At 35.5% G+C, this 144,179-nt stretch overlaps 2 pseudogenes; both read left to right on the top strand.

Moving 5' to 3' along the window:
• Positions 1 to 32,194: 32,194 nt before the first annotated feature.
• On the top strand, positions 32,195 to 131,462 carry LOC140502588 (putative monooxygenase p33MONOX pseudogene; annotated as a pseudogene).
• Positions 131,463 to 134,283: 2,821 nt separating this feature from the next.
• LOC140498536 (small ribosomal subunit protein uS8 pseudogene) lies at positions 134,284 to 134,696 on the top strand (annotated as a pseudogene).
• The last annotated feature ends 9,483 nt before the right edge of the window (positions 134,697 to 144,179 follow it).

The following is a 144,179-nucleotide window of genomic DNA, read 5'->3' as shown; positions in this document are numbered from 1 at the left end:
ACTGTGCCACCTAGCTGGAAATAAACATGCCTGAAAGAGTAAATAAGCTGATACATCCAGCACTTAATTATGGAAGTTATCTTCTTAGGTCAGCTCATATTTTCCTCTTTCTCTTTTAATGGAGAACTGGACCTTCTTCTTTCTTCTTCTTTCTCCACAGCCTTATTCTTCTCTTTATACTTCCATAAGCGAAGAAGCAACTCTTTATGCTGCTGGTTGGGCATCAACTCTTCTATAGATTTTCCATTCAGTCACAGATTTCATTGGCTGTTAAATCTGTGACTGAGTCCTGAAGGATGCAAATTTAACTTAATTATCTGGGATCACAGCTAGTTATCTGCTTTCTTTGAATGAAAGTTGAAAAGTCTAACATGTATGAATAACTAGCATAATTTTTTTTCTAGCCAAATGTTCTGTTAAAATGAAAAAAAAAAAGAATACAATAATGTGAACTATTCTTAAGCTTAATGGTCTTTATATTATTTCACATAAAAATTGTAATATTGTATAAATTCTACCTCTTTTTTTCTTCAGTATATATATATATATATATATATATATATGTATATATATATATATATATATATATGTATATATATATGTATATGTATATGCATTGCGGGTGTATGTCTCAGTGAGTAAGTTGCCTGACAGGTTAGTAGAATTTTGTCAGATATCCCTAGGCTTCCTTTTGACTTTGCTCATGACTATCACAGCTGGAGTTAGAGGAATTTAATAAATCCAAAAGACAGAAAGTTTTAAAATGAACCTGTGAAAGATTTGTTTGTAATTTTCTTGAAAGTATATTATTTTTGAAGAAAACACAGCTGGTGGCTTCTATCTCTTGCATCTTTCTCCTCTAATAGTTTAAAACAGAGTCTTGAAAATGTATGCTGATGATTTTATTTAAATGATATAAAAGTATGTGACATAAATGACTGAGTAATGTGAAGAAACAAAAAAGAATAATTACATTTCTTTTACTGATCCCTAAGACATTACAAAGAGGAAACTGACTATGTGACATGTTTTTGTTTCTTCTTGTCTTATATCTGTTTGAGAAGGACGCTGAAGATTAAAATAGGAAACCCTACACATTGGAAGCAGAGACTGACCTTAATAAAGAGTTAGAAAGTTAAGTATTTGGTTGGGAAAATGAGCAAACAGAGTAAAAAACTCAGAATGTAAAATCTTGTTTTGGTGACAAAGAAGATCAAAACATATAATTAGAGGAAGACAACAAAGTCAGAGGTCCTACATCAAAAGTGTCCTTCAAAAATATGAATTGGTGTCAGGCCATGGAAGAATCAAGAGAAGCATAAAACAGTAAAGCAGGAAAGAAAAATCATAAGAGACTAATTAAATTTGAACTGTGTACATTCTTACCTGGAAAAATAATATTTGTAACTCATGAGACCTTTCTCTGTATTAGGGTAGTTGGAGAAAACAGATAGATGGATAGATAAATAGATAGATGCATGGATGAATGGAACAGGTGAGTTGAATATGAAGGGATGATATCTAAAAATAAAATTAAGGGATAAGAGAGGAGCATATTGGGAGAAGGAGAAAGGAAGAGATAGAATGGGGTAAATTATCTCACACAAAAGGGTCAAGAAAAAGGTTTCACAATGGAGGAGAAGAGGGGGGAGGTGAGAAGAAATGAGTGAACCTTATTCTCATCAGATTTGGCTTAAGGATGGAAAAAGCATACAGACTCAATTGTATATATTACCCTATCGGAAAGTAGGGGGAAGGATTTAAGGGGGGAGATTATAGAAGGGAATAGATTGGGGGACAAGGTAGTCAGAAGCAAATAATTTTCAAAACTGACAGAGTCAAAGGAGAAAATAATTGGGGTGGGGCCCAGGATAGTATGGAGGGAAATATAGTCAGTGTTTCTCACCATGAGTATTATGGAAATGTTTTGCCTAACTACACATATATAACTGTAATGGTAATTTAAGGCCAATGGTGGGTGGGGGGAAGAGTTGAAGGTCTTTCCTGTCCAGTAATAGCACTTAATACCTTTTGTTAATTTCTAGTGAGTCACTGGGTCAGAGGATCCTGCCTCTGGCTCTGGAAAAAGGGTATAAATTCTCTGAGGTGAGATTTTGTTTGGGGGTTTAATTTTTGGAAGAAGGCTTGTGTGCCAGATGAAATTCTGGGGAGCCTCTAAATTGTGCCCCACCTTTGAAAACCCATATGTTTGTATTTCTCTCTGTGGTGATTATGTATGTGTATAATGGTCAGACAGCTGAATCTGTCTGTTGATCTGTGATGTATGTATTGCTTATAGTCAGACAATTTGAAGCTCTGTCTGTTGATTTTTATTTCTCTGTATTATCTCTGAAGTTCTCGGTGCTGACTTCTCCCACTGAACTAAATAAATGATACATGTGTTTGATTAAAGTGATTGTTGACACCTCCAAAACTGTTTTCCTTTTAGAAAGCAAATCTGATAACCTGTACACCAGGGATGCTGGAGTCCTTGCTGTTACAATAACCCATATTAAATTGCTTGCCTGCTCCATGAGGGTGGGTAAGTAGGGAAGAAAGGAGAGAATTTGGAACTCAAAGTTTTAAAAATTAATGTTAAAAATTGTTTTTAAATGCAGTTGAGAAATAAGATATTCAGATAATGGAGTATAGAAATCTGTCTTCACCTTCTAGAAAATAAAGAGGAAAGGGATAAGAGATAGGGTGACCAAAGAAGGGGCATACTTGGGGAAGGGGTAACCAGAACATATTCCATTTTGGGGTGGGGAAAAAGGAGAGATGGGGGAAAATTTGGAACTCAAAATCTTGTGAAAATGAATGTTTAAAACTAAAAACAAATAACTAACTAAATAAAATATTTTTTAAAAAAGAAAGAAGTTATGGAGGAAAGTGTATTGACTCTGAATTCAGAGGTCCTACATTCAAATTTTGTCTATGATGCTCAAAACCTGAGTGACCATTGAGAAATTATTTATCTAACTTGGACCTCCATTTTTCATCTATGTAATGATTTGATTTGGACTAGACAGTATCAGATGTCTCCTAAAACTCTAAATCTGTGATTCAAAATCTCCGACTGTACAGCAATGTGATATTCCCACACCTACAGTAGTGATGAATATTGCAGTGCAGTTCTGAATCAAGAAATACCACAGACTGTCCACATGGAAGGCAGAATTAAAACATTTATTTAGACACCAGAAAGCCAATTTCATTATAGTAAAAAAATCTATGCAACAACAATGCAGAGAACAACACCAGCACCAAGCTTTCCTCCTGCTGGGCTTCTCACAAACCAGCTCCATTTAAAAAAAATCACAAACAGGACCATTTAAACAAAGTCACAAATAAGCTCTTTCACTCACACTAGACAGCTGCCTGCCTTCTTCCTAGCTCTGACTAATCTCTGACAAATTTCCTCTCAACTCTGGTCTAGCTCTGCCTCTTCCTGTTCCACTCTTCCTGCTCCACTCATTCAGCAAGCTCCTCCCACCACAGGCTCCATGTGACTAAGACTTCCATGTGATCCAGGCAGGTAACATAGACCTGTCAATGAAGGGAAAGATCTTCCCATTTAAATTACCATTACACTGGGAAATGAGAGGATTTAGTAAAATGAAATTTTATCTGAAATATTGTAAGGTAAAAATCTTCCCTGCTTTAGCAAGCTTCAGGTGGAGTCCACGAAGAAAAGCTTGATGAGGGGAGGCTTGTTATGTAGGAAGGCCCACATCTTTTGTTAATTTCTAATGAGGTACTGAGTCATGAGGGTTGTGATACCCTCCAGCTTTGAAAAGTGTATATAAACTCTGAGGAGAGGTTTTACTTTGGGGATTACTCTTTGGAAGAAGAGTGCCAGATGAGACTTCTGGATAACCTTCAAGGAGCCCACTGTCTTTGAAAACCCTAATTATATATGTACATAATGGTCAGATAGTTGGAACCTGTCTGTTGATCTGTGATTTATGTATTGCTTACAATCAGACAGTTAGAAGTCCTGTCTGTTTGGTCTTTATTTCTCTGCTTGTATTTTCTCTTTTTGTATATGTGATTAAAGAAGATTGTTGACTCCTCAAAAATTGCATTCCTTTTAGAAAAGCAGATCTAAGAACCTTTGCTAGCAGGCCATCCAGGATGTGTCAGGGTGCTTGCTACTACAAATAAAAGCATGCATGAGTGACTTTCAAAAACAAATGGAATAATAGCTTTAAATCAAAACTTGAAATTACTTCTAGGAGTGATAGCTTCTTTAATGTACACAGCCTTCTTTAAAGAAGAGTAATAAAGCTGCTGTTTTTTCTTTTAACTCAAGGCTACATTTTAGTCTACTTTTTGAGTGCCCACCCTCAGTTTGTCTTTGCTACTGGATCACATGAATTAGAGCTTGCCCTTCATGCCCCCCTGGGATTTCAATGTTAAGCATGCTCCTTAAATGGGTAGATATTAGTCCCAGTTATTTGGCTTTGTTGAGACACAAATAACACATTTTCCTGTGCAACTTGGATTCATCCAAGTTTTTACTGTGACCAGAGCAATTCCAGTGAAAATTTACAGAGCACTAAAAATAAACCCTCCTGTTTCAATTACATCTCCCCAACACTGAAATGAACTGGATGCTGACACAAGGGAAATGTAAGATTACTTGATGTTTTTATTTTACATAACACAGTTTTATGAGAGCATTGCATCACATGTTGGATATGTTTGTGACGATTAATTGCATACATCTTAATGTATGGTTACTACATCCTTTTCGTTCCTGGGAGATTGGGGGTGGGAGGTGGGAAATGAAATATTGCATTTCATGGAATCAACCCGTGAGAATAAATTTTAAATCAATAAAATAAATTTGCCAAATTGTCTGTCAGCTCAGTTCACTATATGGTAGGAAAGGCAATTATCTCTGTCAGATTGGTGTAACTTAGAGACCTAAATATGGGCATCCATTTTATTTAGTATGTTAAGATGAATTTCCATCTTAGGCTAAGGGGATAGTTTACTATAGTTTCTTCCTGTTCTTTCAATATTTTGCAGTACTAGCTGAATAGTTTCTTAGTGAGAGAAGGGAAAGGATTAACTTGAATAAAATCCAGTTAAAATGCAAATGAAATGAATTTCTAGGCAATAAAGCATGCATTAAGCTTGGAACACTAATGACCATAATAGTAAAAAGTCTATGGAATATTTTATGTACCCTTATCTTTTTCATCTTTATGCTCATTTAGATGGAAGTCTTCAGATATTTTTAGAGACTTTGCATTTCCATTTGCTACAAACATGATTAATGATTTTATCACTCTATTTTCTCAAGAGATAACTACTATACATACTGTTCATTCTTTACTGAAAGCAAACTGGCAAGTACCATATCAACCTTCAAAGATTTACATCTATTTCTAGGGAATTACTGGAATTAAATATTTAGGGTTGCTTATAATTTGACAATGAGTTTCCCCATGAGACTTGAAGAATTCCTCAAATGATTACGAATAATTGTTATAATTGAACTGTCTAAAACAACAATATGTGATTAAGGATGGTGGAAGTGTGTAGTAATATACAGAAAAAAATGCTTTATTATTTCCTCAGTATCTGCTAGGGATGAGATGTGCAAAGGTACCACTCATAACTACATATTGGTAAGATGTTACTTTAAAATCTTTGCTTGTTTCCACTCAGTGACAAAATGGACTGGATCACTCATTCTTTGCCAAAACTCCTTCAGGAAAATGCTATTTTTGAGATGCCTGACTGAGCTTAGGCAAAATTGTCAAAATTTTTATGGTACTGATCGTAAGTTCTGCAATTTGAAAAGGCTACAAGCCAAGACCAAAGTGGAGGGAGTGTAGGTGCATGATTTTCTGTTTGCTGATGATTTGTGCACTCAGTGCAGCTTCTGAAGCTCAGATGTAACAAAGTATGGATCAATTCTCTGCTGCCTGTGCTAATTTTGGCCTAATAATTAACACCAAGAAAACACAGGTGCTCCATCAGCCACCACCACACTGTCTAAAAGTGAAACCATCAGTTAGAACAAATGGAGAAGTTTTGAATGCTGTGGATAAGTTCACTTACCTTGGTAGTGTACTTTCCAGGGATGTACATATTGACAATGAGGTTGATATAAGCATTGCCAGAGCCAGCTCAGTGTTTGGGAGGCTCCAAAGAAAAGTATGGGAGAGAAGAGGTATCACACTGACTACCAAACTGAAGGTCTGCAGAGCCATTGTGTTGACCTCATTGTTGCATGCCTGTGAAACTTGGACAGTCCACCAGCACCATGCCAGGAAACTGAATCACTTCCATTTGAACTGTCTTAGGAAGATTCTGAGGATCACCTAGCAGGATAAGGTACCAGACACTGAAGTACTTGTTCAAGGTGAACTGCCAAGCATTCAAACTATGCCTCAGAGAGTGACACTCTGATGGACTGACCACGTTGTTTGAATGCAAAATATGTGCTTGCCAAAAAAGACTATTTTATGGAGAACTCACATGGGACAGGCAATCACATGGTGGTCAGAAGAAGCAATACAAGGACACTCTCAAGGTCTCTCTCAAGAACTTTGGATTTGACTGTGCAACATGGGAGACACTGGCACAGGACAGCTTAGCATGGCATGCCCACATCAGAAAGGGTGCTGCGCTCTTGAACAAAGCAGAATTGAGACAGCAAAAAGTAAACATAGGATGCATAAATTTGGAGTATCCAACCCCAAAATTCATATGGACTATGTGTGCCCAACCTGTGATAGAGAATTTCAAGCTCATATTGATCTGATCAGCCACAGTTGAACACACTGAAACTTCACTTTATCATGTTGATGTCATTTCGGTCCTCTTCAAAAATGAAGGACAACAAAGAAGTCCAGCATTCATTTGATCACATAATGAGATGAGAAAGGGATTTCAGGAACCATCTAATGTAACCCACTCACTTAAACTGTAATGGGGATTTTATTACTGACTGACCACCTGGAATTTGTAACTCAAAAGAATAAATATTCTCTCTTAGTCCTCTTAGAGTGATTTGAGACTCTTGACACCTTCGAGCTGGAAGGTAGTACTGAGTCCCTAAAGTTATACTGACGGCCTTCAAGAGAGACTGAGGAGAAAGGGGACTTCAAGAGTTGAGTCAGAGAGAATCAATCAGACAAGAATAATAGGCAAAAGAAAAAAAAAGCAAGGCTGACTTGTAGCAGAAAAGGAAGAAACAGAAAGGGAATATTGACATCTGCAAATGCTGGGACAGAAAAAATCAGGCTAAACTTATGGCTGTCTCCAGCTCTTCCTAGAATGAAGGAAATTCCAAGAAAAGGTCTACTCAGGGAGAAGATTCTGGGAAGATGTCAGAATAGATCAGAAAATTCCAAATTTTCAAGATTTATCCCCCAAAAAAGAGATAAAGTAGCACTTTAGGGCAAGCAAAATATGGGTAAAAATAACTAGGAATAGGGGCACAGTCAGGGTCTTCCTGGCACAATTTGAGAAGATCAGAAGAAAAATTCCAGGAAAATGTATTATGTGGTTTGGAAGGCTGCCTCAACCCTAGTCATAGGAACTTGTTCTGCTCGCCCCCAGGATAGTGAGGGGAGTTGGGCCTCTGAGCCTCCGAAGGTCAAGGGGATGTCTGCTGACAAACAATGACAGACCCAGTTGTGCTGTAAAGAGCAGTGAGCATGAGAAGGAATGAGCACACACCCAGTGAGTGCAGAAGCAGTGGGGCACAAAGTTCCTGGTTGTGGCAACTTAGAGGAGGTTGGAGGTTTGACTTGTGTTCCAGGATACAGGGGAGAACTGAAGATCTCAGGCAAGAGGCACCATCCCTCATACCCCAGGGCTAGAGGTGATTACAAAAATTAAGCTATTATAATAAAAAATGCACAGGCAAAGGAGAAAGAATACAACCATAGAAAGCTATTATAGTTACCTCCTCCCACTCATCATCCTTCCCCTTTTCTTCCCTTCCTTGTCTGCTTCTCCCTCGCTCCCTCCCTCCTCACCCATTTCCACTCTTCCCTCCATCCTCTTTCCTTCCTCCTTTCCTAGCCTAGACGATGCCTTGGGGAAAGTCGAGGAGGCCACGGAGCCCACGTAGAGGCAGACTTCACCAGGCTGTGTCAGGACACCTCCAAAATAGCCACTACCTGATGGGTGAGCTGACATCACCAGTGAAGACTATAACCTTCTGGAAAATATGAACAAACTGACCAACTTGAAAATTCTAGAAATGAAAGATATTGCAGTAAACGTAAGTAGAAACCTAAAGTATTTAAACCAGAAATATGCAGCCCTTCAGCCATATCTACATCAGATCACTTTCACTGAGGAGCAAGTAGGAGCTCTTGAGCAGGCAGCGTATGAGGTGGATGTATATTCCAAGAAACTAGAAGCAATGTACAAGAAGTTAGGTGATAAAAGACTTCTTTAGCACAAATACTTTACAATAATGTTTTCTAAGAGCTGAAATAAGTGGGATGGAACTTATCACTATGCTTCAGTTCCTATGAAGTAGTGGTGCTGCTGCTCCAAAAGGAGATCCTATGAGAAAAAACTCATAGGAGTATTATAGTCAAATTCTGAAACCCTCAGCTCAGGGACAAAATATTAAAAGCAACAAGAATAAAACAATTTAAATATGATGGCGCCACAATTAGAATCACACAAAACCAAACAGCAGAGACATTAAAGGACTACAGGTCTTTGAACACTATATAATGAAGAGTGAAAGAACTGGGACTCCAGGTGATAATATCATATCTAGAAAAGTTAAGCAAGCATAACCCTGAATGAAAAAAAAAATGGACATTTGATCAGCTGTCAGACTTTCAAGATTTTGCTGAAAACAAACAAACAAAAAAAGGAACAACCTGAACTTAATAGAAGATTTAACATACAAGAATCAAGAGAAATATAGGGTAAATACCATAGACTGATTACATGGGATTCAATAAGGAGACATTGTTTACTTTTTATATATGTAAGCATGGAGTAGCTCATAAGAAAAATTATCTTGAGTGTGATATGAATTTAAAAAGTAAAACCATTGAGGAACTGCTAAAAGAGTAATTATTTCATACAAATAAGGTGGAAGAGGAAGAATCAATACAGAGGAATAGATGAGTGAGGAGGACTGGTAGTTCTGGTAATCTACTTTCATTGGAATGGGTTTAAGAGGGAACAATACAGATATATTTATAAGAGTATAAAAGTCCTCTAATTTCAGAAGAAATACAACAGTAAGGGGATAGAGTGGGGGGAGAGGGCAAGGGAGGGATCTTTAGAGTTGAGAGTGAGAGAAAGGTAAAAGAAAAAGTATAGAATGATGTTGAGATCAATGGGAATGGTAGGATAGGGGGAGTGATCCTTGGCGGGGGGGGGTAGGCAAGTAATAGGAGGGCAAGATAGCAGGTGGAAGTAAAGTAGAGGAGGCAAGAAGAATAAGAATCAAGCAATATGCATAAACATAAAAAACAGTAATCAGGTATAGAATTTGTTAGGGAAAGTATATGTCTATATATATATGTATGTACATATCTATAACTATATATATATATATATATACATGTATGTACATATCTATAACTATAGAGAAATATATCCACACTTAACTGTAGCCTTCTTGGATGGGGAAGGAGGGGGAAAAACAAAGCAAAAGAGTGCAAAGCCGAGAACAAAAGAAAATCAACAAGAAATCAAAGAAAAGATGGACAGCACTCGGCCCATCATGTAGTATTTATTATGCAGCCTTTCTTGATATGAAAATTTATTCTTACACACTTTTTATCCTCTTATACTCTGCTATATACATAACATACTTCCCCCCTTTCTTACTCTGTATTTAAGTTTCAATGTTTGAGTTGATGTTATATTTTTGTTTCTTTCTCTAATCTGTATTTGTGTTCTGGTGTTGGAGTCTAAATAAAATTGTAAAAACTGGAAATACTTTAAAACTGAACAAACTTTGTAAATATTATACTTGTGTGAATATAAAATCACCACTCTACAATGCAGTTTTTATTCTCTAATCTGTGTTAATTCATGCCTATTTTTTCGTAATATCAAGTTATATATCTTTTCAATTTTTCTTTTAACTTTCCAATGACAAATGAATGCTTTACATGAAGAAAAAAAAGAAAAAAGTCTACTCTTCCTCCAGTTTCTCTTTGTTATTTATCCATAAACAGATTCTGAAATGACTTTATGTTCCTTTAACTTAACATTTTCTGTTAACCTTAATTTTTACCTCAACCTTAAAGTACCCAGGGGCTAGTTTGAGATAAGCATTTATTTAAAAAGGACAGATTGCCAGACCTCCATGAAAATGTCAGAAATTTTTCTAAATGGAATCTTTTATCTATTAATTGTTCTAAATTTCCTTTAACATAAACTGTATAAATCAACAGAAGAGGGCACCAGGTGCTTCTGAGCAGCCATTAAGTTATCCCTTGGCAAAACAAGAGTACCTAATTATTGTAACTTGGATGTGGTTGATTAGAACCTCTCCTCCCTCCCCCCAGACAAAGAGAGAATGGAACAAAGGAGGTTAACTAATATCGGTTGACCAACTGTTGATAACTATCACCAGTGTTATAAATATATGAGGGAAGTTCAGCACTGGACCTTAGTATCTTTCTCAATATCACATATGTAATAAGTTTCAGGGATGATGTTTGATTTTAGGGCCTCAGACTTCAGAGCCAGTGCCTTTTCCTCTGTAGTGTATTTTTTTAGGTAGCTTCAGGAAATATTACCTTTTATGAAGTTGTATGCTTTCCGTTTATTTCACCTATCAGGCTTGTTCTCATTTCACTCAAAGGCTTTTTTAGCCAGAGCTATTTAACATATCCTCCCATAAAATAATGTATTATAATAATAGATCATAAAATAATATGGTCATTATGGTGTAAGTACAGTTCCAGAATCATAAAATGTTAATAAGTGTTCAAGGTCAAGAAAATATAGGTTTGGCTGGGAGTTAAATCTACTGGAGCTGGTATATTATGAGCTGCAATAACCTCTAAAGATTCATGAAGTCTAGTCCATGCCAAGAATAGTATCCCATATAAATGATTAGTCCTGTTTTTTTTCATGATTGCGCTTTATATAGCATGTGGCATAGCCTCAATGATTAAAGAAATAATAAAAAGAGTCATTTTTTGTCTTATAGCAATGTTGTGTTTATGAGAAGTCAGGTCAAACAATGTACAAGCAAAGGACTTTTCAATCTATTAAAAAATGAATGCTTGTAGGAATGGATCCAGTCATGTATGTACTGAGGCCAATCCTACAGAAAGTAGGGAAAACGAAATGAATCAAATTTGAATGGAAATAGGACATTTTTGAGTAACTGGATAGTAATAGTGATCAGGGTGTCAAAAATAATGGAATTATTGAGTGGGTGTCCTCATCCATTCCCCAAATCTGTTTCATTCACTGAGGTGAATCAAGAACCATCTCTATTTGTGCCATAATGGGAGCATGTTTATTTGCTGGCAGCTTCCTGAAGGAAAATTTCCTTGTAATGACCATTTCACAACTTCCAGAAGTACTTAGTATCATATAATGGGAACTAGAGAACACTTTAATACCTAGAGAAAAGCCTATGCCTTTCAAAATCAAGTTCAAATCATCCTTGCTACAACTGAAGTTAATTTCTAGTTATTCCATGGAAACATTATCTGTTAGATAATGATCATATGAAGTTAACAAATTATTGAACTGAGATTCAAAAAACTTTGCTTGTATGGTCAGATTTTTACTTTCTGTGTATTTTTTAGTTCCTATCACTACTTTTCTAGATCTCATTTTCCTTATTTTTAAAGTCAATGAGTTGGCCTAGAAGAGTAGTCACAGTCCTATTGTGCCTAAGCACAGTTCCTGGCACATAATAGGTACCTAATAAATAGTTAGACAAATCTTCTTCTTCTCCTTCTCCTCCTCCTCCTCCTCCTTCTTCTTCTTCTTTTCTTCTTGTAATTTTTCTTCTCCTTCTTCTTATAATTCTTCTTCTTCTGCTGTTGCTTCTGCTTCTTCCTCTTCCCTTCCACCCTTCTCTCCTTCACCTCATTTTCCTCTCCCCTCTTTTTCTCCTTCCACCTCTTCTTTCCTAACCCCCTCCTTCTTCTCCCTTCTCTCTTCCTCTTCCTTTACCTTTTCTTATATTAAATTTCTCCATTTCTCCATCTCTCTCACACACATATATGCAACTCCCTCTATCTCCCTCCCCCCTTCCCTCCTTCCATGTATTTTCCAACTTTGTAATTTAGTCCCATAAAATAAAATCTTTGAACAACTTTTAGACAGAGTTCTTCAAGGCTCTGTTCATAATGCCTGATACTGTCTCTCCACAATTACCTCCTCCTGACTTTTGCCTTCACCAAGTTCTACTTCTGTACATTTAGAAAGAGTTTCCTTACTTCTCTCCCTGATGTCATTCAGTTGCTGTTGCTGTCCTTGGGTTCTCCATTCATTCCCTCCTCGTGCATTTCTATCTAGAAGTAAATAATGTCTTTAGGTCTGGCTTTCTAAGAATGTTTCAAATAACTTTTCAGAATTGAATTCTTTCTGCCCCCCATAATTTATAATTAACTCAGATTTTCAGGTTAGGTCACCGACAATTCATCTTGAGCTATGTTGCTCTTCAGAACACATATGAGTATAGTAATTCTTTTTATTTTCATTTATGACAAGATTAACGTCACCTCACTTGTACAATGTGTTTCTATGTTTACCTTAATGATTTGACTTGAATCTCCTGACATTTTCCTTACTTTCCTTATTAAAAAAATAATCAGAAAGCCAAGAAACATGGAAATATATACATGAACTGACACCAAGAAAAATTATACATGATAACTGCAATAGTGTAAGTGGAAGAACAAAAACCAAATAAAAAAGTAATGTCTGGTGATTATAATGACCAAGTTTGTTTCCCTAGAAGAGATCAGAAAATGTAGCCATCTCCCTCATTGCAGAAAGAGTAAACAGTAGATTGTTAGGAAGAAGGAGAATTGAATCATTCCTCAGACACTGGGCTGATCATTTAACCAATCAACCTTAGTTTTTTCATATGTAAATTGAGGATAATAGTAGTAATAATAAATTGGATAGAGTGGATAGAGTATTGGGCGTGGGGCCTGGAGTTAAGTAAATCTCTTGGTGAGTTCAAATCTGGTCTCAGACACTAGCTATGTGATCCTGGGCAAGTCTTCTTTGCCTCAGTTCCTCAATCTGTAAAATGAGTTGGAAACAGAAATGCCAAATCATTCCAGTATCTTTGCCATGAGAAGCCTGAATGAGGTCATGAAGAATCAGAACTGAAAAATGAACAATAAGAATCAATAGGTTTTGATGGAGTCAACCAAGATAAAGTATTTTGTAAACCTTAAAATTCTTTAAATATTCCTATTGTATCTAGAGTTCATCAGTGCTTATCTACTTGAAATTTTGAAGAGCTGCGGTAGTGGGATTGAAAATTAAGCCCTCCTTTTATTCTAAGGAAAAGGACTAGGTAGGGGGTACAGGACACAGAAAAAGGAGGCCCCTTGTGGGAGGCAATGGCATCAGAATGCTAGAGAAACTGGGACTGGGGAAAGAGATAAAGCAGGTCGGTAGTTCTGTGCTCCCTCTATTAGAATATTAGCTCTCTGAGAGCAGAGAGTTTCTTAGCTTTCTATTTGTTTTGTTATTTCACCTTGTAAAAGGTCTGCTCATGGAGTTGAATAAATTATTTGACATTCATTCATTCATTCATTCATTCATTCATTCATCCATTCATTTCTATCAAGCTAATCTCTAAAAGGCTACTATTGGGATACGATTTTAGTTTACTTATGTATACTGGTTTGTATTCATTTAATATGTTTAAATGCAGCTGGGAGGGATTTTACAGTAGGTAAGGTACAAAGGGAAAGAAAAAGAAATTCTCTTTTAATTCCTGAGATTAGCAAGTAAAGGTCTGAACTGAAAAAATAAATTTTGTGATATTTTTTGGTTGTTAAATCATGTCTGACTTTACCTGACCTCTTTGGGGGTTTTCTGGGCAAAGATAGTAGAATGGTTTCCCATTTCCTTTTTCAGCTCATTTTATCGATGAGGAAACTGAAGCAAATAGGACTATGACTTGCCCAGGGTCACATAGAGAGTAAATGTTTGTGACCATATTTGAATTAAGTTAACTGAGTTTTCCTAACTCCAGGCTCCCATACTCTATTCTCAGAGCCACCTATTTGCCCTAATTTTGTTTTTAAATACTAGTATACATTTCTCCCAGCAGAGGAATTCAGTGGACACTCTATCTGATATGTGAGATGATACTTCATACATTTCACTCCTTTTTCAATTATCCGTCTTTCAAGTTTGAAAGAAAGAGGGGGGCTAGAGGCAGGGCAGGGAAGGAAAGGGAAGAAAGAAGACTAAAGGAAGAAAAGAAAAGAAGGCAGGAATAAAAAGAAAGAGAGAATATAAGACAGAGAGGCATTTCCTGAGGGATGATATTGAGGGCATTCACTGAAGATAAAACCACAGACCTGAGGGAGGATCCTGAACAAATGACACCTGTTATTCACCATTCATTTTACAAGAAGACTGATGATATCACAGGGTCATGATGTCTTGGTAATGGCCTAGGATGAAGTGGACAACCCTGACATCTTCAACATCTGATCAAGTTCTAGACACTCTGTGCTTCAAGATTGTTGGAACAATTTGTTCTTAATTATCCATTCCATTGGAGGAAGTCTTCATATGATTGGAGTAAACACTCTTCTAACTCATATACAGATTTGAGGTCTGTCAGTTACTTTCAATCTGGTTTAGCTCATCTGGTGAGAAAGCTTATTGGTGTGTCTTATGGAGCATGCTGCAGCTTCTTGGAGCCAAAAGTGGATGAGCAACTTTGAAAAGAGCTCAGGAAGCCCTCACACCAGAGGTGCTAGTCCTACCTGACTGCCTCATACATCCATACAGGTCCTGCTTAGTTGAAATGGCTTTTATTCTACAAGCTGTCAAAAGTATATCAAGATCACAACTTAATTTATTATTATTATCTCTAGTACTGCTGCTGCTGCTACTACTACTACAGAATACAAGTGTTGTCATACTCAGTTGGTTATTTATCTATGGCTATTTATCTAAACTGATATTTCCCCCTTTATTGTGACTTAAAATATGCAATGTGACTTAAAATGTACTATCTGTATCAATAGAACCAGCAGTCCTCAGTTGCTTCATTAATATCAGGCTTCTATTGAGCAGATTCCTCAGGTGTGGGAGTTCCTCACTGAGTATATATTTGCTAGAAGAGTTCCAGCCCTGTAGAGATAGAGCAATTGATTTAACGGAACATTGAGCTGATGCCTGCTTGTCCAACAAGCAAAAGCATTAGCCTACAAATGGTAAATTCTCTAGCAGAATCAGGCAAGAGTGGAAAACATAAAACAAGTAGTAACAATAAAAAAAACCAAAACATTCCAGCAGTCAAAATACCTTTGAGCTTACCAAAATTTGGGCAGTTTTCCAAAATTCTGTTATAAAATTATATCATAATACTGCATATAAATCAAAGTGAAAAATATGACTTTAAACAAAAGTTGTAGTCCAAGATGACCTAGTGGTCTGTGATTTTGAGGAATTTAGTATCTAAATCAGAATGCAATGAACCATGGAAAGGTAACAAAAATGTAGCTTTGATTTCATATGAGACATTATAGAAAGATAAGGGATGACTTGCAGGAAAAAATGAAAAGCAAAATGAGCAAAATCAAAAGAACATTGTATATAGTAACAGCAATATTGTTTTAAGAAAGACTTTGAGTGAATAAGTCATGTTGACTGTTAAAAATAACAAATTAATTATAAACAACATGTGAAGAAAGATAGAAATAGAATAGAATAGAAATAGAAATATCTATAGAATAATTTTACATATATATACATACATGCATACATATATACATGCACTTATATTTACATACACACATATATGCATATATATACATCTACATATAAGTCTATATATATATATATCTTTTGTCTAATAGTAGACATTTCTAGGGTGGGAGGAGAGAAAAAAAGAAAAAAGGGGAAAATTACATAATATAAAATTAAAAGGAATAGTAAATTCTATATAAGATTTTCAGTTTCATATTCAGTTATCTTTTTTTTATTTTACTATATCATGGAAATGCTTGTTTTATTCCATAAAATAAAGATAAAATAAGTGTTAGAAAAGACATTATAGAACTTCTGAGCATAGCACTTTTAAAAAGTCTGTGTAATTATCATCAAAAGACACTGAATGTCTTCTGTATACAATATAATCACTAGACTGTGTATGTTTATAAAATAAGGAGAAAATGAGATCTGGTGCTAGAAATTAAATGAAGTCAGGCCAAGGGGACTTTGCTATAGAGAACTGAAGCAAAAATTGCCAGTTATAGCTCTATTTGCCACACACACACACACACACACACATATATATATGTATATGTATATATCTATTATGAAGGATAGATATAAAAATGTATAATCCCTGTATAACCCTAGTCTATTGATACCTTTCATAAGAAACAAAAATACAATGGTCTTTTCAAATAAAACTTTATTGCTTGCTGTAATTTTTTCTTTATTTGGAAGCTGCAGAAACTATAGAAATTTGGAAGCTACTGATCTAACAATTCCATTCTTGACTGATATTTTTTTTCTTTACATTTTGGGATGGTGGGAAGGGGATACATGCAAGCACAGTTGTATATACCATTTATGTGGTCCTTTCAATCCCTAAAGATCTAAAATAGCATAGTGGTCATTTTGAAGTCATTTTATTCCTTTTGGGAGAAATTATTGTTTGTCTCATATTAATAACCAATTATTGAATTAGGATCAGGATTTTTAAAGAAACCCTAAGGTTGTTCAGTATCTGAAGGACATTGTTAATGGATGAAATTACCCAAATCCCTGGGGTACATGCCTTTTAATCCTGGATAGGAGACCCCATCCAACTAGAGAACCTTATAAAGTATTTGATCTAAGGTGAATTCTGACTCATTGTGTTCCACTCAGGTCTGAGCATAGTAGTCCAGATTGCCCTAGGTGGGGGTAATCTGGGTAAGACATAAGTCCCTTTTCTAAGACTGAGTGATCAGAGTCATGTCCCCCAGACTCTCCTTAGAATAGGTCTGGCTCTCTTCATAATATTCTTCTCATTATTGATTAACCAATCACAGTTGATTGCAACTGTCAAGAACATTCACTATTCCAAGGGCATATAAGCCAGTGAGTTCCATGGGTAGTCTTTGGCATTCAAGAGTACCACCAACCCCTTTTATTAACTATTGCTAGCATAATTAACAAAATTATTAATTGTTTAGAAAATATGTCTTGAACTTTTTATGTGTCGCACTTTTTGTGACTTCTTAATAATAGCTGGCATTTATATAGTGTTTTAGGGTTTACAAAGTACTTTACAAATATGATCTCAATTCACCCTCACTACTATCCTGGAAAGAAGGTGCAATATTTATTACCATTTTATAGATGAGGAAACTGAGGTAGATAGTGGCTAAGTGATTTGTTTAGGGTCACACAGCTAGTATATGTCTAAAATCATATTTGACCTCAGGTTTTCCTAACTCAGGGTCCAGTGTTCAATCCACTAGGCCAGCTAGAAGTCCCTTATAAAGCTTACAATTAATTGTATAACTCTAGTTAACAAATCCTTTCACATAATAAGTTTCAGAGAGACAAAGCATACAATTCCCTCTTAAGAACTCTTAAAAGCAATTGACAGCTTCCCATCCTTACAGCTGAAATCACACTGTATGAATGCGAGTGTTTATTATTTGGGATTAGTAATAACCCTATTAGGAACTAGGATGGGAAATGGAAATTTGGTTATTTAGAAGTTGCAAGCTCAGAATCACAAATCAGAGCTGGTAGAGACCACAGAAATAATCTAGTACAATATGCTGACTTGGGGATTGAAGAAATTAACACTCAGACAGTTAAAGGCACTTGGACAAGATGAGCAAATCACAAAACCAGCACTCAGATAGAGGTCTTATTACTTCAGGTTCAGTGCTCCATGAAACAGAATTCATTTTAGCATCATAGATTTCCACTTGGAACCTCACATGTCATCCAATACAACCCTTTTCTTTTTCTTATGAAAAAAATGAGTCTTATGTTAGGTGAATCATCCCAGGAGTAAGTAATGAGTAGTGCTGAAATCCTAATCTCAACCTTTTCCTTTGAATCCAACAGTATATCCAGTATTTCATTAGGATTCCATTGTCTGACTAATATTTCATAACTTTTAAAAATATGAAGAAGTTATTGATTACTGTTGGTATATTTAAATATGGATGTGTACAATCTCTCATGCTCAAAGTGACTTCAGTTTGTAAGAAGGATTGTTTCAAAATTATTCTAATAATCTATTTCAGATCAAAACTAGTATTCATAGGTCAGTAGGTTATACTAAATTCTGTAGTTTTATATCTTTAAAATAATTAGTACACAAATAACAGATTGACTTGAAACAAGAGCAAATATGAAATAGAAATCAACTACCGTGGCTGAGTTTTTGATACTTGTTCCTTATACTGCTTCACCATTTTTCATAATATTATATACATGTACACACACTCATAATACATACATTTGTAGTTCTGACATGTCATTATTTGCTGTGAAATTATATTCTGCAAATTAATTCAATTGAAATACACCCCAACTGTGGCATCCTGGAGATATAGTGGTACAGTGTCATTCAGTTAATAGACACAGATTAAGCATCAACTATGTGTTAAATATTGTGATAAGCACTGGGAATAAAAAAAGAAAGCTTTACAAAGGTCATTACTGTCAAGCAGCTCATAATCTAATGAAGTAAATGTGGAAATAATAGAAAGAATATTTACCTTGTAGTCACAGGAATTGGTTTCAAATTCTCCCTGTTATGCGTACATCCATAACCAAGGCGTTTAATCTTTTGGCTTCAATTTCCTCAGCTGCATTATGAGAGGTTGGACCATATGGCCTCTGAAGTCCTTTCTGACTTTAAAGCAATGATTCTATAATCCTGTGATTGTCCTGCTATAATTTAAATTAACATTAATGTGTAGGGATAGAAGTCATTTGGTAGGATCAAAGAAATAAACAAACAAAAACCTTAACATTTATAAGTGGTGAAAACAGAGTGGTGAGAACAGAGGTTTAAAATATATTTTTCCTGGACCTATAGCATTCCTACAGCAATCTCCAAGTGTGAAAAATTATTCATTGATAGAGATTAACAACGCTTTTCCAACTAGAGAGTTTCCTATATCACCAAAGTTAACAAACTTTGCCTGAAGACCTGGTTTCTTTCTTTCAAGAGTCTAGACTTGAATCCAGATCATCTGACTTTCCAAGGTTGGCCCTTCTTCCACTATGGTTCTATCTGTGGTAGAGCATTCCAAGCTTGTATCTGTCTGGTCAGCCACAGTCCTACACTTTGAAATGTCACTTTATCATGATGTCACTTTGGTCCTCTTTGAGAATGAAGGACAACGACCAACCAACCAACCAATCTTCCTAGCCCCTTAGGAGATGCTAGGAAGGGTTTTTTTATAGCCCTTTTAAGGTGATAAGAAAAAAAAACATTTAAATATTGAAACTAAAATAGCCTAAATTTGGACTGTTTCTATGCAAAAACTGATTTAACTGTTGTCATTTAAAATGATTAATTATGTGGAAAATATTGAAATGGTTACATAATCACTTGGAATAATTTGACGAAGTAAAAATTGACACAATCTAAATCAGTTCCTGTGAAGAATCACAGGTTGGTGCAGATATTGCCAAAAGAGCATTAAAAAAGTTCTAAAGATGTTTCCTTCGGAAGCTGGGCTTAAAAACAAACATGGTACACCACAGAATAAAATGACAATCAGTGAATCAAACATGACTTAGAGATGTGCATTCTTTAGTGATATATATGATTCTTCTCTCCACTGACATCAAAAAAATTCTGCCAAAAATTAATATAGGAGCAACATAACTTTTATCATCCTGCTTGGGGTAACATACATTATCATTCTTTAAAAATAAAAGAGCAAAGAGCTTATCAAATATTCGGATTTATATTTTATAAAAAATTTTCAGCAATATTCATGTGAGAATCCACTTGTGAAAGGGAAGCATTTTATAAGAAGCAATTTACTTTGCCAGATTTATTCCTGATCATTTTATGGATGGTCTATAGGTCTGACAAAGATTAATTTATTCATACACCAACTGATTAAGATTGCTCTTGTATTTAAGTCAAAATCATATTTGACAATTTGATGAGTTGTGTACAAAATTAGTATTGCATTTCATAATTTTAACATTATTGCTATGTAATTAGGAATATAATTTAGTTACAACTGAGAGCTTTGTCTCCGTGAAACTAATCTGTCCATTTGATTGTTGGCTGTATCTACTTATACAAAACAAAACCTAATTATCTGGACAACTGAATCAAAAGAAACACATTTATCTTGATAATTTAGATCAACCAAATAAGACATATTATTTTTGTTGTTACTGATTGCCTGTTTTATATAGCTTGTGTTTTCAAATCCCAATTATGTTTTTAATCGTAGACATTTAGTTTTTCCTCTACAGATTGGGCAAAAATAATCTTCCTAACACAGAGGGATGACCATGTTATCCCCTTGTTGCATTCCCTTCCCGATAATTCATATACCTGGCATTTAAGATCCTTCACAATATGGCTCCAAAATGCCTTTTCGAACATTTCATATTATTCCCCATTCATGCACTCGCTCCATATTCCAGCCAAATTGGAGTTCTAACTCTTTCCAGAACTCTGAGGTCCACCTCCCCTCTCTTTGCTCTTGCATAGGCTGTCTCATTCATGGAATACATTCCCTTCTCACCTGTCTCTTACAATCTGTTGTGTACTTAAGCAGAGCTCATGTCAGCTTCTAAGAGAAGTCTTTTCTGTTTCCCTTCTCCCCCTAAGATTTTAGTGGACTAGTCCTCCTCAAATTACATAGTATTTATAGAATGTTTGTAAGTGTCATTTCTACCAGAAAGGATTTTTTAATTTTTACCTATATTTACAGTTAAATTACACTATCATTTGTTCTACTAGAATCCATAGTGTCAAGAACATGGTTTCCAATATATTGGAGGATTTATAGGAGCACATAGAAACACACAGGACGTTGTGGTATGGATGGGTTATCAACTATATAATTAGAGGGGACTGCCTACTTGATTACTTCATAAAGTGCCAAAATACTTTGATATGTCAAATTATATACTACTTCCAGTGGATCTAGGTCTACTGTGGTTCATGTAAGGGCCCATAGAACCATAAGATACAGTCAATTTTTGATAGGAAGTAATCATTAAGATATGGTTCATGAGTGGGTAACTTAACCACAAATAACACAGCATATGAAGTTATATGTGTGACACCCTAATAATGTTCAATTTTATTTAAGAAACACACACACACACACACACACACACACACACACACACATACACATATTTTCTGCCTGGATAATTGCCAATGGGAGGCATGCTGTTGCATTAGGGGTTTGTGAACAGGACTAGGAACCTAGCCCTTCAGGATTACCCCTTTGAATAGCAGCACTAGTCAGACATATTCTAGGGTCCCAATACTTCCAGTGTGAGGGTATAACCCAAAAGATGGGACTATGTTTATATACGATGATATCCCAATTATATTGAAAACTCAATGGTTCTTGATGTTTGCGTTAGGAATACAATATATTTGGAGAATATTTTTTTAACTCTTCAAATTACTTTCATATCTACTTTCACATTTTATCCTGACAATAACCAAAACTAACCACATGAGATTGATGGTCAAGTATTATACTCATTTTACAAAGAAGGAAACTCAGGTTCAGATAAATTACATAATTTTTACCAAAGTCTCAGAATGTAATAGTAATATAACTGCAACTAGAATTCAATTCTCCCCATCCCCTGCTATGCTTTTTCTATGCTCCATAATTTAATTTCATGAATCAATATTTTTCTTACACCTGTTTATTCCACATCGATTCTAATGATACAATATATTTTGTTTAATACTTCTGGGTTTTTCATCATAAATAAGTAAATTCTCATAATTCATGGCTGTTTCTTTGTTGATTTTTCCAGCTGTTTATATTATCAATGGGGATTTAAAAAAAAAAATCCTAGCATTTGATTCAGGGGGAACAAACAATATAATCAGCCTCATGTGATTAAATTATTGCTTTATTCTCTGATCCATAATATACTCACTAAGGCTCTTCTACACTCAGGGAACTGTAGTTACCTATTTATCCCATTGTAATCCATTTTGAACTGCCTTCCTTACCCTGCAGTGAATGAGAATTTAAGTGCCATATGCTGCAGAGAAAGGGTTAGATCTGCAAAGTGTAGTTCATTATAATTACAAGCACCCTTTCCAAACTTTCCTTGCTGCTGTGTGATAGAGTTAGAGGCAAGTAACATAAGCAGTGTTTTACTGACCTCTCCCCTTTTAGAGCCTCTTAATCCATAGACACTAGTTATTCCTGAAATAACCAGGAGCCACCTTAAAGCACAACACTTCATTATCTTAAAAGGATTAATCCTAAAGTAAAAAAAAGAGGAGGATTTTTAAGATAACAAACAGCTTATTGAATTCAACTCATGTGTTTTAATCTTATCCCTCTTGGGTAAAAAAGAATAATCTCATGAGAGAAATAAATACATGTTTTGAAACACGAGTAAACCCTGTTATGCCTCTCTGAAATGAAATGGTAAATTTGGTTATTTTCATTCTGACATTTGAAATATTCTTTGGATCTTGGTGTGCAATTCAATTGTTAAAATTTGATTTTCCAGTAGGGAATGTATTTTAATACCATGCCTTAAAAGAATATGTTATATCTAAATCACCACAGGTTTCCTTTTGCCTTTCAAGGAAGTTTTAACAGGCAATTTCCTCATATTGTATAAGAGAGAATTACAGCCTTAAGTTCAATTAAGATTTTTTTCTTTAATTTGTTAGGAGTATTAGTTTAGCGTAGAGAAATGGGTTTGGAAACCTGCTTTCTTGAACCTGAAGTTTACAGAACAACTACCTTTCCCACAAGTCATCTCTGGAATATAGAAATTTTATCAGAACATTTCGTTCAAGCAGTTCTGACTCATAAAATTCTGTTGGAAGGAGTTGGGGCAAGAATGGTAATGTCTTTGTATTATAGCATGTTATCAAACACCAAGTTAAAAGGTATATAAAGTAATTTCTCTTTGTTTAGCAAATATATTCCAAACTGACTTTACCAGTGGGTGGTTGTGAGATATGTAAAGTCATACTGCTTTCATGTATAAGTACAGCAACTTCTGGTTCATTTCTCATAGTGCCAAACATCTAAAATAGGTAATAATGGGCTAAGATGTCCACTGCAGTGGGAAGGGGTGTGCTAGAGTAAGGGAGGTAAGAATGAATGGACAACATATGAACAACTTGATTTTTTTCAAGAACTATGAAAGGACTCAGAGAAAGGCCTTTAGGAGAGTGGGGAATATCTTCAGTGAAAGATTTATGGAAGAACATGGAAAACTATCATATAGACTACGAAGGGATGGCCAAATTTTAGTATGCAGTAATGGAAATGGTTCCATATTAATAATAATATTGCAGAAACATTGTAATATGAAAATCCAGCTAGCGTAGCTACAAAAGGGAACTGAAGATCTATGAGTTAGATGTAAGAGATGTGAAAATCACAAAAAACCCCCACACAAATAAGTTCATATCAAGAGTGAGGTACCAACTGATGAATCAGGAGCATACAGTGATAGCAGATCAAATGGAGAGACCATTACATATATATTCACTTATAAACAAAAAGTTATGAAAATTATCAGGCAATTCTAGAAGCACAAGAAATGAAGCAAAATGTTATAAAATAGTTAATCAATCAAAAATCATTAAAGCTTAATATGTGCTTACTACTTACTACTAACGTGTGTGTTTGTCCTTCATTGCCAAAGACTATGTCATCAGAGAAATGATGATATGACTTGCACTTGACTTTGTTTTTGAGTGAGGGAGGGCTGTGCAGGTCACCAGCCTCGCTTCTCCAGAGCCATCTGAATCCAGTGGCCAGATATTCATCAGGATGACTGGAGATGACCCAGGATAAGGCAACTGGGGTTAAATGACTTGCCCCAGGTCACACAGTTAGTGAATGTCAAGAGTCTGAGGTGAGATTTGAACTCAGGTCCTCCTGACTCCTGCACTGGTGCTGTACTAATGTTACTATATTATAAAATGGTAACTATTATTTACTAATACCCTTAGCTAAGTGTTGTGTATGTAAAGAAAGGAAGAATGTTTTCTGCCTTCAAAGGAGACAGCATTTAAATAACTAAGCACATGGTCAACGTCTCTGTCTATTTCTGTCTCTCTACCCCTATCGGTCTCTGTCTCTCCATTTACATATCTCTATCTCTAGATAGATAGAACCAATAAATATCAGAGCAATTATAATAACCTTTCTTTAACTTACTCAGTGAATCCACTTCAATATAATCAAAAGGACTTGGAGTCAGCATATAGTGGATAGATGCATTTGCAAAAGGTCCCAGATTCCTTTGTTTACACCCAATCACCCTCTCAGGAAAGTTTATAGTCTTGGCAGAATTGATCAGCTCCTACTTGGACCTTCTGTGGTATAATATGTTCTGGACAAGTTTCAAAAGGACCCAGGTTGCTGTGTCACAGAGGACTTTATGTCCTTTTTAGACCTTGTTTTAAAATCATTAGCAATTTAAACATGGTGTTTAAATGTACCAATATTTAATCTATTGAAGATGAGCAGCTCAGTCATCTAAATCCATTCACTTATAAAGAGAGAACAATTTTCTTCTTAGACAATATTGACTAAATGGAAAGAAAATATTTGACCAGGAGTGTACACAACAGAGAAGCCTGAAATAAAACAATTACATAATTAATTTTCTTTTTCCACACAATATAATTTGGTACCCTATGTGAGTTTGTCAGCTCATTAAAGGGACACATTTTGTCATCATTTCATACAGGATATTAGAAGAATATTATTGATCAGAATCAATTTTCAAATGAAAATCTTTGTTTCTTTGCCCTTGCTCTTCCAAAGATAAAATGAAGAAAATAAATGTAGTCAAGTTATAGCAACAAATATAACTAAGATACTTGCCAATAACCTTCCAAAATCCCTTTTAATAAGGAGTACAATGAATAGTTGTATAGTTGGAATAATCTTAACTTATCTCTGCCTCCACATGACAGTGTGATTGACCCACTTGCCAACTATCTGTTGTGGCTCACCTCTTTATGCTTGCTGGCTTCACAAATAACTAAGGCAGCAGGAAACATTTAAGAAGCTTCTTAAATCATGCAAAAAGTTGATTTAATTTTGTGTCTTATTACCAATGAATCTTGCCTCTGTCATGACTTTTAGCATCATTTCATTATTAGATCTCTCTGTCTTCCTTTGATTGCTAGTGCCTATAGATTTTCTTACTCCTATTGCCTTCCATTTCTTCATATTCTTTTGCCTTGAACCATGCATATCAATTCTGAAATGCCCTTCTCCCACTATCTTGACAATTAACTAGTTTTAATTCATTTTTTCCCCTATCACATACCTTCTCTACCAGAGGTTTCTTGTTCTGCAGTTCTCCCATTTTCCTGCCTGTTTCTCTCCTTTACTATCACCCAGCGTTCTTGCACAATAATAATACTAAATGGCAGCAAGTCATCAACTAAGGTTACTTATATGGAGCTACTTCATAGGTCCGTGTTTCCTTCAATTGTCTTTGACAAAATAAGCCAGTATCTTTAGTTATAGCCTCTATCATCTGACACAGGAATGATTTTGCCTAATAATTTATGTAGATATGGTAAAAGTAGAAATAAAAAAAACAAAACAAAACAAATTATGACCTTTCCTAAAAGAACATTGATTTTTTATCATGGGGGAGAGGAATCAGATTTGTTCTGTTCAGGTCTTGAGGACAGTAAATTTCTGTTTAATGTCAAGGGGAAACTGCTTAACAATTATAGCTGTCTAGAACTGATGCTACAGGGTTAGGGAGTTACCTATTGCTGAATTTATAACACTGAATAACTAATGCTTAGGAATATGGGAGATGGAGTTCATGATTTTGGTATAAGTTTTACCAGATAACCTAAAAAGTAATGCCTGACCCCCACATCTCTGATTGATTATCTATATTTTCTCCTCATACTTTTACTCTACCCATAAACAAATATTTACCAATCACCTCTTATGTGATACATGCTATAGATGTATGCCAATACATCTTATAGATGCCAATAAGTCTATTGTGCCCTCAAGGAATTTCATTCAATCAAAGGGAAAAAAATATTACATTTATCGTTGTTCAATCATTTATGACTCTTCATGACCCCGTTTGTGGTTTTCTTGGCACAGATAGTAGAATGGTCGCCATTTTCTTCCTCAGCTCATTTCACAAATGAGGAACTGAGGCATACAGGGTTAAGTGTCTTGCCCAAGGCAGTACAACTAGTAAGCATCTGAGTCAAGATATGAACTCAGGAAAATGGGTCTTCTTGACTTTCGATCTGGCCCTGTATCCACTGCCCCATCTGTCTCCATGCATATATATGCACACATACATACAAAATATGTGTATATGTATGTGTGTATGTTTATACATGTGTATACATAATTGTATATATGTATATGTATACACACATTTGTTTGTACCTGTAGATAATTAGATTGGTCAGTCATAAATAGATGTTCCTAAAGTCTTACTGCAGTTTTAAGTTTTAAACTACAGCTTAAAAATGGGGCAGAAAAGGATTTGGCTTTGTATAATAAATGGTTTGGCATCATAAAATTAAAAAGGTAAGTTTGAGCCAGATTGCCAAAGAAATTTATATTTGATCCTTCAGGTCAAAAGGAGACTAAGGGTTTTATTGAGCATGGAAAAACACAAATAGATCTGAGCTTTAGGAACATCACTTTGACAACTCTATGGAGATGGATTGGAGAAGGGAGAAATTTGAAGAAGGGACCCAGTGAGTTGAAGGGCTATCACAGTGACAGGCAGTAATAACTTGCAGTTCCATTTAAACTGATGCTATGAAAAATTCTGCTTACTATGTGCAAGTTACTACAGATTAAAAAAAAAAGAACATTTTTTTTTTTGCCATCAAGAAATTAGCATTTAATCAATCAATTAGAGAACATTCATTAAATCACTATTATATACCAGGTACTGTGCTAGGCAACAAGAATATAAAATCCCAAATTAAACTGTACGTGTTTTCCAGGAGCCTACATTTGACAAGGAGCTTATATTTTTTCATTGTGCTAGGACAATACAATACACAGAAGAATAAGTCGATCCACAAACATGTAAGGATGAGGGAGAGGACATTGACCACTAAAATGATCAGGAAAGTTTTCCTGATGGCACTTGAGTTGAGTCTTGAAAGAACTTGGTCCTATGGAAAGTGAGATGAAGAGGAAAAGGACATGGATAGTAAAAGCAAAGTATACCGATAATTGACCCAATGTCCTGAATCGGAAGCTGTATGAAGTAGAACCTGCCCTGTGCATAAATGATCTTCTTCATCATTACTATCTTTATATATGTTGGAGACTTGAGGAAAAAAAAAAAATTCCCCTAGGCTTTGGTAGTGCAGGCTACTCAACCACATTTGTGACAAATCAGGGGAAAAATGTCGACATCCCCAAATAAGATTAAGTAGGGTTCTCTATATAAGAATGTTATTTTTTTAAACTGTTTTTGCTTGTTAAGAAATTAAAATATTTTAAGATATGGGGATGGTATAGGATACTTATTTCACAGGGTCACTTAATTGGCTTATTTCACAGTGCACATTCTTTGAGTGATGACAGAGAAACTGGGAGCAGAAACACAAACACCTTTGCAAATTGCATTAAGCTGATTTATTCTTATTATTGGCCCATTGATCACATAGTATTCCTCCTTCATTCATCAAATGGCAAGACAGAGTCACCAACAACAACATCCTCCAACATTTAAATTTTTGTCTGACTCAAATCTACTCAGCTAGATTGGATAGTTTATAGAGGATAAATTGCAATAGAATACTGATACCACCCGAACATGGTAGGCAGACAGGGGTTACCGCAAATAAGGTAAACAGAAGGAATTTTCCTAGAATGCACTGAAGCATAATTGCAGAAATATAGCAAGGTTCCATACTGCTGAGAGGCAAAAGAGATTGATAGACAAATGTGCAAATAGAAGTCAGGAAAGGGGAAGGGTTGGAAGGAAGATAAATGTTTTTATTATTTATATTTTTTCAAAGTAGTGTTTTAAAACCCATGAGGCACTCAAGAAATTTCATATGTAGAGTCACGATATGTGAATAGCAAGAGAAGCAGATAAATAATTTTTCCGTGGAAGTGTTTTGTTTCTCTGTCTACACAAAGATAGTTACTCAGAAATAGTTTTTACCTTCAAGGAGCTTATAGTCTAAGGCAGTTTATCTCTACTCACACTCATGACACTAGGAGTGGAGAAGGAAATGTTTATGCTTTGGAGCAGATACAGATAAGGAAAGAGATGATGCCAATCGCATTACAAAGGACTGTGAAAGAGAAAACCTATGCATTTTGGGAGGATTGGAGCAGAACTGGCCGTTGTCTGCTACCCTAGGTCTCATAACCTAGTCTACATGGGCTTGTCTAATCTGCTTTCTCTCTCTCTCTCTCTCTCTCTCTCTCCATATATATATATATATATATATATATATATATATATATATATATATATATATATATATATATATATATATATATATATATATATACATACACACACACACACACACACACATATATATATATATATATATATATATATATATATATATATATATATATATATATATATACACACAGTTACTCAGACATAAAGTTCATTAAAATTCATTTAATACCTGTCAGACTGTAACAATAACTACCTTGAACCATCAGGACACTGTAACTACTTTCTAAAGTTCAAGTTACTGGTCTTTCCTTTATTTTCCTTCTGATTTTCAATTTCTGAATTTCAATTTCAATTATGGGATGGATGCATGAAGAATTGAAAAAGTACATTCCATTTAAGCTATTTTCCATTTTATTTTTAAATGAGAAATTAGTCACAGTTTTCTTCTCAAATGTATTGCAAAGATTTCAATGCAAATCCTCTATCTTCTCTCCATATTCTTTACATCTTATTTCTCTTCCTCTTTTCTCTCCTCTACTGAACCTTATATACCTAGCTTTCAACTCTTCCCTCTTCTGTTCTTTTCTACTCTGTCCCTTCCTATTCACTCCCTTCTTTCTTCCCCTCAGCTCTGAGGTTTGCCTTCCTTTTCCTATAACTCTCCTTTTATTATCTCCCTTTCCCCCCTTCTTTTTCCTGTTCTCTCTTTTCCCATGGAGTTATAAGGATGGGTCATGGTGATTTCAAAGCTAATAGAAGCTTTTCCATCTCTGTAGAAGAATTAATCCGAGGCACAAAGCACATTCTCTGAGTATCTGTCATCTCTTGACCTTGTTAGCCATCACAATATTCTTATGCACATTATTTTCTTCATCCTAATCCCAATTTTCTAACCAGTCAGATAACCCATTGTCTTTTAAAGATCTTAATAGTAGTGTAGTTTTCTTTCTCATATTCTGCTTGTGATGCTTTGAGATGATTTCCAGGACTCCCAAAGAATCCCAGAAGGCGACCTGATGTGTCCTAAATCAAGCATTTGCTTCCTTGTTATATAATGCATGGTAGTTTGGTCAGGTAAGCTTCCATTGTACATTCTGTAGCTTGCTTTTATTCACAAAGTATTTTCCTTGACAATTCTCCTACAAAATATTATCATGACCTTGACAGGCTGTAATCTTAGATATTGATTTAAAAGGTTAAACATTATCCAATGTACCGCAAATATTATTTTTATTAAAACTGATAAAATATTCTAATTCATTTATCCAGGAAATTTAACTCAAACCATCAAGAATTTAATAAGCTCCTGTTATATGGCAAGGAGTGTAAAATACATTACTAAGTCTTAGGGATACAAAGGGAAAAAAGACTAAGAGTTACTGCCTTTATGGAACTTAATCTATTTGGGAATAAAACATGTAGAATTATATGCAAATTAAAATAATTTGAGGAGGGAGACAGCATGATTTTCTACTAAGGCAGAGTAATGGGTTTTGATGTATGTACAGACCACATGTAGTAAATATTGTTGTAAATATTCCATTGTAGCAAATTTTCAATTATTTAAAAAGAAAACAACAACCCATATTGTAGCTGTCAAATTGACCTGAGATGTTTATCATGGTGGTACTAAAACTTGGAGAAAAAGGTAATGAGGGTTTAAACTGATGCTGAGAAAAGTGATGCTTCAATTTTTCAGACTAGCCTAGAATCGTCAGGGTTGGTGGTAGGAATATGTAATAAATAGGTTTTGGTCTTGAGAGAATGAGACCAGAGTCAATCACATCACACTGTAGTATAAGGTTTGGGGGTTTATACACTAACAGAAGTGTATTACATATTATAATTTTAAGCATTCTTAATTGTTGACTGGTGAAACAAAAATTATACATATTGGTGATTGGTATGATTTTTTTTTTTTTATAGAAAATATCCAAAGTGTTTGATAAAAGAAAGTTCTATAGAATAGAGTTTGAAATCCATGAGTCAGTACTGTTCAATTCAATACACATTTATTGAGGAATTCACATGTCCAAAATAGTAGCATATTAGCAATAATGTTATTGTGAATGATGGGCTTAGATTTTTGACAACAGAAAAATATTCTTTACGGGCTCAGAAAGGAACAATGCTAATGTCTTCTATTTGGTATTCTGTCAATTTAAAAAAAAAACAGACAAAAACAAAAAAAAGTGATATTTTCTTTGTATTAATACATGCATACAAAGGTATGCATATGGCCCCAATTTTGAATAACTATATGTCATATCTAGACAACTTAAAAACATCTTTCAAATCATTGTGTGGAATTTGTATATCAAATGTCAAATTTTTGAGTGTTTCTTTAGTTTAGCAAAAGGCATCACAAATTAAAATAGACATAATATGCTATAGAAGAGATACAGAAAATAAAAAAAAGAGATTAAGTAAAAAAATTAAGTCTGGTCTACATTTTCTATTTAAAATATACATTACATGCATACATACACATTTAAATACATATACATAAACACACATATGAATAATATGTTGAATTTTAAACTATATTTAAGACTAATTTTTAACATTTCCTTGTTTATTTTACTTTTCTTATGATTCACCATTTCCTTTATTTGTATAAAGTAGCAAATAATCATGTTGTAGCTAATAAAAAAATGTAGTTTAATGTTTAAACAATCGCTCTGACTAGGAATACTACTTTTTAAAAATTAAAACTATTATTCATAACCCTAGTATCTTTGATTTTGACTGCCTGAGGATCAGTGGACTTGTCAGGCTTTGAATTCAAAGACTAAGCAACATTGGAATCATTGGTTTCATGAGTTTAGAGTTAGACTTGGTAATCTTGGTTTCAGACTTGATAACCTTGGGATCATATTTTGGTGACCTTACAATCTGTCTTGGTGAATTTAGTTTTGACATTGGTGGCTTTGGGGTTGAAATCAAAGGCTTGTTGATCAGATTTGGTGATGTTGGTATGAGACTTTGTGGGTTTAGAGACTCTGATATTGATTTGATGGCTTTGTAACCATACTGGTGACATTAGGATAATTGGACTTAGTATCACTTGGTTTAGTACATTTAGCAAAATATAGGGTATTAGGACTGATAACCTTAATGTCAGTCGTCCTGACAACTTTAGATCCAGGTTTATTGACTTTAGGGCCTGGGCATTTAGTATAAACTTTGGGGTCTACACTCTTGATGGCAATCCTTGGGCCATTGTATCTGGCATTGGACCTCATTGTTCCATGAATCTATCTTTTTCTTTTAACAACAATATTAAGTAATCCAGTGATATCACAGGTCTGATAATTAAAGAACACTATCCTCTCCTAGGATCAGCATTATAGGTAATCCAAATGTCAAGGAAAGATGTAAGATGCATTTAAGTATGCTGCAGCATCATGTCAACACTGATATGAGTACAAGAAGAGGTAGGAAATACAAAGAAATCAAAAGTTTTAGGGGGAAAGGGAACTTTAAGACCATCTAATCCAATTCTACCTTTTAAAAAATGAATAACATGAAAATCAGAAAGCTTATGTAATTAATTAAAATGTTAACCTTGTCCTGTGACTCAAAATTTATTATTCTTTATCCTCTAAAATCATCAAGGTTAAATATGAACAAATGAACCACGAATGAATGATTGAATAAATGAATGTGAAGAGCAATCCATTTATTAAGTGCTTACTATTTGCCAGCTACCTTGCAAAGCAAGGGGATACAAACACAAACATAACATACTCTCTGCTTTCAAGAAGCTTATATTCTAATATGGGGCAACAACACTTAGACTGAATGGTGCTCAGCAAATTCATGTTGGAATCCACAGGAGTGTTGAATGGATCCATAGAATAATCAACTATTAATAGAAGCAATGATTGTATTAAATTGAAGGTAGTTACTGGAGCAAAGAAATAAAAAGTCGGGTAGGGGAGAAAGATATCCATGAAGCATGATTAGGTAGATGGGGACACGCTAGACTTGTTGAGTTTCTAAGGACAGCACAGATTCCTGGTAGGAAATGCAGACCTGGAGGGGAGATTGTAGTACAATAGCATCGGTGTCTAAATGACATGGAAAGAAAATGTCTGTAAAGCACAATTTTGACGATAATTGGTAGAAAGTGAAATGATCACATAATGAGAACGAAAAATAACAAGTCGACAGCCCTGGTGCTTTCTTATTGTACCAAGTCTATGAGTTAGCTACATCGTGTGTGGAAGACTCATGAAAATGGGCAGGGATTGTTCACTATGAGAAGTTGTGGTTGGATTACAATCTTCATTGGTAAAATGATTCCCATGCTCTTGAGATCAGGGATTCAATGGTAAATAGCACTTAAGCTTAAGAAGTATGTTGCTCATAGCATAAAATAATTAACATTCCATAGGACCATAATGCAGTGATGGCGGAGCCCTTAGATCATTTAGCCAAAAGCACTCATTTGACAGTTCAGGAAAATGCAGGTCAAAAACTTTAAGTGACTTATCTGAGGTCTCATAAGTAGGAACTAACAAACCTGGAAGCTTCTGCTTTATTTAGTGAGTTTCTGTTACCTAGTAATAACTTTGACAAGAATTACGCCATTTATGAAAGGTTATTTTTTCTTCATTTGAAAGGCACAGTCTGTTTATATTATAATCAACAATATTCCTAAAAAGTGCCCTCTACACTACATATTCATGACACATTTTTAGCCTGTGCTTCATGGGGTTCTTCCCACACAACTCCAGCTGTCAAAAAACCAGGCATTTCATCCTGTGTGGGAGTGTTGTCTGACAGCTTAATGGATAAATGACATATTTAAACAATTTTACTATATTAAAAAGGTTTGTCTAAAGTGTTTTGGGGTAGCTTTGTTCCCTACAGAAAATGACATATTTTAGATACTCAAAGCTGATGTTACTTCTTTAACATGTCAGCTACATTTTCTGAAACTTCACCACTTAAAAGTCCAAGTGCTGCAACTAGATATGGCTCATTTCAGTTTCTGCACATCAGTTTTGATCCTTTAGGAGATAAGCATTTTTTAAAAAGATATTGTCACTATTTCAAATATTATTTAAAGCTACTAGTCATTTGATTAGGTAAAATCCCAGCAATAGACTGCTTTCTGAAGACTAGCTTAGATAGTCACCAAGTGACTGGTGTGGAGGTAGTAAAATCGTTTGTCATGGGAAGCCAAGAGACAAAAACAAACACAATAGTACTGAGTAGCGCTGTAAGGCTTTTCCTGTGACAATGGCAGTGTGGCAGAAAAGGAACTTGCTTTATAAGCATCACATTGATTTGGCAAAGTCTAAAAATATTAATGATTATTGGTGTTCCAAATAGGAAATTTTGTTCAAATATTAAATTGATGTATTATTGAACTGAAGATCAATATTTATGTTCTTTCTACAAGAGAGACCTGAAAATTTGAGACCATTGCAGCAAAATGAAAAAAAAAAAACCGTGACATATCTTTTTTTGTTTTTCCTTTGGAGAACCAAGAGAAATAATTGGAAGAGTTGTTCTTGTTGCTTCTAAAGTCAACAAGAAATATAGCTTAATGAGAAATTTCATCATCTTGATTCATAGCTCACATGATGAGCATAGGCAAACAAAGGCCATAATGAAGATAATTGAATTTTATATGCCACCATCTGTTCCAAAGTAGGTAGAGCCCTTGCATTAACAACTCATTAAGACCTTCCAAATCAAAACAAAACATACTTTGAGGTAGGGCAAATGGGGGAAATATTTGGGAAAATTTGACTCATTACCAAATAAAATAATTTAGGAAGACAATGGCTTGTTGACTGCACAAGAGATTCACACATATTAATCTTGCTTATTTAAAGTAAAAAAAAAAAAGTGCTGAAGAAAGCAATCATTGGAAAGATTTTATTTAAAATGGAATCCATTATAGTTTCAGATAGTAAAGAACTGATATTCACAGCATTTCATTCAAATCTGACTTTTTGTGACCCCGTTTTTGTTGTTGTTGTTGTTGTTGTTGTTGTTGTTGTTGTTGCTTTTATAAAGATGCTGGAATGGTTTACTGTTTCCTTCTTTAGTTCATTTCACAGTTGAGGAAACTGGTGCAAACAGGGTTAAATGACAGGGTCACACAAATGCTAAGTGTCTCAGGTCAGATTTGAATTCAGGTCTTCTGACTCCAGTCCTGATTCTCTACCCACTATGCCACATAGCAGTCCAGATAACTGCCCGCATATAATTAATCAACTAATTATAGTGATTGTCAAGTTGGCAGGCTATAAAAATTAGGTTCAAACTTACCTACCAAAATATGATTTCGTTCAAAAAATAGACAAAAGAAATAGTCATGATGTCTTTCTTTCACTATTTTCTGCTGAAGTTTAAGCATTCTAAACAATTGCCAGAAAGATGAGGCTAAAATATCCTAGAATCTACTTTAGTTAGTAAACATTTATGTCCTTGTAAAGCAGCAAAATGCTTGCGGTTAAGGACAAAAATGTCTTGGAAAAACTTACAGATGAAGAAAAAGCATATTATATAATATACTACTTCATAACATAGTTTAAAAACAATGCATAGTAAAAAATAGTATGTAGAAAACTCAGTGAGAAACCCTATCAAGCCACCTATTTTTGAGAACATTTAAAGATAGAATTGGAAGATGGACAGAATGAAAAATTGAAAAAAAAAACTGTCAAGATTTCTACTACAAAATATTAATTTTTTCCAACTAATAAAAGTGTAACTTTGAGACTAAAAATCATGGTTACTAATATAAGGAAGTAAAAATATTAATAATTGACAAAAGATTGTAAGCACACTTAAATCACTCCTTTTTTAATTTATTTATTTAACTTTTAACATTCATTTCCACAAAATTTTGGGTTCCAAATTTTCTCCCCATTTGTCCCCTCCCCCCACACCAAAATGCTAAGCATTCTAATTGCCACTATCACCAATCTGCCCTCTCTTCTAACATCCCTCCTTTCCCTTCTCCCCATCTTCTGTTTTGTCCTGTAGGGCCAGATAACTTTCTATACCCCATTAGCTGTATTTCTTATTTCCTAGTAGCAAGAACAGTACTCAAGAGTTGTTCCTAAAACTTTGAGTTCCAACATCTCTTCATCCCTCCCTCCCCACCCATTCCCTTTGGTAAGGCAAGGAATTCAATATAGGCCATATCTGTGTAATTTTGCAAATGACTTCCATAATAGTCATGTTGTGTAAGACTAACTATATTTCCCTCCATCCTATCCTGCCCCCCATTGCTTCTATTCTCTCTTTGGATCCTATCCCTCCCCAAGAGTGTTGACTTCAAATTGCTCCCTCCTCCCATTGCCCTCCCTTCCATCCTCCCCCTCCCCAACCTTCTTATCCCCTTATCCCCCACTTTCCTGTATGGCAAGATAGGTTTTCATACCAAAATGTGTGCATTTTATTCCTTCCTTTAGTGGAATGTGATGAAAGTAAACTTCATGTTTTTATCTCACCTCCCCTCTTTTTCCCTCCACTAAGAAGTTTTTTGCCTGTTTCTTTTATGAGAGATAATTGGCCCCATTCCATTTCTCCCTTTCTCCTCCCAATATATTTCTCTCTCACTGCTTGATTTCATTTTTTTAAGATATGAGCCCATCCTCTTCAATTCACTCTGTGCACTCTGTCTCTATGTGTGTGTGTGTGTGTGCATGTGTGTGTGTGTATCCCACCCAGTACCCAGATACTGAAAAGTTTCAAGAGTTACAAATATTGTCTTTCCATGTAGGAATGTAAACAGTTCAACTTTAGTAAAGTTCCTTATGACTTCCCTTTGCTGTTTACCTTTTCATGCTTCTCTTCATTCTTGTGTTTGAAAGTCAAATTTTCTTTTCAGCTCTGGTCTTTTCATCAAGAATGCTTGAATGTCCTCTATTTCATTGAAAGACCATTTTTTCCCCTGAAGTTTTATACTCAGTTTTGCTGGGTAGGTGATTCTTGGTTTTAGTCCTACTTCCCTTGACTTCTGGAATATCATATTCCACTCCCTTCTATCCCTTAATGTAGAAGCTGCTAGATCTTGTGTTATCCTGATTGTATTTCCACAATACTCGAATTGTTTCTTTCTAGCTGCTTGAAATATTTTCTCCTTGACCAGGGAACTCTGGAATTTGGCCACAATGTTCCCAGGAGTTTCTGATTTTGGATCTCTTTCAGGTGGTGATCAGTGGATTCCTTGAATACTTATTTTGCTTTTTGGTTCTAGAATGTCAGGGCAGTTTTCCTTGATAATTTCATGAAAGATGATGTCTAGGCTCTTTTTTTGATCATGGCTTTCAGGTAGTCCCATAATTTTTAAATTGTCTCTCCTGGATCTATTTTCCAGGTCAGTTGTTTTTCCAATGAGATATTTCACATTATCTTCCATTTTTTCATTCTTTTGGTTTTGTTTTGTGATTTCTTAGATTGTCATAAAGTCATTAGCCTCCGTCTGTTCCATTCTAATTTTGAAAGAACTATTTTCTTCGGTGAGATTTGGAACCTCCTTTTCCATTTGGCTAATTCTGCTTTTGAAAGCATTCTTCTCCTCATTGACTTTTTGAACCTCTTTTGCCAATTGAGTTAGCCTATTTTTTAAAGGTGTTATTTTCTTCAGCATTTTTTGGGGTCTCCTTTAGCAAAGTGTTGGCCTGCTTTTCATGCTTTTCTTGCATCTCTCTCATTTGTCTTCACAGTTTTTCCTCCACCTTTCTAACTTGATTTTCAAAATCCTTTTTTGAGCTCTTCCATGGCCTGAGCCCATTGAATATTTATTTTGCATGTTTGGGATACAGAAACTTTGACTTCTATGTGTTTGCCTGATGGTAAGCATTGTTCTTCCTCATCAGAAGGGATGGGAGGAGATATCTTTTCACCAAGAAAATAACCTTCTATGGTCTTATTTTTTCCCTTTTTCTGGGCATTTTCCCAGCCAGTTACTTGACTTCTGAGTTTCCTTTCCACACTCACCTTGCCACCAGATCCGCCCAGCTAGTGCTTGGGGTCTGAGATTCAAATGCTGCATCTCAGCCTCAGGGCTTTCTGCAGGGGTGGAGCTGCTATTCAGTTGAGATTAAGTTCAGTTGTTCAGGTGGGGGCAGGGCTGCCACCAGGGCTCAGTTCCCTCAGGGGGTTTATGTGGAGACCTTCAACAATGGATCTGAGCTCCTGCCTGCTTTGGGAGCCCTTGTCTGCTGCTGCCTCTGCTGCTGCCTCCCGAGGGGGCCAGAGTTTTGGAGACACCCCACTCCCCTCTTGGCGAGCTGGAAAGACCCTCTCACTGGTCTTTGGCACCTGTGGGTGGAGGGACATGCATGGCTACTGGAGATTCAATCCTTGAAGCCTGCTCAGATCTACTCCTCTTGGTGCTGTGCAGCCAAGGCAGGGCTGGGCTCTGCTCTGTTTCAGGTGTGCGAGGGACCTTTCAGGTCAGTTTTTCAGGTCTCTCTGGAACATAAATCTCCTCCACTCTGTTGTTCTGTGGCTTCTGATGCTCCAGAATATGCTGGGAGCTCTTTATAGGTATTTTATGGGCTGTGGATTTGGAGCTAGCATATGTGTATCTTTCTACTCTGCCATCTTGGCTCCTCCCCCTTAAATCACACTCCTAAACAGAGAAGACCATCATTCAGTGAACTCATTTTTACTAAGTGCCAGGCACTATGAGACTCATTGGATGGTGGCAAAATTGCATGGACATTAAAAGATGATTTTACAAATTATTTGAAAGAGGGGAAGCTATTGAACAATTGGAAAAATGAGCTTTTATTACTACAAAAATGTGAATTGAAAACTTATTGATAACTACAGTTCACTTGCTTGCTTTCTCATCTCTATAAAGTGTTTACAAAATCAGTCTAAACATGTGTTGAAGCCATTCTTGATGGAAAGTTTTATTCTATAGCAAGCCAATTGCTTTGTATTCAGTCAAGCAAAATGCTAAATAAAAGGCCTTCCTTCACAAAACTATTTCTTCCACAGAAATATTAAAATCAGTCACCTCTGTTGGTGATAGATGCACCAATACAAAGAACTTTAATTATTATTATTAATTATTATTTGATTATTTTTTGATTGTAAGTATCAAAAAGACCCAAATATGAGCATTATAATTTTTCCATTTCTTTGCTTTCCTTACACCTTCACATTCATCATTTTTGGATAGTAGCTTCTCTTTAAATTCTCATGACAAAGTTTGTTCAAACATTTTCTAAGGAAAGAGCACTCACTTTGCTTCCAGGATTTCTTTTTTTTTTTTTTTCCCACAGAAATGTGATGCTATAAACATTTTGTAGAATACATGTTTCTGTAGAAATACATATTTAATATAAAACATGTTTAAATAAATTATTTAAAGGATGAAAGGAGGCCTACTACTTTTAGACATTCAAAATTTACTTGAAAGGACAAAAAAGTAGATCCCCAAACAATGGCTCCATTTTCATTCAAAAGCATAAAATATATATGGCTTTAGTGTACTTTGGATTGCTTGTAATATAACCTTCCTTTCCACTACCCTTTCACATAGAATAAGAAACTTATCAACAATTTAATCTTCTAAGACAAGACACATAACTGCTAAATCCTGGACAGCAGCCAAGAAGCCCAAAAGCTTATTGAGATACAAATCCAGTCTCTATCATCTATGTTAACCAAACAAATGACTAATAGTTAAAAGTTATTTGGCAATTGCTAAAGTGATAAACATTTAGTAAGAAAGCTAACCAAATTCAAAGATATGGTTTCTTAACTGGAGAATTACTTTTCTAGTCTTGCTCCAGTGCCTAATCATGGCTTGGAATAACCCCTTAAGATCAATGGCTTTAGCAGTAGAATTCAAATCCTTATTGAGTTTTGACAGTTCTTATCAAACAATAAGGGGTTATAGTATGATCTAGTTGTGATTTAGCTAAATATGAAGGATCTCAGCACCGAAAAGCTGGGTATCAGGTGATGAATTCTGTGATTTTAGAATATAATAAAGTTGTTGACCAAGAGATGAAAGAGTTGTTCAGGTAATATGATTTTTGTGGAAGCCTTGAAACTTTTGAGGTATTTAAACATGAAATATGACAATGATTCCAGGCAACAAGCAGTTGTTAAGCATCTACTATATGATAGATGCTAATATCAAGTGCTTTACAAATATTATCTCATTTCATGAGTAGACAATCTATGAAAATGTTAAAAGTATAAGATTCAGGAATCTTTTTTTGAAATAAATAACTAAAATTAAATTCTTCAAAATCACCAGTGGCTTCATAATCTTCAAATTTAATGGCCTCTTCTCAATATTCACCCTCTTACATCTTTTCACATAATTTATTACTGCTTTTCATGTCTTCATTTATAAATATTTCTTCTTTTGACTCCCAATGTAGTATACTGTCAGTATTCTATAGTCCACTACAGTACATTATTTTCTTTCTCACCCTCCAACTTTGAGCAATTCTTTTGTCTTATTTGTTAACTCTTCATTTTCTGCCTTAGTGCTAAATATTGAATTATTCTATTGTTCAGCCTTCACGTATCTGTTTATTTGTCTACATTTTCTCTCCACAAGAACTGAGTGGACCTTATATTTTCAGTTATAACAAAAGTATGGGTAACTGTTCAACTGCTTGAATTTGATTTTTTCTGCTTCGATACGTTGTTGCTACACTCTACCTCAATGTATTTGAAACTTTGGATTCTTTAAAAAAAATCCCTGTGATATGGAATAAAAAAAACAAAATGTAATATTGTATTTAATTTAATCAAGCACATATGTACCATATATCTCTAATGTGTGAGATACATGGAAAGACAAAATGAAAAACAATCCCTTTCCCTAAGGAGTTTATATTCTATTGATGGAGAAGTAGAAGAAAAATATGCAAAATAAATACATTATTACTTAGACAATATACTAAAAAGTAAAGAAATCAGGAAGGGCAGTGGCACCTTAGTTGAATTTTGAAGTAATTAAAGGATTTTAATTGGGGAGAGTGACAGGACAGGGAAAGATAATGCATTCCAGGCAAATGAGACAGCTTGTACAAGACACAGAGGCCAGAGATGGAATATTAAGTTCATGTAACAGTAAGTTGAATGTTTTGGCTAGAATAAAGAATGAATTAAGGGAGATAATGTAAAGATAAAAATCTAGAAATGCAGAATGAACCTAGACAATGGAGAACTTTACATGTCACTTTGAGGAATTTGAAGTTTATAATAAAACAAATAGGGGTCCAGGGAAGGTTCTTGAGAAGGGAAACTGATGGTCATACCATTATGTATGAGCCTTGAATGATGGCTAAATTCCTGATAGACAGAAAGTATTACAACGAAGCCTGAATAAGATGTGGAACTTGAGTTTAGGAAGAAGTCAAAACTCTAGAGGTAAAATTTGTTATTTGTCATGTGATGTCATCTGCACAGATTTTGTATTTCCCTATCAATACCCATTTCTATTTGGGATGAAATATGAACTCTACTTTTGGGTATTAAAGACTATTTTTATCCTGGGCCCTTCTTTTCCTATAAGTCTTCTAAAGCCATATGCACATCTATGTACTTATAATCCAGCAACTCTGTCCTACTTAATATTCCTCAAACGTGCTATATCATCTGTGTCTTTGAGCTAGACATTTGCGTATACCTCAGATACTCTGCCCTTTCACCATTACTTTTTAATTTTCCTAGTTTCCTTCAAAACTAAGATAAAATTCCATCTTCTTCAGAGAGCTTTTCCTAGTATCTTTCCCTCTGAGATTAGTTTTGAACCACTATGTAAATATGTTATGTCTACTCATTTTGTTTACCTCCCTAGAATGTAAGCTCTTTGAGGTCTGGAATTAGTTCTGCCTTTCTGTGTATCCTTGGCAGCACAGAATCAAAGAAGGAAGCACTTCATAAGTGCTTGCTGAACGAGTGCTTGACTAAATAATTAAAATTCACTAAGGAAGTGTAAGAAGTCCAGTACTCAGTGAATTTAATTCTTCCTCTGTTATAGAATATTGAGGTAGCTAAGTGGTACAATGGAAATTCTGAGCCTGGAGTCAGGAAGACTTACATTCAGATAGGGCCTCAGGCACTTATTAACATGTCTGACTTACTTTCCTCAGCTGTACAATGGAAATAATGATACCCGACTCTAAGGAGAAGTATCAAATAAGATATTTCCAAAGCATTTAGCAGAGGCCGGCACATAGTCTTTCATAAAATGATTTTCTTCTCTCCTTCCTTCCTTCCCTCTTTCCTTTCCTCTCTTCTTCCCTTCCTTCCTTCCTTCCTTCCTTCCTTCCTTCCTTCCTTCCTTCCTTCCTTCCTTCCTTCCTTCCTTCCTTCCTTCCTTCCTTTCTTCCTTCCATCTCTCTGGATTCACACATTCCACATTTGCACAGTAGCAGGCACAATTATTTATTATGTACCTGATTTCTGAGGTCCTGCTAAGAACACTGGGAAGAAAAGCTTCCATTTCATATTCTTTAGTGCAGTCAAGTATCATTCCGTAATTATCATTAGTCATGTTCTGCTACCTGAAAACCAAGACAAAAGTCCTGTTATGCATTTTAATTGTATGCAGCTGTCCTCCATGGGGTACTATAGGAAGCCAAGTAAAACAAATACTGCTTGTTCATAGGAATGAGACACTTCTCCCATACAACCCATTTTTTATTGTGTAGAGGAAAAGTTTTTGACTCATTAGGTAGCACTGAAGCTTAGAAATGATATTAAAAAGAAGCTGGTTGGATAATCACGTTTGAACTCTCTTAGTAATATTCAGTTGGTCACTTGAGTCAAAGACCCATTCCTCAGGTTTCAAAGCTCATCAATTCTATTTCATTAGTCACTCTAGATGGGGCTGAGAACATTATATATTTAGTGTGCATATGTATATATGTATGTATATATATTTTCTTTGTGTGCCATCTAAACTCCCAAGAGTAATTGGTAAAATAAAATGACAACTTATCAATTAAGAAAGAAAAAAAATCAAATCAACAGGTCTTGATAAACTATATCCTAGCATAATAAAAGAAAAACCAAACAAGCACTGATTTACTGTCAGTGATTTTTGTAAACTTCTGAAAAACAGAAGAGGTAGTACAGAAATAGTAAGAGGCAAATACACTCTAGATTTTCAAAACAGGAAAGAAGTGGATGCTTCATAGTAGAGGTAGTCTAGGTTGACTTAAATTCATGGCCAAATTATGGAAGGTATTGGTGAAGAAATGTTGTGTGAATATTTAGAAAGTAAAGCAGTAGTTACTATAAATCATCATGTTTTCTCATAAAAATCATATTATACAAATCTGACTTCCTTTTAAAAGAGAGGAGGGGGGAACCTTGGCCATAGTATGCTTGGATTTTTATCAAGGCATTTGGGAAAATATTTAATAGCCTCATGGACAAAACTGAATGATTTAATCTGAATGAGAGTAAAATTACAGCTTGATGGACACAGAATTGCATAGAACACTTGACAACAAATACAATGCTTAATGAACCTATATCTACATGGTGAGATATTTCTAGAAGGATGACACAGGTCTCTATTCTTGGTCTTGTTCTGTGATACAGAAAGTGTTTTGCCAGCTAGACCATCAAGATAAATTTCATCACATGAAGTTATAAAGTTGAAGGGAAGTGGGTAAGGGAACTAGAAAACATTTCATGTCAACACTATGTGACAGGGAGATGAAAAAAAAATCTAATTTAATCTTAAGCAGCATTAATAAAAGCTTAAACATCCAAGATGATGGAAATGACATTCCCACTGAACTTTGCCCATGTGAAACATCATCACCATTTCAAGTATTATGTTCCATTTTTTGCACCTCATTTGACAAAGAATGTTAAAAGGTACAGTGTGTCTAGAGAAGGGAAAGTAAAATAGGAAGGGGAATTAGAATCACAGAATCATCTTGTTCTTTGAAATTGTTGATTTGTTTTCAATTAATTACCTGGGATTTTATTCAAGAGCAATAATAAAAGAACAGTAAGCCAAATATTTTTTGCCATAAACATTGTCAACTCTCAGTTACCTTTAACCATTTAGCTATATTCCAAAATGCTATTAATGGGAATAATAATAGATTTAAAGGAACCAGGCATGTGAATAGCTGAGTATCTAAGTTTCTGAGTGTTTCTCTATAGTAGAATAAATTATAAGAAGCTAAATAGAAGAGCACTTTGGCTTGACCATTATTTTGGATTATACATACCTTGGTGGACATTGAGAGTTGTTTTTTAATTGTATGAAGTTGTAGGTTTGTCTAAATGAGAGAATATACAGAAAAGAAGATCACTTTGAAGTATGTGGTGACATGCCAAATCCTTCAGAATTAAGTTGTTGTCCTAGGCATCTTTGTATTACTTAGGATTCCCGAAGCAAAACATTTCTAGATTTTGTTCTAAAGGCGTGACTCAATTCAAATATCTGGTTGTTTCAATATGATTTATTCATCCAAAAAATAAGCAGTTCTTTTGGAAACAACAATGAACAATTTAATTGAATTTTTGAATACATACAAAAATTCTTCTTGCTGTTCTTCATAAATAACAGTTTCTGTTCTCAACTCTGCCTTTTCACTGGTTGTTTCTCATTCCTCTGTTGTTCGTCTTCCTGGCTTCCCTGTCTCCCTTTAAGACTCAGTTCTAATTTTACCAGCTACAAGAAATATTTTTTCCCAGTTGTCCCTGCTGCTACTGCTTCCTCTCTGAGACTGCTTCCAATTTACACTCCATATATCTCTTACGTACATAGTTGTTTACATATTCTCTCCCCCATTACATTGTGACCTCCTGATTTTATTCCTTTCTTGATAAACCCAGTGCTTAGCACAGTACCTGATGGCATAGAGTTAAAATGCATGCTTACTTATTTAACTTAAAAAACCCTAAAATCAAAAACCTTAAAACCAATATATGATCCTAAATCTCTAAACTTTATTAAATATTTTAAAATACTGTGTTTAATACATGGGAGAGATTTATCATTATATGAAAATAATTTCCTATGAACATATAAGTCAGATTCCAGTTTAAAAGAGTGTGAAAATGGGCCTTTCTCCTCAGTTCACATCACTAATGTATCTGCACATAGATGCTGAGTCAAACCTCTGCTTTTTTCAGCTGTCTAAGCCCAGTGGAGATAAAATGTACATCAGTTAGGAGGAGGAGAAAAAAAAAAAGCTGTCTGAAATGCTGAATTTGCTTTTACTATAAGTAGAACCAATTACTTTCCTGGCTGCTATACACACATAAAAGGTAGCTGATGCTCAAGTAAGTTTCCGATTATGAGTACTTACTGTCCTTGCTTGAAAGCTTCAGCACCTGTGACAATGTCATTTCTTGGTCATAAATTTACCTTGTCAATCAAGACATATGAAAAATAGCATTTTCCCTCCAAGGAGCCTTGAGACAGTCATTTTCAATATGCCTATATTGTCATTTCTCAAGCTTACTTTTACATCCACTCAAAACAACATATGACTGTATATGCTCTGACTTCTTCAAATTCTGTAAATCTGTCTGTTTAACAAGTTCCTCTTTATACAGCTGCCTTTTTAGCTGTCCTTTCTTTTCTTTTAAGTCCCCCTCATCTTGTTCCTGAAAAGATACACATTTTTTTAATTCAGGAAATCCTGATCATTCCTTCACTCTCTTTCCATCACCTTCTTGGCATTTTCTATTTTCTCCTCCTCCTTTTTCTTCTTTCTTTCTTTCTTTCTTTCTTTCTTTCTTTCTTTCTTTCTTTCTTTCTTTCTTTCTTTCTTTCTTTCTTTCTTTCTTTCTCTCTCTCCCTGTCTCTCTCTCTCCTTCCCTTCCTTCCTCTCTGTCTCTCCCCCTCCCCCTTGTGAATCCAAGTTAAACATTTTTCTTACCAGTAGTCTTATATTTTTTATTTCTCTTTTCCACCAAGGAGAAGGGAACATGTATTTCTCTATTCTCCTAGTCCCACTGAAAAAAAAATGAGTATAAATTTGGGAAGTCACAAATATTAAAGTATGCTGTTTTACTTTGGTATAGCCCATCTGCAGGGATATAGAGTGTGTGCAGGGAAGAATAGTACCTTTGATATAAAGGCTGTAGAAACATTTTAGGGCTCTTTTCCATCTTTGGTTTTCACTTGATCCACCTATCTCTCATGCATGACTTCAAGTAGTTATAGTATGCCCAGCATCCACACTTCAGTAAACCACTTTGGCAGACAGATTAAACCAGGTTAAGGGTAACTTAGGGGCCTCAAACCCATTAGTGAGTTGGGGAGGTGTCTACCACAACCATATGAAGATATCCCCTGGTGAAATTTTTGGAGGAAAACAATTCGTTCCAACAGTCATGAAAGTAGCTGAAGCAGATGCTATGAAGTGCTTAGAACTTGGTTAGACTTCAAAGTCGTCAAGGTCATCCACTTCATCTTGAGCTAACACCAGGCATCTTAACTCTGTCCTGCCACTGGACTTTGACTGACACTAGAAGAGAGAGTAAGGCTGAGGACTTCATGCAACTCTGACTCATACAAATCCATTTTACACATGAATAAAAAGATAGTAGCCATACTATTTTTCCATTTTTCCCTATCTCAAAGTCATGTGGTGACAGATAAGTGACAAAGCAACAGGTGTGAATACAATGGGAGTTATAGGCACAATCCTGCTCATGGCTAGGTGAGAGTGTCATCTTTTCACTGGAAGTGGCTTTGGGATTCAGCAACTCTTGGGTTGGGAATTCTTTTAAGGGTCACACTTCTTACCTCCTAGTCTGAAGAAGGAGCTAGAAAAGGTGTCCTAAAATTGCCTCCTTACCCAACCCTAGCCTGATTACCACAACAGACTGAGGTCTCACTCTATGGTCAAAACACATGCAAAAAAATGTATAAAGATGTCCAAAAAGATGATTGGCATATAGAGCATGCACACACTTATAGACAGTAAAAAGTCTATTAGAACTGAAAGATGAACAGCTCTTGTTGCAAGAAAACTCAGCAGGTTTCACATTCAAATTGCAGCCCTGAGTGAAACAAGAGCGGTAAATGAAATCCATCTTACAGATATTGCAGATGGATCTGGAGTGGCCATAGTGAAACTAAACACCATGAAACCAGAGTTGGTTTTACAATCAAAACTAATGTAGTCAACAAGCTTGGATGTCTACCAAAAGGAGTGAACAGGCTCATGACAATGAAATTGCTACTTACAGGTAAATGTCATATCACAGTCATCAATCCCTATAGTCTCACCATGATGAACACTGATGAGGTCAAAGAAAAATTTTATGAAGACCTGGGAACTTTTATCAACAATGACCCAAAAGAGGACAAGCTTTTGAATCGAGGAGACTTTAATTCAAGAGTAGGCTCATATTACCAGACATTGCTGGGAGTCCTTTTGGAGAAATGAGTTGGAAATACCAAAAGCAGTGGTCACTTACTACTGAAGACTAATTCATTTCATGCCTTTTCATGACCAACACTGTTTTCCATTTACCTAAACACAATAAATCTTCATGGATGCACCCTCACAGTAAATATTGATATTTAATTGACTATTTGATTGTAAGGAGAAGAGATAGAATGTGAGAGTAACAAAAGCAATGAGTGGCATAGAGGGCTAGATTGATTATATACTTATTCTCTCCAAGCTAAATATTCACATTCAAAAAAAGCAGTGTCTCAAGGAAAAATAACTACCAGAAGAATTAATTTCAACAGATGAGAGCTTTTCTCTGAGAAAGAAGAGTTTGTTACTAAGGTGAAGAGAAAGATGACACAATATATGGTTGGCAACAGTAGAGTAGAAGAAGAGTGGGAAACTTTCAGAGATCTGTTGTTGTATTGTTATTGTATTTTTTATGGAATTAACATATTTTTAATAGAATGGGAAGATCTTTCCCACCCATATAGGCCTATGTGACCTGCTTAAGTCACATGGAAGCCTAAATCACATGTGAGGGGAGAAGGTTGCTAAAGGGTAGAACAGGAAGTGGTGGAGCTGAAGCAGAGCTGAGAAGAAGTTAGTCAAACTAGTCAAAGCTAGGAAGGAAAGAGAAAGAGGCATCTGGCTGCGAGTGAGAAAATGGTGTTTTGCTTAGGGCAGCCTGTTTGTGGGAAGGCCTGATAATAGATATAGACTTCATGGTTACTATGACAGATTTCTTTGGAACTATCATGGATTTGGATTTCTAGTATTGAGATCTGGCTTTCTGGTGTACGAATACATGTTTTGGTTCTGCCTTCCATATAGAGAATCTGTTATGTTTTGTGATTCAGAACTATGCTGGCTTATTTGTAGCCATCCTAAGTGCTATGAATATCACATTGGTGCTACAGTTGTACAGGAATACATTTGCTCATCTGTGTCAGAACACTCACAAACATCAAGACTGGTTTGATGAAAATTATGGGGAAATTCAGAAGCCCATAAATGAAAACTGAGAACTTCAGAGGGTTTACCAATAGGATAGTTCTTTCATCTCTAAGAAGGCAGCATTTAACTCTATCAAAAATAAAGTAAAATTGAAGCTCAGAAAAATGCATGTTTCTTGGCTCAGTAAGAAGGAAGATGAAATTCAGTTTTATGATTCCATAAAGGCTATTTATGGGCCAAAGACCTATAGTGCATCTCAGTGCTGATGGATCCACATGGATTAATGATAAGGACATGATTCTAGAGAGATGGGCTGAACACTTCCATAGTGTTCTCAAGAAACTCTCGTCATTCAATCAATGCTGAAGTCTTTGATATATTTTTTATTATTTTTCTTAATGTTCTACAATCACTACCATAAAACTTAGATTTTTACCCCCCCACACCTACCCCACCACCACCCTCCCTCCCCAAGATGGCATATAATTCTGTATAGGATCTACATATACTTTCCTATTGAATACATTTTCACTATAGTCATGCTATGTAGACAAAGTAAAATAAATGGAAGGAATCATAACAAATCAAAACATAATACACACACGCACATACACATACACACACACACACACACACACACACAAACATGATCTGCTACATTCTGCGAATGAATTCCATAGTTCTTTCTCTGAGTGTGGAAGGCATTTTGCCTTAGAAAACCACCGGGAATTTTTTTTAAAGTTCTTGCATTATTACAAAATTCCAAGTCTACCAGAAAAAAATTTCCCACACTGTGGTCATTCCTTGCACAAAGTTCTCCTGGTTCTGCTCCTTCTACTCAGCATCAGATCACATAAGTCCTTCCAGGCATCCCTGAAGTCTTCTTGTTCATCATTTCTTATGGTGCAATAGTACTCCATTACATTTATATATCAGAATTTATTTAGTCATTCCCCAATTGATGGGCAGCCCCTTGATTTCCAGTTTTTGGCAACTACAAAGGGTGCTGCTATGAATATTTTTGTACATGTGGGACCCTTTCTCATTTTTATGATCTCTTGGGGATACAGTCCTAGTAGCGATATTGCTGGGTCAAAGGGTATGCACGTTTTTGTAGCCCTTTGGACATAGTTCCAAACCGCTCTCCAGAATGGTTGGATGAGCTCATAGCTCCACCAACAATGAATTAGTGTTCCAACTCTCCCGCATCCTCTCCAATACTTATCATTTTCCTGTTCTGTCATGTTTGTCAATCTGATAGATGTGATGTGGTACCTCAGAGTTGTTTTGATTTGTATCTCTAATCAAAAGTGATTTAGAGCATTTTTTCATATGATTGTAGATATCTTTAATTTCTTCCTCTGAAAATTACCTGTTCGTATCCTTTGACCATTTATCAATTGGGAACTGACTTCTATAGTTGTACATTTGAGTCAGTTCTCTACATATTCTAGAGATGAGGCCTTTATCCCTGAGATTAGCTGTAAAAATTCTTTCCCAATTTACTTCACCCCCCCGAATGGTTTCATTGGGTTTGGTTGTGCAAAAACTTCTCAGTTTAATGTAATCAAAATTATCCATTTTGCATTTCATAATGCTTTCTATCTCTTCTTTAGTAAAAAATTCTTCCCTTCTCCATAGATCTGATAAATACACTATTCCTTGCTTCTCCAGTTTATTCATGGTATCAATCTTTATACCTAAATCATGTACCCATTTGGACTTTATTCTTGTGTATGGTGTCATGCATGGGTCTATGCCTAATTTCTGCCACACTGTTATCCAGTTTTCCTAGCAATTTTTGTCAAACAGTGAGTTCTTATTCCAGAAGCTGGGGTCCTTGGGTTTATCAAACAGAAGGTTGCTACAGGAAGTTGCCTACTGTGTCTTGAGTGCCAAGACTATTTCACTTGTCTACCTTTCTGTTTCTTAGCCAATACCAAGTAGTTTTGCTAATTGCTACATTATACTACAATTTGAGATCTAGTAGCACTAGGCCACCTTCCCTAATATTTCTTTCCATTAGTCCCTTTGATATTCTGGACCTTTTGTTCTTCCAGATGAATTTTGATATTATTTTATCCAGCTCTAGAAAATATTTATCTGATAGTTTAATTGGTATGGCACTAAATAAGTAAATTAATTTAGGTAGAATTTTCATTTTTATTATATCAGCTCAGCTTTCACACAAGCAACTGATGTTTTTTCACTTACTTAAATCTGACTTTATTTGTGCAAAAATTGTCTTGTAATTGTGTTCATATAGTCCCTGGGTTTGTTTTGGCAGGTGAACTCCCAAGTATTTTATAGTGTCTACCCTAGCTTGAAATGTGACTTCTCTTTCTATCTCTTGCTGTTGGACTTTGTTGCTAATATATAGGAATGTAGAAGATTTGTGAGGGTTTATTTTGTAACCTGCAACTTTGCCAAAGTTGTTTATTATTTCAGGTAGTTTTTTATTTGAGTCTCTGTGATTCTCTAAGTATATCATCACATCATCTGCAAGGAGTGATAACTTAGTTTCTTCTTTGCCTATTCTTATTCCTTCAATTTCTTTATCTTGTCTAATTGTTACAGCTAACATTTATAGTACCATATTGAATAATAGTGGTGATAATGGACATCCGTGTTTTCACCCCTGACCTTATTGGAAATGCATCTGGCTTATCCCCATTGCACATAATGCTTGTTGAAGGTTTTAGGTAGATACTGCTTATTATTTTATGGAAAGTTCCCTTTATTCCTGTGTTGTCCAGTGTTTTTAATAGGAATAGGTGTTGTATTTTGTCAAAAGCTTTTTTTGCATCTGTTGAGATAATCATGTGGTTTTTGTTAGTTTTGTTGTTGATATGATTGATAATGCTAAGAGTTTTCCTAATATTGAAACAGCCCTGCATTCCTGGTATGAATCCTACCTGATCATAATATATTATTCTTGTGGTAAGATACTGTATTCATTTTGCTAAAATCTTAAAATTTTTGCATCTATATTCATTAGAGAAATTGGTCTATAATTTTCTTTCTCTGCTTTGTCTCTTCCTGGTTTAGGTATCAAAACCACATTTGTATGATAGAAAGAATTTAGGAGGACTCCTTCTTCCCCAAGTTTCAAACATAGTCTGTATAGTATTGGAATTAACTCTTCTTTAAATGTTTGATAGAGTTCACTTGTAAATCCATCTGGCCCTGGAGATCTTTTCCTAGGGACTTCAATAATGGCTTGTTCAATTTCTTTTTCTGAGATGGGATTGTTTAAGTATTCAGCTTCTTCTTCTGTTAATTTGGGCAAATTGTGCTTTTAAAAATACTCATCCATCTCATTTAGATTATCGAATTTGTGGGCATAAAGTTGAACAAAGTAATTTCTAATTATTGTTTTATTTCCTCTTCACTGGAGGTGAGTTCACCCCTTTCATTTTTAATATTAGTAATTTGATTTTCTTCTTTCTTTTTTTAAATCAAATTGACCAAAGATTTATCAGTTTTATTAGATTTTTCATAAAACCAACTATTGGTTTTATTTATTAATTCAATAGTTTTTTTCTTTAAATTTCAATTTTATTAATCTCTCCTTTGGTTTTCGGTATTTCTAATTTGGTATTTACTTGGGGATTTTTCAGTTTGTTCTTTTTCTGTCTTTATCAGCTTCATGCCCAAGTCATTGATCTCCTCTTTCTCTATTTTATTTATGTAGGCATTCAAAGAATATAACTTCCCCTAAGAACTGCTTTTGCAGTATCTCATAAGATTTGGTTGGTTGTCTCATTATTGTCATTCTCTTGAATGGAGTTGTTGTTTGTTTCTATGATTTCTTCTTTAACCCATTCCTTCTCTAGGATTAGATTATTTATTAGATTATTGATTTTTGGTTTATCTTTCATGGCCTTTTGTTACATATAATTCTTATTGCATTATGATCTGAGAAGGATGCATTGAGTATCTCTGCCTTTCTGCACTCGCTTGTGAGGATTTTATGTCCTAGTACATGGTCAATTTTTGTAAATGTGCCATGTACCACTGAGAAAAAGGTGTATTCCTTTATATTCTCATTCAGTTTTCTCCAGAGATCTATCATATTTACCCTAGCCAGAGTTTTATTTACCTCCTTAACCTCTTTCTTGTTTATTTTGAGGTTAGATTTATCAAGTTCAGAGAGGGGGAGGCTGAGGTCCCCCACTAGTATAGTTTTGCTGTCAATTTCTTCCTTCAACTACCCCCAACATCTCCTCTAAGAATTTGCATGCTATATCACTTGGAGCATACATGTTTAGTAATGATATTGCTTCACTTTCTACGGTCCCTTTTAGCAAGATATACTTTCCTTCCTTATCTCTTTTGATTAGATGTTTTTCTGCTTTTGCTTTGTCTGAGATTAGGATTGCTACTCCTGCTTTTCTTACATCAGCTGAAGCACTATATATTCTGCTCCAACCTTTTACCTTTACCTTGTATGTATCCCCCCATTTCAAATGTGTTTCTTGTAAACAACATATTGTTGGATTATGACTTTTAATCCATTCTGCTATCTGTCTCCTTTTTATGGGAGATTTCATTCCATTCACATTGACAGTTATAATTACAATCTGTGTATTTCCCTCCATCCTCTTTCCCACTGTTTGTGCTTTTAGTTCTCCCCTCTCCTGTGTCCCTTCCCCTCCTCAATTGTATTAACTTTTCTCCACCTCCTCCTGCAGCCTTTCCTTCCTTCTTTTCGCCCCCCCTCCTCTTTACTCCCCTTTACCATTATTGCTTCTTCCCTCTCTTTTAGCTTCCTTCCCCTTTCTTCCCCCTTCCCCTCCTACTGCCTATAGAGCTAGTTAGCATCATCTACTTAAGTTTATTGTTCTCTCCTTGAAACAAATCAGATGAGAGTACCTCTCACACAATGCTCATCTCCCTCCCCTTTTCCCCTCTACTATAGTTTTGTACTTCTTCCTATGATGTAACTTATCATTTTCTACTTCTTCCTTTTCACACCTCCTGTTACAATCCCTTCACATACTTAAATCATATTTTTAACATGACATCATTTACTTTATACCCATTCCCTCTATGTATATTCCTTTTATATTTCATAATAGGTGCACTATTCTCAAGATTAACAGGTATCATCTTCCTGTATTGGGAGGTAAACAGTTTGCCCAAATTGAGTAACAAGTTTTTTTGATTTTGTTCCCCCCTCCCCGTTTATATTTTTATGATTCTCTTGAGACTTGAATTTCAAGATCCAATTGTCTATTAATTTCTGGCATTTTTGTCAGGAAGGTCTGGAAATCCCTTAGTTCATTGAGTGACCTTCTCCTTGCCTGAACTTTGCTGGGTAGTTGATTCTTAGTTGTAGTCTCAACTCCTTACAGAATATTGGATTCCAATTCCTCCAGTCTTTTAATGTAGAAGCTGCAAGGTCCTGTGTGTTCCTGGTTGTAGCTCCTCGATATTTGAATTGTTTCTTTCTGGCTGCCTGTAGTATTTTGTCCTTCACTTGATAGTTCTGCAATTTTGCAGTTATATTTCTTGGGGTTTTGAGTTTGGGATCCTTTTTGGGAGGTGAACAGTGGATTCTTTAGATGACTGTTTTGCCCTCTTCATCTTGCACTTCTGGACAGCTTTCCTTGATGATTTCCTGAAAGATATTGTCCAGACTCTTTTTTTCATGGCTTTCTGGCAAGCTGATAATTCTTAAATTTTCTCTCCTGGATTTATTTTTCAGGTCAGTTGCTTTTCCAATTAGATATTTTACATTTTCTTCTATCTTTTCATTCTTTAGATTTTGTTTGAGTGATTCTTGCTGTCTTATAGAGTCATTAGTTTCTATTTGCCCAATTCTAGTCTTTATCAAATTGTTTTCTTCAGTTAACTTTTGGATCTCCTTTTCCATCTGTCCAATTCTTCCTTTTAAGGAGTTATTTTCTCCAGTTAATTTTTGTATTTCCTTTTCCATTTTTCCAATTTTCCCAGTTAGGTTTTGTGTTTCCTTTTCTGTTTGACTAACTGTTCCTTTTAGGGAGTTATTTTCTCCAGTTAATTTTTGTTCTTCCTTTTCCATTTGCTCAATTTTCCTTTTCAAAGAGATGTTCTCATCAGTGAATTCTTTTTTAATATTTTAAAATCATTGGCCAGTTTTTCTTTAATTTCCTTCTTCAGCTGTTCCAGGAGAACTGTTTGTTCATGTGAGCAGTTCATAGTCCCTTCTGAAGTTTCAGATGGAAGTACAGTCTCTGTACTGACCTCTTTGGTATGTGTGCTTTGGTACTTATCTGCATAGAAAGATTCTATGGTTTTTTGTGCTTATGTTGTTTTTATTTAATTTATGATGGTAATTGTGTTTTGTGTCTTCTAGTTCTTTTAGTTAGAAGCTGCAGAACTTGGTGTTGAACTGACGTGTGAAGAAGCTAAGAGCAGTTTTTAGTTTTGTGTTATTCTGATCAGCCCTGGGGTTAGCGTGTTAAGTAGGGGAGGAGTGGTCTAGTCACAGAAGATCTCCTCAGCTGAACTGAGGCAAAGGCAAGCTCAGGGGATGGTGATTCCAGCTGCCCCATTGTCTTCCCATTTCTCCTGTAGTGCTGAGGCATGCCTAGATGCTACAGTGAGTTCCCACCCCTCCTGGGGCTCCTCTCCTGGTGCTGAGGCTTGTAGGGGTCCTAGTGCAAGTTTTCTCCACTCTGGGTCCTCTGTCCTTCTGGTTGCCTCCACCACAGTAGGAGGAATCCTTCTTAGCCATTTTCCTAGCCTCAGGTGTTATGAGACTATTTGCCCTCTCTGCTGTTCCTGCTGATCCAGGATGTTTGGGAAAATATTTTATGGTTCTTTCATGGTCATCAAGGGGTGAGGAAAGAGCATTTACTGATCACTCCACCATCCTGGCTCCTGGAAGTTCAAGTAGGTGACTTAGCGATGTCCAACATTCTAGCTGAAAGTCTCAGGAGCTGCTGCGCTGATATCTGGCACTCAGCAGCTCTCACTGGCTCAGCTTTGCTGGTCTCTTGCCCTCAGCTGCTGCTCAGCTGGTTCCACCTGCTGCTCTCAGGTTTCCCCAGGGCCCTTCTGCTCCACTGCACTGGATGCACTGAGCTGTGCGCTGTGGGCTCAAGACACAGAACAGATCCTTCCCATGGACCTTCCAGTCTGTCCTGGGCTCTGAATCCACCACAGTCTGTCTCCCGCTGAATTCTGTACCTCCAAAATTTGGTCAGATTCTCCTTTCGGATGTATCAGAAGGAGTTTGTCCAAGAGCTTAGGTGAGTTGCTGCTCTCACTTCGCCATCTTGGCTCTTCCAGCGTCATTGACATTTTACCTCAGGTTGAAGTTAATCCCTCCCTAGCTGAAGTTCCAGCTAAAGAAGAGTTTGTAATTGCTTTTACGTTCTTTTTGTGTGTCAAAGCACCTGGTGCTGATACCATTCCAGATGAGATTTACAAGGTATGCATATGGAGGGGATGATCCATTGCTCATACAAAACCTGACTGAAATTTTCCACATTATATGACAAAAGAAGATTATCTCCCAGGAGTTCAAGGATACTTCCATTGTCAATCTCTATAAAGGTGAAGGAAATAGATTGTCCTGTGACAATTACAGGGGGTATCACTCTTAGTCACTGCTGGCAAGATTCTTGCCAGAGTCCTCTTTTTATAGGACTCTTTACCTGGAAAATGATCATATATCTGAGAGCCAGTCTGACTTCAGAAAGGGCTGAGGAATGGTCAATATGGTGTTTTCTACCAACAACTCCAAAAGAAATGCCAAGAGCAGAATAGAAGTCTGTACACAACATTTGTAGACCTGATTAAAGCTTTTGATACAGTCGGTGATGAGGTCTTGTGGAAAATTATGTCAAAATTTGGTTGCCTGGAGAAGTTCATCAGTATTGCATGTCAGCTTCATGATAGCCTGCTTGCCCGGGTTGCAGATAATGGATGATGCTCTCATGCTTTTCCAGTCAACAATAAAAATGAAAGAAGACTGTGTGCTTGTTCCTATGGTTCTTAGCATGATGTTTTTAGCAATTTTACCAAATGCCTTCAAAGAGGAAAAACACAGAATCAAGATCAACTACCACACTGATGGTAAATTCTTCACCTTGAAAAGACTACATGCCAAGACTGAACTGGAGGGAGTGCTGGTGCATGATTTTTTGTTTGCAGATATTTGTGCATTCAGTGAAACCTATGAAGCTGAGATACAGCAAAGTATTCATCAATTCTCTGCTCCTTGTACCAATTTTGGGCTAACAGTTAACATCAAGGGAAAACAGGTCCTCCATGAGGCAGCATCAAGCTACCCATAGGTGGAACCATTGGTTATAGCAAATACTGTGATTAAGTTTGCTTACATTGGTAATATACATTCTAGGGATTTAAATATTGATAATGAAGTGGAAGCATGCAATGTCAGAGCTATCTTAGTGTTTGGTAAGCTCTGAAGGAAAGTGTGGGAGAGAAGAAATATTCGATTGACTACCAAACTGAGGGGTTACAAAGTCATTGTGTCGATGTCATGGTGGTGTGCACATGAAATCTGGACAGTCCACCAGTGTCATGCCAAAAGACTGAATAACATCCATTTGAATTGTCTTAGGAAGATTCTGAAAAACACCTGGAAGGATAAGATACTAAGCATTAAGGTCCTTTCTTGAACTAAATTGCCAAACATTCAAACTCTACTGCACAAAGTGCGACTACTTTCAGCTGGCAACACTTTTTTGAATATCATACATGCCTTTGCCTAAAGACTGCTTTTTGGAGAACTCACATAGGATAAGCACCCACATGTTGATCAGAAGAAGAGATACAAGGACACTCTAAAAGTCTCTCTTTAAAACTTGGGAATTGATTATATGACATGGATGACATTGGCACAGGACCACTTAGCATGGCATGCCCTCATCAGAAAAAGTGCTGTCCTCTATATGCAAAGCAGAATTGAAGTAGCTCAAAAGAAATGGGAGTTGTGCAAATTTAGAGAATTCACCTCCAATGTTCAGATTTATGCCTGACTTGTGGCAGAATATTCCATGTTTGCATTGGTCTGATCAGGCACACTCATATTGTAACTTGACTCTCACATAGTAGTGACATTATGGTCCTCTTCAAGAGCTAAAGGACAACAACCAACCAATCAACTAAACAAGCACCAGCCCATCTGCTCCAGCGAAGTAGTAGAAGGTGTGCAAGTGTGCCTGTGGTCAAAGGAAATGGGAATTCATTTTGGAGTAGGATTGCAATAGCTGCCTACACCTTGGTTTCATTTTATCATGGGTATAGTCCTGTTTATTCTTGGGAAGTACAGAATATCCATGGTAAAGTAGATACAGAGAGAATTTCTCCATCAGTGCTCATGAGGAGAAGCAATCCTCCAATCCTTTATACTCTCCACCAGATTGTTGGTGCAGGCTAAAGAAGATTAGCTCTCTTCCCTGTAAAGGAGAAAAATAGTTCCAATAATATTATACTAAATGACTTTTCCGATTCAATTACAGTGTTAGAAAAGGTTATTGATGTTAATTTGGAAAAAAATCACAATAAGAAACACTAATGTTTAGTGTGAACATGCACTGAATTTGTTTATATTTGGAATAAGAGATGGTTTTCTAGAGTTAGGAGAATGATTAGGTAAGAAAATATGCAAAGGTAGTTTAAGGAAAGAATACTTCATGTTGACTCAAAAGGCCTCAATTTCCTCATATGTAAAATATTTTCCATTCACATAGTGATTTGGAATTTAAAAAGTAGTTCCCTACGAAAAGACTTCTGAGGTAGGAAGGGCAAATACTATTATCACCATTTTATGGATGATGAAACTGAGGTAATGAGAAGTTAAGTAGTTTGTCTATGAGCATCAAGCAAATAAATATTGGAGGAAGAAGTCAAATCCAGGTGTCCCGGTGCCATGATCAATGCTATACCATTTTGCCTCAAGGACTTTCACAGATTACTTCTAAGGACCTTTCAAACACTTAAAACAAAAATGAAAAAGTGAGTTAATTCTTTGATATCATTTAACCCCTCCTTTGGATGATGTCCTGTTTGAAAAGAATTGCTATTATTGCACCTACAAAACCTACTTTCCTACAAATCATCTCATCTGACACAACAGTGTTATGAGGGAAACATGTAATTATAATATTTATACATATATGTATATATATGAATATATTAGAAAATTAAAATTCAGAATGTCCACATGTGCAGAACTCTATTCTCTTTTGCTCCTGACTTATAAACTCAAGATCTCCTATATTCTCTAAGAACTAAATAGCCCTTTAGTTCCATTGGATGGATTTGATTTTATTAGCAATATTGATGCCTTCATTCTTGTATCCATTGGACAGGGCAAGAAACTGAAATATCAGTATTTTTAAGAGTTACCCAAGTTCACAGCTCAATATATGATGGACCTGGGAGTCATGCTTAAGTTTCTTGCTGTCAATGGCTGTATGCTTTCTCTTAGAACAGGGGTGGGGAAGCTGTAGCCTCTACTCTATGTCACCTGTGGTCTTTTAGGTCCTTGGATGTGATGTTTTTGACTGAGTTCAGGTTTTACAGAACAAATTCTTTAATTAAGGGACTTTGTTTTGTGAAGTCTGGATTCAGTCAAAGAGCTACACTGGGGGATCTAGAGGGCCATATGTGGCCTCAAGACTACAAGCTCCCCACCCCTGTCTTAGCTCACTCACCCCTTAGGGCAAGATAACTCTTAGCCATGGTCCAGACTATGATATAGAAGGAAATGAGAGAGGAAGGGAACAGACATTTATTAAGCCCCTACTATGTGCCAGGAACTGTTTCAATTATGTTAAATATTATCTTGCTTGATACTTACCACATTCCTGAGAGGTTGCAACTTGCCTAGGGTCACATAACTAGGAAGCATCCAAAGCTGTAGAAGAAGACAATTTTCTATTAATATAAAATAATACATTAGTCCACTATACAAAACTTAGGACATCTAGCTGGTAGAGAGGACAGAGAGCCAGGTCTGGAGTTAGGAGGACTTATTTTCCTGTGTTCAAGTCTAGTCTCAGACACTTACTACCTGTGCAATCCTGGGCAAGTCACTTAACCCTATTTGCCTCAGCTTCCTCATTTGTAAAATCATCTGGAGAAGGAAATCGCAAATCACCTTAATATCGTTGCCAAGAAAAACCCAAATTAGGTCATAAAAAGGCAGATATGACTGAAAAATGATCTACAAAGAACAGCAGCAGCAGCAGCAACAGTGCCTCTTATTTGTACCCTCAAGGCTTTCAGTTCTCTATTTTTGTAGGGATTGCTTATACAGAAATGACTAAAATCAAAATGTATTACTCCTATTAAAATTGAAGTCTTCCACAAGCTATACTCTCATTTAAATTACTTAAACATAGGAGGCAATTAGTCAACAAAGATAAATGAATCATTATTAAACCATAAACAAAGTGAGTGGCTGTATGTTCTTCAGAAAGATGATATAGAATGGGCAGAAATTGCTGCTGAGTCAGCATCATTTGTAGAGGAAGTGGGGCACACATTGATATCTCATTTTATTTTTTCCTAAATAACAATAATGGTAACAGCAACAGAATAATCACATCTTCTAGGCCTATGAACAGGGAAGCTGTGAGGGTCAAATGAGACAATCAACGTAAAGCACTTTGCAAATCTTAAAGTTTTATAAAAATGACTTACTATTATTTAACTTTTTCACTATAGTCATTGAACTTCCATGTGTTGATTAGTCCATTTTCCAAGTCCTGCTACAGATAATTGTCATGAATTTATCTTTGGGTAAACTGTCCTTTTTATTTATTTATTTTCACTACAGAGTCACATGCTGGTTTATCTCAAGCAGGATATTATTCATTTTAGATCTTGGGAAAATACATTTCCATTGATGAATTAACAGTTTATTGAATGAAGGAATGAAAATGATGTAAAGAACGAACTAAAAATCTTTAGAGAATAGTTTTACTCATAACTTTAAATTGAAAAAGTAATTTTGCAACATTTGCAATGATACTATTGACCACTACTTTAAAGAGAAATTAACTTTTAGTTGTTTTGTAAATTAAATCAGTTAACATATCTAAGGAAACTTTAGTTTTCATCATTTCTCTGTTGTGGAACTAATTTTAAAGTTTCTTGTTAAATATTAATGAACAAAAATCCTTTGTTAATTTAAGGAACTAATCAGAATATACCACTAATTGTTCATTGCATTTTTAGCCTAGAGCATGGTGGGTTAATTAAGTGCCAACTTGTTTTATTTCACATACCTCTTTTGATAAATTCAATAATGTTGTTTGGAACACATTAAACTTCGTCCATTTCAAAAAGGTAATTTACTTTGTAAGGGTCAGCCTCAAAAGTTGTAAATGAAGTTGTTACAAAATGAATTTAAATTAGATGTGAATGTTGTAGTTTTAACATTGGCATTATTTCTCATGGAAATAGAGTTTCATTGTTGTCATATAGTTTTCTCAGAGCACCACACAAATTATAAGTGTTTAATAATTATTTAAAAGCACATAATTTCACATTGAGAATCTTTACATTGATTTCTTGTTGAGTAAACAATTGGATCACAGGAATGCATGGCAGGATGGCGTAGTCCATAAAACTCTAGCTTTGGATACACATAGACCCGCATTCAAGTCTCTTGATTCTACTAATGAAATTAAACTTTGATCACTGTGAGACTCTCTAAGGTGTCTTTGCTGTCTAACCACCAACCTGTTAGAGGGAAATTTTTCATCTGGAAGTTTTGGAGCCCCTGGAATGATAGGTCAAGAACTAACCTCCTACAAAGTACTGCTTATACAAAACTGAATTCAAATAATATTGGATCACTAGAAACAAGGTTTCCAACTTTTTAAAATTTTCTGTGTTTTTTTCATACTGTCAAAAATTATATGCACTCTCTCCAATCAAATAAATTAAATTTGCTACTAATGATAATATAATAATGATACAAGGGTCACAAGCTGCATGCGTTTTCAGGTCTATAGATCCAGATTAATCTATGTGGTATAATTATAGCTGGTGATTGGAGTTTATTGAACATTCCTGTGTCTTTCAGTCAACATTCAACTGTTTCAATTAACAAATGTACTGTAAACCCTTAATAAGTTCAAGACACTGTGACCAGTACTAATAATCTACAGATGAAAAATAAATATTTCTCCATTAAAAGACTTTTATACTACATTCCACCCTTTCATCCTTTACCCTTTGACCTTGCTCATATCTTGTAAGTCACAACAACCCTGGATGATTCTTGCCATTTGTCTTCTAGGTTCCTACTCAGCTGCTTTTGAAGGAAGTCTCACAATTGCTGGTAACATACAATAAAAACATATAAATGGAAAGGATTTTGCAATTAATAACCAGTATTATAAAATTATGATCAAGCTTTTCCTGAAGAAGAAATATGTTAAATTACTTCCTATACAGGCAGGTAAGAAAGGGGAAAAAAATTGTACAAAAAAATGAAGGCTTTTTGAAAGATTTGGTTATTGCCGTATCTATGGTACATAGTAGATATTTAAGAAATATTTTTGATTAGTCAGTTTGTTTAAACTGTTTTTCCACCATTCATTCACCCATTCATTCATTTTGCTCTAAGAAATGATCTACTAGAAGGGTAAATGTTTGGAAATGTATGTTACATAAAAACGTATTAATACTATTTTACTTAAAATAGTTATCCCTTAACCACAATTATGAAAAGTACTCTCTTCTGTTCTCTTTTTTGTATTATTAAGCTTTCATTTTTCTTTGTATCCCCAGAATTTAGCACAGTTCTTGACACATGAATAAATGCTTATTGATTGACTTGAGGCTGACTGGCTTTTGATATTTGTCACATATACGTTTGGCATGTATTGTGGAATATAATGCAAACTGTTAGGTCTAAATTATTTTTTTAAAAAAACTCTTTTCTGGTTTTCCAGAGGGTATTAGGACTCTTTTTAGTGGGCATATTCTTGTCCTTACTGAATGTTGGATTACTGAGACTATTTTTTCTAAATCTTTAGTTTGGCTTGAGATCTACTTCATTTTTGTTTTTTTCTCCATTATTTCTGCTAAAATTCTGGAATATTATTCTTCAAAATGATTTTTATTATTTTGCATAGTTGTTTAAAACAACTTAGACAATTTGATGGACTGGTATCATATTCATAATTAATTTTGGTGGACTTCTCATTGTTGCTATATTGCTTCAAGATAAACACTAGTATTGCATATCCCTCCAGTTATTTGTGTTTATTTGTGCTTGGTATTCCTGTATGGCTTGATTCTCTCTTGCTATGTTGATTACTATATGTTTTATGCATTTTAGAATTGTTTTGAAGAGGAATCCTTTTTCAAAAGATTCTATATTGTAATAAGGAAGTCATGAAGAAATTTGTGGGCATGATTTGAATTAAACTCTTTATTGACACTATTAAATGTCTCAATTAGTTTCAATGCTGAATCCCTTGGAGTTTCTAAATAAAAAAAAAAATACTGAGCTTATGATAATACAGATATGTTCATTTTCTCTGTGACAAACCATGTGCTAGCTTTTTCCTTTATTTTTTGTTTATATTTCCTCATTGCTGCAACTTGAATTTCTAGAACTGATCCAAAAAATAATGAGTTTAATTTTACCATTCTGTGTATTGGGAAAGCCTCTAATATTTTCCCATAACAAATGATGTTAGCTTTTGGTTTTAGAGAAATGCTTTATAAGATATTAAAAAGATAATTTTCTTGTCTGTATTTTGGGTTTTTTATCATAAATGAGTGTTGTTTTGTGCCCTTTTTGTCCACTGATAAGCTCATTTTGTCATCATGTCTGGAGTTTATCTGAATAACTATGCTGTTTCCTAATATATGTGTATATACACGATACCATTCTTCTATATCTTTTACCTCACTGCGTCTTAGTGAATACTGTTTTGAACATATTAATGTTTTCTTTTTGCTAAGATTTCATGTGAAATTTTTGCAAGGGTATTTCTTATAAGTGTTGATAGATAGTTTCCCTTGCCTGACATCCCTCACTATTTTATCTGTTAGGTCCATATCTGTGTCCTGATTGGAATTTGATAAGTTTTTTAAAAAAATTACGTTTAAATGAGAACAAAATTAAAGTCTTAATTAGTTATGTAAGCTCTCTAGGCTAGATTTCATTTATTATTTGAATAATAATAATTATTCAATTGGGGGGTTGGACTAAAGGTTTTCATTTAAAATTTAAATGAATTTTGACTAACAAAGTAAAATATGTTAAAATATTTTATAATTCTTGTTTTTTTTCTTATCTTCAAGACAAATGTTTTGCCTGCCCTGGATTCAAGCTCTAACATTTTTGAAGGTCCTTATGATTTAATTGATTATTAAGATGAACTTTGTACTGCATATTACATTTGAGAATATTGTGATCTTTGTTTTTTGCAACATCACATTCTAATTTTATCTCAGATTTCTCATAGAGGCAGAATAATATTGAGTTAATCAATTTGACTTTCGTTTATAAATGAATAATTCTCATGGTTGCTTATAGTTTCTTTTCTTCTTTTTTTTTTTGATATTGGGAATTCTGTAATATAATCATTTAATTTAAAGCCTGAAATATTTCTCTTTAGCTCATCTCTTGATTTGATCCATCAAAATTTTGATGCTTGTTATGAGGACTTCTAGGTAATTTATTTGAATTATAGGACATTGGAAATGTTTTTGAATTTATCTTAAATGATCTTTGCATACTCTGTCTTTAGTTCTGTTTGCTTTGGATTTTATAGACCATGTCTTCTTTGAGAAACATTTTCCTTTATTTCTCTGTTTCAGTATTTTCCTTCACTTCTATATTTTTCATTTCCAAATTCATCACTCCCTTGTTGAAGTTGCTAATATTTGGGGGAGAATTTTTGAGTCAGGGTGGTAAAATGGAAACAGAGAAGGATTTGTAGTCAGAAAGTCATTGTTCATAGTTTGGATATACTGCTTATAATGTATGGTAACTTACACAAATTATTTAACCTCTCTGGCCATCAGTGTCAGTGTAAACTAAGGGATTTATAATGCATATTCACAAACTACATTTACAACTTTAAATCTGTATTTATATGACACTATGACTTATCAGGTGTTCTAGTTTATCAGATTTTTTTGTTTCATTTTTGTCTTCCTCTGGTATCTAATTTCTGCTCTAAATTATATTCTGTCTTCTTTAAAAATAATTTCTCCACTGAATCATTGTTTTTTCCTTTTGTTGTCATAGAATATGGGGGGAATCGGTACCACTTATTGCCTTGCTCTCTTTTTTCCCTGCAGGATTTTTAAAAAAAATCATTCCTTTAAAGAGTAATATTTTGGGGTGGAACCAAGATGGCAGAGTAGAAAGGGACACATATGCAGGCTCTGTCCACATAGCTTATAAAACACCTGTAGAGAGGGACGCTCAACAAATTTTGGAGCAGGAGAAGTGGAGAAAAACAGAGTGGAGGAGATTTCCAGCCCAGGGTGATCTGAAAGGCCCATGGGAAACGTTGGTTGCACCAGATGCAGAGTGGAGCCCAGCCCAGCCTTGGCTGCATGGAATAGCTGTGGTAAGAGGACACCTGGGGTGGGGGGGAATCTCCAGTCATGGAATCTCCAATGGCAGCAATAGTCCCAATAGTAGTGGTCTGCAGATCCCTCAACCCCCAGGTGCCAAGGGTCAGTGACGGGGTTTTTTCAGCTGGCCAGGAAGGGAGAAGGGCCTTCCCATAGCTATGGCCTCAGGCAGCAGTTACAGAGGACACATTGGCAGGCAGCAGTAGTTCCTAGCAGCCTGTTCAGCCCTGCCCCCCATCAATTGTTGTAGTGTAAAACCCTTGGGGGCACTGAGGAGCTGAATGTTACCTCAGCCCTGTGTAGAGGCCCTGAGGGAACTGATTTTTATCTCACACTGAATGGCAGTCCTGCCCATCCAGCTTATCTGAAAATCAGCCCCCAATGCTGACTTGGTGGAACTGCAGAGCAGGTGGCTGTGGAGAGGTAACTGCTAGGATTCTGGGCACAAAAATCTCTTCCTACTCCCAGACCAGTGTACACACTTGATAGTGCCATCTTGGAGGACTGAGATCTTACAGATTCCCAGAGTATACCCTACTCTTGACAAAGGACCCAAATGTCAAGAAACTGGTTGGGGAAAATGCCCAAAAAAAGGGAAAAAAATAAGACTAAAGAAGGTTATTTTCTTGGTGAACAGATACCTTCTCCCATCCTTTCAGATGAGGAAGAACAATGCTTACCATCAGGGAAAGACATAAAAGTCAGGGCTTCTGTATACCAAACATCTAAAATAAATATTCGATGGTCTCAGACCATGGAAGAGCTCAAAGAGGATTTTGAAAATCAAGTAAGAGAGGTGGAGGAAAAACTGGGAAGAGAAATGAGAGAGATGCAAGAAAAGCATGAAAAATGGGTCAACATCTTACTAAAGGAGACCCAAAAAATGACAAAGAAAATAACATCTTTAAAAATAAGCTAACTCAATTGGCAAAAGAGGTTCAAAAAACCAATGAGGAGAAGAATGTTTTAAAAAGCAGAATTAGCCAAATGGAAAAGGAGGTTCAAAAACTCACTGAAGAAAATAGTTCTTTAACAATTAGAATGGATCAGATGGAGGCTAATGACTTTATGAGAAACCAAGAAATCACAAAACAAAACCAAAAGTATGAAGATATGGAAGATAATGTGAAATATCTCATTGGAAAAACAACTGATCTGACAAATAGATACAGGAGAGACAATTTAAAAATTATGGGACTACCTGAAAGCCATGATCAAAAAAAGAACCTAGACATCATCCTACATGAAATTATCAAGGAAAAGTGCCCTGATATTCTAGAACCAGGGGGCAAAATAAATATTGAAAGAATCAACCAATCAGCTCCTGAATGAAATCCGAAAGGAGAAACTCCTAGGAACATTGTGGCCAAATTCCAGAGTTCTCAGGTCAAGGAAAAAATATTGCAAGCAGCTAGGAAGAAACAATTCAAGTATTGTGGAAATACAATCAGGATAACACAAGATCTAGCAGCTTCTACATTAAGGTATCGAAGGGCGTGGAATATGATATTCAAGAAGTCAAAGGAACTAGGACTAAAACCAAGAATCATCTACCCAGCAAAACTCAGTATAACACTTCAGGGGAAAAATGGTTTTTCAATGAAATAGAGGACTTTCAAGCATTCTTGAAAAAAAGACCAGAGATGAAAAGAAAATTTGACTTTCAGACACAAGAATCAAGAGAAGCATGAAAAGGTAAACAGCAAAGATAAGTCATAAGGGACTCATAAAAGTTGAACTGTTTACATTCCTACATGGAAAGACAATAATTGTAACTCTTGAAACTTTTTTCAGTATCTGGGTAGTTGGTGGGATTACACACACACACACACACACACACACACATACACATACACACACACAGAGCACAGGGTGAATTGAATAGGATGAGATCATATTTTTTAAAAAATGAAATTATATTGGGAGGAGAAAGGGAGAAATAGAATGGGGAAAATTATCTCTTATAAAAGAGGCAAATAAATGACATCAGTGGAAGGAAAAAGTGGGAAGGTGAGAGAAAAATATGAAGCTTACTCTTGTCATATTTGACTAAAGGAAGGAATAAAATGCACACTCATTTTGGTATGAAAACCTATCTTACAATAGAGGAAAGTGAGGGACAAGGGGATAAGTAGGGTGGGGTGGGATGATGGGAGACAGGGCAGTGGGATGAGGAAGAAATTAGACATCAACACTGTTGGGGAGGGACAAGGTCAAAAGAGAGAATGGAAGAAATAAGGGGCATAATAGGATGAAGAGAAATATAGTTAGTCTTTCACAACACAACTATTGTGGAAGTCATTTGCAAAACTTCACAGATATGGCCTGTATTGAATTGCTTGCCTTCCCAAAGGAAATGGGTGGGGAGGGAGGGATGAAGAGAAGTTGAAACTCAAAGTTTTAGGAACAGCTGTTGAGTATTGTTCTTGCAATTAGGAAATAAGAAATACAAGTAAAGGGGTATAGAAATTTATCTTGCCTACAGGACAAAAGAGAAGATGGGGATAAAGGAATGCAGGGATGTTAGAAGGGAGGGCAGATTGGTGATAAGGATAATTAGAATGCTTGGTGTTTTGGGGTGGGGGGAGGGAAGAAATGAAGAGAAAATTTGGAACCCAAAATTTTGTGGAAATGAATGTTGAAAACTTAAATAAATAAATTTAAAAAAAAAAGAACAATATTTTACTTTTTGTGCTGGTATATTTTGGGGAGGAATTCTTGCTCTTCTATTTTTATTAATATCATTTTTAACTTATCTGCATTGGAAATAGTCTTATGCACATGTATATCTATGATGTGTGTAGCTATTTTTGTGTGTATATGTATATATGCAAATAATATATACATATATGTGTGTCTATGTATATAAATACATATATATGTATATACTTTCATTTTTTTCCTTTTGTCCTTTTCTTCTATTTGTAATTATCTGTGTCAGACTTTTCCAGTCACTATTTGGTGCCTTTCCTTCCCCTCTACCCTACTCTTCAAGAAAGGACAAACAATACCCCCATGCTACCTTTCTAATTCCAAGGTACATCAATTTTCCCCAGTATAGACTTCTAAGGTTAAAGAGCCTCATTCTTACTTGAGTCGGAACACACAGGTTTTCTGTCCTGGGTAAATTCTAAGTTTAGGGGGCAAGATACAATGGCAATGATCTTATTATAGAAAAGGAGGGATATTTGTATTGGCAAAAAGGGATTAGAAATCTAGGTACAGTCACTACTTCCTTTCTTTAAAATGACCTCTTTGCCATATATCTACGCAAAGTCAAAGTTTTGTGTTTCTTATGAGCTATGTATGGGCGTTGGGATTGGAGTCAAGACTAACGTCACTGGTGTGATGGAACTAGTTTTAGGCTCTGCAACTGCAATCTGAGACATTCAGTATTTTTTCATTGTCTGAACCTGTCACACTGGCAAGTTGGAGGGTTATGGATCATTAGGTGGTGAGAGTGAGTAGAATATTTATTTAATTCTCCACCGTATTGTAAAACAAAAAAAGCTTTTCATTGTTTGGAGATGTTACTACCATTTCCTTTTGTTAATACAGCTTTAATTACCATAGATGAAGCACAATAATCCTTCATTTGAGATTTTTGTGGTTGTGAGTTGCGGAGATAAGAACTACTTTACACCCTTGCCAATTATTACAGAGTTCTGTGATTTCTGCTTTCTAAGTGATAATGATTGTTTTTACAAAGGGGAACTACTTCCAGGTGAAATATTAATTTTTTTTTTTTGTGGAGAAATAGCAGGTCAATGTAAATAAAATAAAGAGACAATAATATTGCAAAATTAAAATGAAAAATGAATGAGAACAAAAATGGAAAAAGTTATTTTAGCAACAGAAATACCAACGTTCTGGGGCGGAGCCAAGATGGCAGAGTAGAAAGACGCACATACACATAGCTCCGAACTCACAACCCACAGAACGGCTAGAGGGGACCAACCCACGGTGAATTCTGTACCCAGACGCCACGGAATATTGGAGCGAGGGAGATTTCTGTTCCGGAGAGACCTGCAAACCTCTCACGGGGGGTCCTTCGCTCTGTGGACTGGGCGCCGGGACTGGGAGCTGAGTGCAGCCTTGCAGCGGCCGCAACACCGTGAGGAAAAGATCCGAGCGGGCTTCAGGGACGAGATATCCTGCGGCCACGAGGGTCCCTCCACCCACAGAGGGACCTGCAAACCTCTCGCAAAAGGTCCGTCGCGCTGCAGATGCGGAGCCCAGCCTGGACCTGTGGCGGCCGCGGCTCTGAGAGGTACACATCCGAGCAGGCTTTAGGGACAGGATCTCCAGTGGCGGCACAAGCACCCCACTCACAGGTGACGAGGGTCGGTGAAAGAGTCTCTTTGGCGGGTCAAGAGGGGAGTGGGGTGCCCTCATGGCTCGGGCACCCCCCCCCGGGAGATAGAAGCTGAGAGTCGGCTGCAGACAGAGGCTCCCCAAGCGGGCGGGAGCCTGGATCCATTGTGGAAGGTCTGTGCATAAACCCCCTGAGGGAACTGGGCATGAGAGGTGGCCCTGCCCAGACCTGACCATCTGAACTTAATTCTCACACTGAATAGCAGCCCTGCACCTGCCAAAAGCCCTAAGGTGGGAAGCAGCATTTGAATCTCAGTCCCCAAACGCTGGCTGGGAGGACCAGGAGGCAAGGTGGGTGTGAGGAGAATATTCAGAGGTCAAGCCGCTGGCTGGGGAGAATTCCCAGAAAAGGGAAAAGAAATAAAACTATTGAAGACTACTTTCTCAGAGAAAAGACACCTCCTCCCTTCCTTTCTGACGAGGAAGAACAATGCTTACCATCAGACAAAGACACAGAAATCAAGGATTCTGTGTCCCAGCCCACCCAATGGGCTCAGGCCATGGAAGAACTCAAAAAGAATTTTGAAAGTCAAGTTGGAGAGGTGGAGGAAAAACTGGGAAAAGAAATGAGAGGGATGAAAGAGAAGCATGAAAGGCAGATCAACTCCCTGCTAAAGGAGAACCAAAAAAATGTTGAAGAAATTAACACCTTGAAAACTAGCCTAACTCAATTGGCAAAAGAGGTTCAAAAGGCCAATGAGGAGAAGAATGCTTTCAAAAGCAGAATTAGCCAAATGGAAAAGGAGATTCAAAAGCTCACTGAAGAAAAGAGATCTTTCAAAACTGGAATGGTACACATGGACGCTAAGGACTTTATGAGAAAGACAGATATCACAGAACATAGGGTGAAGATTTGAAAAATGGAAGATAATGTGAAATATCTTATTGGAAAAGCAACTGACCTGGAAAATAGAATCAGGAGAGACAATGTCAAAATTCTGGGACTACCTGAAAACCATGATCAAGAGAAGAGCCTAGACATCATCTTCCATGAAATTATCAAGGAAAACTGCCCTGAGATTCTAGAACCAAAGGGCAAAATAAATATTCAGGGAATCCACAGAACACCGCATGAAAGAGATCCAAAAAGAGAAACTCCTAGGAACATTGTGGCCAAATTCCAGAACTCCCAGGTGAAAGAGAAAATATTGCAAGCAGCTAGAAAGAAACAATTCAAGTATTGTGGAAATATAATCAGGATAACACAAGATCTAGCACCCTCTACATTAAGGAATCGAAGGGAATGGAACAGGATATTCTAGAAGTCAAAGGAACTAGGACTAAAACCAAGAATCACCTACCCAGCAAAACTGAGTATAATACTTCAGGAGAAAAAATGGTCTTTCAATGAAATAGAGGATTTTCAAATTTTCTTGATGAAAAGACCAGAGGGGAAAAGAAAATTTGACTTTCTAACACAAGAATGAAGAGAACCATGAAAAGGTGAACAGCAAAGAGAAGTCATAAGGGACTTACTAAAGTTGAACTGTTTACATTCCTACATGGAAAGACATTTCAGTATCTGGGTCCTGGGTGGGAGTACACACACACACACACATGCACACACGCACACATACATAGAGACAGAGTGCACAGAGTGAATTGAAGAGGATGGGATCATATCTTAAAAAAAAATGAAATACCAACGTTCATCAGTTTCAGAATCATATTTTACAGTAGGAAGAATAGGAAGTTAAAAATGAAGGACAGCTACAACTGAATCTTCTTACTTCATTCAAATTCCCATCATATCAAAATGTGGTCCCTTTTTCAATTGGCCAAGGATTAAGTATCCTCTCCTATCAGTTTCTGATTTACTTCCATTTTGTGGCTTATTCATCTAGGGTTTCATTTAGTGGTCTTATCATTGTAGAAGACAACAGTGAACTGAACTTTCTAAAGCTGTGTTACTTAATGAAAAAAATGTCTCACTTCCCGATATGAAAAGAAAATCTTTAAAAGAAAAAAAAGTATCTTGAACATTTCATACATTCATTCTTCTCAGGATCACTGCTTGCTCAGTTTCATCTTTCTACACTTTTATATGGTGATGATTAGAAATATGGATTGAACAAAGCATGGGAGTTCAAAGTTCAGATTAAAATCCTTTATATGACACTAACCACAAATAGCCTTTCTCTTTTCTTCTGATTACTCATTTTCTTCTCAAAATTAATAAATTGTCTTATTTGAAGAACCTTATCACAAGCCACTTTAAGCCTAATTGTAGGGACAGAGCCAAAATCGCAGAATGAGAGCAACGACTCACCTAAGCTCTCTTTCTCTTCCTCATCTGAAAGGATGGAAGGAAATACCTGTTCACCCAGTTATTTGACTTCTGAATTCTTTGTCAAGAGGAGGGTTCTAGTGCTCCCCCTAACACCAGGATGGTTCTCAGGGCTCAGGTTCAGATCAGTTGCTCAGTTCTCCCAGGGGCTTTAGGCTAGACAAGGCTGCCACTCAGGGCTGAGATTCAGATCAGCTGTTCAATTCTCTCAGGGTCTTTAGACCAAGCATTTTATAGATGGACACTGCATCTGCTTTCACCACTGCTGCCACCACTGCTGCCACCCCTTCTGCAGCTACTGCCATTGTTGCCTGGGGCCAGTGCTGGGGGTGGGGGAGACTCTGATTCCCTCTCACCCAGTTGGGAAAATCCTCTTACTAACTTTTGAAGCCTTTTTTGGCCCTTGTGGGTTGAGGGATCTGATATGCGCCCTCCTGGGGATTCTGCCCCATAGGCCTATTCTGGTCCTATTCCTTCCAATGCCAAGTGTCCAGGCCTGGGCTCCACTCTGCTCAGTGTCCCATGGGATAGACCTTTCCTGAAGCCTTCCAGATTACCTTTGGCTGGAAATCTCTTCTTCTCTGTCATTCTGTGGCTTCTGATGGTCTAGAATTTGTTGAGAGTCATTTTTTACAGGTATTTTATGGGCTGTGGGAGAACAGCTATAGTAGGTGTGTCTTTCTACTATGCCATCTTGGTTCCTCCCCATGAAGAAGGATTTTAAAGAGAAATAGAGGAAAAAAATGATCTACACTTTTAAAAATATGAAAAAAAGAATTAACTGAATAAAATAACTCCTGAGAAAGCATAATAGGACAAATGGAAAAGAAAGGAAGTACAAAAATTAATTGGAGTAACTAACTCCTTAAAAGCAACAATTGGACAGATGGAAAAGGAGATGCTAAAATTAACTGAATAAAATAATTTGATAAAAATTAGAATTGGGCAAGTAGAAGCTAATGGCTCTATAAGACAGCAACAATCAGTCAAACAAAATCAAAAGAATGAAAAGAGAAGAAACTGGGAAATATCTAAATGGGAAAACAACTGACCTGGAAAACAGACTCACGAGAGAAAAATCTAAGAATAATTGGCCTAAGAAAAAGCCATGATGAAAAATAGATCCTGGAAATCTTCCAAGAAATCATCAAGGAAAACTGCCCAGAAATTCTAGATCCAGAGGGCGAAATAGCCATCAAAAGAATCCACCATTCACCTATTGAAAGGGATCTCAAAATAAAAACACCAAAGAATACTGTTGCCAAATTCCAGAACTATCAAGTGAAGAAAAAAATACAGGCAGCCAGAAAGAAACCATTCAAATATTGAGGAGTTATAGTCAGGATCACATAGGACCTTGCAGGTTCTACATTAAAAGATCAAAGGAATTGGAATATAATACTCTGTAAGGCAAAGGAGCTGTGCCTAAAACCAAGGATAAATTACCCAGAAAAGTTAATGATGTAATATTTCTGTAAAGGAGATGTACATTCAGTGAAATAAAGGATTTCCAGATCTTCCTGATGAAAAGGCCAGAACTCAAAAGAAAAATCGATCTTCAAAAAGAAGCCCCAAGAGAGTCATAAAAAGGTGAACAGGAGAAAAAAAATTGTTATTAAATATGGGCATACTGACTATATCCCTACAAGAGAAGACGACACTTATCAATCTTGAGAATTGTATATTTATCATGATATACAAAAAGAATATACATAGACAGAAGGAGTGGGTATAAAGTAAATGATGAGATGATAAAAATGTGATTTAAGGGTGCTAAGGGACTGTAACTGGAGATGTGAAAAGGAGGAGGAAAAAAATGATAAATTACATCACAGGAAGAGGCATAAAATTATATTAGCGTAAATGGAAAGAGGGGAGGGAGATGAGCATTGTTGAATATTTACTCTTATCTGATTTGGTTCAAGAAGGAACAACAAACTCAATTAAGTATAGAAATATAATCAGCTCTACAGGCAGTAGGAGGGAAAGGGGGAAAGAAAAGGGAGGGGAGGCTAAAAGTGAGAGGAAAAGTAGTGAGGATAAAGAGGAGTAAAAGAGAGGGGGACTGAAAGAGGGAAGGGAAGATTGAGGTAGGTGGTGGTCAAAAATTAATACTCTGTTGTGGAGGGGAATGGAGAAGCGAGAACTCAAGGCACAAATGGAGAGAAAGGATGGAGGGGAAGATACACATAGTACTCATAACTGTGAATATGAATGGGATGAACTTTTCTACAAAACGGAGACAGATAGCAGAATGGATTAAAAACTATAATCTACCATTGTGTTGTTTACAAGAAACACATTTGAAACAGGGGGATGCAAACAGGGTAAAGGTGAAAGGCTGGAGCAGAATATGTTTGCTTCATCTGATGTAAGAAAAACAGGGGTAGCAATCCTAATCTCAGACAAAGCAAAAGCATAAATAGGTCTAATCAAAAGAGATAAGGAAGGAAACTATATCCTGATAAAAGGCACTATAGACAACGGAACAATATCATTACAAACATATATGCTCCAAGTGGTATAGCATTCAAATTCTTAGAGGAGAAGTTAAGGGAGTTACAGGAATAAATAGACAGCAAAACCATACTAGTGGGGGACCATAACCGTTCCCTCTCTGAACTTGATAATTCTATCCTCAAAATAAACAAGAAAGAAGTTAAGAGGGTGAATAAAACTCTGGAAAAGGTAGATATGATAGATCTCTCAAGAAAGTTGAATGAGGATAGAAAGGAATATGTCTTTTGCTCAGCAGAACACGGCACATATACAAAAACTGAGCATACACTAGGGCATAAAAACCTCAGAAAGGCAGAAATAGTGAATGCATCCTCAGATCTTAATTCTATAAAAACTATATGTAATAAAAGATCTTGGAAAGATAGACCAAAAATTAATTGGAAACTAAATAATCTAATCCTAAAGAATGAGTGGGTTAAACAACAAATCACAGAAACAATCAACAACTTCATTCAGGAGAATGACAATAATGAGACAACTTACCAAATCTTATGGGGTACTGTATAGCCGTTCTTAGGAGACGTTTTGTTCTTTGAATGCCTACATAAAAAAAAAAAAAAATAGAGAAAGAGGAGATCAATGACTTAGGTATGCAGCTGAAAAAGCTAGAAAAAGAACAAATTGAAAAATCCCCAAGTAAAGATCAAATTAGAATTACTGAAAACCAAAGGAGAGATTAATAAAATTGAAATTAAGAGAACTATTGAACTAATAAATAAAACTAAGAGTTGGTTTTATGAAAATCCAATAAAATTGTTAAACCTTTGGGCAATTTGATTAAAAAAAATAAAGAAAAAACCCAAATGACCAATATCAAAAATGAATAGAGTGAACTCACTTCCAATGAGGAGGAAATGGAAACAATAATTAGAAATTACTTTGATCAACTTTATGCCCACAAACTCGATAATCTATATGAGATGGATGAGTATTTTAAAAAGCACAAATTGTCCAGATTAACAGAAGCGGAAGTTGAATAAACAACCCCATCTCGAAAAATAAATTGAACAAGCCATCGATGAAGTCCTCAGGAAAAAATCTCCAGGGCCAGATAGATTTACAACTGAATTGTATCAAACATTTAAAGAAAAGTTAGTTCCAATACTATATAGACTATTTTTGAAAATTAGGGAAGAAGGAGTCCTCCCAAATTCTTTTGATGATATAAATATGGTTATGGTACCTAAACCAGGAAGAACCAAAACAGAGAAAGAAAATTAAAGACTCATTACTCTAATGAATATAGATGCAAACATTTTAAATAAGGTTTCAGCAAAAAGAAACAGCAGCTTGTCATGATAATAATACATTATAATCAGGTAGGATTTATCCTATATCAGGTAGGAATGAGGGCTCATTGAATCCTAGGAAAACTATTAGCATTATTGATCACTGCAACAAAAAAAACTTACAGAAGCCACACGATTATCTCAACAGATGCAGAAAAGTTTTGACAAAATACAACACAAATTTCTATTGAAAGTACTGGAGAGGACAAGAATAAAGGGAACTTTCCACAGAATAATAAGCAGTATCTACCTAAAACCTTCAGTAATCATTATATTCAAAGGGAATAAACTAGATGCATTTCCAAAAAGATAAGGGGTAAAACAAGGATGTCTATTATCACCACTATTATTCAGTGTTACTAAGGATGTTAGCTGTAACAATAAGAGAAGAAAAAGAAATTGATGGAATTGGAATAGGCGAAGAAGAAACTAAGTTATCATTACACTTTGCAGATTATTTGATGATAAACTTAGAGTATCCCAGAGAACCAAATAAAAAGTACTACTTGAAATAATAAACAACTTTAGCAATGTTGCAGGTTGCAAAATAAACCCACACCAATCTTCTGCACTTCTATATATTACTAACAAAAGCCAGCAGCAAGAAATAGAAAGAGAAATTCCATTTAAAGTTAAGGTAGACAATATAAGTTACTTGGAAGTCTACTTACCGAAACAATCCATGTATTATGTGAACACATTTATAAAACACTTTTTGCACAAATAAAGTCAAATCTATGTAAGTGAAAAAACATCAGTTGCTTGTGGGTAGGCCAAGTCAATATAATAAAAATGACAATTGTACCTAAATTAATTTACTTATTCAGTGCCATACTAATCAAACTATCAGATAATTATTTTTAGAACTAGAAAAAAATATATCAATAATCATCTGGAAGAACAAAATTTCCAGAATATCAAGGGAACTAATGAAAAGAATTGCTAGGGAAGTTGATCTAGCCCCATCATATCTCAAATTGTATTAAAAAAGCAGCAATTATCAAAACCACTTGTTACTGGCTAAGAAACAGAAGGGTAGACCAGTGGAATAGTTTACATACTAAGACACAGTAGTCAATTAATATTTCAATCTACTGTTTGTTAAGCCCAAGGACCCTAGCTTCTGGGATAAGAACTCACTCGTCAACAAAAATTGCTGGGAAAACTGGATAACAGGGTGGCAGAATCTGGCCATAGAACAGTGTCTGACACTGTACGCAAGAATAAAGTTCAAATGGGTACATGATCTAGGCATAAAGATTGATACTATAAACAAATTAGTGAAGGAAGGAATAGTGTATTTTTCAGATTTGTGAAAGAGGGAAGAATTTTTGACTAAGCAAAAGATAGAAAACATTATGAAGTACAAAACGGGTAATTTTGATTACATTAAACTGAAAAGTTTTGCACAACCAAAGATTAGGAGAGAAGCAAAAACCTGGGAAACAATTTTGCAACTAGTATCTGTAATAAAGTCTTCATTTCTAAAATATATAGAGAACTGAGTCAAAAGTACAAGAATACAAGTCACTCCCCAACTGATAAATGGTCAAAAGATATGAACAGGCAGTTTTCAGAGGGAGAAATTAAAGCTATCTAGAGTCGTATGAAAAAATGTTCTAAGTCACTATTGATTAGTGAGATGCAAATCAAAACAACCCTGAGATACCGCATCACACCTATAAGATTGGGTAACATGACATAACAGGAAGATCATAAATGTTGGAGAAGATGTGGAGGGCTTGGAAAATTAATTCATTGTTGGTGGAGCTGTGAGCTGATTCAACCATTCTTGAGAGCAATTTGGAAATTTGCCAAAAGTGCTACCAAAATGTGCATATCCTTTGATCCAGAAATACTGCTTCTAGGACTATATCCCCAGGAGATCATAAAATGGGAAGGAGTCCCATACGTACAAAAATATTCAGAGCTGATCTCTTTGTGGTGGCCAAAAACTGAAAATCAAGGGTATGCCCATCATTTGGGGAATGACTGAATAAATTGCGGTATATGAATATAATGGAATACTATTGTGCTATAAAAAATTATCAACAGGAAGATTTCAGAGAGGCCTTGGAAGACTTATATGAACTGATGCTGAGTGAAAAGAAAAGAACCAGGACAACTTTGTGCACAGCAGCAACCACATTGTGTAAGGAATTTTTGTGGTAGACTTAGTACTTCATTGCAATGAACTTAAAAAAATTTGCAATGAACTCTTGAGGTAAAATGCCTTTCACAATCAGAGAAGGAGTTATGAAATTTGATTGCAGAATGAAGAAGATCATTTTTTTGTGTTATGTTTTTGTTTTCTTTTGTTTTGTGTTATGATTTCTCCCATTCATTTTAATTCTTCTATGCAACACGACTAAGGTGAAAATGTACTTAGTAGGAATGTATGTGTACAACCTATATAAAATTGTATGCTATCTCATGGAGGGAGTGGGGAGAGAGTGGAGGAGAGGGGAATGATGGGGAAAAAAATCTAAGATATATGGAAAGTGATTTTAGAACACTGAAAAGAAATAAAATAATTTAATCTAAAAAGGGGAAAAAAACATAATTGCTATGGTTTGAAATTATTATAAACAATTACATCACCTGACTAATCTGATTGTCTTACTCATTGAGAAATAAGTTTTTATTTCACAACTGAGAATAGTATTGTCATTTTTTTGAACTGTCCAACTCTTCATGACCCCATTTGGGGTTTTCTCAAATGAGATACTGGAGTAATTTGCCATTTCCTTCTCCAACTCATTTTACAGATGAGGAACTGAGGCCAACAGGGTTAAGTGACCTGTCCGGAGTCACACAGCTAGTATATTTCTGAGGTCAGATTTTAACTCTATCCACTACACCTCCTATTCCTTTATTTAGCTACTTTCAGACTTTTAATAACCACATTTTCAAAGGTTTAAACCCTCCCCTTGAGTTTTATTTAAAATCTTCTATATCTTTAGTCAGGAAATCAACACTAAAAAGGAAAGCAGTTTAGAATTAAGAGCTTGGAAATGCTTCCTGCGTGTCAAACCATTTAGTCCATGCATCTGTGCACAACATGCCTTCTTTCCTATGAATGGCTTGGAGGAAGGAGTCCTTCTGTCAACAGGTACTGAAATTAATGGCATGAACAGTAGTACTCTGTGTACTCTAACAATTTAGCTTAGTGTTCAAAAAAGCCATCAATAGCACTGCTTTTAAGTTGTCCATAGCTTACAAATGTGTTAAAACTCAAACATTTCTAGCAATTAACTTTCTTGTACTGCAGACATAAGCAATCTAGCAGTTGATTTATTTTAACTGACATGCTGAGCTTGTTCAGTGGAAATTGCTACTGATATAATTTGCCATGTGTTGTCATTTTATTAAAATGGAATAGTGCAAGAGAGATGGTGGTAATTTAATAAAAAATTCAAGTATTGATCCTAGTATTGAAGCAGACATTATATATTTGTTTTCAATAATTTATATTGTTTTGGCTGATGTGTAGCTCTTTTTATTCTGTGTTTCAAGCAAATAATTGTATTTGTGTAGTGAGAATATGTACTCATTAAAAGTTAACATTCTTTCCCCCTCAATAAATATAACCCTTTACTTAAAAAGGTAAAAACAGTAATATCACAGGTACTCATAATGCACTTGCATGATTAATAAATGTAGCACTGGCCACACATATACCTGAATCACACTCTTCCACTAATGTACTTAGTATCTGTTGGGAAAAGTGGACACAGAGAAACATCTCACAACACATAAATATACCCAGGAAAACTCCCAACTTTGACCTAGAAACTTCATTGTTCTCTTCCTCTCTTAGAAACTGTACATAAAAGTTCCCTAATAAATTTGAACATATGTCTATGTTGAATAGGTGCTTCAGTTGGAAAGCTATCTTTTAAAGAAAAATATTCTTTTAAAAGGATGTGCTTCAATGTTGCCAAACACAGAAGAGATTTGAGCCTGTACAGAAACCTCATGGTCAAGATCATCTGGCCATTTTAAATATTAAGTATAAATATTTATGGAGATTTTAACCCAAAATTAAAATTTTTGAGTGAACTTTTAGAATAGAAATATCCCTCATTCTACTGAAATGATCTGAGTAAAAAGAAGGTCAGAGATTCATCTTTACAATGTAGAAAAACAAATGAAGAGTAAAGGTCAAACAGAATAGAAAAGCATCATGAACTTTTGTGAAGTGAAGTGCTAGCTTCTAGGAAAAGGGAATTCTAGAAGGCTGTGAATCTGACAAAAAGAAAGAAAGAAACATGACATTCTTCTAAACTTATCTTAAAGTAAAAACATACATGGAAAGAAAGATACTGTAATTAGACAAGAAATAACAAAAAAAGCCCCTGTAATCTGTCATTATGTGGTATGGAATTTAATAAATCACATAAATACACATGATATTTATGAAACTGGGGTAGTAGACAGATCAGGAATTATTAATCTTTTGTGTGTCGTGATCCCTTTGTCTCTATGGTGAAACTTATGAACTCTGTGTAATGATTTGTAAATACATATTATAAAATACCTTATAAAATAATAATCCACCTTTATTAGTATTTATTTGTAGATTATACTTACATGTATTTAATATATTTATAAAAACACATGCATATGAACATATCATTAAGCTCATATTAATTCTGTTAGATTTAGATCCTTTGAAGTAACAGATACTCTCTCTCTCTGACACTGGGACTGATAGTGTGGCTCTGAAGTGTGACTCTGAGTAAGTCCCTTATCATGATCACTCAAGATCATGATCACATTCATCTCTTCTCCATTGGTAATCTGAAGTCTGCCCTTGAATTCCTCAACTTTGAGGTCATTTTTTGCCTCATCTTGGTAAAGCCCAGTCCACTATTCTTTTAGCAGTTACTCAACTGCATTATTCCCTGGGCCTTCAATTCAATAAACATTTATGGAGTACTTACTATACTGCAGGCACTCAGCTAAATACTGGGGATAAAAGTAAGGAAAATGAAGACAGTCCTTGACCTCAAGGAGTTTACAGTATAAAAAGTGAAGACACCACAGAAAAGGATGCTGAAAAAGGAAAAGGAATGGAGGTTGAGGGGGGAGGATGGTGTTCCTTAGATTTTAAACCAAGTACAGCTCCCATGTATTTCTTGAACTTAGCATAGTATCTTGTGAGTATGAGACCTTAATAAATGCTAATTTTTCTGTCTATATATGTATCAGTTATGTAAGTATGTATGGATTAGATACATGCACATAAATATCTATATATGTCTATCTATCTATAATCTATCTATCTATCTATCTATCTATCTATCTATCTATCTATCTATCTATCTATCTATCCATCCATCTACCTGCCTTCCCATTTATCTTGGAACCCCAGACAAATCTTTATAAATGAAAACATTCTTCAAGACCAGTGGTGTCAAACTCAAGTAGGATGGGGGCCACAGATATACACATGCATCTTTTAAGTTGCATATTGAATTACTTAAAAAATATTATTTATGCTTCATTGTATTTTTATTTATTTTACTAAATAGTAGTTACATTTTAATCTGTACTCTGTAGTGGGCTGTACTCAGAAGTGTTGAAGGGTATATGTGACCCATAGCAAATGTGTTTGACAACTCTGGTATCAAGCAATGTATTAAATACAAACATATATGTCTGTATACATATATATGTGGGTATGGGAGTATATATATATATTCATATATTTTTTTGTATGTGAGTATACGCATACAGGTTTGTGTGTGTGTGTGTGTATGTGTGTGTAGTGCATCTGTATTCATACGTATTGTAGGAGAAGCTTGATCTGCTCATGCCAAGATCACCTTTCCTATCCTGGAGGGACCTTATTTCCCTGCATTTCCCTGTTATGTGGGTAACCTCCTTTGGCATAGTTGGAATAGGCTGTGAATTTAAAACTTGCCAGACTGGTACAGTCTCTGTCTGTGGAACTCAGGGAAGCAGAGGACCTCCATGTTAGGTGAGATGGGATTACACAGGGCAAGTTTATTTACATACATATTAGATTAAATTTGTTAAGTGTTGCCAATTAAACATTTGTTACATATTCAATGGTGTAGGACAAAGGAGAAGTATAAGATGTGGACTTTTCACTTGATGAGTTATTAGGAAGTGGGAACCTAAAATAAGGTAGTGATCATATAAATAGATAGAGAAATATTCATAAAGAAGAATTGACAGAATTTAGTGACTGAATAAGTGTGGTAGATAAAGCACATGGGCAGTTGAGTAGTCAGGATTAAAGAAATAAATGGGAACGATAATCATAAACATTATTAGTAAAATAAGAATCAACTTTCTCAAGGAAAGAATACAGAGAATTGATGGAAATCAAAATGTCAAAAAGACCAAATGTTGCAAAGAGATCATGGAGATATCACTGAGAAAAGAACTTGGAATTTCCTAGAGGTCTTTGGTCACCTTTGACAGGAAAGAATGACAGAATGCAACCCAGCTTCCAGAAATGAATAAAACATTTTCCTATTTCCCCTAAGTTTTGTTGTTCTGCTACATGCCTTCATGATAGTAGTAGAAGGGATGAATCAAAAACTTAATTTGTATAGAAGAACTCCTGGTGAGGAAATTCCTTCCACCAATGTATATCAGTGCCTAATTATCAATTTATAATTTTAGAGAAAAAAATTGATAATCTTTGTGCTTTGTCCAGGGTTCACATAGGCTGTATGTGCAAGAACCTAGGATTCAATCAGGGTTTTTCTGAGGCACCACCTCCCTTTCTTACATGCTACTCCCTTGCTCCCTCTTAGCGTTCATTTTGTGTGTACTTTGTATTTATTTGTCTCAGCGCATGCTATTTCCTCCTAGCAGTCACACAAGTTCTGGAATTATGTTTTGTTTTTTTTTTTGTTCTTCTTGTTGTTGCTGGTGGTAGTCTTTTAAAATCCTAGCAGCTAACTCAATAATTAAAAATAGTAGGTGATCAATAAATGCCAATTGAATTGAGTTGAAGTGTATGGCAAAGAAATGGATTCAACTTACTTTTCATCATTAACAGGCAAACAAAGAAAGATGGCTGCTAGGTCTTTTTTTATTAGATAAGAATGATCTGTACATTAAGGAAGAGGGAGTAAGAGAAGGGGTAATAATTCAAGATGCTGGAGAAAAGGAGAAAACATCTGGGAACATTGTCCTTCATATCTCCACGTCATTTGTTATCATATTTTGTTAACACAAAGGATTGTAAAACTTCTGACCTAAAAGTAGTTATGGCTGAGGATTGCTATTGATGAAAGTAATTCACACTAGCTTTTGAGGTTGCTATATTGTTCTAGCACAGGCAGACCTTCAAAAATTCAGCTTGGACTCAATAATAGGATGTACTAGCCTCCTGTAGACATAGTCCATGGATGACGCATTCTTCCACAGCCCTTAACAAGCAATGACAGACTACTGCTGAGTTCTGTGGTGAAAGTCATTACTGCAGTGGATAAGAAAGCTGTTTAAGAATCATGAACAAAATAATTAAAAAAATTAAAAACATGGTTAAAATGTATTAACCTACAAATGAGGGAAATAAAATGTTACATTAAAAATAATCATAAACAAAATCATTTGATGATATTTTGCAATATTTGTCCGAAAATATCTGCAGGTAAATATTTGCCTGAATTACCTGGGAAAATATTTTTTTTCCATTTAAATTAACTTAGCATGTTGAACCTGTTTTCTCATTTACTATCCCTACTGAGTACCAATAGAATTAAAGTGCTTTCATTATGACATGAAACTCCTAATCTCCCTTTAAGCTGTTCTATCAAACAACTTTAATTTTTAAATTGTTGGAATTTCATGACTGTGATTTTAGAATATTCAAGAGGAAACTACCAATTTGGAAGAATATTGAGAAATTTACAATTTCCAAAGCAGAATTAAACTAAACTAAACTAATGACATAGTTGGCACTAGGGAGGTTGGGATACATGATGTTGCTTCAAAAATGTCAAGAAAGTGATAAGAAAGAACACTTGAACTCAGATGTATGTTCAAGTCCTAGTCCCACCATTTTGTAGCCGTGTGATAACATTGTCTATGATGATCTTAATGCAGAAATTTAGTTTAATTCTGCTTCTAGAAGTAGCAAATATCATTAACTTTTAGAAAATGGGTAGAAATTTGAACTGCATGGTAATTCCATTTTTAAAAAAAAAAAAGTATTATAGCCCAAGAATCTAGAAGAACTTTCAAGTAGTTGTGATATTAATTTCTGCTTGTATCCATGAAAGGTAATGTTTCTAGGGCTGGGGTTATAAAGAGAAAAATAGTATTCCTTGTGCTCAAATAATTTATTTATTTTACAGAAGACGTGTATGTATGTAGGTGTAGATAAAGTAAATACAAAGCAAACTTTTAGAGAAGGATGCACAATGGAATGGATGGTAGGATTAGAACACTTTTCATTGGAAGGTAACATTTGAGATAAGTGTTGAAATAAGTGATTCTAAGAGTCAGAAATATAGATGGAATTCATTCTAAGCATGAGAAAACTGGACTGTGGAAAAACTAGTAGATGGCATTTCATGTGTGTGGAATATGAACTTGTCTCTATCTTTGAATTCATGGAAGGCAGTAATGTATAATGAGGCTGGGTCTGATTGTGAAGGGCTTCAAATAATAAACAGGAGTCTGAATTTGTTCCCAGATGTGATAAGAAGCCAATAGGATTTATTGAGCATGTCTGGAAGTAACCAAGTCATACATTATTTTATTCTAAAAAAAAAATCTCTTTAGTACTTGTATAGAGGATGTATTGAAGAAAAGAGAATATGGAGAGATGATAAGTGTTGAGAGGGTTTATGAGAGAGATGAAAGTGTGAAAAGAGCCAAAGTGGGAAATAAAATAGAAGATTACTTAGAAAGGAATAAAAGACTTTCCTTGCTGAAATGAGTCCAGCAGAAATTGTATAGTGTATATGTATAGTGGGCACAAGTAATAATGTTTGGTGACTTTCTCCTTCACTCTTCATCAGCAGTTGAGCAGGAGCAGATAAGTAAGAGTAATCCATAGATGGTATTTGATAAGGAATTACTAGAGGACAGGGAATGGCTACAAGGGATTTGAGAGTGGAGGGCAATGTAACATTGAGCTGGATAAATAATGAGTCAAAAATGAAGAAGGAAAGTAAAATCAGATGCTAACAAAAGAGGAAGGGGGAAGAAACAATTTCAGAATAGGAGATATAAAAATGAATAAAACATTAAAATTTTAAAAGAATAAAAGGGGTCATGTCCTAAAAAAGTGGTGATGGGTAGCATGCCTGGAAGTCTAGGGATTATATTAGGGATTGATCATTAGAACTAAATAATTTAGGTGTAACATTTTTTCAAGCCATTTCTCTTTTCTGGGATAACCTAAGGATGTGTCGGTAAATGTTTAACCACCCCTTTTTAGAGAAAAATGTAGGAATGAAACACACCCAAGTTTATTCTTCATTATTAACATTTTGATTACTTTATTACTTTCTTAAGTCTAGAAACCAACCCAAGAATTATATGAACACAATTACACAACATTTTTAGACAAATAAAACGAAATCTTAAATAACTGGAAAAGTACTAAATGCTCATGGACAGACTGAGTCAATATGATAAAAATGATAATTCTACCTATGATAATTATACCCATTCCTTGCCAATCAAACACCCCAAAATTATTTTATGGAGATAGAAAAAATAATAAAAACATCATGTGGAAGAAGAAAAATTAGGAATATAAAGGAAACCATTTTTTTTTTAAGTGAAAGCAAGTGGCCTAGTTTTACTAGATCCCAAAGTATATTAAAAAGTGGTAATTATCTAAACAGTCTGGTACTGATTAACAAATAGATTACTGAATCAATGGAATAGATTAGGTGGACAATACATAATAATAACTCAGTATATTAATTTAGTGTTTGATAAACCCAATCCTAGCTTTTGGAACAAGAACTCACTGTTTGATTAAAAATACACTTCCGGGAAAATTAGAAAACAGTATGGCAGAAACTAGATATAGAGCAATTTTTCATACCATGTACCAAAATGTGATTAAGATGGGAATGGGTTTTAAAAATAAAGGGTGATATCATAAACATATTAGGGCAGTATAAATAATTTATTTGTCATATCAATAACGTAAAAAGTGACTAAACAATATAGAAACCATCACAAAATATAAAATAGATAACTGTCATTCTAATAAGCTAGAAAGATTTTGCACAAAAAAAAACCCCAATGTAGCCAAGATTATAAGGAAAGCAAAAAGCCAGGAAATAAAGGCCTCAACTATACAGAGAACTGATCCAAATTTATAAGAAAAAAAAATCATCTCCCAACTGATTAATCACCAAAAGATATGAACACAGGCAGTTTTCAGACAAGGAAATCAAAACTATCAGTTGTTATGTATTATAGATCAGAGAAATGCAGTTTAAACAACTCTGAGGTACCACCTCATGCTTATTGGATTGGCTAGCCTGACAGAAAAAGAAAGTGATAAATGGAGGAGATTTGTGAAAAAGGAGACATTAATATAATGTTGGTGGAGTTGTGAACTGATCTAATCAAGAAAGCAATTTGGAACTATGTTCAAAGGGCTATAAAACTGTGCATACTTGTTTATCCAGCAATCTCATTACCAGGTCTGTATCCCAAGGAGATCAAAAAAGAGAAGAGAAAAGGATCTGTATGATAACAAAATATTTATAGCCATTCTTTTTTTTGTGGTGGCAAGGAATTTAAAATTGAGGAGATGCTCGTGAATTGAGAAATAGCTGAACAAGCTGTGCTATATGATTTCTAATGTAATACTATTGTGCTATAAGAAATGATGAGCAGGAAGACTAAAAAAAAAACTGGAAAGACGTGAAATGTTGCTGAGTGAAGTGAGGAAAATTAGGAGAAAACAGTATATGATAACAGCAATATCATCCAATGAGCAACTGTGAATAATTTAGCTAGTCTCAGCAATACAATGATCCAAAACAATCTCAAATGACTCATGATGAAAAAGCCTATCCACTTTAAGACAAAGAACTGATGAAGTCACAAGGCAGATTGAAACACTATTTTTTCACTTTCTATCAATTTTTTTTGTTTGAGTTTTCTTGCTTAAAAATGACTGATATGGAAATATATTTTACATAATTGCACATGTAAAACCTATATCAGGCTGCCTACTGTCCCAAGGAAGGGGGAGAGGATGGAAGAAGGGAAAGAATTTAGAATTCAAAATTTAAAAAAAGAATGTCAAAATTGTTTTTATATGTATTTGGGGAAAATTAAATATTATTAAAAATAAAAAAAATGTAGGCAACCAACAAAGACTATAAAGCCCTGACTTGTAGCATCTGCTGATTTCTGAAGAAGAATGCTTATACTTAAAATTTAGCAATTGGATCTCCTAAGGTACTTCTAGCATAACTCTGTATACATCTTTTCTTTGCTCTTTACATATGTGAATCTTACCACTTTATTTTAGTTCTCAAATCTCACTTGCCTTTGCATTGCAGTCATCAAGTATTTATGTGTATAATGATTGGATTTGAAGAGTGTTAGAAAAAATTTTCATAATATTTTCTACCACTTCATCTTCAGCAACCAATGTTGGTACAAAAACTGCAATTATTTTCATGATGATCTTTTTGCAAATACTTATGAGTACTTATTGTGATGACCAAATATTCCATGGAGCAATTTTTATTATATTCTCTCAAAGTGAAATAAAACTCCTTCTACTGATTTTAAATTTTCACTCCAAGGAGTACAAATGAAAAACATCTACCCATTTCACGACAACCTCTTTCTTCTGGTTGTATTTATAGAATAAATGTTGAGAAATAGACGATCTATCTCCACCAAGAATATGTTTGTTCACTTGTTGGTCATTTGACCAGTATCCAGCATATAAAGTAGCAACAATCAGAATTGTTTAATATTTAAAACTTTATGATTTTTTGTACATTTTGTCCCATTTTATACCACATTGATATGTCCCTGGCAAAACAGAATTGACATGAACAGAAATTATGGCCATTTACAAATATTCTTTTGTTACCTTGGTCATACTAGTTAAAAAAATAAAAAGAAAAAAAAAAAGAAAATCACAAGGTGACCAGACCTCTGGTAATGTTCCTCTATAATTAGCTATGTTTGTCCTCAATAAACAGAATTTGTGTGTTACCAGGGCTCAAATCCTTTCCAGAAAAACATAGCATAGCAGAGCGTACATTCAGTTAACATTGCTTTCAAGAACCCAGGGTAACCCTGACACCAAGATTAAGCATTTATTAAAATCTGAAATAGTCACTATGGGGAGAAATATATGTGAAAGCATAGTTTAGGAGAAAAAAGAGAAATGAGAAAGACCAAAGACTTTTGATAGGTTACACAAAAATTTCATGGCTCTTTGTCATGAACAGTTTCTTTAAAAAATAGATTCATTGATATTGGATATGAAAGACATCAAGGAAGACCACAAACAATGAAATAGAATAAAAATGTGTATATAAAATAAGATAGCGAATTCATGAAGTATATAATCAGTATTTTAAAAGAAGCAGGGAAAAATAAGTACATTCAAAATTAGTTAAGCTTGAATTAAACAATAATTGAAAAAAAGAGGAAGTACATTGATAGGAATTATATCAATTTCCTCCAGAAGTGGATCAGTGTAAATTAATTGCCATAACAAGCAAATGACAAAATCCAAGAAAGCTCCATAGAGAGCAAACATCAGATTTTTACTTACTTGCCATACATAAAGATATGTACTAAAGGGAATGATGAGCAGTGTCACCTGAAGAACAGAGAAAAATAGAACAGCATCAAAGCAATTAAAAGAAAACTGAGGGAGTGGCAAAGCCAAGATGGCAAAGTAAAGGAGGGACTTCCTTGAGCTCTCCCCTAAAGCCCTCTCAATAACTATAAAAATGATTCTAAACAAATTCTAAAGCTACAAAACCCACAAAACAACAGAGTGAAACAAATCTCCAGTCCAAGACAACCAGGATAGTGGACAGGTAATGTCTATCACACTGGGCAGGAAGTGGAGCAAAGTCTTTTGTGGGCCACATCAGCACAGACCACTAGAGCAGGCCTCAGAGGACTAAATCATTGACCTTCTCCATGAGGATGGGTGGAGAGGGAAGAAGTAGGAGAATTTGGAACTCAAAGTTTTAAAAATAAATGTTAAAAATTGTTTTTCTATGCAACTGGGAAATAAGATATACAGGCAGTGGTGTATAGAAATCTATCTACTTCAAGAAAGTAAAGTGGAAGTGGAAAAGGGGCAAGGGGATGATTAAAGGGAGGGCGGGCTGGGGAAAGGGTAATCAGAATGCATGCCATCTTGGGATGGGCAGGAGGGGAGAGATGTAGAGAAAATTTGGAATTCCAAATCTTGTGGAAATGAATGTTGAAAACTAATATACATATATATATGTATATATAATTTTTTTAACTTAAAAAAAAAACAAAATGGGATAATATATTGGACTAAGAAAAGTCATTCCAAAGTCATTTGTTGATAAAAAGTGAGAAAGGTTACATAGAGATTAAAAGCTGAAAAATTTTTTTAAAAAGTAACATTTTTTCCATTAGTGATATAGAACCACCATACTTGGACCCTAATATCAGAAATCTCATATTAAGTGAAGAGAAATGAGAAATACAGCTAGTTTTGACCAAGTATATATTCTATTATAGGTGGGATCTTGCTAGAAGTGACACAATTTTGGTTTGACTAAGGGACTGCTATACAAAACTTCTGAAGGAGGAAAGTAACAATTGCAAGAATCAAAGAGATTCAGAAGTTATTAATAAAAATGTGACCAAGAAAACTAAAATTTACTCATTTAAATCCCATCTTAAAAAAAAAAAACAACTTTATGAAGTCTTGAGTATTCTCAGTGAAGGTATTTTTGAAGACTTTTGAAAGGAATATTCACCAATAGACCACAGTTTTACTGTTCCACAATTAACTAAAAGATATTGAGATAACATAGATCACATGAACCCATTGCACTTACTGTTTTTATTATGAAAATTAAGTTTTAGTATGACTTAATCCCTCCTCACTGTCTCTTTTAAAGACATATTTTAATCCCATTCATCATCTTCCCTTTTCTCTACTACTTTTATTATTAGTGTTGTTGCTAAAAATTATATGGCTTACTTACAGATTTAAGGTGGCAATATCCTTTACAAATTTTATCTCATTTAAACCTCACAATAACCTTAGGAGGTAGCTGCTATTGTTATCCTCATTTTCCAAGTCAGGTTACTACAACAGAAAGAGGTTAAGAAACTTGATCAGTTTCACATAGCTGGTAAGTTTTTGGTTCTGAATTTGAGCTCAAGTGATGCTGACTCCACTATGCTATACAATGTTCTTCTCACCTGCCACAATTATTTAAGATTCCTAGGAAACGTAAAAACAGAAATATCCTTTTTTGGTAATTATCTAACTATAACTATCAGATAAAACAGAAAACATGGAGATGCATGTTCAACAAATATATTCTCTACTGAGAGGGAAAAGATACAGTAGAAATTCCAGGTTCAGATAGCATAGTTTTCTATTTATTCTGCACAGAATTACCCTTCATGACACTTTTTCATCATCTCCATGCCACACTGTTGGATCATGACTTTTGCTTATTTCCCCTTCCCCTTTAGAATATATTCTCCTGTCTCTGTCTCTGCCTCTCTCTCTTTCTACCTATCTATCTACACATATATGTGTATACATTATATACTTACATACATAAAAAATATGTATATATCCATGTACACATATATATGTCCACATACACATGTGTATGCATATATGTCAAAGATCAATAATTCGAGAGTTTGGGAAAATCACATTTGGTAAAATGGATTTTTAAAAGTGGGGGGGCAAAAGAGACAGTAGATAAGAAGAACCTGAATATGAGAAAAAGAGGAGTAATGAGGGATAACTAATTACTAGACTGGAGAGGATGGGATTCAGAGCACACAGAGTGAGGCTAGTTTTGGAAAGGGGACTAGAACAAAGTATTAGATAATAGGGATAAAGAAAAAGGGTTTTGCATTGTACAGTATGTGGTAGTAGGAAAGGGAGAAGATAATGGATACCTTCCTTTTTATTAGTTAATACCCGGTGAAATGATTTGTTGAGAGAAAGAGGATGTAGCATAGTCCTTTTAGAAGAGAGTAGAATGTTTTGGAATGGTCAATTTGGAGAGTATCAAAGGGAGACAATCAGTGGGATTGAGTGGCAGTAACAGCTCAAGTGAAATTAAAGACATGCATTTTTAGTGAATCCAGTGGGAGCTATTGCATGCCTTTCTCCAATAATGTTCTAGTAGCATGTGAGTAAATGCAGAGGAGGTTGATTGGAACACGTTTGAACATTGAGAGGTTGTGACTAGTAACAGAGACATCAAGGAATTCTAGAGTACAACGTAGTATGGTGATAAACTGGTTAAACATGGGATTAAAGCTGAAGTCAGGAAAGTGATGCCACAGCTTGAATGATAATTTAGAGAAATAGAGAGAAGAATGAGGACTAGAGATAATAAGAAGGATTCAAGATACATTTAATATGAGTGAATCAGAAGAAGATATGGAAAGATAGGAAGTAGTGTTGGGATATTGGGATTTTAAAGTTCAGGACCTTTGCACAGTTCAGGCTGATGGTAAGATCAAGAACAGAGGCGGTGTGGTGGTTCAGTGAGCCTGGAGTCAAGAAGACCTTAGTTAAAATCTTGCTTTAGATATTCATTAGATATGTCACCTTGTGCAAGTCATTTAACTTCTGTTTGACTTAATCCAGTAGAGAATAAAGTGGCAAATCACTTCAGTATCTTTGCCAAGAAAACCTCACAGACAATATTGGTGTGATATAGTCCAAAGCATCATGAAAAGTTGGAAATGACTGAATGACTTAACAACAAAGATCAATGATGTAACCATTTCTCTGTATATATGATAGGAAGATGGAAGTCAAATATATCAAAGAAGCTAATAAACAGAGAAACCAAGGTAATCAAGGGGACATTAGAATATGTATTGAAATCCTCAACTGTGAGTCAACAGTTCAGGTTGGGAAAAAGACATACATTGATTGAACTCTTTGATAAAAGAGAAAGATTGACCTAGATCATCAGTATCCAAGGTGGGGAACATGTGCCCAGGGATACACGGAATGTATTTTTAATAAACCCACAAAGTATGTTATCACCTAGATAGAGGGGTAAAACATGTCACCATGAGTGTATCTCCAAAATATCTACCATGCTCCATTCTTCATCTTCTCACTGTTGGACTCAATTTGCTACATCAGGACAGCCTTTACTTCAGGGAAATTATAACCTGAAGGTGTCATTTGGAAATCTATGGCATATATGTGGTAAATATTCTTTTCGAGTCAGGGTACCATTACCCTCATTCTACCTCACATAGCCCATTGACTATTTCAGGAACCACTTAGAACTTCTGTTGTGGCATCCAGGACAGTGGATAGCAAGAGCCCTGTCTCCTTTCTGTTTTTTTCATTCTTTCTTTCATTTACTTATTTGGCCTTTTTTGTTGGAAAGAGTTTGTAACATAGGCGGAGTAGATATGAATGGGTCGTGATCAGCATCACGTATTTCATTTCATTAACTTCATTATCTTTCCTCCTAAAATAACCCAACTTCAATAACTGATGGGACGGGCCACATGCTACATTTTGAACCTATGCAATGCTGAGTCCCAGAAGAATACTACTAATGTGTTGGATAGACACACCACGGATAAACATTTCACAGAATAAGTATTGCAATCTGTTCAATTGGAAGAAGTGACACAGTATTGAAGCAAATAAAAGAATGATTCATTTCAACAAATAATTGTCGTATATAGCAACTATTTCTGATATTTCATTTTTTCTTTTCTTAAATGTATGTATGATTTTAAGTTTTCAACTTAATTTCCACAAGATTTTGAGTTCCAAATTTTCTCTCCATCTCTCTCCTCTGCCCTCCCAAACACAGTGTGCATTCTGATTACTTTTTCTCCAGTCTGTTCTCCCTTCCCTTATCCCCATCTCCTCTATTTTCTTGTAGGGCAAGGTAGATTTCTATACCCCAATACCTGTATGTCTTATGTACCAGTTGCATGTAAAATCAATTTTTAATATTTGTTTTTCAAATTTTGATTTCCAACTTCTCTCCCTTCCTCCCTCCGCACCCATCACCACAGAGAAGACAAAGCAGTTCGTTATGTTTTATACATGTGTAATTACGCAAAAGTCATGTTGTGAAAGACTAATGATATTTTCCTCCATCTTATCCTGTGCCCCATTTATTCTATTCTCTCTTTTGACCCTATCCCTCCTTAAAAGTGTTTAATTGTAATTAACTCCACCTCCCATTTGCCCTCCCTTCAATCATCCCCTCCACACCCTGCTTGTTCCCTTCTCCCCTACTTTTCTGTAACATAAGATAGATTTTTGGAGCAAAATGAGTGTGCATATTATTCCTTCCTTAAGTCAAATGTGATGAGAGGTTCACTTTTTCCCTCTCACCTCCCCCCTCTTACCCTCCATGGAAAAAGCTTTTTCTTGCCTCTGGTATGTGAGAGATAACTTGCCCCATTCTATTTCTCCCTTTATCCTCTTGATATATTCCTTTCTCAATCCTTAATTTGATTTTTTTAAATATCATCCTTTCCTATTCAACTTACCCTGTGTCCACTGTCTATATGTATATACTCCTTCCAACTACCCAAATACTGAGAAAAGTCTCAAGAACTACAAATATGATCTTCCCGTGTAGACATGTGAACAGTTCAACTTTAGTAAGTCTCTTATGATTTCTCTTTCCTGTTTACCTTTTCATGCTTCTCTTGATTCTTGTGTTTGAAAGTCAAATTTTCTATTCAGCTCTGGTCTTTTCATCAAGAATGCTTGAATTCCTCTATTTCATTAATTGACCATTTTTCCCCTGAAGTATTATACTCAGTTTTTTTGGGTAGGTGATTCTTGGTTTTAATCCTAGCTCCTTTGACATCTGGAATATTGCATTTCACGTCCCCTAATCCCTAGAAGCTGCTAGATCTTGTGTTATCCTGATTGTGTTGCACAATACTTGAATTGTGTCTTTATGGCTTCTTGCAATATTTTCTCTTTGACCTAGGAGCTCTGGAATTTGGTTACAATATTACTAGTTTTCCTTTCAGGATCTCTTTAAGGAGGCAATCATAGGTGTACTCTTTCAAAATCTATTTTACCCTCTGGTTCTAGAATATCAGGGCAGTTTCCTTGAGAATTTCTTGAAAGATGATGTAGAGGCTCTTTTTTGATCTTGGATTTCAAGTAATCCCATAATTTTTAAATTGTCTTCCTGTATCTATTTTCCAGGTCAATTGTTGATCAAATGAGACATTTCACATTGTCTACTATTTTTTCATTCCTTTCCTTTTTTAAAAATAATTTCTTGACTTCTCATAAAGTCATTAGCTTTCATTTGCTCCATTCTAAATATTTATTTTCTTCAATGAGTTTTTGGACCTTCTTTTCCATCTGGTCAATTCTGCTTTTCAGGGCATTCTTCTCCTCATTGACTTTTTGGATCCCTTTTGTCATTTGGATTAGTCTATTGTTTAAAGTGTTATTTTCTTCAGCATTTTTGGGTCTCCTTTAACAAGTAGTTGACTCGATTTTCATGATTTTCTTGCATCACTCTCATTTCTCTTCCCAGTTTTTGCTCTACCTCCCTTACTTGATTTCCAAAATCCTTTTTGAGCTCTTCCATGTCCTGAGACTAATTCATATTTTTCTTGGCAGCTTTGGATGGAGGAGGTTTGAATTTGTTGCCTTCTGTGTGCACATTTTGGTCTTCCTTGCCACCAATGCAAGATTCTATAAGCTGATTTTTTTTTTCATTTTTGCCCATTTTTCCAGCCATTTACTTGACTTTTGGTCTCTTTGTCAATTTTAGTTCTCAGCTTCCAGTAGGGGTGGGAAGCATACTGGCAGCCACTCAATCCTCTCACAATCTGTGGGCCTAGAGCTCTAGAAACAGTGGCTACTGCTTCTGTGACTGCCAAGGGTTCCTCTGGGCCCTCCCCTCTCTGCTGCCCTGTGGCTGGAGCCAGACTACTCCACTCTCCAGGACTATCCCAAAGGCGTTTTCCACCGACCTTCCAATTTGTCCTCAGCGTTTTGGGGTTGGGAAGTCTGGAAACCACCACAGGTGAGACAGGTTTAGTTCCCGCAAGGCCTCCTCAGATCCCTTCATTGCTGGCCTGGCCCACACCGTACTGCGCTCAGCTTCCAGCTTGGTGAGATAAACACTATCTATTGGCCTGTCAGGCTGTCTTGAGTTGGAGATTTGCTTCACTCCATCATTCTGTGGACTCTGCAGCCCCATAATTTCTTTAGAGTCATTTTTACAGGTGTTTGGCTGAGCTTAGCGGGAGCACTCTAGAAAGTCCATGCTGTTATTCCTCCATCTTGGCTCTGTTCCCCTCTCTGATATTTATTTATATTTTATAGAATATGTAGCAGAAAGTTTTACACATGGTAGGTCCTTATGTTGTTTTAGAAAAGACTGATTCGATCGGGAAATCATTGCATAAATGTATCTAGTTGACTTTTTTTCCCTATACTCTCTCAATTATAGAGTTTAAAAAAGTAGGTCAATGTGTTTATGGATTGAAAATTGAAAGGAATTTAATTATTCTTGCCCATATCATCCAAGTAGTAGGAAAACCAAAATTTAAATCAAGACCCCCTTTGATTCAAGTTTCATTGTCCTTTGCATAACAATTCCTTTTGATCATCATTCTTCCAATAACACAGCACACATACACATAGATTATTGAGTTTTAACTGCTTCAACATCTTGTGTAAAATTGTATATTGGGACATTGTGATATCCATACTAGGTAGCTAGGTAGTTCAGTGGATAGAGTTCTGGGCCTAAAATTCTATCTGGCTTCATCCACTGGAAAAAGAAATGACAAACCACTCTAGTATCTTTTCCAAGAAAACTCCATGCACAACATTGACAAGCTGTGCTCCATAGGGTGACAAAGTATTTGGACACAAATGTACAGCAAATTATATGTATGTATATATGTATATGCATGCATGTGTGTATATATTTGTGTGTGCCTATGTATATATATATATATATATATATATATATATATATATATATATATATATATATATATATATATATATATGTGCATGTGTGTGTTTCTATATGTCTCTCTCCATCTCTGTATCTGTGTCTGTGTTTGTGTTTATCACTCTGTCTTTCTCTCTTTGACTCTGATGCTTTGATCAAGACAGAGTCACCATGAAATTTCAGAATATTTAATAATTTAATTTCATGTTCATTGAAATAGTGAATAAAACATTTAAAATGTGAACTCTTAAGACCTAAAGCATTTGAGTGGAAACAAATGTCACAGTGATGGTCATCTGAAATTTGATTTGTTACCATCTTCATAGTTTCTTCATTGATAACTTTGATTGTTTTGAAATAAAATTTTCTATCACTATAATTTTCTTCAATATTTTTCCTTTTTGGAGAGATAATCAATATGAGTGTTTTTAGAGAGAAAAAATGAAAGAAGGGAAAATATGTCAGCAAAATTAACATATATATATATACATATGTATATAAAACTACTTATCAGCAATAACATTTTTATTAACTACCCACTCAAGTTTATTAATTTGTTTTCAGTTTTCAACAATCACTTTCATAAGTTCCAAATTTATGCTCCTTCCCTTCTCCTTCTCTCCAAGACAGTATGCAATTTTATATGGGCTCTATACATACATTCCTATTAAACACATTTTCACATTAGTCATGTTGCAAAGAAGAATTAAAACGAATGGGAGAAGACACGAATAAAACAAAACAAAACATAATAAATGAGAAAATAGTCTGCTTCATTCTGTATTCCAATTCCATAGCTCTTTCTGTGGCTGTGGTGTCATTTTGCACCATGAACCCTTTGGACATATTTTCAGCCCCTGCTTTGCTGTGAAAGGCTAAGTGTATCAAAAACAGTCCTGGCACACTCCTGGTTCTGTTTGCTTCACTCAGCATCAATTCATAAAAGTCTTTCCAGTTTTTTTGAAGTTTGCCTGTTAGTCATTTCTTTTGGCACAATAGTATTCCATTACATTCATATACCACAACTTGTTCAGCCATTCCCAATGGATGTGCATCCCCTCCATTTCAAGTTCTTGGCCACCACAAAAAATATTACAAATATTTTTGTAGATATAAATCATTTTCCCATTTTTATGAACTCTTTGTGATATACCCCTAGAAACAGTATTTCCGGATCAAAAGGAATAAACATTTTTATAGCCCTTTGGGCACAATTCCACATTGCAATAATGCATTTTTTAAAAGTATGAAAATATGTGCAAGGTACCATACTCATGTATTTCCCACATGCTCGAAGATATGGAGTGGAGATATTTTCTCATATCAGTTTTAATGCTGTCCTCATTCACTACAATTTTACATTATTTACCTTTGATCATGTTGTGGTCCTTTTCTATTGGTGACAAATTTTTTTTTGTTTGTTTCTCTTTACTTAATTCTGTATCAGTTCATGTGAAGCTTTTCATGTTTCCCTATATTTATTATATCCACTTTATTATTATAGCACAAAAATATTCTATTATATTCGTACAACCTATTGTTTGGCCATTCCCTACTTGATGGACATCTATTTTGTTTACAAAATATAAATGGTTTGGTGTGTATGGGGACTTATCTATGACCATGGGTATAAGCCTAGTAATTGAATCTGGTTCAAATGTTATGGACATTATAATCACTGTGTATCATTCTAAATTGCTTTCCAAAATGATTGTACTGAATCACAGATTTACCAAAACTGCACTACTGTGGCTATCCCTCTACAATCCTTCCAAAATTGAAAATCTCATCTTATATCATATTTACCAATTTATAGGGTAATGAAAGAACTAAATCAACTTACAAGCAGCATTCATTTTGTGATGGAAAGTTCTCTATTCTTGTAAAAGTTTAATTCATATGATTTAAGTGAAAATGTTCTGGGACAACTTGTGATTGTTATAAAAATACCAGAAAATTTTTGTATGTAATTTATTTGTGCAGAAGCTTTTTTAGTTTCATGCAATCACCTTGATATGTTTTATTTTTTAGGGTTGCTTCTTTTTCTATTTATGTAAGAATACATCTCTTATCCATAGCTATGTGGTATATATGGTCTGCTTCTCTTCCCATAGATTTTTATAGTGTCATCTGTAATAATAAATCATATATCTATTTAGAACATATGAAACATTGAGTGAGAATTTGGTCTAAACCTAATTTCTACCGGATTTCTCTCCAGCTTTCCAAGAATTTTTTTTTTCCATTCAAAAATGGAGTTATATAATAAATTATTTGTATGTTCTGGCTTATAAAATTATGTGCTTTTGAGTCTCATCATTTCTGATTCTTCCTTGTCAACTCAATTACATTGAACTACTTCATTTTAAAACCAATATGAAAGTTTGATTACTCCTGCTTTAAAATATCATTTGAAATCTTGAAGTACTATTCTCGCTTACTACCTTTCTATGGCCTTTCAGTTGATATTCTAGCTCCTTTATTTTTTTAAATGAATTCTACTATCTACTATTCTACTATTTACTTACTTCTATAAAATATCCATTTGATAATTTGATTGGTAAGGTATTAAACCTGGAACTAATTTTGGTAGTATTGCAATTCTTTTTATATTATTGGAGTCTACTCATGTACACTGAATATTCTTACAAATTTTAAGTTCTTCATTGCCTTATGGGATAGCCTGTAATTAAGTTTCCACAAATTTATTGTTCCCTTTAATAGGTTGATCCCAGAAATCAATGGATTGGAATTCCCCTTTATATAATGTTTTTCTTGGATTTTGTTATTATTTTATAGAAAAGCATTTGATGTTGATATTTTTATACTGCACAACATTAGAGAAGCTATTAATTGTTCCAATTACTGTCTTTGCTAATTCCCTAGGATTTTCTAAGTAAATAATTCCATTATCAACAATAGGCATAATTTATTATTTTTCTTTCTTTGTCTTTACACTTTTAATTTTTCAAGAACCACAATTTATTTAATCATTGTCCAATCAATGGACATCTACTTTGCACTTTGCTTCTAGTTATTAGCTACTATAAAAATGTATTCTCATTTATTTCTTTGTTTGCTTTTCCTGCATCTCTGTAGTTTAATTTTTAAAGTTTTTTTCTTTTTTAAGATCGTCTATGAATTATTTTTGGGCAGGTGACGATTTTATATCACTCTTTGGGGGTAGAAGTGGGTTTCTTTGGGTCAATATTCTCCTCTGAAGATGAACCCTGATCTTGTCTATCCCCATAATAGTCCTCTATAGTTGGATTCTTTCTCCTTTGCTTGTGAATTATTTGTGGTAATAGCTTAATTTTTGTAATCATCTCTAGCCCTCGAATATGGGAAGTGGTGACCTTCACATCCCCGCCTCTAGCCTGGAACCAAAGCCAAACCTCCAACTTTCTGTAAGTGCCCACAACTAGAGGCATTCTTCCCCTCTGCTTCTGCGCTCATTGTGCCTGTGCTGGTTCCCTCTCTCACCTGTTGCTCTTTACAGCCTAGCTAGGTCTAGTGTTCCTTGTCAGCAGAGCTTCCTTTCCTCTTCTCCAGGTCAGATGCCTAACTTCCCTCACTCTCGAGGGTGGGGGTAAAAATTCCTGTGACTGGGGCTGACACCATTTCTGAAACCAATTTACCCCTGAGTTTGCCACTTCTTAAAGCTGACCTGGGCCTGGAGGTGTTTACTTTTCTCTGGAAACACACCTTGTCCTGCAATTTTTCTACTGATATCCTCAAATTGTAGTAGGAAGACCCTTGCTGTGCCCCTAGTCTTATTTATTTTTACCCACACTTTGTTCACCCTAAGGTGCTATTTTATTTCTTGTGAGGGAAAATCTTGAGAGCTTGGAATTTTCTGACCTACTCCTCCACCTATCCAGAATCCTCTCCTCTAGTTACTTTTCCAAAAAAATCTCTTAATTCTCTCTTGTTATTTTGTTGCTGTTCTTGTTGCTGTATTTGTTGCTAATTATTATACTTCTGTTGTCTGGGTTTTATTTTTTAAAAAGCTATATAATTTATTAATCTGGTTATCCTAGGGAAATTTTTAAGGCATTTTTCAATGGAATTTTTTCCCCCCATTAATAGGTAGACTCAGGTTTTCAGGGACTTTCATCTTTCATTGTATCTTAATCAACTTTGATCTTCACATTATATTATTCCATTACAAACTGTGGTTTCTAGTGAGTGCAGAATAGTCTTGTGCTATTTGAAATTTTTTCCCTTTATACTTGAAGGTCTTTCTCCTTATTGCTTACAGAATTTATTATTTTTATTGGTACTATTAAGTTTCACTACTATGTGTCATATTTTACAGAATAGTGTTTTGTTGCTTCTGTCATTTTGAGATTCTATTACAAGTATCTCAGTTTGCATCTTATTTTATGCGTTTATAATTCCTAGGGAATTTTCTTACATTGCTTTTAGCATTGCGGTGTTAAGATTTATTTATTTATTTGTTTGTTTGTTTGTTTGTTTAACACGTACTTCTGAGAGATCTGCAATCCTTAAGTTGTTTCTATAAATTCTCTTTGAAATATTTTTATCACGAATATGTTTTCTTTAAACATTATTTTTTGCTTCTCTTTTTCCAAATTATCCTTCAATCCTTTCATTTCTCTGTTAAGACTTGACACCAAGTATTTCTTATTTTCTTTTCTTCAATTATTTGAATTTTTCAGGCCATCTATTCTTATTAAACAGAGTATTTCTCCTTCAAACTATTCACAAACATCCAGTCATAATAATGTTCTCTCTTGGGAATCCAGCGTATTTTCTACTTTATCATGGCTTGATAGATATTTCTTTGTCTTATAATATTTATTCAATAGAGTCTGGGCTCATTTAGCTGAAATGGAAGTCATATTCCCTTTCATTATGAATATTTTATCTATTTGTTTATCTGATTATCCTCAAGGTCTTTAACTGAGATTTCATTGTCCTGAGATGTTTGATAATTTGAGATTTTTTTACCTTCTACTTTCTAATCATTCTCTTCCTAAGTTTTCCCTGAGGTCAATGTCATCTAAAACTCCTTCCCAGGTGGGTAACTTTTCTTTCACCTACTTCAGTCTCTGCCTCAAGTAGGAAAGAACTAACTAGGCACCTTACTTCAGGTAGACCTGGAGGATCAATATGCACATTCTGGTGTCCTGCCCCAATTTCTTATCTGTCTCTATTCTCCGAGAATGTTGTAAGACAAACTGATGCCACAAACCTAGCTACCATAAGCTTCTAGTTTTTGGCTTTCCCCAACACTGAGAGTAGGTAAGTGCCAAAATTCTCTTTTGTTGCATGCCTAAGCCTATACCTGTTCAGCTCAGTCAGCACATGCTGACTGATGGGAAAGGGAATGTTGAGTGTCTTAGAGGCTAGGGATCCTTCTCTCCTCTTAGTTCATGTCGTTGCCTCATTAGTGTTCTTGGTAGAATGCCCATATAGATAATTAAAATATCATTAGTTCTTTCTCTCGATTCTTATTTTGGAGATGTTCTGAGAATGTATCAGTAGAGTTCTTCTTCTTGGTGGTCTCATGTTCCAAAAAACAGTTTGATTTTTAGAAATGCAATATTAATATTCTGGACAGAATATATTAAAATATGCACAGTATGAGGTTATTTTCACAGATGTTATTACCTTGGGCTATTTTTTTCTCTATGAATGTAAAGAAAACCAACATATCAAATTAAATTATTCTATATATCTGCAATTAAATGAAGTTTAAGTCCCACTTGGAAATATTTTATTTGATTACATATCAATTTTAGAAATATATAATTCAAATGTGGCAACATAAAAAGTAATTACTCATGAAATAAATGCAAGCTATATTATTATTTCCCAAATTCAGTTCAAATAAATGACATCCTTATTTTACATGCACATAAAATCCCTGCAGAATTTTTCCAGAACTTTGTCTGTGGCCATATGTGTTTGGAGAGCTGGCCCGAAGCATGGTCAATCTGTTCACTTTGGCCTCTTTTGTCATCCATCCTAGTTGTCACATCTGACTCAGTTGTGAAGTTATAACATCAATCATTAAGATGACTACAAGATAGATTGGCTGTGGTGAAGGACATTCATTATTAGCATGCATGGTATTTTTTCCTAATATCTTCCCTCTTTGTATTTGAAAGTTGGTAAAAAAAAAAAAGAACAAATTGATAATTTAAAATCTCTAAAAGTTATTTTATTTCAGGTATCTTCCAATTCTTTTTACAACAGGATATAGTAGTGCCACTGGAATTTTACTATGGAGTCAATATATTTTTGGGGAAAAAGTCTTGCTGTATAAATAATTTTACTGACTTCACATAAATAAAACAAATCTGGAGGAACATGGTATCCCATAATTTTTAATATATGGAGAAAGTTTATAGACTCATTAGAAATCACATAGACAAAGTATACAATTTTTTCCCTTTGGCATCAGGTGCAGAACTAGAAGCAGTGGGAGGGACTTATAGAGAGCCAGATTTAAGCTTAGTATAAAGAACAGCTTTCTGTTCATCCTAATTTTAAAATTCTGTGATCTGGTAATGTAATGATGTGATAGATACTTTCAAAATAAAATTTGATAGAACATATTATAAGTCATAAAGAGTTCTAAAAATGATGATTTTTTAATGTAAAGAATCCAGGCTTATTCAGAGAATAACTGACTCAGTTCCCTAAAATGAAGATTATTGAACTATATGACTTCTGAATTTTTTTCTTTCTCTAAATTTAGTAGGATATGAAAAACAAATTTGAAAATCTGAGTTTGTTCTGAGCCCACTTAACCAAACTGCACACAGAAAATTAGGGATTGAATCCATATTTAAATCACTGAGATCACATAAAGAACTGAAGTTCTTGGAAAAGAATAGGTAAATCAATCAAAGCCCTGATATTTGCTAACTGATTGTTTTGAATATCCTTTCCCCAGCACTCATTTATCCTTCTCATTATCTCTGTTCTAGCAAGTTTCTGCCTATTCTTCTAATGTTATTCACAGAGCCTCGACCTAATTTTTTAATACTGACTTTTAAATCCATTCCTGCCCCCTTCCCATTGTAATCCATACCTGGTATAGGAATCAATTTGGTAGGTAGAGTTTTTGTTTAATTGAAATTTTAAACTAATTAGAATCTTCAGTTCCCTTAACGAGTTAGATCTTAAAGCTCTTGCCCTATCTCTTTTGATAGTAACAGGGAACAGTAACCTTATCTCAGAACCTGGATACCCATCATCCCCTGGAAAATTAGAACTAAATGAAAACTAGATTTTTTCATGCTACATGCTTAGCATGATTTTATTCAAATTTTGAAATTCTCAGTCTCTGACAAACTAATACTTCTCAGCTCTTCCTACACCCAAGTGAGCTGAGGCAAAGATGTGGTTTCCTTCGTGTCTACAGTTTCCAATTTACTTCCATATATTCAGGCAGAATAGTAATTCAGTTTTCATGGGCTCTCTTGTTCCAGCATGTTTTATATAAATAACTTTTTTTTTTTTTTTTTTTTATTAAATTTATTTTAACTTTTAACATTCATTTTCACAAAATTTTGGGTTACAAATTTTCTCCCCTTTTATCCCCTCCCCCCCCCAAACACCTAGCATTCTAATTGCCCCTATGACCAATCTGCTCTCTCTTCTATCATCCCTCTCTGCCCTTGTCTCCATCTTCTCTTTTGTCCTGTAGGGGCAGATAGCTTTCTATACCCCTTTACCTGTTTTTCTTATTTCCTAGTGGCAAGAACATTACTCGACAGTTGATCCTAACACTTTGAGTTCCAACTTCTCTTCCTCCCTCCCTCCCCACCCCTTCCCTTTGGAAGGCAAGCAATTCAATATAGGCCATATCTGTGTAGTTTTGCAAATGACTTCCATAATAGTTGTGTTGTATAAGACTAACTATATTTCCCTCCATCCTATCCTGTCCCCCATTACTTCTATTCTCTTTTGATCCTATCCCTCCCCATGAGTGTCGACCTCGAATTGCACTCTCCTCCTCATGCCCTGCCTTCTATCATCCCCCCCACCCTGCTTGTCCCCTTATCCCCCACTTTCCTATATTGTGAGATAGGTTTTCCTACCAAAATGAGTGTGCACTTTATTCTTTTCTTTAGTGGAATGTGATGAGAGTAGACTTCATGTTTTACTCTCACCTCCCCTCTTTATCCCTCCACTAATGAGTCTTTTGATTGCCTCTTTTATGAGAGATAATTTGCCCCATTCAATTTCTCCCTTTCTCTTCCCAATATTTTTCTCTCTCACTGCTTGATTTCATTTTGTTTTAAAGATATGATCCCAACCTATTCAATTCACTCTGTGCACTCTGTCTCTATGTATGTGAGCGTGTGTGCATGTGTAATCCCACCCAGTACCCAGATACTGAAATGTTTCAAGAGTTACAAATATTGTCTTTCCATGTAGGAATGTAAACAGTTCAGCTTTAGTAAGTCCCTTATGACTTCACTTTGCTGTTCACCTTTTCATGGTTCTCTTCATTCTTGTGTTTGAAAGTCAAATTTTCTTTTCAGCTCTGGTCTTTTCATCAAGAATACTTGAAAATCCTCTATTTCATTGAAAGACCATTTTTTCCCCTGAAGTATTATAGTCAGTTTTGCTGGGTAGGTGATTCTTGGTTTTAGTCCTAGTTCCTTTGACTTCTGGAATATACTGTTCCATGCCCTTCGATCCCTTAATGTAGAGGCTGCTAGATCTTGTGTTATCCTGATTGTATTTCCACAATACTTGAATTGTTTCTTTCTAGCTGCCTGCAGTATTTTCTCCTTGACCTGGGAACTCTGGAATTTGGCCACAATGTTCCTAGGAGTTTCTCTTTTTGGATCTCTTTCAGGCGGTGTTCTGTGGATTCCTTGAATATTTATTTTGCCCTCTGGTTCTAGAATCTCAGGGCAGTTTTCCTTGATAATTTCATGAAGGATGATGTCTAGGCTCTTCTTTTGATCATGGCTTTCAGGTAGTCCCATAATTTTTAAATTGTCTCTCCTGGATCTATTTTCCAGGTCTGTTGTTTTTCCAATGAGATATTTCACATTATCTTCCATTTTTCCATTCTTCTCTCTTTGTTCTGTGATTTCTTGGTTTTGCATAAAGTCATTAGCCTCCATCTGTGCCATTCTAATTTTGAAAGAACTACTTTCTTCAGTGAGCTTTTGAATCTCCTTTTCCATTTGGCTAATTCTGCTTTTGAAAGCATTCTTCTCCTCATTGGCTTTTTGAACCTCTTTTGCCAATTGAGTTAGGCTAGTTTTTAAGGTGTTAATTTCTTCAACATTTTTTTGGGTCTCCCTTAGCAGGGAGCTGATCTGCTGTTCATGCTTTGACTTCATGTCTCTCATTTCTCTTCCCAGCTTTTCCTCCACCTCTCTAACTTGATTTTCAAAATTCTTTTTGAGCTCTTCCATGGCCTGAGCCCATTGGGTGGGCTGGGACACAGAAGCCTTGATTTCTGTGTCTTTGCCTGATGGTAAGCATTGTTCTTCCTCATCAGAAAGGAAGGGAGGAAATGCCTGTTCGCCAAGAAAGTAACCTTCTATAGTCTTATTTCTTTTCCCTTTTCTGGGCATTTTCCCAGCCAGTGACTTGACCTCTGAATATTTTCCTCACACCCACCTCACCTCCTGATCCTCCCAGCCCGTGTTTGTGGTCTGAGATTCAAATGCTGCTTCCAGCCTCAGGGCTTTTGGCGGGGGCAGGGCTGCTATTCAGTATGAGATTATGATCTGGTGCTGAGATCAGGGCAGGGCCACCTCTCAGGCTCAGTTCCCTCAGGGGGTTTATGCGCAGACCTTCCGCAATGGATTCAAGCTCCCGCCCGCTTGGGGAGCCCCTGTCTGCATCCGCCTCTCAGCTTCTACCTCCCGGGGGGGGCCTGAATTATGGGGGCACTCCACTCCCCTCTCGACCCGCCAAAGAGACTCTCTCACCCACCCCTGTCACCTGTGGGTGGAGGGACTTGTGCGGCCGCTGGAGATCCCGTCCCTGAAGCCTGCTCGGATCTGTTTCTCTCGGTGCTGCAGCCGTGGCCGCAGCAGGTCTGGGCTGGGCTTTGTGTCTGCAGCGCGACGGACCTTTTGCGAGAGGTTTGCAGATCCCTCTGTGGGTGGAGGGACCCGCGTGGCCGCTGGAGATCCTGTCTGTGAAGCCTGCTCGGATCTTTTCCTCTCGGTGCCGCGGCCGCGGCAGGGCTGCACTCAGCTCCCAGTCCCGGCGCCCAGTCCGCAGCGCGAAGGACCCCCCCGCGAGAGGTTTGCAGGTCTCTCTGGAACAGAAATCTCCCTCGCTCCAATGTTCCGTGGCCTCTGGGTGCGGAATTCGCCGTGAGTTACTTCCCTGTAGCCATTCTATGGGTTGTGGGTTCAGAGCTATGTGTATGTGCGTCTTTCTACTCCGCCATCTTGGCTCCGCCCCCCTATATAAATAACTTTTAAGTTCATTCTTGAGGTAAAACAATTTCAAAATGGTTTGCAGATTGAAAAAAAATCCCAGGGAAAAGACTGTATGAATACTCACCAATGTTTATCTGAATCTTCTTAATTGTTGACGGGTTTGCTCTCAGTTAAACTCGAGTAATTTTGTCAATTTTTTTGTTATTGAGTCATTTCAGTCATGTCATTGACTTCTTAAGACAATTAGAGATTTTCTTGTTAAAGGTACTAAAATGGTTTGCTATTTTCTTCTTCGGTTCATTTTACAGATATGGGAACAGGCAATCAAGGTTACGTGACTTGACTACAGTCACATAGTTAGCAAGTGTATGAAATCAAATTTGAGCTAAGGTCTTCCTTCTTCTAGGTCCAGTGTTCTCTGCATTTCACCACTTAGCTGGCCAATTCTTTTAACAGATGCTGTCCCAAAAATGAAGAAATCAATGAATTATCATGCATTTATTAAAAGTAGTTAATATGTGCTATGTGTTGTCAATACAATGACAAAAGTAAAACAGCTTATTTGTTTAAGGAGTTTTTATTCTAATGGAGGAAAGCAATCTTTATATGTGTCCATTCACATGCACACATATATCTAGTATATACTTAAAAGGTAGCTTTGGGATGATGTCCATTTGCAGCTCAGCTTGAGGGAGGATTCAGAAAAAGATTCCTGTAAAAATGACACATGAGCAGAAACTTGAAGGAAATCAGGAATTGATTCCAATAAATGTAGATTAAGAGAGAATGTATTCTAGGCTTTGTTGATAGCTAGTTCATGCAAAGATCCAGTGATGGGAAATAGGGTACTGTCTACACAGCAAACAGCAAATAGGATGGTTTGGCTATACCATGGAGTGAGAAGAGGGGAATGATGTGTAAGAATAAGGTTAATGAAGATTATGAACAAGCAAATAAGAGTTTTGATTAAGCAGAAGAATGATAACCAGACCAGTGATTTATGGACACAAAATTAGTGTTTGTATGGAAGATGGATCAGAAAGGTGCAAAGTTTAACATAGGACTGATTAGGAGATTATTGCAAAACATCATGAGGGCCTAAACTACTATTATTGTAGTTGTGAGTGGAGCTAAAGGAAAAGACGTGAAATATGTTGTGGAAGTACAATTGGCAGGATTTCCCAATTGACTGATCTTTACCATAAGTCTGGGAGGAATGTGCTGTTATTATCCCTATTTACAGATATTTAATTTTATGCATTTATAAGTCCTAGGAACTTATAAGTCCTAGGAAAACTGAGGTAGACTCAAAGTAAGTGACTTCTCTAGGTTCACATCACCAGTAAGTGTCTGAACCTGAATTTCAACCTCCTGATTTCATACCCAATATCATATCTATTGAGCCATCTAGCTTCCTAGAAAAAGAACCTTTGGTTATGTAGTTGGAACTGGGGTGCTTTTAAAAAGGCACTGGGAAGCCAAGACCAGTCTCTCAGGTCAGGCTCTTCGTAGATCTGTTGGTATAAGGGGAATTCACTGAACTGACACTGGACAAAGAAGATGAGCCTCCTTTTATTCAAAGCCAATATTTTTCTTAGAGTTTATGATCCTCCTATGGTTATTTTTTCCTCTGTTGTGTCTATTCTGTCTTGTTTCTAAGTGAAGTAGATTCAGGATGGTTGTGACCTTCTGAGCTCTGAAATGTTAAGAGAGTGAGCTACCAGAAAGCCAGGAGACAGTGCCCATGCCTGTTTTTATAAGCAATCAGTCCAGCATTGAGACCTTGATGAATGAGTGTCCTTAGATACCCAGCCTATTGATAACTTAGATATAGACTCATTAACTGACTATGATACATATGATTGTGAACTAGGTGAGAACAATGATTTGTGAAAAATGTGTTGTGTCTGAGCTCTATCTCCCTGAGGTAGTATAAGTAAAATTGTGTCCCCAGGTGTTGAGAGGCATGTTTGTGCTATTATTTTAGCCGTATATTTAAAGTAAATACCTTCTTACTTTAGAAAGGATAGTTGATATTAATTGGTTAAATGTTACTGGAGAGTTCATCTCTGGTTGTTAATTTGGGAAATAACACCAATATGGGGATTTTGACACAATTTAGAAATAGACGTCAGCGATACCTCAAGGGTAGCCCAAGATTCTGAAGCTGACATACAGTTAATGTTACCATAGAAGAAGAAGGTCAGAGTACTCACAATATAACCATTCTAAGAAAACTCTTATCCAATTACATTCTACTTGATAAAACATGTTTACTTTTAGTTTACTTGGTGTATTGCTGTGAAGTCATGAGGTGATGGGTGTTCTATTGGGTAAGAGAGATTTCAGCCTGTTCTCTTACTCTGTAAAAGACTATCTTCTTTCAGAACCAGTTTCAAAAAATACCATACCTAGGAGATAAATGAACTGGAGTAAATTACTTTTTTCTAAAATAGAGACAAAGGATAATCACCAGGAATCTGAAGGAATATATTAACTCTATAATAGAGAGATAGCTAGGATCACAGACTTTAAATCCGTACCAGACTTGTCAAAATAGCTGAATTGAACTGAAGCATTGCTCTTCCTATCAGGCTTAGAAACCCCTGTCTTCTTCCTTTAGCCCTTCATTATACTGGCGAAATAATTTTATCATGTCCACAGACTTTAATTTGAGAAAGCACACAGAGAAATTCATTAAATCATTCAGTACAGAGTATACGTGTTGATTCTATCTAATTGCTAAAATGTAAAATATTTATATGTCATAAGTTCTCATTTAGGTGTATTCTGTGAAAACAGAAGGAAATCACTTATCATCATTATCAAAACACAAATGTGACATTAAATTGATTTATAAATATCAAGTACAGCCAATATTACTCTAATCTGTTTCAAATTAATGCCTGTCAGAAGATCTAAATTTTGAGGCATTTTGCTATAGTTTCCTATACCATAATTAATAACCATGTGAATGTCAGAGATAACCCATAGAATGTTCTGTCTCAATTCATGTTTTTGATTCCTAATGAAATTCCCACACCTCCTGATTTCCCCCACCCCAGTAATGTCAGACACTCAATGAAAGTAAAGATACATTTTCCATTTTTTTACCGTTTAATTACTAGAATTCTAAAATACTGTTTTGAAATAAGACGGCAGCCTAGAGGAAAGAATGTCATATCTGCAACCAACAGCAAACATGCCTTCAAAGATCGATTTTCCTTATTAATAAGCTGTATGATCTTAGGCCAATCAAGTAACCTCTCTGAATGTCAATTTTCTGATAGTCAAAATAGAAAGAATTAGCGTTTAAACTGTCTGTAACACTGATTATTCTTTTTTATTTTATTTTATTTGTTTTCAGTATATTACAATCACTTTCATATATCTTAGATTTTTCCCCTCCCTCCTCCCTCTTTCCCCCTCCCTCTCCACTCCCTCCTTGAAATGCCATACAATTTTATATAGGTTCAACACATACATTCCTATTAAAAACATTTTCACCTTGATCATGTTGAATAGAAGAATTAAAATGAATGGAAGAAATCATAAAACAAAACAAAACATAATACAAAAGAAAATAATCTGTTTCATTCTGTGATCAAATCCCACAGTTCTTTCTCTGTATGTGGAACACATTTTTCCTTAAGAGTCCATTGGGAATTTTGTATGTCCTTACATTGCAATGAAGTACTAAGTCCACCACAAAAATTCCTCGCACACTGTGGCTGTTGCTATGTACAAAGTTCTTCTGGTTTTACTACTTTAACTTAGCATCAGTTCATATAAGTTTTTCCATGCCTCTCTGAAGTCTCCCTGTTCATCATTTCTTATAACACAATAGTATTCCATTACATTCATATACCACAATTTATTCAGCCATTCCTCAATTGATGGGCATCCCCTTGATTTCTAGTTTTTGGCCACCACAAAGAGAGCTGCTATAAATAATTTTGTACATGTGGTACCATTTCCCATTTTTATAATCTCTTGGGGATACAGTCTTAGAAGTGGTATTGTTGGGTCAAAGGGTATGGATATTTTTGTAGGTCTTTGGGTGTAGTTACAAATTGCTCTCCAGAATGCTTGAGTGAGCTCACAGCTCCACCAACAATGAATTAGTTTTCCAACTCTCCCTTATCTTCTCCAAGATTTATCATCTTCCTATTTTGTCATGTTAGCCAATCTCATAGGTGTGATGCGGTATCTCAGAGTTGTTTGATTTGCATCTCTCTAGTCAATAGTGATTTAGAGCATTTTTTCATATGACTATAGATAGCTTTAATTTCCTCCTCTGAAAATTGCCTGTTCATATCTTTTGACCATTTATCAATTGGGGAATGACCTGTATTTTTGTACATTTGACTCAGTTCTCTATGTATTTTAAAAATGAGGCCTTTATTGGAGACACTAGTTACAAAAACTCTTTCTTGGTTTTCTGCTTCCCTCCTAATCTTGGTTGCATTGGGTTTGGTTGTCCAAAACTTTTCAATTCAATGTAATCAAAATTATCCATTTTGCACTTCATAATGTTTTCTATCACTTGTTTAGCCAAAAATTCTTCCCTTCTCCTTAAATTTGAAAAATAAACTGTTCCCTGCCCCACTAATTTCTTTATCGTATCAATATTTATACCTAGATCATGTACCCATTTGGACTTTATTCTTGTGTATGGTGTCAGGCATTGGTCTACGCCTAGTTTCCACCACATGGTTATTCAGTTTTCCCAGCAATTTTTATCTAACAAGGAATTCTTGTTCCAGAAGCTGGGGTCCTTGGGTTTATCAAACAGTAGATTGATATATTCATTGACTACTGCGTCTTGAGCATCTAACATATTCCACTGCTCCAACCTTCTGTTTCTTAGCCTGTACCAAGTGGTTTTGATAATTGCTATTTTAGAGTACATTTTGAGATCTGGCAGAACTAGGCCACCTTCCCTAACACTTCTTTTCACTAGTTCCCTTGATATTCTGGACTGTTTGTTCTTCCAGGTGAATTTTGATATTATTTTTTCTAGTTATAGAAAATAATTATCTGATACTTTGATTGGTATGACACTGAATAAATTAATTAAACTAGAATTGTAATTTTTATTATATTGACTCGTCTTACCCACGAGCAACAGAGGTATTTCCACTTACTTAGATCTGACTTTATTTGTGAGAAAATTGTTTTGTAATTGTGTTCATATAGTCCCTGGGTTTGTTTTGTCAGGTAGACTCCCAAATATTTTATACAGTCTACCCTAGCTTTAAATGGAATTTCTCTTTCTGTCTCTTGTTGTCAGACTTCTTTAGCAACATATAGAAATTCAGAAGATTTGTGTGGGTTTATTTTGTAGCCTGCCAATTTGCCAAAGTTGTTTATTATTTCAAGAAGTTTTTTGATTAATTCTTCGGGATTCTCTAAGTATATCATCATATCATCTGCAAAGAGTGATGACTTAGTTTCTTCTTTGCCTATTTTAATTCCTTCAATTTCTTTTTCTTCTCTTATTGCTACAGCTAAAATTTCTAGTTCCATATTCAATAATAATGTTGATAATGGACATCCTTGTTTCACCCTTGATTTTACTGGAAATGCATCTGGCTTATCCCCTTTGTATATAATGCTTGCTGAAGGTTTTAGGTAGATACTGCTTTTTACTTTATGGAAAGTTCCTTTATTCCTATACTCTACATTGTTTTCAAGAGAAATGAATGTTAAATTTTATCAAACACTTTTTCTGCATCTTTTGAGATAATTTTGTGGTTTCTGTTAGTTTTGCTAATACTGAACCAGCCCTGCATTCCTCATATAAATCCTACCTTATCATAATGTATTACTCTAATGATAAGTTGCTGTATTCTTTTCGCTAAAATCTTATATAAAATTTTTACATCTGTATTCATTAGAGAAATTGGTCTATAATTTTCTTTCTCTCTTTTGTCTCTTCCTGGTTTAGGTATCAGAACCATATTTGTATCATAAAAAGAATTTGGGAGGATTCCTTCTTCCACAATTTTCCTAAATAATCTATGTAGTATTGGAATTAACTGTTCATTTAAGGTTTGATAGAATTCACTTGTAAATCCATCTGGCCCTGGAGATTTTTTCCTAGGGAATTCCTTGATGGTTTATTCAATTTCTTTTCCTGAGATGGTGTTATTTTAAGTATTCAATATCCTTTTATGTTATTCTGGGCAGTTTATACTTTTTTTTTTTTATTAAACTTTTAACATTTATTTTCACACAGTTTTGGGTAACAAATTTTCTCCCCTTTTTTCCCCCTGGCCCCCCCAGACCCAAGTTTTCTAATTGCCCCTGTGACCTATCTGCTCTCTCCTCTATCCTCCCTCCCTGCCCTTGTCTCCGTCTTCTCTTTTGTCCTGTAGGGCCGGATAGCTTTCTTGACCCCTTAACCTGTATTTCTTGTTACCCAGTGGTAAGAACATTACATTTGGTCCTAACACTTTGAGTTCCAACCTCTTTAGCTCCCTCCCTCTCTACCCCTTCCCCTTGGAAGACAGGCAGTTCAATATAGGCCATATCTGTTTAGTTTTGCAAATGATTTCCATACTAGTTGTGCTGTATAAGACTACCTATATTTCCCTCCATCCTGTCCTGTCCCCCATTACTTCTATTTTCTTATGGTCCTTTCCCTCCCCATGAGTGTCGACCTCGTATTGCATTCTCCTCCCCATGCCCTCCCCTCTATCCTCCCCCCATCCTGCTTGTGTCCCTGTCCCCCACTCTTCTGTATTATGAGATAGGTTTTCCTATCAGAATGGGTGTGCATTATACTCTTTCCTTTAGTGGAATGTGATGAGAGTAGATCTCATGTTTTTCTCTTGTCTCCCCTCTTTATCCCACCACTAATAAGTCTTTTGCTTGCCTCTTTTATGAGAGATAATTTGCCCCATATAACTTCTCCCTTTCTCCTCCCAATATTTCTCTCTCACTGCTTGATTTCATTTTTTTTTTTTAGTATATGATCCCATCCTCTTCATTTCACTCTGTGCACTCTGTCTCTATGTATGTGTGCGTGTGTGCATGTGTGTGTGTGTGTGTGTGTACTCCCACCCAGTGCTCAGATACTGAAATGTTTCAAGAGTTACAAATATTGTCTTTCCATGTAGGAATGTAAACAGTTCAACTTTAGTAAGTCCCTTATGATTTCTCTTTGCTGTTCGCCTTTTCATGGTTCTCTTCATTCTTGTGTTAGAAAGTCAAATTTTCTTTCCAGCTCTGGTATTTTCATCAGGAAAATTTGAAAGTCTTCTATTTCACTGAAAGACCATTTTTTCTCCTGAAGTATTATACTCAGTTTTGCTGGGTAGGTGATTCTTGGCTTCAGTCCTAGTTCCTTTGACTTCTGGAATATCCTATTCCATTCCCTTCTATCCCTCAATGTAGAAGGTGCCAGATCTTGTACTATCCTGATTGTATTTCCACAATACTTGAATTGTTTCTTTCTAGCTGCTTGCAATATTTTCTCTCCCAGAATTCTCTGGGAATTCTGGAATTTGGCCACAATGCTCCTAGGAGTTTCTCTTTTTGGATCTCTTTCATGCGGTGTTCTGCGGATTCCTTGAATATTTATTTTGCCTTCTGGTTCTAGAATCTCAGGGCAGTTTTCCTTGATAATTTCGTGGAGGATGATGTCTAGGCTCTTCTTTTGATCATGGTTTTCAGGTAGTCCCAGAATTTCTACATTGTCTCTCCTGATTCTATTTTCCAGGTCAGTTGTTTTTCCAATAAGATATTTCACGTTATCTTCCAGTTTTCAAATCTGCGCGGTATGTTCTGAGATATCTGTCTTTCTTGAAATGTCCAAAGCTTCCATCTGTACCATTCCAGATTTGAGAGATCTATTTTCTTCAGTAAGCTTTTGAATCTCCTTTTCCATTTGGTTAATTCTGCTTTTGAAAGCATTCTTCTCCTCATTGGCCCCTTGCACCTCCCTTGCCAGCTGAGTTAGGCTAGTTCTCAAGGTGCCAATTTCTTCAAGATTTTTTTGGTTCTCCTTTAACAGGCAGCTGATCTGTTTTTCATGCTTCTCCCTTATCCCTCTCATTTCCCTTCCCAGTCTTTCCTCCATCTCTCTAACTTGATTTTCAAAATTCCTCTTGAGCTCTTCCATGGCCCGAGCCCACTGGGTGGGCTGGGACACAGAATCCTCGATTTCTGTGTCTTTGCCTGATGGCAAGCATTGTTCCTCCCCATCAGAAAGGAAGGGAGGAAGTTTTTTTTCTCCGATTAAGTACCCTTCAATAGTTTTATTTCTTTTCCCTTTTCTTGGCATTGTCTCCACCTAGTGGCCTGACCTCTGAATGTTCTCCTCACACCCACCTCGCCTCCTGGTCCTCCCAGCCAGCGTTTGGGGACTGAGATTCAAATGCTGCTTCCCGCTTTAGAATTTTTGGCGGGGGCAGGGCTGCTATTCAGTGTGAGAATTAAGTTCAGGTGCTGAGGTCAGGGGCAGGGCCGCCTCTCTGGCTCAATTTCCTCAGGAGGTTTATGCACAGACCTTCCACAATGGATCCAGGCTCCCGCCCATTTGGGGAGCCCCCGTCCACAGCTGCCTCTCAGCCCCCATCTCCCGGGGGTGCCTGAGCCATGGGGGGCACCTCACTCCCCTCTCAACCCGCCAAAGAGACTCTCTCACCTACCCCCGTCAGTCACCTGTTGGTGGGGGGCCCCGCGCAGCTACTGAAGATCCCGCCTCCGGAGCCCTCTCAGAACTGTGTCTCTCGGAGCCGCAGCCGCGGTCGCCGCCGCAGGTCCGGGCTGGGCACCGTATCTGCAGCGCGACGGACCTTTTGCGAGAGGTTTGCTGGTCCCTCTGTGGGTGGGGGGACCCGCGTGGCCACGGGAGATTCCGTCCCGTAGCCCTCTTGGATCTTTTTTTCACGGTGTCGCTGCCCTGGTAGGGCTGCTCTCTTCTTCCCGCCCCGGCGCCCAGTCCGCGGCGCGAAGGACCCCCCGCGAGAGGTTTGCAGGTCTCTCTGGAACAGAAATCTCCCTCGCTCCAATATTCAGTGGTCTCTGGGTGCAGAATTCGCCCTGGGTTAGTCCCCTCTGCCGTTCTGTGGTTTATGGGTTCGGAGCTATGTGTATGTGCGTCTTTCTACTTCGCCATCTTGGCTCCGCCCCCCGGCAGTTTATATTTTTAAAAATAATCATCCATCTCATTTACATTGTTGAATTTATGGGCATGCAATTGGGCAAAGTAATTTCTAATTATTGTTTTAATTTCCTAATCAGTGGAGGTTAGTTCACCCTTTTCATTTTTAATATTGGTAGTTTGGCTTTCTTCTTTCTTTCTTTTTAATCAAATTGACCAAAGGTTTATCAATTTTACTGTTTTTTTTTTAAAACAACTCAGATTTATTTATTAGTTTAATAGTTTTCTTAATTTCAATTTTATTAATCTCCTTTGTTTTTCAGTATTTCTGATTTGGTATTTACTTGGGGATTTTCAATTTGTTCTTTTTGTAACTTTTTCAGCCGCATGCCTTAGTCATTGTTCTCCTCTTTCCCTATTTTATTCATGAAGGCATTCACAGGTATAAAACTTCCCCTGCGAACTGCTTTTAGAGTATCCCATAATATTTGATAGGTTGTCTCATTATTGTCACTCTCTTGAATGAAGTTGTTGATTGTTTCTATGATTTGTTGTTTAACCCACTCTTTTAAGATTAGATTATTTAGTTTCCAATTAATTTTTGGTTTACTTTCAGCAGTCTTTTATTACATATAATTTTTATTGCATTATGATCTGAGAAGGATGCATTCATTCTCTCTGCCTTTCTGCACAGGATTGTGGACTTTTTATGGCCTAGTGCATTGTAACTTTTCTGTCTATTTGCCATGTACCACCAAGAAAAAGGTATATGCCTTTCTATCCTCATTCAATTTTCTCCAGAGATCTATCATATCTACATTATCTAGAGTTTTATTCACCTCCTAAACTTCTTTCCTGTTTATTTTGAAGTTAGATTTATCAAGTTCAGAGAGGGGGCGGTTGAGGTCCCCCACTAGAATAGTTTTGTTATTTCTTCCTGTGACTCCCTTAACTTCTCCTCCAGTAACCTGGATGCTATACCACTTGGAGCGTATATCTTTAGTAATGATATTTCTTCGTTATCTGTTGCACCTTTTAGCAGGATACAGTGTCCTTCCCTATATCTTTTGATTAGATCTATTTCTGCTTTTGCTTTGTCTGAGATTAGGATTGCTACCTCTGCTTTTCTTACATCAGTTGAAGCACAATATATTCTGCTCCAACCTTTTACCTTTATCCTGTGTGTATCCCAGCGTTTCAAATCTGTTTCACGTAAACAACCTATTGTTGGATTATGGCTGTTAATCCATTCTGCTCTCCATGACTGTTTTATGGGAGAATTCATCTCATTTGCATTCACAGTTATGATTACTGTCTGTGTCTTTCCCTCCATCATCTTTTCCACCATTTGTGCTTTTAGTTCTCCCTTCTACCTTCCCCTCCACAATAGAGTTTTCATTTTTTACCACCACCTTCAGCAGTCTTCCCTTCCTTCTTTCAGTCCACCTCCTTTTATTACCCTTTGTTCTTGCTACTTCTTCCCTCCTTTTTAGCCTACCTCCCTTTCTTTCCCCCTTTCCTTGCTACTGCTTATACAGCTAGTTAGATTTATATACTTAAGTTTGCTGTTCCCTCCTTGAACCAAATCAAAAGAGAGTGCTTCTCAAACAATGCTCCTCTATCTCCCCTTTTTTCCTCTATTGTAATATAATTTTCTCCTTCTTCCTGTGATGTAATTTACCATTTTTTTGCTTCCTCCTTTTCACATCTCCTGTTACAATCCCTGCATATGCTTAAATCACAGTTGTATCATCACATAATTTATTTTGCACCCGTTCCCTCTATGTACTTATATCCCTTTTATATTTCATAATAGATATGCAATTCTCAAGGTTAACGAGTATGATCTTCCCTTAGAGAGAGTTAAACAATTTGCCCAAATTGAGTAACAATTTTTGCCCCCGTTTACCTTTTTATTTCTCTCTTGAGACCTGTGTTTGAAGATTTAATTTTCTAAGTTCTGACCTTTTCATCAAGAAGGTCTGGAAATCTTTTATTTCAGTGAATGTCCATCTCCTTGCCTGAAATGTTATGTTCAACTTTGATGGATAATTGATCCTTGCTTGTAATCCCAGTTCCTTCGCTTTACAGATTATCATATTCCCATTCCTTAGGTCTTTTAATATAGAAGCTGCCAAGTCCAATGTGATCCTGACTGTATGTAGCTCCTTAATATTTGAATGGTTTCTTTCTGGCTGCCTATAGTATTTTCTCCTTCACTTGATAGTTCTGCAATTTTGTAATGATCTCCCTTGATGTTTTTAGTTTGAGATTCCTTTGGGCAGGTGAATGGTGGATTCTTTCAACGATGATTTTGCCTTCTGGATTGAGGACTTCTGGGAAGTTTTCCTTAATGATATCTTGGAAAATTTTGTCCAGTCTCTTTTTTTCATCATGGCTTTCTGGTACGTCAATATCCTTAGATTTTGTCTTCTGGATCTATTTTCCAGGTCAGTTGGTTTTCCAATTAGATATTTTACATTTTCTTCTGTCTTTTCATTCTTTAGATTTATTTGACTGATTCTTGAGCTCTCATAGAGTCATTAGCTTCTACTTGCCCAATTCTAATATTTATCAGATTCTTTTCTTCAGTTAACTTCTGCATCTCCTTTTCCATCTGTCCTATTATTCCTTTTAAGGAGTTATTTTCTCCATTTAGTTTTTGTACTTCCTTTTCCATTTGTCCGATATTTCCCACTTAGATTTTCTACTTCATTGTCCATTTGTTCAACGTTCCTATTTAGATTTTGTTCTTCCTTCTTCATTTGTCCAATTTTCCTTTTTAAGGAGCTATTCTTTTCAGTGAATTCTTTTTTCATACATTTGTAATCATTGGCCAGTTTTTCTTCTATTCCTCTAATTTGGTTTTTAAAATTCTTTTTCAGTTCTTCCAAGAGTTCTCCTTGTGCTTGCATCCATTTTGTATTCCCTTCTGAACTTTCAGATGGGAGTATAGCCTCAATGCTGGCCTCTTTGGTATTTGGTCCATGTCCCCATAGAAAGGTTCCATGTTATTTTATTTCCTGCTTTGTTTCTTACTCATGATGATGATAGTCACCCTTTTCCTGGCTTGTAAAATAGATCTCTGCTTCTAGGGCATGAGGAACTCTGTCCCACAGTTTTTATGCTTTGAACTTGAGGGTTTGTGTGTTATGTCCTCTGGTTCTTTCAGCTGGAAGCTAAAGTGCTGCAGCTTACGTGGTCCTGAGGTTACTGGTGTGAGAAAGCAGAGGACAGGTGAAGTCTTTTTGTGTTTCCCTGGTTTTACCCTGGAGCTAGTTTGTTAAGTGTAGGAAGGGTGGTCTGGCCATAGCAGGTCTCCTCTGCTGAGTTAAAGCATAGGTAAGCTCAGAGGTTGGTGATTCTGGTTGCCCTGGTGTCTTCCAAATTCCCCTGGGGTGCTGCAGCATGTCTGGGGTCCTGGTGTTGGTGGTTGCAGAGCTCCACCCCCTTGGTCCTCTGGATCTCCTCCCACTTTGCTGAGGTGGGGCTGTCTGGGACATCTCCATTCCTGCACTGATCCCCTTCACCCACAGTAAGAGGAACCCTCCTTAGAGATTTTCCTAGCCTCCCATGCTAAAAGACTGTTTGCTCCTTCTGCTGATACCACTGTTCCAAGATTTTTCTGAGTAAATATTTTCTGATTCTTTCAAGATCAACAAGGGGAGGGGAGAGAGTAGTTATGGATCACTCTTCCATTTTTACTCCTGGGAATTCAAGTGAACACTGATTTTTCTAGAAAGGAAACGCTTTGCAAACTATTAAGTACCATAGAATTATGAGTTATCTTTGTGTTTTTAATGATACCTGTATGAAATTTTGATTTCAAAGTCACAAACATCAGTCAGCACTAAACACCACAAAAATATGATTATAGTTTCTGACATATGTAAACTTAAAGGCAAACTGCATGTACTGTACATTCTGTACTCTGCACCCAGTAAACTTTTTAAGAAGTCCTTTTTTAATCATATTATTATATTGTCTGTTATGCTCATACAATTATAACTGCCTGTAAAATTCAATGCAATGAAATAGAATTTATACATGTGATCATTAATATGCCACAGGAAGTCATTCAACAAATGTTTTTGAGTATTTATTATTATAGCACCATAGCAATGTTCATAGCACATATGGTGGCAAGGAATGTCCCAGTGCAATTCTGCATTGCGAAATGTCACAGACTCTCCACTTGGAAGGAAGAACCAGAACATTTATTTAGACACCAGAAGGCCAAATCCATCAGAGTAACAAACATCTATACAGAACAACAATGCAGAGAACAACACAATCCCCAAACCTTCCCGCTGCTAGGCCTCTCACAAATCAGCTACATTAAACAAATCACAAGTATGCTCTCTTAAAATCACAATCTCTTTCACTCACACTAGCCAGCAGCCTGCTCACCTGTGTCCTTCCTAGCTCTGATAGCTCTCAAGACTAACTTCCTCTCAGCTCTGCTCTAGCTTCATCCCTTCCTCTTCCACCAATTCAGCAAATTTCTCCCACCAAAGGCTACTTGGCCTTCCATGTGACCCAGACAGGGCACATGGACCTATTAATGAATATGAAAGATCTCCCCATTTAAATTACCATCACAGTCAGGTATAAGGCAACATGCTAGGAACTGGATGGATCAAAGGATAGATAAGATAGTTTCTGTTCATATGGGAGCTTATTATCTAGAAAAAGTTATGATATGTACATGCATAAAGAAGTGAGTAAAATGGGATAAACAAATAAAAGGGAGGAATAAAATAAAGTGATATAAGTATTCTAAGGAAGGGGAACTAATTTATGATTGTGAGAATCATGCAGGATTTGTGGAATGAATTGAGTTCATATTTGACTTTACCCTTGAAACCTGGGTAGAATCTCAACAGGCAGTGACAGAGAGGAAGTCTCAGGTATAGATATCAGTACTGAGTAAAAGTCTAGAATTATATAAACAAAAGGTGCAAAGGAGTCACTTGGACTATAGACTAGAAGTGAAAGAAAGATGATAAAGTGAATAATGTAAACTGAGTTCAGATAAAGGAGGGCCTTGAAATCTAGGGAAAGATGATCCGATCTTATTCAAGGAAATGAGAAGCCACTGAAAATTTTTGAGTAGGGAAATTGTAGCCATGAGTATAGAACATTAATTTACATTACCACATAGGAAGAAAGAGCAGAGAGAAAATAATGAGATTGGCTTAGTGCCCATTAAAGTATAATTACCTAAGTGGTATTAAATTATTTCATATTCAGATTATATAAAATATATTTGTTTCCTCCTATCACAATAGTGAGATTACTGTTAAATAATTTAATATAATTAAGCATAGATATGATCTAAATTTTTCACTATTTGTAAGTCTAATGCCATTAAAAAACAATTTATAGACATCATATGGTGTAGTGTAAAGACTTTTGAACGTAGCCTAAGAAGACTTGGTTTTTGTCTGAGCTGTACTACTTATAAAATATGGTTCATTTAATAGGTAAATAAATTTATTTGAGCTTCAATCTTTTTGAAATTATGCTTTATTGGTACATGTTGGTTTGATTGCAGAACCATTCCTTCAAATACTCCTTTCTTGTAATCACTGAATCATGTTATCATGCAATTTTAGAGTCAGAAAGAAACACGGTGGTTAAATATTCTGAACCATACCTTAGAGGAATCCCCTCTCTACCACAGATAAAAAGTGTCCATCCAACTTCTGCTTCAGGACCTCCAACAAGAGGGAACTCATTGTCTCTCAAGCAACCCTTGCCACTTTTGGACAGATATAATTTTGGAATGAGTTTTATTATGTGAAGCCTAAATTGACTTATTTCTAACTTCTCCCTATGGAACTCCTGCTCTGTCCTGTGAAGTCCTGAACTATCTATCCTCTACATGACAGTCATTCACATATTTGAACACAGATATTATATTTCACTTTCCCTTGCCCTCATGGATTTTCTTTTCTCCAATATATACATGCTCAGTTCTCTCAACCAGTCCTCTTTTGTTATGGACTCAAGGCCTCTTTGAATCATGATTGTCATTCTTTGTGTTAAATTTTTGCATTAACTTTTCTGGCTTCTATATCACACTACTAAGTTAGTTAGTTATAACAAAACAATCAACCAAACCAAAATCCATCAAAAACAACTAAACAAAGTCAAGCTGAACAGTGTTTTTGTCTGACAGCATATGCAGCATTTGGCATCTGTAATAGTCTGCTTCACTCCTGAAAGGCAAGAAGTATACTTCATCATCTGTTCTCTAGAATCAAGATTGATTATTTCATTTACATTATTGTGTAAAATGAGGATTATAACAGAATCTAGTTATAGGTTTGCTTTTTTTTTGAGCTGAGTTGAAAAAATATAATTAAAATTCTCTGTAAACCTTAAAGTACAATTTAAATCTCTTCTTCTTGTTGTTCTTCTTCTTCTGCTGCTGCTGCTACTGCTGGTGCTGTTGCTTTTGCTGTGTGGTGGTTACTGCTGCTTCTGCTTCTTCATCTTCCCTTCCACCCTTCTCCCCTTCATCTCACTTTACTCTCCCCTCTTTTTCCCCTCTCACCTCTTCTTTCCTAACCCCCTTCTTCTTCTCTCTTCTCTCCTTCTCTTCTTTTCCCTCTCTCTCACACACATACATTCACCCACCTTTTATCTCTTTCCTCCCTTCCCTCCTTCAATGTACCTTCCCACTTTGTAATTTAGTCTCATAAAATAAAATCTTTGATTCATTGTAGGCAGAGTTCTTCAAGGCTTTGTTCATAATGCTTGAGACTGCCTCTGCACCATTACTTCTTACTGACTTTTGCCTTTACCATTTATATATCTGACTTTATTTGTGTGAAAATTATTTTGCAATTTTATTCATATTTGTCTTGGCCTATTAGAGTAGCAATATTTTATATTGTCTACAGTTATTTTAAATGGAATTTCTATATATCTTCCTGCTGGATATTTTTGATAATGAACAGAAATGGTGGCGATTTGTATGGGCTTATTTAATATTCTACAACTTTGCAGAGGTTGGTAAATATTTCAAGTTATTATTGAGATGATTCTCCAGGATCCTCTAAGTATACCATCATATCATTTTCAAAGAGTGATAGTTTTCTTTCCTCATTGCCTATTCCAATTCCTTAATTTTTTTCTCATTGCTATAACTAGCACTTCTAAAATAATATTGAATAACAATGGTGATGATGGGCATCCTTACTTTACCATTGGTTTTATTAGAAAAGCTTCTAACTTATCCCTATTACTGATAATGCTTACTTATGGTTTTTATGTAGATACCACTTTTTAAAATAATATTTTGTAGGATTTTCCATCACAATTTAGTCATTATGCACTGATTTCTTTTCATATTCTTTCATGTTCCCTTCATCCTTTCCTTCTTCCCTCCCTATCATCCTTTTAGTCATGACAAGAAAGAGTGGGATCTCTGGGGCAAAAATATTGAGAGTTTAGTGACTTCTGTCATATAATTCCCCTTTCCTCACTAGAATGGTGGAAATAATGTAGAATTCCACTAAAAATGTATCAGCACATTTGTCTACCCACAGCCATTACTGACTTTTTCTGTTATCATATTTGCTAATTTGATGGCTATGAGGTAAAACGTGAAAGTCATTTTGATGTACATTTTCCTTATTTAGATAATTATGATTTGGTTGTTCCTTGTTTGCATTTATTTTCTTCTTTTTAAGCATGGAAACTTTTATGCGTCCATAGGGTAACACAAGTATCATTTTTTCATCTCAAAAATGAAATGAAAACAATTTTATAGCCATGCTGGAATCTGGAAATAATCACAGAGACTCTTTAATATGCCCTTTTTAAATATATTAAAAAATGGGGCCCAGAATTTCTAAATGCCTTTCCAAAGTTGCACAGTTAGGAGGTGATAAAAGACATGAAAATACTGATACAAAGTATTTTGCCTGGCTATTATGAGGAAAGTGCCCCATGAGTTTTCCAGCTAGTTGTATGTATAATTATGAACTTTGATTATTATTTGACTGAAATAGATGTTAGCTCTCTTAAGAGTGTTATAACATTACTCAAAATCTTGAATTAGCCATTTAAACCCATTCATTTGCAATTTTCAAATGTCTACTTTCCTTTATTCTCTGTATCCCAACCTCCAAATGTTTTTAAATGAGTTTTTCTATCATCTTTTTCTATCTATTTATGATCATTTTCTATCTGTTTGCTATATGTGATAATGTAGTGACTACTTAGGATTACAAATCAGGTTCTATAAAACTGATCATACCATAAATTTTATTTATAAAATCTTAACCAAGTGTATGTTTACTGACAAAATATTTATTAATTTTGAATTTCATTCAATTTTCAACTTACTAGTTAAATATATCCATATAAGCCCAAGTTTGATGTAGATAGCATTTGTAAGTTTATCGGTAGGACTTAATTATGTCTGCAAAATGAAATGGAATTTGGGAATTTTTGTTTTTAATTTTTAATGAAATGAATTTAATTGAAGGTACAATTATATATCCATTTGACATCATTTAACAGGAGAAAAATCACCCATAGTCGCCAAATGCCACTCCCAAATGTATCACAAATGGCTGGGCAATATAGAGCAAAAAATTTTCTGCCTAAAAAATATAAGAAAAATATTTTAAAATTAAGAAGTTCTTCATATTTACCAATGCATGAAGGAAACGTTAGAATAAATCTAGATTTTTCTTTTAAATTTAAATGAGATTATAAAATACTATTTATCTATGCCTTTTCTTTTTACACTATAGACATTATCAATTATAATGCACTTTCTCCAACAACTCTAATATAATTCACCTTTATAAGAGAAAAAATGGAAAGAGCAACACTGAGAGTAACTATATCTGATACTACATGTAACATTCCACCCCCATAGATGATCACTTCTCTGTGAAAAGGAGTAATTTATGTTTCATTATTCATGGTTTTTGCTATTACTCAGAGCATCACTTCATTTTAAATATTCTTATCATGGTCATGTATAGAGTTCTTCTGATTCTTACTTCACTCTGCATCAGTTCATAAAAAATGTTCTCACATTTTACTCACTTCATCAAAGTCATCACTCAGTTGTATTAATATGCTAGAATTTGCTTAGCTAATAAGAAAACAGTTGGCATCTACTTCCTTAGAGAGAATATTATTCTGATAATTCAAGTCAATGTCATTTGAATACTGTCTGGATAATTGGTGCAATAAGATTTCATTTGAATTTTCAGCCAATTCAATCCATTTATAATTCCATTTATCTACTAAAGTTTTTAACGGTATTTATGTTTGCTTATTCATTTGTAATGGGAGAAAAATCACACATAGTTCCCTAACCCAACTCCCAGATGTATCACTTAAGAGTGCTATGTATCACTTAAGAGTGCTTAAACATCATAGATAAAACTGTAAACTTACTATTCGCAATACCTATAAAAAGCATTGAAACTCCCTTATTGAAATTCACAAATTCAGTTTTCACATTGGTTATATATGCTTTCTCTCATGGCAACAGACCGCACCTCCAGTGTGAGCTAGCATTTGAGTATCAAAAATACATGCTATCAGTCATTATGGAGACTGGATGAGAGAAAATGGATGAAAATCAATTATTGATTGAACACAAAATACCTTGAAGTTTGTGGAAGTATCTTTCTGGCTAAAAGACAACATTCTTTTAATTAAGTCAAAGACATTCTGTCGGTGTAAAATTTACTATATCTTTTTTAACAAGCATTTTCCCTTTATATTACTTATCTAGGGTAGGGCTCAGCACTCTTACAAAACTGAAGTGCCAAGCTGGTGACCCATTTCTTTTGTCCTAGCAGGAGTGCTAGAGTGTTGTCTCTAGGTAAGCAAAAGACACAAGAAAAAGCCCACTGGTCAAAACATATTTCTCAAACACACTTCCCTCATTATAAAAGCTTCCTGAGTTAGTAAGTTCTTTTTAAATGCAAATATTCCTGGGACATGTAAGCTTATTATCCATCCTTATCTAGGAGCAGATTATTTTAATCAGATGCTCATATTGATCTCTTCTTAACTTGTTGATCAGAAGAGAAGAGCTTTAAGGGAATATGATTGGAGGGGTATTCAGAGGACGGCAGAGGGAGACAGCCCTCTTAATAGGGAGTATTTCAGGGAAAGGCTGAAAAATATATGCCTTTGGCAGCCATGATGTAGGATGTAGATATTAAGGCAGCACATCTGGTGAATGAATAGAGAAATAATGCCAGAAGGTGGCATGGTACTTACGAAAAGCTAATTTTTGACTACTTTCAAGTTTTACCTACAATCCTATTCCCATCATATCACTACCCAAAATGTCATTGATAGTGTTCTCTCAGGCCACTTAACTAATAAAAAAAATAGTGAATTCCTGAAACATGATGGATAATAATCATCCTACAAAAGTATTTAGACATCTGTAGAATTCAAGAAAGGGATATTAGACAGACTGGATCTGTATTATCAATTAGATGAGTATGTGCCCTTTACCACTGTCAAAGCATTTCTGCCATTTATAGGCCTGGATTGTTGCTCAAGGCACCGTGCTGTCTAAGTGAGTTATAGAATCAGATGTTTCTGATGTAGGACTAGGAAAGAGGTCTTTTTGGCTCTGAAGCCAGCATGCTATCCATTTTACTGCCGTTTCTCTGAAGTTCTAGAAAGGATGATAAAGGCAACTTTGCCTATCTGACCAGAAAGGTCCATATGTAATTAATCATGACATATTAAAATGGTAAATTTATTTCAATATAGACTGAAAAAATGTTTTGAAAATAACATTTTACTTTAGGAATTTAATTTCCATGAGCTTGGAAACCAGTTAATTTTTTCTTGAACATGTTTTTCTTTCTTTATACCTGTGGTTTCAGTGTCTTAACAAACACACTTTGCAACAAGATGAGAAAGTAAACATTTTAACTCTACTAAGCAGCTGTGAGATAATTGTACACGTAGCTATAAGTTACTGCAGTGCAGTACTTTCCCTTAGCCTATTAATAATGCATTACTTCTGTGTTTAATCCACCACTGACAAGAAGAAAAATGAGCTGCCATGCATATGGTGAATATTAACTAAATTTTTGGCTAAGATTATACTTAAATATTTAAAGTTTATTTACTGATCGCAATAAAAGGAAATAAATTCATGGATTGTATATATAATTTCATATAAGTTAATATATAATAAATCACAAATTCACCAAAGTACTGAAGTACCAAGTGTAAAGTAAATTAATTACCCAAATATATACAGTATAATCTCCCTTCTAATACTGGCATGATGGTATCTGACCCCACTGAAGTTGACCTGGCCTTCCTTTCTTGTCAAGGGTCTTATGATGAGGCGTTCTGCCCAAACCTTGGAGCATGGAAGAAGTAATGAGGAGGAAATCAAAGGTCCAGGTGTCAAGCCTAAATGTATTTGGACCACTTTCAAGCATTCAGAGAAAGTACTTGTTAAAGAGAATACTAGATAGCCAGGGTAGCTAGATGGAGTAGTGAATAGAGCACTGGACCTGGAGGTAGGAAGACTGAGTTCAAATCTGACCTCAGATACTTCCTAGCTATGTGATCCTGGGCATATCACATAATCATGTTTACCTTAATTTTCTCATCTGTAAAATGAGCTGGAGAAGGAAATGTCAAACCTCTACGGTATCTTTGACAAGAAAATCCCAAAATAGATCACAAAAATGTGGACATGACTTATCAACAACAGGAAATGCTGAAAATGAAGAAGGCCAATCAGAAATCAGTGGCCAACAGTTATTAAATTAACAATCAATCCATCAATTAATAAGAACTTACCAAAGGGACCACTTTGTGTCAGGCACTTTGCTGTGGGAATATTTAAAAACAAACAAACAAACATGCAAACAATGTCAAAACGGTTGCTTCCCTCAAGGTCTCAGCATAGGGCATTGCTGGACAGGGAGGTGTGAGTCATTCTAATGAGAATATAATTGAAGGTGCATTATTAGAATTAGAGGGATTGAAACTGAGTTAGGATCCTGGGACTGCCACTTAGAGCTATATGACTTTGGGAAAGTAACTTTAATTCTGTCAGTTTTTTCATCCATAAAAATGAAGATAACAAATAGTACCCTACATATATTAAATAATGTGCATAAAGATCTTTTCAAGGAGTAACACTCCAACTACTAGTCATTGTCATTATTAAGGGTAGTCAAAACTCTGACGGGTATCAGAGAAAATATTATCATGGACTGCTTCTGGAACAATGACTTTAGAGAGCTTTGATACACATACACACACACACACACACACACACCTGGTACAGAAATAATTATTTTAGTTTTGGATGATCATACTGCCTTTATGTATAGGAGATAGACTCAATCTCTTCTGTTCACATTTCTCACCATTCAGCAATGTTCTTTATATTAGTGATTTTACGGTAAGTTAGTAGTCAGTCACACCATAGAGAAAAAAGAGAGCCTGAAAAAAGTTTTCATTTCTTGTAAAATTCACTAAAGAATTCTTGTCAACTAGCCAAGGACTCTAAGAAAAGATCAAACACCAATAACAGGAATGTAGAAGTTGGAGAAGTTGGGGGGACTTTTTAGAAAAAGATGTTTTGCTTTAAGTTTGTGGGACATCTCAAACCAACTATTTGTGCTGTATCCTGCAATTTTACCTAGATCAATTTGTGAATCACTGCAGCATCCAAATGAGTTCTCAGCTCCTCTTTTGTTTATAGGAGTAGTCCTATTTTTCACTTGTGTCAAAGATACTTTATTTGTTTTTCTACTTCACAGGAGTTCTAGAGCAATGGTTGTTGTTAAGATAAGGTTGCTTATCTATTTCTCCTCTTTCCAGGTTTGTTTTTATGATGTTTCAACATTATAATTAGTTAGTTGGACAAACAAGGTAAAGAAGAGAGGGATGAGGAGACTGGCTCGTTTCATACTGATGGTTTCAAGCATTGTCTACAGAATGTACATAGCAGTCTGCTTTCATTATGTGGAACTAGGGTGTTGGAAATATTTTCCCAGGAGTCCAACAGCACGTTCCTCCACATAGTTACACATCTGGAGTAAGAGGACCTTACTTTAAATTCTAGCCCTGGGTAAAATCTGAGCCTTCTTGCTTTCTACCTTTATGAACTTGGGCAAAATACTTCACCTCTATAGTACTCAGTGTCCTCATCTGTAAAATTAGGAGGCTGGAACAGATGATTTTTATATCCCTTCCTGCTCTGAATCTTCCATCCTGTAATTTGTGCAGCAGTATTTTACTGGCAGTTTGTCAAAAGGTCCTTATGGTTCACAGAATTCAAAGTCTATCTATGGCAAAAAGAACAACAGTGGTGGCTGTCTCCACCCCCCCACCCCCCGGACCTACGTTATGGGTACTTCTCAATACTTCTGATAAAAAAATCTATATATTTAATTGCGATATTTTAATTTAGAAATCAAGCTGGCTTGATCAGGGTTTTTGTTCAATGCTTTGTTCATGCATTGGGGTTACTTGCATCTTTGAAAAGAAACATTAGAAAGTTAGAGTAGGTTTGAAAATACTTTAGGACCATCTCCCAACAGGACCTAATAAGCTTCCTAATATTAAATCAGTACCATCGCACAAGGCTATTCATCTTAACCCTTATTCTTCTACTTGATGACAAGTCATTTAACCTTTAACCATCATCCTGTCCATGAAAGGTATTCTTAATGAGATGACCTCGTCTTAAACTATATTGTTGAATTATCCCTGCTGCAATCTTTTAAAATTCCTTATTGTCTAGGTGTCACAAACACCTTCCATTTCCCATACAGGTGCTCTCCTAATCATGTAAGACCTGACAAGTTTAGATTTATTATTGAGGCTTTAGCAGCCAAGGCAAGTTAAATTAGAAATCCTATTTTCTTTAAATTCCTTACTCATATGTTTCCTGAAGAATTTATTTACAATCTCCTGAACTTTTTGGTGTTACCATTATCATCATCACCATTATCACCATTTTTATACAGCTTAAGTTTTAGATGCAGATTTTCGAATGAAAACTCATATAAAAATAAGTCATTTAAATTAAAATTATATGCTCATCTAAGTATTTTATTTGGGATAAATGATGACTTTGAAAATCAGTTCCTAAAAGAAAAGGGTTGCATAGTTTGTGAAGGACCTAAAGCACTTGGCAATTTTTATCACTTCCATCAAAACCACAGAGTGAAGTACATATTTAGCCAGGAATATTGCTGTGTACTTTCAAACTGGGCTTCCTCTTTCTACTTTTTAGTTGGAGACCATCTAATCTGTCTTCTAGTTTTTTTAAAGTATTTTTTAGCATAGTGCTATCAACTCAATGTAAATATTTCTTTCAATTATTTTCATGTGGTTTCTAATCTGTATTATAGTTTTTATTCTTTTTTTTTTTACTTCTCTACTCTATTGTACTTTTAATCTTACATATTTGGGCATTGCTCTTGTAAAATCCATTCATACATTATCATTCTGAGTGATTTTTATCCATGTCCTTTTACACATCCTTCATAGAAGATGCATACAGCATGCTAGAAAACTTCCATTATGTCTTTTAAAATGTGGCAACATTTGATGTAGCCACCTCATTCCTTTTGTTCACTACATGCCTGGCCCACTCTTGTCTACCAATATGGATCTCTAAGGTTAACATTAATACAATTTTTGTCAGCCTACATATAAATGTATAGACATTTTTTTGCACAGATAAATGACATATGTACGTGTGAGAAAGAGAGAGAGAGAGAGAGAGAGAGAGAGAGAGAGAGAGAGAGAGAGAGAGAGAGAGAAGGAAACAGAGAGGGAAAGAGCTTTTCTTTTGTTTATGAAGTCTTTTTACTTTGTGAATGTCTAATTTGAACATGACTGTCCAGAGAGATTGCATATGCACAAAGGTATTCATTCTTGTATCCATGTTTCTTAACAGAAGTACATCCTTTCAGATTAATTTATGAAGCTGCCCACAATATTCAAATTGGAACATGAAAAAGTATATATAGATGCAAAAGGAAAATATGCTGCCCTTAACGTTGTAGGTGGTTCATCACTGAAAGTCTTTAAGAAATGTCCTCTGCTTGTAGATAAGTATTATTTATAGATGAACTGTATAAGATGACTTTTGAGATCCCCACTGACTGACTCTGGAATTCTCTGATGTTAAAACAAGAGTATCTGGAGAGCCCTTCGCATCTATAGAGGAAAGTATTAAATTTCTGACTTTACCTAAATGATCCTGTATAACACTTGCAAATAGTTGAATTGGTATGTATTTTTTTACCTTTTTAAATATTGATATTCAAAATATAATTAAAGTTATTTCTGTGGTTAATATATCAAGTAATCTTGTGTGGTCTTAACAAATGCAGAGATGTTCCTTTTTAGAGGACAGATTTTCAAGCTATTTTTCCAATGGTTGAAATAAGCTTTTGTAAATAATGACAGCAATATAGGAAAATATCTCAGTGATTATTGAGTTATGATGCACTATGGAATCATACACACAAATGCACACACACACACACAAGTACACACATGAGCATTACCTTCTCATATTTTCAAGGACGTTCTGAACAAGCATGATGCAGATAGTCCATTCCCATGAAAATTTTGTACAAATGAAAAAGGAGACATATGGGTTTGCAGTTTCTTTTTTGTCTATTAGATTATCCTTTTTAGCAACAAACTCATCTATGAACTTATACAATGTTTTAAAATTTTCTTTTTGAAGTATCATTTTAGAAATCATTATACTTTTATTCATTTTGTTAAATAATACTCAATTACATGTAAATTTTTAATATGTTTTTAAAATTTGACTTCTACATTCTCTTCCTCTCTCCAACCCTTCCTACTCCTTGAGAAGTAAAGCAATGTATTGATTATATATGTGAATTTTGCAAAATATATTTCAATATTACTCACATTGCAAAGCAAAACAGACATGTACATGCACAAAGAAAGCCTAAAACAATGTGCTTCAATCAGCACCCAAAGGATACACTTCTAATAAAGGCCCCATCACAAAAGAACCAAGTACTACCATGTAGCAGAGGCAGTCCATAAACTGAAGTTACAAAATGGAGAAATGGTAAGAGAAGGTAGGCTGGTTGCTTCAACCTAGTCTTCTCCAATTAGTACACACCCCATTCTTCTCCCAAGCCAAAGCCCAGAGAATCTTCCTGCACATGGATGTTCTACTTCCTTACCTGGCCTAGATATCAGCAGCATGGACTATGTAAATGGAGATGGAAATAAACCATTATCTGAAAAATGGAGACTTTATGGACCAAGAACCCTTCAGAAATCCAACACTGCTTTCAGTGTCCAGTCCTACAGAGGTACTCAGAAGCCATCACCAATGGAGCTCATTCAGGTTCAGGCTATTAGAACTGCAGAAGACCCAGCAGCCTTCAAGCCACATAGGATGGACCTTCCAATGGTGGAAAGGAAGAAACAACCTCCATGAACCAATAAGATCAAAACAATAGGCATGAATGTGTTGACTCCTACAGGATTCTAAAGCTCCCTTTTCATATGAGAAAAGTTGCTTTCCTTGGTGAACCCACTATTAGGTAGAGAGAGTATCTTAGACTTTTCTTTCTTCTCCATCCACCCTGCACTTGACATAGGAAAGATGTAATCCATTTACAATCCTGCTGAGGATAATATTTCTGAGGAGGTAATGATTGTTTCTTTAAATATTTGTGCAAAGCTTGAATCTTTCTAATGCAGGAAGATCTTTTCTGTAACATCCCAAACATAGTCTGAATGATTTCTCAAAGTACAGTTTACTACAGCCAGTTACTGATCAATAGAACTAGATTGTATGGGGCAAGGAAAATAATTAAAGTCTTGTAGACTTTCTTCTGCATATTTTATACAAGATAAATATTTGTTTATTGCTTTTTTCTTTTAAAGAAAATTCCTATTTTTCAACTTATTTGCTGGTACTTCTTAGAAAACACTACTACTCTAGAATCAAGGCATTGTTTCCTGCTTCCTTCTTGGCCAAGAATAGAGAGGAAGTAGTTTAACAGGAAAAGTCTGTTAGAAGTCTGTTGTGTTTTGTTTTGTGACATTATGTAAAATATATTTAAAAGGTATTAGTCTTTTGCTTGAAGCAGATGATTCGGTCTGCTATGCCCTACCAGTGAACTTTTCTTTTTAGAGAGGATTGTGATTTGTTGCTGAACAATGAAATCATTGCTGCCTCCAGTAGATGAATAAGTGGTCTTTGTTCACTTTAGCAATAGGTAGTATACTAAGTTTTTAGAGACCAAGAACTGGTTCTGTTAAATTCCTAAGGGAGATTATGTGCAATGTTTCGTGCTATAAAGGAACAGTTGAAATAACTTATCTTTTTTAAAGCTGAAGGAAGCTTAATATAGTCTTTAGTGAAATGAGGTAAATCATCCTGTGACTTTTAACTTCCTCCCTAAGTATTGGCCTGAATTCTATCTTATTAGAAAAGGATGAGCTGCTGGGAGATATAATAAAAGCTTTTATCTTTGAGAACTTAAAACTGAACCCCATCCCCTTATCATCTCCCCAACAGATTGATTGAAATAATTTTATTACCCTTTTACATATCTATACTTTCATTTTGGACGCCTATTTCATCACTGTCTCCTACTTACTGGTTTTGTTTGGTGGAGTGCTTCTCACAATGCTGTTTCTGAGGAAGAAATACAGAATCCAAGAAGGCTTAGGCCCTTTTATTTCATGTGTATGTACTATTCCTTTTTAATGTGCTGAACTTGATTTGGGCATAAAATTCTCTGGATTGCAAAAATAAATTACATCTTCCATGATTTCTTTTTTCAGAGCTTACCATCTTACTAAGAGAGGCAGCTCTGGTCCTGCACTGGTCCCCTTCTGCCACAGCAAGATGGACCCCATTTTGCTATTTTCCTAGCCTTATTGGCTAAGAGACTGTCACTACTTCAGCTGATCCCACTCTTCCAGGACTTTTCCTGGTGAAATATTCTCTGAGTTTTTCAAGGTCAGCAAGGGAGCGTTTACCAATCACTCCACTATCTTGATTCCTAAAAGTTCAAGTAGCTCATTTTTAGGCATTTAATATGCAAGATGATAGTCTCAGGAGTGGCTGCTGTGGTAAACTGGGGATCTGTGGTTCTCTCTCACTCAGTTCCATTGGACTTCTGTCCTGGACTGATATGTTTGAGATTCTGAAGTGCTGTTGCTTGTTCAGATGACCTGGCACTTCCTGTTAGGCTTGGTTATGGCGTAGTCTTCTCTGGTACAGCCTGTGCACTCCTCCAGCCCCCTGCAACTGATTCTTCCTGTCGACCTTCCCAGTCTGTCCTGGGTTGTAAATCTGTCAAACTTGGTCTCCTATTGGATTCTGCCACTGTAAAATTTATTTTGGTTCTCTTTTTAAAAAGTAAAAAAAAAATTATCTTACATCTTTAGACTTTGCTCATTACCTTGAATACTTGTTATTCAAACTTTCCACCTGTCATTTCCCTCCTCAAGATATTGCTTTCCTTAAGAATAAAAACTTTGGGAAATGAGTATGAGTATATTCATGTAGGACCTAGCCTACTAACGATCCTTAGCCACAGTATCTGGTGGCCAGACCCGGATTTTTTTTTGCCCTCTTTTGAGGCAGGGATATTGGTACTGATCTTCAGAAGAGAAAATCAGTAATTATGATGGCCATGATTGTTATCATATCTCACAATTATTCAGTGATTTGTTCTTTGTAGTCATTTTTTTTAACCAGAAAAATCTTATGAATTAAAAAAAAATTATTAGTGTACCTGTTTTACAAATGAGGAAATAAGATTAGAGAACATTTCATGTTATTTAAAAGTGAAAATGCTAGTACTTGAATTCAGGTCTTCTGAATATAGGCCCTTTATGGAGAACATTACATTCTACTATCTCAGGTAAGTTTTTTCTTCTATGTTGCCAGAAGTTGAAAAATTCCTAGGGGGAAGAGAGATTAATTTTATTTATTTGCATGTGCATTAATGTATGCTTTCATATATAATAAAATTGGAAGAAACCAAATCCTGGTCTTGGTTTCTGATGATGTCACACCCCCATGCAAAAATCTTTGATGGCTTCCTATTGCCTCTACAATAAAATACAAAATCTTCAGATTGGCACAGAAAGACCCTACAAAACTCAATCCTATCAACTTTTCCCAAATTATTTTGTATTATTCCTCTTCACATATTCTCAATTCTGGTTAAATAAGACATAGCTATTCTCTCCCTGTAACATCCTATTTACTCACCACTTAGATGACACTGAGTACATTATGTTTGAAATTCATTCCCTTCTTCTTCCCACCATCCTGCAGTGCTGCCACAATGGTGCTCATGAATGTCTTAGCACATGCTCTCAGAAGCAACAACAACACAGAAAAGTGAGGAAAACATTAGGTTCTCATTAGGCTGTGCTCTTAAGTAATTGTCTAGTTTTTAACTGTTATGATGAAGCATGGTTACATTGGCAAGTATGAGATCATTGATGATCACAGAACAGGAAATATTATGAACCTCAAGGGTAGATTAAACAAATTTTATTAAACAAATACTACAAAATTGAACAAATAAGCTCCAGATTTGATATTCAATTGAAAGATCTGGAAAAGTAGTAGTATAATCTGTTCCTGTGCCAATAGTTTGGGTTTATTTTGCTTACAACCTCAGCTGGCATCATGGGCCATGAGGAAGCAAGACAAAAACACACAAGAGGAAAATTTCTGAAATTCTTTTTCTAAGCATTTAAAACATACATACAAATGAAATACCCCAATGAGAAAGAAAATAAATTCATTCCCTTCTCTCTTCTACTTTGTAATTCCCAGGATATTTTTCAAAATAAATTTCAGGTGTCCTCTCCTACTTGAAGCCTTTTTCCCTTATTTCCTTCTGAATTTATTTTGTATTAATTGGTATATATTTTACATTTTCTTGTCTGTGCATGTTTTACATGCCCACATATCCCTAACAGATGCAACCTTTCTGAGGTCAGAGAATCTTTGTATTCTCTCTTTGTTCCTCAACTGCCTTAGCACTGTGCCTTTCAGTAGGGCCTTAACAATGTTTCTTGAATTGAATTCTCAAGTGGAATCATCAACTTATAACTGACCTTTGAAAAGAATGAGATTTAAAAATAGACTTTACTGAGGCTGTTACCTAAGCTATAAGGTTCTAATGTTCTAGCTGAAGTTCTAAATGAAAGGTATTTTCTGTAGCTGAAAAATCAGCTTTCAGAAAGAATGTACTAAGAATGGACCTTTTCTTTTTCTAAGGAAGTTAAGGGACAGTGGTATAGCTTATTGCCCTTAGATTAACTTTTCCTTTACTCACAGATGAAAGGGTATACATGGTCCCTAACTACAGGGAAATGAATGACTACTAATTAATTCTACATAATTGTGGTAAAATTTCCATGCAGTACTCAAAAGTGAGATTTAAAGGGCAAAAATATATTCTTCCCTTGAAATATTCATTGATATCAATTTCTGTAAGTAGTCATCTCTATAGTACTATATGAAAGTGTGAAAAGTATTAAATTTTTGAAAAATAATGGAATCTGTCTAGGAGAAACCAAATGAGAACTGGTCTAATGTACAATATTACCACATATCAAAGACTGAAACCAACCTTAATTATTTTATAAGCTACACTGCTGATATTTGAAATATAAAACTATTCTACTTCATTGTGCAATGCAAGAGAAATGGTGATGATAGCTATCAAGACAGAAAGGAGGATGATGATTATGATTATGACTATGATGATGATGATGATGGTGATGGTAACAATAACAAACTCGTATGGTTTATGGTTTAAACAAGACTTTCCTTACAAAATTCTGAGAGCCAAATCATGTTATACCTATTTCACAGGTGAATAAAACAAGTCTCAGAGAGATAAAAAAGTCTTTGTCATAGGGTAATCAAAATTCTGATTGTAAGTTCAATGTGTTTCTATTGCACATAAAGCATATCCACCCTGTACATTTAGTTTCACAGTTGCTGGTGCTAATGCTTATTATTAGATACAAGGAGCTGGCTGCTCAAAAAACGCCAGAAATGAAACTTTGCCAAGGCTTATTAGTGGGCCTTATCCTAGTGGTTTTTAGAAGACAGCCTGGAGAATGTGGACAAAGAAAACCAAGGTTCAAGATAAATCACTCATTTATCTGAGGCCTTTTAAAGATGAATCTTTCACTGAATATTTATAATTTGTTTCCCCATAAGATCTTTTATGCTATGCTGAAGCTTCTGAACTTTCTGAAATCTTTATTACAAATTTCTGGAGGTTTGACAACAGTTATAATTACTTCTTAAAGACAAATAGGGAGTTTAGTAATAAGGTCCCCTTCTGCTATGCAGTGGTGGAGTTATGACTCTATGTAAGTGGATTGATGGGTAGTTATCTCTCTCTTTCTCTCTCTCTCTCTCTCTCTCTCTCTCTATATATATATATATATATATATATATACACACACACACACACACACACATATGTATATATATGTATATATATATACACATACACACACATATATGTATATGTATGTGTATATTCCCTAAACATTTTCATGTTCTAGCTAAAACTCTTTTTAGGGCTCTGATTATAAGGTGGCACATTAACACACTGTGGTCATCAAATGTTCTTTTTTGGATGCTAAAAGAGAATTAAATAACCCTTCTTTCCTTCATGCTAAATGTTGTGTTTAATTAGTTATATAAGCTTGTTTTGGAAAAGGGTTAGGCTTATTTAAAAGGTCATGTTAAAATAGGAGGAAAAAGTCAATCATCAATATGCTTTCTCCATATAACTCCAAATACACATAGCTGTTGTTTTTAAAGATATTTTGGAATTCTGGTAGCCAAAGTATCAATGTAAAATTTGAAAACAATGCAAAAAACTCCCAGGGATTAAAAAAGCTTTGAGCATAAGGGCAATGGCAGAAAATGAATGATCCTATAGCTGCAAGGCAGCATCAACAGTTGAAAAAAAGTGATAGAGTAGGAAATCAAAGTAAATTCATTAGCCAAAAAATTTATCAGTTCCTCCCTTTTCACTCTGGCTTTTATTACCTTGAATTGATTTTTGGCCAAAAATGACTGACAGATACTATGCAAGGCAGATACTATGCAAGGGTTATAATTCCTGGCACTGAGCTACAGGATTTCTTTTTTTTCCCATCTATATCAAAATAGAATCTAATTTGTCATCAATAGCAAAATCACCACAGCAAACTAAAGAGTCTAAGGAAGTCCATAGCTTCCACAGTCTCCTGTGGTTGTGGGAGAGAATTTAGCTCCTTGAATTTGGAGTACAGAAACAGATAATGATGTTGGATGGATGAGTACTTTGGCAACATCAAATCTAAGCCTATCCAAGGGAACCATTTTCTATGAGGCATCAAGGATTTATCATCTTAATATATTGAACTTCATGGTTATATATTTTTATGAAATTACTTTCTAATTTGTTCTCTGACTTTTTTTTGCTTTCTACTATACATAAATTATGATACATAATACCAAATAAAATAATCCCTGTCTATACAATATATACAAAACTTTTTTCCAATTTAAAAAAATATTTTGAAATTATTTTGAAGACTACTTTTTTCTGAACATTTTTGAATTGCAAATAATTATGCTTCACCTTATATCAAATCTATTTCCTTTCAAAAACTTGGTGATATTAGTACCTTTAGAGTTTTCCTCTTTTATATTTTGATCAAATGTACAATCATGAATTATGTACCACTTAATTGTCAGGAAATGTAACTGATTTTAATAGCTAAAATAACTAGAAATGAAAAATGGCAAGACTAAACAAAGCAATGAGAAGACAGAACAGTCTAAGATGGACATTGCTCCTCTTTCATTCCTTCACATCCCCATCACAAATCTATCTCTTCTTGCAAATTCATGCAACAGTATGCATTCCTACCTGGAAAGATGATATTTGTAACTTATGAGACCATGCTCAGAAGTTTCTGTTACCCTACAGGAAAGCAGGGGGGGAGGGAATAAAAGAAGAGGGATAACAGAAGGAACAGTAGTTTGGGAGAAGTGTTCATTGGAAGTATAGACTTCTATAGAAGGACAGGTTGATGAAAAGAAAAGAATAAATGGAAAGTGGGACAGGATAGAGGGAAAATTAGTTAGTCTTTTGCAAAATGACTGTTATGGAAATATTTTACATGGCTATACATGTGTAATCTATTGAACTCCTTGCCTTCTCAATGAGGGTGCTTGAGGAGGGGGCAAGAGTGAGAATGTGGGACTCAAAGCTTTAAAAATGATTGTTAAAAATTGTATTTACATGCAACTAGGAAATCAGATATATAAGCAATGGGGTATAGAAATCCATCTTGCCCTACAGGAAAATAGAAGGGAAGGGGTTGGGGGTGATTGAAGGGAGGGAAGATTGGAGGAGAGGGCAATTATGGTAATATATGTAGCTCTGTGTTGGAAGTTGGAGGGAGTTTGGGAGAAAATTTGAAATTCAAAATTTTGTAGAAGTGAATGTTGAAAATTGAAAACAATAAATTAAATTAGAAAAATAAAAATAAACAAACTCAAATGGATTGGCAAAGCCAGTTATTATATTTTCAGTGTGAGGAGTTTTGTCTTGCAATCAGCAAAGCTACAAATCACAAAACAATTTGCTGTTTTGTCAATTCTTTAGACTTAATGAAGTGATGAAAAAATGCTACTAATGCAGACTACAAAAATGTTTATAGCAGCTCTCTTTGTGTTAACAAAGAACTGGAAATTTTGCAGATAGATGCCTGCCAATTGGGGGATGATGAAACAAGTTGTGGTATATAATCATTTTGGAATACTACTATAATATGAGAAATTATGAGCTTGAGGATCTCAGAAAAACATGGATAGACTTGCTTGAAATAAGAAAAGAAAGAACGAAATGAGCAGGATCAAGAGAATGTTGTATACAGTAGCAACAATATTGTGTAGGAGCAACTTTGAACAAATAAGTCATTTTTCACTATTATAAATACCCATATTAACTGCAAAGAACCTATGAGACAAGATGTTATCTGCATTCATAGAAAACTGATAAATAGATTTATAGAATGGTATACGTATGCATATATGTACATATACATATGTACACGCACATATATGTAAGTATACCTAATGGTTTAGGGCTGGGGGAGGGAAGAAAAAAGGAAATAAAAAGAAAGTTACATGACAACTTTATTATATATTTAAAAGGAATAGCAAGTTGTTCATAATAGATTTTCAGTTTCATGTACAATCATTTTTTCACTATTCCATGATGTTATGGAAATGATTGTTTTATTTCCAAAGTTCAGAATAAAATAAAATGAAAAATTAAAAAAAAACTGACAAAGAATTCAAAACAGTAAAAATGACTAAATATTTCTTTATAATTATTAAGATAATGTTATATTTATAATTCTTGATTAACTTCTGGTGCCAAGAAGGTGGAGTGAGGAAAGAACACAAATTACCCTCCAAACACCTAGAAAACTGTCTCAGAATTGATTCAGGAGCAGGGAAGCAGTTCCCTAGTGCTACAAAAAAGATTTGCCTCACTAGGGTGGGAAGGCAGTGATGATCATAAGCAATACCAGCAGCAGCAGCAGCAACAGCCAGCCTCACAGCAAGGGGCCTACAACAGCATTCTGAACCTGGGGCAATCTACTAATGAGGCCACAACCTCCTGTAAACCAGCAGCCTCTTAGGCAAGTGAGCAGACTGTGTAGCACAATAAGGTCCCACTTCAGTAATGTCACACTCCAGCAGAAGCCACCAGTCAGGCCTTGACATCACTGGTAACCAATACTGAAGCCCCACTCTAGGGCTGGTCAACAGTGAGACCACACATCTGGGGTCTGCCAGCAAAGAGACCCTGTTTCCATAGCAAGCCAGCAGCAGGGCCCAGCCCCAGGGCAGACCAGCAAGAAGATCTCTGCACTAGTGCCAGTAACCCGAAAATCTCTTATCACAACAAGCTATCAGCAAGGAGAATACTACTAACTAAATCCCATTCTTAGGAGAGTCCAAAAGGGAGGTCAGAAAAGAAGCATATCCTCTAGATGTTGAGGTTTAGGGTGCTCAGGACCTCAACATACTGACATGCTGGGTCCTGCCCAAATGGATTCAACTGGAGCCTTTTTAGTCAAAGAAAAACAAAGTTTATTTAAGATCTACCCTATTGGGTAGACTTAAGGAATCTGAGCATTTGTGTTGCTTGTATTGACAAGTAGACCAGATAGAATTTGAGCTAGACTGAATTTGAGCACTTTCATGAAGGCAAGATGGCTCTTATATACAGGAAGATTGTGGGAGGGATCTAGAGTTGGCCAAGAAGTCTGGGATAATGAGAGGAAGAATTTAGGGAGGGTTTTGATGAGAATGGCCAGTAGCTGAAATGGGTAGAGGTCAGATAGCAGGAACCAAGAAAATGGGGTTTTGATGGGATCAAGGGTGGGAAGAAGGCAAAGGCAATCCAGAGGTAACAGACAATGGAGCACTAGACTAGGCTAAGGATAGCAAATTTGGAAATTTAAAGCCAAATCATGTGGGAAGATTCAAGGAGAGTTCAAGATGGGGATTTCCCAGACCTATGGACAAGTAAGACTCAAATTCTTTTGGGGTAAAGGGTTAAGGTTTCAGCTTGGGCCTTAACTCCATCACAGAGACAGCAAGGAGTTAAACTCAGTGAAAGCCATTACTAAGACCTCAACACAAAAGAAGTGCAGGCCCATAGACCAACTCTCAAACAAAAACATCATCACCACAAAAGGCAGAAAAAATGAGCCAAAAAGAATAAAAAAGAGCTCAACTGCAGAAAGTTACTTTGTCTATAGGGAGCATTAAGGCATAACCTTAGAAGAGGACAACAGTATCAAAATGGCTACATGTGAAGCTTCAAAAAAATGTAACTTTGTCTCAGGAACAAAAAGAATTCTTGGAAGATATTAAAAAGGATTTTATAAAGCAAATTAGAGATGTAGAAGAAATACTGGGGAAAGAAATTAGAGTAATGAAAGAGAAGTCTGAAAAAAGTAATCAACAGCATTGAAAAAGATATATAAAAATTTACCAAGGAAAATAATTCCCTAAAAGATAAAATTGATCAAATGGGAAAGGAAGTACAAAAACCCACTGAGGAAAATAATTACTTAAAAATTAGAATTGAACCAGTAGAAGCTAATTACTCTGTGAGACATCAGCATATGATAAAACAAAATTTAAAAAAAGTAAAAGAAATAGAATGTAAATTTTTTATTGGAAAAAAAATGATACCTTTCAGGTAGTTCAATAATTATTATGTTATTTCTTCTGGATCTATTTTCTCTGCCAATTGTTTCTCCAGAATGTATTTTTAATATTAATTAATTTTTAGTTTTTAATTCACTTCCCTTTTTGAGTTCGAAATTTTCTCCCTTTCCTCCACTCCAAGCAGGATACAATCTTACATAGGCTTTACAGATACATTCACATTAAATATATTTTCACATTAGTCATGTTGTAAAGAAGAATTAATACCAATGGGAGGAACTCTAAGAAAGAACAACAGACAAAAAAGAGCAAGAAAAAATAGTATCCTTTGAGTATTCAGACTCCACACTTCTTTTTCTGCATGTGGATAACATTTTCCATCTTCAATCATTTGGAGTTGTTTCAGATCCTTGTATTGCTGAGAAGAGTTAAGTCTATCAAATTCAGTCATCATACAATGTTTCTGTTACTGTGTAGAGTATTCTCCTGTTTGTGTTCACCTCACTCAGTATCAATTCATCTAAGTCTTTCCAGGATTTTCTGAAGTCCTACTGCTCATCATTGCTTATGGAATAATAGTGTTCCATTATATCCATATACCACAACTTGTCCACCCTTTCCCCAATTTATGGGCATCCTATCAATTTCTAATTCTTTGCCATTACAAAAAGAGTTGCTCCAAATAATTTTGTACACATAGATTCTATGATCTCTTTGGGATATAGCCTTAGAAGTGGTATTTCTGAGTCAGAGGATATGCATAGTTTTGTAGACTTTTGTTCATAATTACAAATTGCTCCCCAGAATGATTGAATCGGTTCACAATTATTGGGTAGCATTTTTTTCATCATGAGGTCCTTGGAATTATCTTGGATCACTGAATAAGAGTATTTAATTTTTTCAGAGTTGGTTATTATTCAACAGTGCTGTTACTGTGTTCAAGGATCAAACAGTTCACACTTCACTTTACTTTAGTTAGTATAGGTCTGGCCATGACTTTGCTTTTATTTTTTGTTTTTCCTCTATTTTGTTTTCTGAAACCAGTTCCATAATTTTCTTTTAGCACAATATTTTTCCATCACAAATATATGCCACAATTAAAAAACAAAAATCCTATTTGTGAATTGCTTCAATTTCCAATTCTTTACCATGAAAAAAAGAGCTCTTATAAATATGTTTGTACATATAGATGCTATAGATCCTGTTCCTTCATCATTGATCTCTTTGGGTACAGACTTAGTAGAAGTATTCTTGGGTGAAAGGGGATGTATAGTTCCAAATTGTATGGCAGAATGGTTGGGCCAGTTCACAACTCTATGAGTAACATATTAATGTGCCTATTTTTCCTCATTCCTTAACATTTATCATTTATGATATATATAAAATGGTACCTCAGAATTGTTTTTACTTACATTTCTCTAATCAGTGGTTACTTAGAACATTTTTGGTCATACCATTATAGATAGCTTTTATTTCTTGTTGTAAAAAGTGCCTCTTCATATCCTTTGACGATATGTCAACAGGGGAATGAAATTATTTTTAAAAATAAATTTTACTTAGTATAAAATTTATGTTTTCACACACATGTTTGTATATGTGTACATATGTGTGTATACACATATGTGTATATATGTATATATCCACAAACATGTGTGTATAAGTACATATCCTTATATATGCACTTAGCTGTGAAAAATTTGATAGTATTCCAATGTCTAGTGCATTGTGTAGAAAATGTAATTTGCTTGATTATGTTTTAATTAGCTTTACTTTTGCTTTTGTTTTGTCAGAGATCATGATTGTTATCCCTGCCTTTTTTCTTCAGATGACCAGACTTTTATTTCCATACACATAAGAAGCAATATAAAAGGGAAATTTCACAAAATAAAGGACAAACAGATATGTGTATATCTATTCCTAATACATTGGCATTTGAAACTTTATATTCATATTCTCTCCCTTCCTGCCTCTCTCTGTTCTTCTCTGTCTCTCTGTCTCTGTCTCTGTCTCTGTCTCTGTGTCTCTGTGTTTCTCTGTCTCTCTGTCTCTCTCTCTCTCTCTGCCTGCATATAATCATTCCTATGAGAGAGCACAACTTGAAAGTATGGCATATTACACTGTTCTACCCCTCTATTTCTCAGCTACTAACAAGTACTTTTGATGATTGCTGCTTTATAATACAATTCGAGATCTGATACAGCTAGGCCATTTTCCCTAGCATTTTATTTCATTAATTCTCTTGATTTTCTGGAACTTTTATTCTTCCAGGTGAATTTTGATATTTTTTTCTGGCTCTATAAAATATTTTTTCTCATGGTTTGATTGGTATGGCACTTAATAAGTAAGTTAATTTATGTAGAACTGTCATTTTTATTGTATTAGCTTGTTATTATATTAGCTTGGCCTACCCATGAACAATTTATGTTTTTCCACTTACATATATCCTAATTTATTTCTGCAAAAAAATGTTTTGTAATTGTGTTCATATAGTCCCTGGGTTTGTTTTGGCAGGTAGACTCCCAGATTAATTATAATTACTAAAAGTATTATTATTATTATTATTATTATTATTATTATTATTATTATTATTAATTATAGTGTTAGGTACTCAAGGAGGCAGAGCCAAGATGGCAGAGTAGAAATACTCACTTACTCTAGCTCTTCCCCCATAGCCCATGAAATACGTGTAAAAAATGACCCTAACCAAATTCTAGAGCAACAGAAGCCACAAAATGACAGAGTGAAAGAGATTTCCAGCCCAAAACAGCCTGGAAAGCAGATAGGAATCACATAGGGCTTGGAGCAAAGTGCAGCCCTCGGACCACAGCCCAGCCTCAGGGGCTGGGCAGCAGCTGCGGTTCCCAAATTACTGAACCCACAAATGCCAAAGACAGCTTTAAAACTCAGTAAGAAAGCACTTTCACCAGGGGGAGAAGGGAATTTGGTCTGGTA

This window comes from Notamacropus eugenii, chromosome 4 (assembly GCF_028372415.1).
Source record: "Notamacropus eugenii isolate mMacEug1 chromosome 4, mMacEug1.pri_v2, whole genome shotgun sequence".
In the NCBI taxonomy this organism is placed as follows: Eukaryota; Metazoa; Chordata; class Mammalia; order Diprotodontia; family Macropodidae; genus Notamacropus; species Notamacropus eugenii.
Note: the sequence above shows the minus strand (reverse complement) of the source record. Positions and strands in the feature narration are given on the sequence as shown.